The 137,894-nt window shown below is 42.6% G+C and overlaps 4 protein-coding genes and 1 non-coding gene across 6 annotated transcripts; 1 reads left to right on the top strand and 4 right to left on the bottom strand.

The window, feature by feature from the left end:
• Positions 1–8,874: 8,874 nt before the first annotated feature.
• On the bottom strand, positions 8,875–10,173 carry bhlhe23 (basic helix-loop-helix family, member e23). Its single transcript, XM_073471022.1, has one exon. It carries the CDS (start codon positions 10,171–10,173, stop codon positions 9,490–9,492), a length of 684 nt encoding a protein of 227 aa, XP_073327123.1. The 3' UTR covers positions 8,875–9,489.
• A 40,684-nt stretch (positions 10,174–50,857) lies between these two features.
• trnap-cgg (transfer RNA proline (anticodon CGG)) lies at positions 50,858–50,929 on the bottom strand. The gene has a single exon. It is a non-coding gene; the product is annotated as a tRNA-Pro (tRNA).
• A 21,070-nt stretch (positions 50,930–71,999) lies between these two features.
• Positions 72,000–79,779, bottom strand: LOC140999617 (YTH domain-containing family protein 1-like). Of its 2 annotated transcripts, none has more exons than XM_073470109.1 (6): positions 79,344–79,779; positions 78,479–78,503; positions 76,744–76,823; positions 74,578–76,218; positions 73,688–73,732; positions 72,000–73,458 (listed from the first exon to the last, which is right to left on the bottom strand). In XM_073470109.1, exons 1-6 carry the CDS (start codon positions 79,368–79,370, stop codon positions 73,432–73,434), a joined length of 1,845 nt encoding a protein of 614 aa, XP_073326210.1. In that variant the 5' UTR covers positions 79,371–79,779; the 3' UTR covers positions 72,000–73,431. The 2 variants fall into 2 exon arrangements, with proteins under 2 accessions (XP_073326210.1, XP_073326211.1); XM_073470110.1 differs by having other exon boundaries at positions 73,344–73,458; positions 74,587–76,218; positions 79,344–79,457.
• A 1,675-nt stretch (positions 79,780–81,454) lies between these two features.
• Positions 81,455–85,554, top strand: birc7 (baculoviral IAP repeat containing 7). Its single transcript, XM_073471146.1, has 7 exons — positions 81,455–82,155; positions 82,672–82,771; positions 83,005–83,086; positions 83,224–83,269; positions 83,958–84,167; positions 85,132–85,200; positions 85,355–85,554. The coding sequence occupies exons 1-7, from the start codon at positions 81,663–81,665 to the stop codon at positions 85,552–85,554; spliced, it is 1,200 nt and encodes a 399-aa protein (XP_073327247.1). The 5' UTR covers positions 81,455–81,662.
• Positions 85,555–85,778: 224 nt separating this feature from the next.
• Positions 85,779–137,674, bottom strand: nkain4 (sodium/potassium transporting ATPase interacting 4). The gene is made up of 7 exons (XM_073470621.1): positions 137,489–137,674; positions 118,439–118,576; positions 117,065–117,145; positions 109,525–109,725; positions 98,452–98,512; positions 90,685–90,769; positions 85,779–88,920 (listed from the first exon to the last, which is right to left on the bottom strand). The coding sequence occupies exons 1-7, from the start codon at positions 137,540–137,542 to the stop codon at positions 88,911–88,913; spliced, it is 630 nt and encodes a 209-aa protein (XP_073326722.1). The 5' UTR covers positions 137,543–137,674; the 3' UTR covers positions 85,779–88,910.
• Between the last annotated feature and the right edge of the window lie 220 nt (positions 137,675–137,894).

The following is a 137,894-nucleotide window of genomic DNA, read 5'->3' as shown; positions in this document are numbered from 1 at the left end:
TGGAAGATTATAAAAATAGGATTAAGGACTAATTTGACCTCTGAATACACATGCCCTGTTGGTAATTGTCCTGCTGCTTGTTTTGGGACTGTTGCTCCTTTTCTTTCATGTCAAATGTTATGTTCTTTATTTTAAGTTTGTTGCTTGTTCCTCTCTGTGAAACTCTTTATGCTGCTATCTTGGCCATAACTCCCCTGTTAAAAGAGATTTTGAATCTTAACGGGAATAGTCCAGGTAAAATAAAGGTTAAATAAAAATACAAATAAAAAATGAACTCGTAGACCCTTGAAACTTAATTTAGACAATCTATTATATTTTGTCACTGCTATTTTTTGTTGTTACTGGAATCCAGCAGGCTACAAACAACTTTTTGTTTTGAAGTTTAGTCAACAGAGACATTAAAACATGCAAAACCACATAAGATGCATAAGTCAGCATTATGGCCCTTTGACGATTTAATGAATAATGTATGTTCAGCGTGCCTATCAGTTTCTGTGTGTGTGTGTATGTGAGTGTGTGTGGGAGGGCTGTCCTCGCCAGAAAACTGTGTGTGTGTGTTTGTGTGTGGGTGTGCATGTGCGTGCGTGTGTGTGTGTGTGTGTGTGTGTGTGTTACAGACTCCTGGGCGGGCCTACAGTAAGAGGCAAGCTCCACATTACTGTTGCTCCAATTCACTTCCTGGGATAATCCTTAACGCAACAGAGGGAACGGCAGGTGACCTGGACCAACAGTGATACAGTATGGGGCTCCATTAACAGACACACACACACTCGCCCACAAACACCCACACTATCATACACATTTTCACACACATGCAGAACCACCCATTCATAAATAATATCAATCTGACCCTCCAGTCACCCTTCACTCTTTCCCTCTGCTTTATCTCCACTCCTCCGTCGTACTTTCCTCCCCACCTCAACTCTTAGTGAAACATATTGTAGCCCTGCTGCCCGAGACGACGGAGTGTCATTCATCCAGCACCCCAAAGTCATCGCCTCCATTAACAGCGCTGTCTAATTAAACCTGCAAATGACAAACACGTAGACACAAACACAGGCCGCGGTGCTCTAATGGCCCGCTGTAGCAGGAGACTGATGGGCAGCTGTCTCTTGTCCATCCTCTGTGCAGATCAACCTTGAGACAGGGGACCTGGGGGGACGTCTACTGGACCACCGAGATAACACTGGAAGGTTAGCAGAGCATTGATAATGAATGATTTATATACAGTAGCCTGGCAGTTAGATACGTTAATTGATTCATTAATTGAGAACAATATTGTCTTTTAACAAGGTGATGTTTTCATTGCATTGTTTGGTATGTCTCACATATGAGCTCCTCTCCTTCCAGATATTCATATTAGCAAAACAAAAACAGAGGGGGAGAGGGCGGAAACAAACAAGAGGTGTTTTTCTGTTGTTTGACTCGGGACCAAAAACAATCGGAGAACAATAATGGATCATATGCAGGGTTATTATCCTCTTATTTGCATTCTATGAAAAATAACAAGGTGGCCGCGCCGTGGCTTATCTAGAGCTCCTGTATTAACCACTGCGGCATTAGCATTAGCAGCCCAAAGCTAACTCTGTTATGTAGCTCTTACATCGAGAGAGAGGGTGACGAAAATCAAAAGCTTTAAAAGTCACTCCTTCTCGCTGAGAAAGAACAAAAGGAGCTTTGTTGCGTAACATTTTTGCTGAGACCGCCTTCCCTCCACTTTATAGCGTCTATTTCTATTTGCTTCAATCACTAAAATCATCCACTCTTCTATCACCGTGTCCTGAAGAAACCTCAGGATAAAAAAAAAAAAAAAAGAAAAAAAATCCATTTCCATATTAGTATGAAAATGTTAGAATATTTCAGAGGAATTATCCCTTCCACAAAACAGAATAAAAGCCCTCTTATTCCACTAATCCTTCAAAGACTGCGATATTACCTGATAGGATGTTGTACAGTGTGAATACTATCAACAAGACACGCTGAAAATAATGTAAGCAGGTCCCTGTTGTGGAGATTAGAGTGAGCATGTCTCTCTCCCAATTTATCTCTTCCCCGAAATGTAACGCCTCATTTTCTCTGTATTTCAGCCTCTCTCTCTCTCTCTCCCTCATCTGTCGTCTTTTCCGTCCCTCTGATTCCAGATTGAATTATCAACTCACTGGAAGCTGCTTGTTCCTTATGAAACAAAAGTCGTAAATAATGAGAGAGTAATGGATTAGTTTGAGGGAACATCCTTTATGTAAAAATGTGTTCATGAGCTCGTATATAGGATGGGAATTCTGGAGTCAGAGTCAGTCTGACAGTTGGTCAGTTGATCCACCACTTTGTTCCAGCAACTGTCAGATGGATTGCCATGAAAATGATCCACTGACTTTTCTAGTGCCAATGTAAGGTTCACTGGATGAATTGTAATAACTTTGGTGATTTCCCAACCCAGTATAGGTTTCTGCAAACCAAGGATATGTTGGAACATGTCAATTTCTTTATGTTGCTTATGTTTGAAGAAGAAGAAGTCTGGTGGTGCTGCAGCAGATACTTCTGTATCGCTCGTCAGACAGCAGCAGGGTAAGCAGGCTGTTGCTGGGGGACTTGGGTTCTGCAGGCACCTCACAAACTTGTTTAATTCATCTTGTTTATATATCTTATTTTTCAGCACTCACTCTGTTTTTTTCTTGTTGACTGACTAGCAAAATTCAAGAGGCTTTCTCTGCCTCAATTACCACATTATCATAACCAAAACAGATTATGTACAGCGAGGCAAAGTAAATGGATCAGAAATAATAACCTGAGAGCTTGACTGTACACTAAACCTTGTCACGGTGTAACAAAGGAGCCTGCTGCAATGGAGTGTTAAGTGTTCGCCCTGTTTGCGTGTGGTAATTGGTCCTAGAGAGAGGAAAATCCTAGAGACTGAGCTGCAGGACACTCAAAGCCCCACAAGTCCAGCTCTTCTCTGCTCTATACATATTGAACAGTGGAGTCAGGGGGCTAAGAAGATTATCACAATGGGATGAAGAGGCCGTAAGAGCCTTTGTGGTCTCAGCGTTGTGGTGCACAGTGAAAGTTGCTGCAGCACTCTCTCAAGCCCTTAAACTGCTTGACCTTAAAAGCTCTGTTTATGAGTTCACAGAGAAAAGGCTGTGAAATAAGAAGCAAACACAATACATCAAATTGCAAAACAAAGCAAATATTGTACGTCAGCAGTACACACAAAGAAAGAATACCGAAAAAAATGTTGTCAGGTGGAGATTAGGTGTCAGCAAGACCGCCTGAAGCGAACGCGTCGTTTTATTTTCACTTAAAATGTAAAAATCTTCCGTGCCCCTTCCTCATTCAGCGCTGGATTGTTATGTGTATGTACGAGTGTGTGTGTGGCGAGAGCGACTGAAGCATTGAAATGACATGAAGAGTTATTTGGGCTGTAATGAAGCTGCTTAATGAAATCAGTGCCCTTGAAAGTTCTTCATCAATTTTAGCTCCCTCGCTCAGTCGCTCGCACTCCTCGCACTATTCCTGCCTGTCAGCTAATCCACGTGCGCGACACAATATTAATTAAACACAGCGTTTCCTGAAGTACTTAAGTGAAGCGCTATCATTGATAATGAGCAGGTTTAAAGGAGTCACATCCCTCCAAAATTACTTTTTAAACCGGCCTTATTAAGCAGAAAATGAGGCCCAAATCAGCCTACAAGCTCCTCATTAAAAGCCACTGATCCTTGGCCAGGCGCATGTTCCAATGGTTTTAATTAGGCTAGCGCTAGATTGTCGGCGACAGGAAGTGCCATTAATCTTGTCTTTTTGTTCGGAGGGAGGAGGGAGGGGGGGGGGCAGCATGTTGCGGCGTCAAATGCCACAACAGGATAAGAATTTTTTTTTTTTAAATCAAGTGACGTTCTTTGAATTGTTCTGAAGATGTACACATTTTTACAATTCCCTTCTGCTACAACCTTTAGTAACACTTTGTAATTACAAGCCAGTCCTGCTAAGTGCATCATTAGCTACACACACAATCCCAAACACACACACACACACACACATAGGATGAAATGTGTCTTCATTTTCTCTGCGTGTGTGTTTATGAGTTGCTCTCTCTGTAGAGGATGGTCCCGGCCCTGGCTGTCACACCTTCTCCGCATGGAGGATTATGGATGGCCAATTACATCGCTTTTGTCATTAATTAATGAGGATAACGAGCTCCCCCTGCTCCCCACAAAACCATGGTGCTCCTCAGCTGGTACTGAACAGAGAGAGGGGTGCTGGGCCATGTGTGTGTGTGTGTGTGTGTGTGTGTGTGTGTGACAGAGAGAGAGAGACAGCGAGGGAGAAAGAGATACACAGAGTAGTGAGTGAAGGAGGTTATGGTGTTTACAAAAGGCTGAACACAGAGATGATTGTTGACCTCAGGGCTCTACATGTACATTTGTCCAGCGAGTTGAGGTGTGCTTGCCTGCGTGCGTGTGTGATTCTGTGTGAGTGTTTGCTCACCACCAGTCCTGTATCTGTGGGGCCATTACAGAGATTAGGCCGTGCTACAGTAACGGATGCCCCCGATTGTCAGCTCGTATCCTTTGTCAAGACAACAAGCTAAAAGCGAAAGAGTGAGAGTGATGAGCACAGTGGTGGAAACGGGGGGAGGGACTGTGGAGGCCGGAGAGAAGAAGAGGAAGAGAAGTGTTGCAACAAAACTGAGACGTCAAAAGGCACCTATGAGAGATGATAAGCCACCTCGGCCCTGAACAGGACATCATATTCAACAAGACCGTTGTCATCCAGTGCTTCCCATCCCTCCTCCATCTCCCCTCCCTCCCACCAGGCCCAATTTGGCCCCTGCCACACTGTCTGGGTCTACCATGCGTGGTGTCAGGTGCCTTGTGGCGATAGGCAAAACGCTTTGCCTGACTGCCATGTTTCGAGGGTTTGCGGCCATATGAGCACAAAACACAGGCACGCGCACACACAATGCACAAACACACAGACACATACAAACAGACATCCCCTCTCCACCCCCCTTTAGACGTCTGATTAACGAATGAAGGGCCCCGGCCCATCCCGCTGCACTTGCAGCAACGTCGCCCCGAATCACATGGCTCCTCGGAACCAACTGACTCACCCGCTCATCGCTTTCGACAAGGCGGGGCTGGGAGGGACGACGGAGTGTGATGTCATAGTGGAGAAGTTGGGGGGTCCACGGGTGATGGGTGGGTGATGGGGGGGTTGCATACTTACAGTGCCACCGCCGGCACAACAACACTGAGGCACCAGCACGTCTTCTCTTCCTCCACACACTATTGTTTATCTCACCTCCTCACCCCTTCTTCCCCGTCATGCACCTGCCTGAAACAAACACATCTTCCGCGCCTCCAAACTACACACTGCACACACAACTATGCCTCGTTGAGCAAATTTTAATAAAGGAAAAAAAAAATCTAATGTTTAATAAAGCCCCTGTGTAAACATAATCAGAGTTGAAGTATGTTCATTTTCCTTCAAGGCCCCTGTTGCAAGTACAGTCAGTGTGTGTGAGACCGAGTGCTACAATGTGCATCAGACACATGAGCTTGCACATGGAGAGAACTTAATTAGAGAAAGCAGCGCTGTCAGATGCATTAGGCAGAGGTACGCACTTAAGGGCATATGGTTTTAGTACTATACCATCGGGTTGGAGAAAAGCACACAAACATACCTCAAAGCTCCGAGCCATGCTAATGAAATCACTCCCTTTCTATCCCACTGAGAGCAAACACAAATGTTTGCAGACATCACGCAGTCTGTCCGTACTCCTGCACCACACTGGGCTGTCGAGTGGCAGTGCACTGACTGTAGGGCTGCGTGTTTGTCTGCATGAAGACACTGTCAACAACAGACAATAGGTAAGAGTAAGCAGCGAGATGTCAGTGTATAACAGCTCTTACGTATCTGATCTATTTCATCCTGTCCCGTGTTTGAGTGTAGATTTAACGTTATAGTAACACCCAAACCGCCTATAAACATTTAATACGTGGTTTATCACACACTATAATGTAATTGAAGCATTTATTATTTTATTTGTCAACAACTTTCACTGCTCCTGTGGGCCACCAACCGTAAGCTGGCGTATAAAGATAAAACAAATGAGAATATAGTAAAGAACAATTGTAATAATGTTAATTATGTCCTCATAGGAGTTGCACTTGTTGGCAAATACTGTACATTAATAATATCGCTCACAAATGTCCTCGCATCAGCTACATTATAGTGTGTTAGAAACCATTTTATAAACATTTGTAGAGCAGAATTAGAGCACTAATATTGTCTTTCATTTCTATCTTTTTATGAAATCTTCCATGGAACAAAAGGCATCAACAATGTGATCTAACATGACATTAAAATAACTGGTACATTATATTCATCTGCCTGGTTGAGACTGTTTGTGTGCAGAGCAGGCAGCAGGTCAAAATGTGTCTTAGTGCAAGAAATAAAATAGATGCCCCTGAGATATTGTCATTAAATATTTTAAGCCGTGTACAATTATCGTTCTCTGTGAACAGTACTGCGTTTTTAGTTGTTTTCTATCATAATTTCGAAGACATTTTTGATTAATTGCAGCCTTTCAAGTGTTTCAGAAGGGGCTCATTCGGTGATTTTGTTTTTTAACATCTTGACACAAATGGCAGACTTTCTGCAGGGGCATGCCCAGGGCATCCTGAGGCGTTTGTCTGTTTGCTGTGTCGCACCCTGAGAATTAATGTGTTTGTGAAATTCTAATTATTGTCTCAGTCCACATTTTACTGTACGTTACATTTTGGGTGGTATAAACACGATTAATTGAGTTTTCAGACCTGTTGTATTTATCAAAACACCAAGAGATATTTATCTGCCATGTACTAGAATGTAAATGTGATCAGAGACATAAACTGTGCATCTATTAGTATTAAGACGAGAACATTATTTCCCTAAATACCTCTCTCTCTCTGCTATCAAATCAAATGAAAATACACCCGGCACACTTTACCACTCTTTTAATTATATTGTTTTAATGCTCTGCAAGTGTTCGTCCAGGAAAAAAGACTAAATACACAAAGTGTATCTTACAGAATAATAATCTAACAGGGAAAGACGAAGATAATTGGTGATTTAAGTACACACCACCCATGACTGGTAGGGCTAAAGGGCCAGGAAACACACACATGTGACCAGCAAAACCACAAATCTGTCTTAATATATAGATGCAGCCATGACACACTGCCACCAAGCACACTGATGGCCATTAAGATAATAAGGTGACACAATAAAACATATATCTCAGCAGCTCGACATCAGAGCTGACCACCCAACCGTCCGTGCAAAAAGGCAACCATCTCATTTATGGCAATTAGGCTGTGCGGAGACTGATGGGGCGCAGGGCCCGAGTCTTCACATCATCATCGGCAGCATTTGTCACATTTCATCCCCACTGCCCTGACTCGTCTCGTGGGGCCTCAGACAAGACATGTGTCATCAGAGAGGCCAATTTAAGATGCCATGGGTGGCCCGTTGTTGTGACATGCAGCTAAATTGTAAGAGAGAGACTGGAGTGGATCACTTAGTCACTCTCAGAATAGCATAAAGACTAAATGTCTGCATGGATTAGTTTGTGTAGGAGAAGCACAAACTCCAAATGATTGAAGATGTCTGGTTAAAAGTGGAGCACCTGTGGGCTTAAAAGTAAAGGTTTGTTTTTGGTTTAGCTTAGTAAAACTTATTATAAATTAATTAAAGTGGGAGGAAAGTGTATTTACTGGCCTATTTGATAAATCAATGTAAAGGCAGCGTAATCTAAATCTGTGTGGATTAAATTAAAAAATAACTTTCCAGCCTCTGGTGTTAAAAACACTAAAAGCACCGCTTACTGACATCAAGCCGGGTGTTTTTTATTTACACTGAGAAAATCCTTAATTTTAAGATAACGATTAACCCAAAAAAAGAGAAACAATGGAGCACAAACACACCCATGAGCAAAGTGTCAGTTATCAGGTAACAAATAAAGAGACTAAATCAGAAACAGAGTATTCAGGCTGATGAGTATCACCAAAAAAACTGTGACCACTTCAAACATTCATTCTTTAAATTCATCCCAAACCTGCAGAAGGACACTGGCCCTGTAACGTTCACTGAATTAAGTCGAGCAGGGAGACAGGAGCTGAAATCGTGTTAATAGCTGTCCAGAGTATATAAGAGCCCGCCAAGGAAGCCTGCAATCACCCAAATACCCAGAGACAGGTCCTGGGTGCCCCGGGCGGCTTTTGCGCCCTTCCCCTCAGCGCCACCGACCCTGGTGCGTGCCAAACAGGCCCCACCAGCCCCCTGCGAGCTCCTTCAGACCCGAGTGTTTCGCGTCAGAGGCTTCCTCACACGCAAGAAAGGAAAAGTTGCCAATTCATTTAAAGAGGGCGAGAAGTGGAAGTCATTTTAGCAGCGAGGAAGGTTTGCACACGGCGACAATTGACGGTTCATTTCCACATTTACGCATCTTTTCTTTTTCTTTTTTTCCCAAATCAAATCCCTTTAACGATCTTAAAACTGGATTACTTTTCTGTGAATCTTAAACTAGAATATCTAATAATCACAATATAATTATAAGCAAAAATTTTTTTAAAAAAGAGGCTAAAATGACATAATCGTGGCTGCATTTGAACATTTCATGTGTCGTTCAATGTGTGTTTGAAAGCTGTGAGCTGCTCGTTGAAAATGAAGCAAACCGGGTCCAAGCATAGATATGTGTTTTTAATTATAAAGACATATAAACAATATATGAAATCCATGTTGCAACACAAACAAAAACGCTTCTTCAATGTATAGGCTGCAGTTACATAACCATGAGAATAGCCGGGCTTGGAGCAAGTGATTTCTTTCTTCTTCTTCTTCTTCTTCTTCTTTTTTTTTTTCCACAGTTGTACAATACAATCATGTGAGATGTGCAATAACTTAACAAGTTAATGCAATAACAAAACAAACTCGTCAACACACCGTTTTCAGCAAACACGTCAGCCAACATCTCATTTCCCCTCCACAGTACAGTTCAGATTTAAAACTAAAAGTCGAGATCAGGTCGCATTTTCTTGGCATTTCCCTTTTTCTTCTTCTTAAATGTTGCATAGATCACAAATAAGAGCTAATAACTTATATAAAAACCCAAACTAATAATTTGGACATGGCCTGCAGTGTCTGTAAAGTACGAGCGACAAAAAAAAAAAAAAAAAAAAAAAAAAAAGTGACAGGGTTTTTGACTTCATCTCATAAGAAGGCCTGAACAAGTTCATTTTCAATGTCAAATCTGGATGAAACATTGCAGTATAATCACTTAACCTTACTTTAAGATTATGCATCAGACTAAACTTGTTTTATTTTCCACAGAATGATTTAAAAATAACTAGAGTGGGAGAGAGAGAGAGAGAAAGAGAAAGAGAGAGAGAAAGACCGACATGGGGTTGCAGTAAAGGTAAAAGTTCAGGAGAGAGCGATGAAACCAAATCAAGGCTTGTCGTTGCAGTGTTTGAAGAGACTCGACGGTGTCCCGGAGTAAGTAGTGCACTTTTCGGCACAGGTGGCGAGTGCGGAGCCCGAGAACGGGTAGACGGCAGCCTGTCCAAAGGGCGCCAGGGCGGTGGGGATAGGTGAAGTTATGCTCTGTCCCTGGTTCAGATACGCCACCAGCCGCCTCATCTCCTCCAGAGCCTGAGCCTGCATGAGGATGTAGTTCTTGGCCAGGAGGAGAGTGGCTATTTTGGAGAGTTTTCTCACCGAGGGGCTGTGGGCGTAGGGGATAACAGAGCGCAGGCCGTCCAGCGCGTCGTTCAGGTCGTGCATCCTCCTCCTCTCCCGGGCGTTGATGCTGAGCCGCAGGGAGCGCTGCTCCTTGGACTTCTTGGCGAGCGGGCCCCCGGGCTTGTCGTCCCCAAACGACGAGCCCCTCTTCCGGGACTCCAGAGAGTCGAAGCCGTCCTCGTCGTCGCTCGTGTGCTCCCCGCCGCTCTCGTTGGACTTGGCGGTCTGGCCGGAGAGGAAGTCGGTGGCCGGCGTCAGCGGGAAGCGGCCGGGGCTTCCAGGACCATGGCCAGCTCCGAACCCGAAGGCTGACTGGCCGTAGCGCTGCGTCAGGTCGAGGAGCGCGTCGTTGCTGATGGACTTGAGCAGGTTCTCTTCGCTGACATTCATTTTCTCTCTTCCAGAGCAGATTCTGACCAGGAAAAGTCTACTCTTCCGCTTTTGTGCTCCTCTCTATCCTATCTTTTGTTTTGGTTTGTTTTTTTGTTTTGGTTTGGTTTGTTTGGTTTTTTTTTTGTGGAAAACTGTAGGCTGTACTCACGTTGCTGTCTCCGAGAGTTGCTGTTTTCTAGGGAGTTCCTCTCTTCCCTCACTCCTTTCCTCTGTCAGTGCAGTGACTCTTCAAGAAGGAGGCTGTGAGTCTGAAGCTGAGCCTCTACATGCGTTCACCTCCTCTGTACACTGCGCTCCCCCTTGTTGCGCGCATAGCCCACGTTCACCAAACACTTCTGTCTAATTGTGCTCGCAGAGATCGGAGCGCTCATGTAACCCCTTTCGTTTCGTACGCTCGGTTTCCTCTGGCGCGTATTTTCTTCGCCCTCCCTCGCCTTGGGCAGATTGTGACTCGCGCTCTGCCCCTGCTCGCAAGTTAGTAGGAGCACGAGGCCCCGCCGGGATTATCCGGCTCGTCCAATCAGGGGGGCGTTTTAATTAACTCGGGAAGAGAGCGAGTCTGCTCCAAATTTCGACCATAACGTGATAATTGAAGCGCGAGCTGACACGCGGGCACTGTCCACCATCACATCTGGGTATTTAAGCACCTATTGTGGTGGCGTTTAAATCACCTGGAAGAATATACTGAACTAGTGGAGCTCAGTGCAAACAGCATCAGACAGGTAGGTGGGTGGAGAAGAAAAACGCTCACCTGTCTAGATCAGAAACACATGAGAGATCAGGAGGAGGGTTGAACTTGTGACCTTTAAGTTCATTTCTTTCTTTGGATATATGCATTTTTACCCAGCTGTGACAGGGACACACATCCTTGGCGATATAGTGTCATTTGTGCAGCCTTCTCTGGGCAAATCACACACTTACAAAGCTCATAGAGGACGTTCCTCCTGAACATCTTTCACCTTGCAAGCCAGCAGAGTCAGCACTGGCACCACTGCAGGTAATTTAATCTGTGAAAGACAAATAGACTCAGTTCTGTATATAAACTATAAGCTGCTTTTAATGAAGACATTATTATATGTCTGTGATTTATAGTCACGCTACAGTCAAATATAGAGATGCCACAGGGGATTAGAAAAAAAATGTTAAACAAACATTTAACTCACAGCTGAACACACAGCTGAAGCGATATTATAAGCCACAGGGTGTTGACTCTGTAAATGTTTCAAGACGACCTGGAAGAGCACACAGGTAGGTTTACCATGACAGCAAATCTTTTTCCCCCCAAATAAAAGGTCTCCTGAGGCAAAGAAACAGGTGTCCTCAGTATGAAAGTTAAAAGTTAGGGTGAGACTGCCGCTCAGTGTCCAACATGAAGCATTACACTGTGGGATCGCTGCTCTGTACTCTTGTGCCACCTTGAGGAGAAAGAGAGGCAGCATAAATATTAGAGATTAATCTGGTGACAGGGGCCAATATTTCATTAATTTAGGTGAAATCCTTCCGATAAGAGACTCCCAGCTTAACTGTTTACATGGACGCTAAATGAAGTATTCCAGTAGGATGTGCGTTTACGTGCCCCAGAGCATTAAATCAGAGCGGGGCCGCCCAAAGTGGGGCCCGTGGGCCAAAGTTCGCCCACCATAAGGTGCAGTTTGGCCCGCAAGATTTTTCTGGCGTATACAATTAAATATTCACTTAAAAAATTAGAATATAAGTAACTGTTTTATTTTTTTCTGAGGTATAAATGCTCTTTAAACATGAAGGATCCCTAATTATTAATAATGTTTCATAATCTGAGCTCAACAGAGTGACATTTTGCAAAGGGGGGGGGGGGGGGGGGTCAATTAAGGGGACAAGTTTTCTGCTTCAACTTATTGTTATGAAATAAATGTTGACTGCACAATGTAATGGATGTAGGACACTGGTTCCCTTTGAACTTTGCAATCACCATACTATTTTGTCAGGTTGTCTGGCGATCCATTCGTGAATGATTGGATGAACTCACATTTTGTCCTGTGTTGCTGTTATCTGTGACTCTGAGGAAAACAGAAACGATCCAGTAGTGCTTTCAACGGCGGTGCCGACAATAATACCACTTGGAAACGCTGTCTGTTGCCACTTCAACAGTACAGTACAATAGGTGCTTGCTTTTGGCTCCTGACCCACTGTTAAATTTCAGTTTTGGCCCTCAAAGGGAAAAATGTTTGGGCACCCTTGAATCAGAATATAACTTACATCATCATAAGAGGACCTTTAAAGCTCAACACAAATGGTAAACTTGGATTTGGATTTGTTCATCTTATCAAACACTTGTTTAACCAACTCGTTTTGAGCTTTTCGACCATCTTTCAGGATCCCTGGCAGAAAAGTCGTATCAGCCATTGAACAGTTTTGTTTTGCTGCCGATGTTTTCTGTCTCTCCTCGAAGCGCAATCACGTAATGTCAGCCCCACGTGAGGCGAACGTGCAGAAAAAAATTCATTTATTCCAATCAGAGAGAAACAATCACATCAAGCATTTCCATCATTATTAGGAGCTAAAATCTTCCTTTTGAACTCCTCTCAGTCTGATTGAAAAATGCATTCAGATCAGGTCGGATTGGATCAGTCTCGTCTGATTGAGGTGGTAACATGAGTCATTTTTATTTACTTGAATTATTAGTGGAATGTCAGAGGTCCATGTAAACACAACTACTATTCACAAAGGGATTTTTTTGTTCAGAAGTTTGTAATATTGAGTATTCAGTGTTATGCCCCCACTCTTCCCTTAAAAATAAATGTGTTTTACTTATTCAACCTTCACTTGGATGTCTGACCCTCAGAATAAGGTCTGTGCACAGTGTGACTCATAAAGGTTGTTTTCACATTGATCTGTTGAAGAAGAAAATTTTCTCTGTGCTCCCCTCTAATCTGAGTTCAACAGATTTTGCCTCGAGCAAAACCATATCAGACACAAGTAGTTATTCGATTACTTTCTATAAAATAGATCGGAGGAATTGTGTTAGTATCTTAATGAGTTTCTTTTAGTCGTAAACGCGTGTTCGTAAACATTAACAACATTTCTCTTTTTTACATGCAGCCGTACAGGTTTCCTCATATTCCCTTTAAAAAAACACTAACAACATTGTGATGATAGCTGACTTTTATTAAAACTGACACGTACTGCTAATCAAATTTGGGCTCATAATGACTTGTTACTGGTTTTAAATTGATTATTGTCTGAATTGTTTAACTCTCGCATCTCCTGACCTGAACGTTGTGTTGAACTGTAAGACACATCAATTATAATCAAATGTTGATGAAATTGATTGTAATTATCAATAACATGCACAATGATAAATCATTGATTTGAATTTGTGTGTGTGTTCACCAGTGTTGCAGTCTAGCAGTGAACCAGACAGCAGAAAAACACCAAGCGAGAACATAAAAAAAGTGGTGGATCGAATATCCAAGTAAAAGATGACTGCACTCATACAGGAGCGATCAATAAAAACAAACCAAAAAAACAGGTAGGTTGAATTTTTCCAAACAATTGCAAAAACAACCAAAACGAACAACAACAAAAAAACCAACCCAACAAAACAAAAAAAGTCTGGTGCTTAAAAACCCAACAAAAACAACAAACAGTTTAGTTTGAATTTATTTTTGTGTGAAAAGAACATAAAATGAAAGCACGTGACATTTATTATTGCTTTTGACATTAAAACAGATGTGTTTTTTCATCTGGTAGTCATCACAAAAACACAAGTTTCGCTCCATTAAAAAGTCAATTGGCCCTTTTCACTGCAGACATTTTGATTCAGGTGTTACTCGCATCATCAACAATGCCTCCGTTGTAGTCAAGTGTCCCAGCAAGTCATGACAGAGTGACAGCATGCACAATACAAGCACAATCAAAATGAACAGTTAAACGGCTGTCAACCCTCAGTAATATTATAATTGACACCTTTACTTGACTGTGACATGACAAAATGTCGCAGTAAAAAAGGCCAATTACTCCAAACGAAACAGTAGAAAACAACACAATGAATAAACAAGATTACCTACCGTTTGAAAAGGTGTAGGTCAAAACTACAGTTTATTAAACCTGCTGGTAACCCTTTTATTTAGTCTTATGGAGGAATTGTTAAGAAATAACAAAAGTAAAATCTGGATAATGATAAGAGGAAGTGTAGAATCAGGAATTACTGAAAACCATTGGCTAATTACAAAGTCAAATTAATGCAGAATTGGACAGTAATTACATGGTGTAGTATGTCGCATTTGTTTCCCTCATCCTGTCCTAAAGACGTTAGCTGTTAGCAGATAATACCAAGTTGTGTGGTCTCATATTTTAAGTGTCAGCATATCAACATTGCCGTTGCACAACATAAATGCAGCAATGTCATTTGTAAATACCATTTCAAAGTGATACTATACACTAGGGCTGGGCGATTGGCCTTAAAATAATATTACGATATTTTTAGGCTATATCGCGATACACAATATATATCTCGATATTTTGAAATCTCTCCAATAGCACTTCATAAATGCTTGAACTGGGCTATAAAATCAAATATCGTGATATTTTTGAGTGAATATCGATATTGTAACAATATCATTTGGTTTGGAGTATTGGTAAGTTCACAAAATAGTAGTAGTGTGTAGTAGTTCAGAAAATTACATCACTTTACTGTTAATACAACCTTTAAAACTAGCACAAGACAACACTTACGCCATATCATGATATCACGGTATATGAAAATCTCTTATATATTGCCCAGCCCTACTGCACACTTCATATCAAATCTGAAGGTTACTATGTTGTTGTTGTCAATCAAATTGAAATAACCTGTATGTTTCTACAAGAGTTTATCAGTGACTGGAACAAACACCCAGAAAACTGCAGGTTCCTCTTCTAAATCCAGGCTAAAGACCTTTTTGTTTGCCACTGCCTTTTATTGAAGCAATTTTAAGGCGTTGATCAATATCTCTACCTGCACTGTAACTTTTATTGTCTTGTCTCTTTTCAATCTATTCTATTTTAGCTTATTTTTCTATTTTCATCTTTTAATGTTCAGTTTCTTGATGTCTTCCTACTTGTTTTTAATGTCTTTCAATGTAATTCATGTGCTAAAGCACTTTGAGGTGCCTTGTGTCTGAATTGTGCAATACAAATAAATTTGTCTTGCGTTGCCTTGCCTTGCATAACTCAGGTGACGTTTAAAATATGAGACCACATAACTTGGTTTTACCTGCTAACAACCTGTCTTTACAATGAAATAATTTGAAATAGTGCTAATAATGTTAAAAACTCTATAATGTTAACTTAATTCCCATATATATGACCAAACCTCTTTACTCTACATTAACTTTACTCTGTACTTTGCATGACTTCCTGGTAAATCTACTACTACAACTTAACTTAAATTGCATAATGGTACATAAATATCCATTTAATCTCATTTGTTAGTTTTTAACCAATTGTGTTTTTTTAAAAGTGATGCAGACAAAATTGGTCATTTCAAAAAGATGGCCCCATTGGAGGATTTTCTATTGAATGCAAAGGATAATGTACAATACTTTGACCAGCAGATGGCAGAAAAGCCCATAAGTTGACAAACAAAAAATATAATAGCCTACTAAAATAATGTAATTGTATGTATATGAGTAAAAAAAACAAAAAACATTTTAGCACTACTTGAGGTACTTCTTTATTGTCATTTAGTTACATTCAGTCAATGCAATATTCATTTTAACCTAGCTTTTGCACTGTTCATTAACACGAAGCAGCAAAAAGTAAAGCTTCACTGTCTACATTGTTTTTTGTTTTTAAATCTAAATAATTGAAAATATTGATTTACAGTGAGAAGAAGTATCCAGTTCAGGTATTAATGGTACAATCTACCTCTCAGTCCATTGTGGTCACATCCCCTAGTGTTCATTTGACAGCACTGCACAGAGTTGTCACCTTTCTCCAGCAGGACTGAGCGCTAAAAGCTTCTGATTCAGACAGAATGAAAGAAAACGCCAAAGTGTCAACACACCGACTAATAATACATGATGCTTTTAAAGCCCATGCTTCAGCTCTATGTCGCCATGGCAACTGCAGGCTCAGTCAGCTGCCATACAATGGTGGCATAGCACATTTTGGCTGCGACTGTGTGTGCTGAGAGGGGAGCTGAACGTTTGCAGTGACAGAAGGTGACCACCATGGGGCAGGAAAGTATTTTCTATCGCTGAGAATATGGTGCCGCTGTCATGTTTGACAGGAACGATGCGTGTGCGCACGTACACAACTGTGTGTATAAATAAATGCATGCGTATCGTCGCAAGCATCCAGTGTGGATGTGCTGTATCAACCTCAGAGAGTCCATTGTGCTGTTTGTCCTGTGGAGTCAGTCGAAGGAGATCATTTTGTGAGAGCAAAGCACATTTTTCTAGTGTTTGCAGATGTTGATATTCAAAGTTACACCAGGTCTTGATGCTAATATGTTGTATATCAAAACCCAGCAGGATCCACTCATGAGGATTATCTCTGCAGGCTCTCTCTCATATCCTCATTTTCAGCTTCTCTCTCTGTCTGACTTTCACCCCTTTTCTCACACATACTCTCTCTCTCTCTCTCTCTCTCTCTCTCTCTCACACACACACACACACACACATGCACGCACGCACACATCAAAGTGCTGCTCTGAGTAAAGATGGAACAGGCTCCTTTGATCTCTCCCTGCCGGCTCTGATTAATGTGTGGATTTACAGTGCAGACCTACAGGGACCTGGCAGCCATGACACCCTTCTGCTGCACTGGAATCTAGTTTTCCTGGCGACCAATCACAGCCCTTGATTTTATTCACTGCTCCAATCATGATGCTTTTCACACAGGCACTCACAAAAGAACGAAACAAACCAAAGCCTCGTGCTCATTCAACCTTTAGCACCCAACCCAAAGTCTCCGAAATCCCACCGCTGTCACAAATCACAGGACAGCACACGCTCTACCTGTCCAATCAGAGAGACTTCACAAAGTCTGCTTTTTTTGTGAAGCTTTTCCCCCCAATCCAAACCCTTTTGCTTCATCTGAGAAGAGACAGAAAGTTACATGAGATAGACGTGGATCGGTGTGGTAAATGTTTAATTCAGCGAGTCTTGGCAGTCATTTGCGATGGTGGGTACAGTGTTGGTGTTTGGTGGGAGGCTTGCTGACGACGGCGGAGCAAATGTTGGAAAAATTTAGCATCAAGCATGAAAGGAAGTGTTTGCACGGCACACATTGCACAATGTACTTTGTGCATTGCACGTTGCACCCACGCTTTATCACAAGCCAAGCCAAAATAAGTAAACAATGTGCCCACTCCTCACTCTTTCTTTGCTCTTTTTTTACCCCAAACCTCTCAAATCCATATCTCCCCCTCACTTCTTATCTCTTTCTCTCCATTTTGTCTTCCCTCACTGCAGTGCAATGCAGATTTTTCACAGGGTGGAGGTATGGTAGAGATAGGCGGGGTACCATGAATAATTGTTGAAGATATTTTTACTCTGACCCACTTTGGAGTCCCTTTCGCCCCCCTTAAAGGTGCCGCAGCCCTTAATGTCTTGAGTCAACAGAAGATGTTTAAGTGAGTACCACAAACGTTCAAACCAATTCACAGGGGAGCTGTGTGGTCTCAGCTGCCGAATGACTCTGATGTGTTTATGACCAGTATTATGACCGATCCGTAGAGTCTACTTGCCTCTATAACCACAATATCCACATCCCAGCTTTATTGAAAGTCATTTTGGGCTTGATATGATTTTGGTGGCCCTTCAATCTCATGTTACTCCATACCTCGTGAGTGGTGCATAGTGGAGCAGTTCAGCACGTGTACCAGGGAGTCTTTAACAACAAATCCTCAAGCTTAACTGACTGTACTGGATCTCGGGTTGGATGTTTCAAGTGTTATGTTTCCTCAGTATGCCTGGCTGGGTTTGGGCCTCTAAATATGTTAAACTTTAGAGCGTTTCAGGTTTTGAGTGTTAGGCGTTGCACACCTCTCAGGCCCCAAGAGTGCAGGGTAAGCTAATAGGATGTGTCAGTATCAAGCGGAAGTAAAGCCATTTAAGCTTTATTATCCTTCCGAAATACTGAAGGATGAGTTTAACTAAAAATGAAAATTCAGTCATTATCTACTCACCCCCATGACGATGGAAAGTCGGGTCAGGTTTTGTCGGGGATATAAGGGATATATGTCTTTTAGGTGGCTAAGATAACTCTTGTCTGTCGGTACAGTTTCACAGTACAATGCGCTGCTTCTCCACACAGGGGGAGAGCTGACCGTCATCTACTGCAGGTACAGTAACACACTGACTAGGGATAAGTACCTCATGCAACGCCACATCAAATGACCCCAACTATCACTTTACGCTGTACGCTACGTGAACGAATCTGGCAAGTTGTGAAGCCCCCCAAGAGGTCTCTTCAGTATCTTTTCGGCATAGGTACAAGGTGCAGTTTAGCATTTACAGGAAAACTTGTGGGCAGCGAGTCTACATGAGACCTGGTACTGGCAACAACCAAGACAATTCAGGTCCAGTCAAGTGCATGGGTTTGTAATACTGATCAGTCTCAGCAGAGAGCTCATACGGAAGCATTGTAAGCGTTGAGAGGGAAATGCCAGTCATCGCCTGCATTGCTTAACCAAGCAAAACACACAGTATGCAAGTGAGTTTGTAATAATGCTTAAAACAACATTTCGTGACAATTTTAATTCAGATAACTGCTTCATAGTTCCCTTTTCAATTCCCAATCTACGCCTTTTCTTGCACTATGAAACTGGGTGAGCGTCAGGGGGCACACACCATCTTACCTTGTAAGATCCATCTTGCTATGCTTCAAGGCTTCAAGCTATGGCTCTTGTGGCTGAACACACAGTAGTTGACTCATTCAGCATCCTTGGGAGTAAAGCTAGTGATGCAGCCATGAGCATGATCTAGATGAGGCATCCAGCAAGAGAAGCGACTGTTCGTTTGAAACCAACAATGGTGACTCCTCAAGAGGTTAGCGTACATGCTGCTACCATCAGTTATACCAGAACTGGAGAGTATATTTCATTGAAAGACGAGCAAAGAACAGCAATGAAGCACCGACCCTGCTGGTTGTTGCGCTCTCCTACTGTTGATCTGATCGACTGAAGTCCAAGATATGCTCCTTTCACTGCTCTGCCTCAACTCTCAGGGATTTACTGAGTTTCCTGAAGGATAAAAAGTGAACTTGTTGCTCAAGTAACCTCTAACTGCTGCTAACTGTTGCCCCAGTAAGTTAGTTAGCCCAGTTAGCTGTGCAGTTAGCTGACTCTGCCTGGTCTGTGAGGTCACAGCAGCAGGGGATTGTTCACAGCGTTAGCACAGGAACACTGCTGACAGGAGGAGGGTTTTCATGGCCCGAACAAGGAATGCTGGCAGGGAGCTGTGCCACAATGGGTGTAGAGGCCGAAGAGGACATTGATAGAGGAAGCTATGAAGAGAAAACACAGAGAATGACTGCGAAGGAGGCAAGAGACAAAGGCAAGAGAAAATCTCGGACTGGCTTTGAGTCGATGGTGAGAGCAACGCAAAATAAAAGGCCCAGCTGGCCTTCCTCCTGTGGGACTAGTAAGTAATACTCGCTGGCTTTCCACGTCTTGCGTTGTTTTACTTGCTTGATGTTTGACTGTGTAGTTTTTGATGACAAATGCACGTATACAGTTAATTGCACTCCGAAACTGTGGTGATGCCAAATGGCAACAAATACCAATTATTTCACGATGTTGCTGTGTGGTGGTAATGCTTCCATTTCAACTGATGACAATTAGTTTGGTAACATAAAAGCCGTGTAGGCGGGAGAAGCCTTTGTCAGTGCTGGTACATATCGAACTCAGAAATGTGTGCAAAAGATTTCTTCTTTCATTCTGTCTCAGCACTCGGCAGTAGACTCGGTGCCAGTGCGCTAAACCTCATTCAAAATCACCTTGACACTCTCGTTAGAAACATATACTTTATATAATATTTCTGTTTTTCAGTGTCCTCTAATGAAGATCATAAATGTCACGACTCGATAGAAGTGGTAAGGTTTTTCGACAGCAGGGATGACAGCTAAGAAGTTTAAAGAAGGACATTAGAAGAGAGTGTCGGTGAATTTTATGGGTATAAACAAAAGTTGTGATGACCACAGTAATTAAAAGTGATGGGTGTTCGGACTGTGAAGAACTTTTTTTGTTTTTAAATCCTCAGAGTACTCAGTAACAACATCCTGACCATCACGAAATCCAGCCCAGTCCTTATCCCATGTAAAAGTGATTAGAGGCTCCTTTATCGGAAACAGTCTCTGGAGGAACTCTATTGAAAGGTTGGGAAAATTTCGACCATAAAGATAGGACACAAACACACACACACACACACACACACACACACACACACACAAGAGCAGGAGGGAAGGCATTTATATGAACAGGAAATGAGAAATAGAAGAAAACACTGTTCAGTTGGCAATGATGTTAACAGATATGCACCCATGACAAGACAAGGCAAAGCAGGTTTATTTGTATAAGACTTTTCAACAACGAGGAAATTCAAAGTGCTTTATATAAGACATAAAATGCATCAGGAAAAAGAAAACAAGGCAATATAAAAAGACAGAATGAAAAGGTAGATTCAAAGAGGATTTAAAAGACTAAAATAAACAAAAGATAATAATAAGCTAAAGTAAACAGATAAAACAGCAGCGCACGGTAAGAATAAGTAGTTCAATATTTGATTTAATAAAAAGCAGGGGCAAACAGAAAAGACTTCAGCCTGATTTAACAGCACTGAGAGCAGGAGCAGAACTCAAGACCAGATATGTGGTGTTTAAAAACTGAATTCTGAAGATGAAGACATACTTTATTAATCCCCTTAGGGAAATTAAGTTTGGATTTTTAGTTTGGACTCCGGGGACAGTAAGTAGACCTGTGCCAGACCATCTGAGAGGTCTGAACAGCTCATAACAGAGCAGCAGATCAGAGACGTATACCGGCCTTTAAACATTCAGAGCTTCTCCAATCTGCATCCTGAACGGCAGTTCTTTCAGTAGGTAATTTAGATTAGTGGGACAAACACCATGACCACCTGTCCACTGTCCATCCATTAAACTGGATCATATTTTATGATCTTTTTTTTTTGGAAATGTTTGCTTCCAAGTTGCAGCTAACTGTAGCTGCTGTTAGCTCAGTCAGACGGTGTCACAGGGATGCCCCGGGACTTCTAAGTATAACACTCAGTCACTTTAAATCTCCAGCCAGCAGGTGGCTGAGGTGTTTGGTGATTAAATGGTCGTGTTATGCCAAGTGGTTTTGGCATTACTGCCAGAGTCACACAGTCACATCATATCGGAAAAGGAACCTCTGACACATACTGTACCGGAGTGTGTATCCTCAGGGCTTCATGTACTTCAGGTTACATTCTGCAAGTAAATCAAAACAGTCCTCACCTGTTCAAAATCCTTTTATGGTCAAGTTCCTCGGGGAATATGCCAAGTGTGGTATGGATGAGGGGGAGGTCAGGGAGTTTCAGAAGAAAAGGGCTATATTGGGTAGTTTAAAATGATGTTTTCTGTTTGGAAGAAATGTATTGATGTTTTAAACTGGTAACTTATAGATGTTTTCTATCAGATGATAGATAATGCACTGATATAAGCTTATGGTTAGTTCATTGATTGGCTAATTGTCATCTCCTGCAGTAGGAGGAGTTTCTGCTTATACAGGCAGGAGGTTGGAGTGGCTTGCCAGAGTCAGTGAATGCAGGTGAACAGGCTACAGAGGCCCCAACTTAAAATGGACATAGCCCGTTAAAGAGTTTATCCTCATTTTTACTGTCAGTTTTCCTCTTTTTGTCCATTTGAAACTTTCCAATTTATTGTTTCTTTAGTTTTTGATTTTTGTTTCATCGCTTTGGGCCAAGCTGATCACTACTGTGGATATGCTGCACACTATCATTGCTGAAAAGGACAATAAAAAACTGCTTAACGATTAAAGAGCCTCATTGTTGCCTTGACCGACCTTACAGACGGTCTAGAAGTTGTTTTCTCAACAGCTATAAAATTGGAAAAATTACTTTAGTTCCTGCTGACTGTCAAGAGGGGGGCCACATGAACGACTGGAGCAGCATGTTTTCACTGCTGGCTTTGTGAGCTGTTACAGTGTTAACTGACTGGTTTTGACACTGTCTTTTTATGTGACCTCACCTTGCAGGCCGTAGCCTAAAATTGAGAGTCTACCCATAAATCTAACCTAAGCTAACTGACTCTCAGCGCTGTTAAAGCACAGACATGAAAGTGGTACAGCATCAATCTTTTCATTAAACTCTGCAAAAGTAAATAAACGTATTTACCAAATTTTTAACCATTCTGTCAAACTGGAAATACATAACAATTCACTTCTTCAAGTTAAGAGCTACTTCTAATCGTTGTTACACGTATCAGGTCTAATATTTTCTCTCTTTGCCTTCACTTGTCTCTGAATGTCTTTAGTGACTCCATCCCCATGGAGTTTTGAATTAAGCCTGATTTTATTTTTGTGCTTTGCCCTTTAAATGGGCTCTATGTAACAATTTGTAGCAATTTACATGTATTAATCACTTTTTTATTGGCCATATGTGGGCAGACCTTCCCCATTTCTCTCGGTTTGTTTAAGTTGTTTGACGCTGCCGGACTGTGGATTTCTTTGTTACGGACTCGGGTCGGATTTTCCGCAACAGTTCAAAGAATACGACTTTTTGCACGATCTCGAGTACATCATCTGAGCTAACGTTAGTGTAGAGATGAAGTCTGCTAACATTAACTAACAATCAGCTTTCAGCACAACGCAGAGGTACCACAGAGCCCATTCAAAGGCCATAATACACATGTGGCAGTGACATTTCTAGAAATTCCCAAATAATGCTGTCTGATCCTCATAGAGACTTTAGACCAAACATGGACTCTAAGACTTGACAGTTGACTTGAACTTATATTTTTTGACTCGTCTCAAGAGATATATTCTCTTTTAGCATTGCTAAGTTTTAACACAAACGCAACTGTTCATAACAAATGATTTATTTATAATCCAACAGCGTGCTGAACTAAAGCAGTCAAAGCCGTTCTTGCAAAGGCTTCAAAAATACAAAGGAAGCTATCAGACATCACATTTGAGCATTTTACATAACTTCAAATTTCTCAAAACTGTTTGGTGCCAATCAGATTTCGGGGCTCTGAATTTTGAATGTTATTGAGCTGAACTCATTTTCCTCCCACAGCGTCTATATCTTCCTCTATTTCTTCTTCCTCTTAAGTCTTACTTGTCTCTGAAATGATTTTATGACATTTGTTTTCTGTCAGGGCTTCGACTATAGATAACAATACGCAAAAACACACAAAGGGACACGCTATGAATGCAAAACTGACCTGATGTGTGTGTGTGCTCTGTACAAAAATTTCGAGAGATCTTAAAGGTCCTCGCCAATTTCCAGCTCGCTGCTTCTGTTATCTCGCCGTGCTTATCCGTTTTTTCCCCGGCTCTGCTATATTTCTCTCCCTTTGTCTTTCTGCACAATAGTTTCTGTTTCCGCCTCTGTCTCCCATGCATGCCCCCCTCCGCCCCCACACTCTTCCCCATATTTCACAATGTGAAAAGTCACCCAGAGTTTTCCTTCTAGGGTTTTTTGCGGACAGGAAGTCCATATTTAATGAAGTGACTCTCTTGTTAAAATGCTTTTAAGTGCTCCTGTGCAGGGCTTCAGGCTGGAGCGGAGGGGAGGCGGGGGCTGAGGCTTTTATTTATTCATTGGGCGGTTCAGTGCCTCTTCCCCGCTCCGGCTCTGTGAAGAAGGGAGAGGATTAGAGGAATGAATCCCCCTCCCCAACACACACACATATACACACCCTTCCTCCCTCTCCCTCGCTGGCCGTGTTCCCTCCCTCGGGGGACACCCCTGCGTCAGTCCACATTAACATCCATCAGAGCACGGTGCTCCAGAGAGGGACGAGCCTCTGTCCCACTGAGTCGCACATACATGCATGAATACATGTAGCACACACACGCACACACACCACCGTGCACAAATTAGCAAGAGACACATTCTCAAACCAACACTCCTCACGGTTATGAGCCACAAAGTGTCTCCGTCACCCTACTGCTGTTCCCGCCTTGAGCTGCGCTCACATTTAGTTTTGTTTATATACTGCGTTCACATCGAACCCTCCAACGTTTGAGTTACACGAGTGCGGCTGTCCCCTACTTGATCAGTAGGCGAATTTGAACAAGTTTGAGCAAGCATCTGAAGACTGTCGGAGGAGAAAGGAGACGGAGAAGAAGAGAAAGTTTCTCAGAGTGGAGGCTGAGATCGTGCGTTGTGCTGAATCCTCTCCTCTTTGTGTGTGAAGTTTTGGGCTGTCTGCTCCCTCGTTATCTCTCCTCGCTCGCATGATGGGAGGGAAGCCGAGAGTCAGGCTGGATGAGAGAGGCATATCATTAACCAAGAGTGTTTCTACAACAAAGCGCAGACTCTATCAAATCCCACTCATTCCCACACAGTGGTGTCACACTCATCATTCTCCTGCACTGAACTGCTGTGTGAAAAAAAAATGCCCTCATTTGTCGAAGGCACACATCATTTTTTTTTTGTCAGCAGGCCTAATAGAAATTCCTTTAATATTTTCCTCTCTCGAATCTTTGAGAAATTTGTGATACTAATGCGTATATCTAAAATTGGATTATATTTGTTAGGGCTTGACTGATGTGTGTGTGTGTGTGTGTGTGTGAGAGAGAGAGAGAGAGTGTGTGTGTGGGTGTTGTGTGCATGTGAAAGCGCATGTACATGGATCCTCATTGGTGGGCTTCACTGTAGCCATGCAGAGGGATGCAGATTGTTTCTAATTCACCACGCTGACCTAGATTTCCAAAATCCAGCAAATTAAAGGAGAGATGTTGCCCCGTGTCAGCACACACACACACAGACACACACTCACACGTATGTTAACCTACGTCTCGCTCTGTTGTAAGATCTCCCCTTTTCTTACCTTAAGAGATCCGAGCATTGATTTGATCCATTCACACCAAATCACACATCTGTAATTCCCCCCTCGTTTTTTCTCATTTCACAGCTTCCCCTCCTTCTTCTCTCTCATCTTGGAATCTAACATCAAACCGAAATGTTAAAATGCAAATTCATTTTCCCAGCCAGCTCAGTTCACACAAACTTATAATTGGATTCTGCCTATTAATATAAAAGCTTTCTTCATCCTCATCATTCGATTTCGTGTTCCACGACACACACGAACCGGCGACCTTATTCCACGATAAGACGGACAGAGGAAGAAAGACGGAGAAGGCCGAGGAGGACAGTCGTCTCATTAGCATGGAAAAGTGTCTTATTGAATCACGAGGTAAGGTAGCGCGGTTAGGAGGTAACGAGTTTGGAATTAATTAGCAACTTGATGAAAGTGTGCACATCTGCCTGGTTAATGTGCGGTCAGTGGGTTTTCCTCTTACTTGGTTTAACTCTCTTCTCCTCCCCCCATTTCTCTTCCCGTCAGCTGCTGCATTCAAGCTAACCGGTGATTGGACTGGAATTTCGAGGTGGATGGAAGGGAGGCAAAGTGAGTGAAGCTGCACTCTGCGACCCGGGCTAATTAGCATGTCGAGGCTGAGAAAACGAAGGGATTGATGCCACCGAACGTCAGAAAGAGGAGGAGAAAAAAAAAGAAACGGAGAAGCAGAGAATCAGCGTACGACGGTCAGGATAGAGACAGACGGCCTGAGAAAGAGCACCAGATGCTGTGTGGGAGGGTTATTTAATTGATGATATCACACCTCTCTTTCCCTTTTTCTCTCCATCTTGTTCTCCCTCTTTTCGTCCACTGACACACACACACATTAACAATCGTGCGCGTCATATTTGCCCTGTCACCTTCTCATTCCTGCATGACACGCCGCCCATGCTTCTCCCATGCTCCGTCCTGCCTCCTGCCCACGAGGCCTGTAGCTTCTGCGAGCCCCTCAGAAACGAACTCCAATCAGTCACTCCCATCACAGAAAGTATGAAAAACATCTCAATTACATGTTTTCACAGCTCGGTGCAAGGAGTCCTCTGAAATTACATAACAAAAGCAATTTCATTGGTCGTTTTCGAGAGTGCAAGAAAACATCACCACGGCTCTCTGTTGCTCATGTCCTCTTTTTACTTTTCGCTCTTCTGCACGCAAAGTAGAAACTGTTCCACATGCTTCCTGCCAAAGTAGAAAAGCCCCAGAAAACGAGTCTCATTAATTAGCTTCTCATTTGTAAATGCAAATGAGCTTAATTAAAAAATAGACTCTCCTTTTGCGGGCTTCAAAGGGAGACAGTGAGGCCTAATCAGGAGGTTTGTTCAGCTGTGGCACTAATGAGACATATTTGGCCTAACGAGGGAGCGATGCCCTAATTTGTTTATGGTAATGATATGAAACAGTGCTTGTCCTTTTAGTGTATCTGGGAAGGGATCAGTCACACACGCCTCCGTGCGATGTACCTTCAGGGTTTCGTTCAGCGTTGGCGAGGTGTTGCAGCGGCCTCGCTGAATTGTTTCAGTAGGTTAATTGGCTTAATTAGCCTAATAGAGATAATCGGGCGGCGAGTCAATGTCAACGCATGTGTGTGTTTTTGAGGCTTTAACATGAAAAATGTTATGCCGTGAACTCACTCCACCTTTTTACTATAAATACTTCTGGAGAGGTAAACAAATCAAAGCAGGGCCAGGTTAAGTCTCAGGTCTCGCAGCTGACAGAATAACCATGGTTTATTACAAGCTGACTCTTAATATCATTGTTTGTGCGTTCATTTCTATTTAACCACTTTGTACGAATCATGTTATTTGATTTGAGGATTTAGGAATAGAGCAACATCACTAAAAATAGTTAAAAAAACACAACAGCTATCATCAGGAACATACAGGGTTTAATGCTGCACTAAATCCGTCCGTCAGTCTGTCCACCACTTTGATCGCCCCGCCGTGTTCCAGGCTGAAATAACTCGACAACTGTTGGGATGGATAGCAATCACAATTATTGTGCCCAGAAGATGATTCCTACAAGCGTTTGTTGACTTTTCCTCTGGTTTCCATTTAAGATTTTTAGTGAAATATCTCTGCTGTACTTTGTATTCACTGTTGACATTGTCATTGTGAGCTCGCTAGCATTCTCATGTTAGCACTTATTTCTATCAAAGCCGACACAACTTCACATGGCTGCTAGCATGGCTGTAGACTCATATGAACAATAGTTGAAATGATTTTGTGTCGCTTGTAGTGACAGCCACAGGTAATTGTCACCCGACTGCAGCTTTCCTTAGTTTGACTAAGCTTCTGGAGGTCATTTCTCTGGTTTCATGGGCCATTAATCGGTGGCTTTAAAATCATATTTTGGGGGAAATTATTACACGTGAGACATAACCACAAGAATAAATGGGCATAAATATTACAGAACACATATTCAAAAAAATTTTTGACATTGTTTTCTTTTTTTTAAGCAAGCTGATGCAGCTATGACGCTCGGATGTCCACAGTCCATCAGTCTGATCATTTTAGACACACTACTATAACTCTACTTCATATCCTGCATGAAAACAGTTAAGACCATAATCTAAGGTAATTCAATAAATAACTGGGCTTACTGGTGCACTCAAAAGAACTCAACTTGACCACAGCATACCTTAGCGAGAAAGTTCTAGCTTCACCTGCAAGTCAAGCAGCGGGAGAGAGAAGAACAGCCGTCCTCTTGAATCAAGGTCATCATCAGAGCCTACACCAAACATGATTGGCTTAAAAGAGGCCAGGTGAGATGTAGGATCCATATTTTGAAGCTTCTTTCAACAAAAAAGCGTTGAAAAACTCGATTGTACGCCACACGCCCAGCACAAAATGCCATGATGACGTTAGCAGCTAGCTTGTGAATATAGTGCCGCGTTCAGCAGCTAAAGAGAGTAAAGGTTGTGAGTGACCAAAACAGAACTAAAATGGGGTTGAATATTTGACTTACATTCATCAAGTGGACACAAACATGAATCCAAACAATAATGTTGCTCTGTCTGCTGGATGTGTTAACAACCTACTGTACCCGATCACATTCGCCACAACAATTTCATGAGGTTATAATATCGTCTTTTAAAACACGTTTTCAAGACACATTTTTTATTGCAAGGCTTTTTTATGAATGTGGCACACACTGTACTTTACGTCTGACATTAAAATTCTCTATCTTAATTTAGCCATTGTTATTTTATCCTTGGTGTTTTATTGTTTTAATCATGCATTGTTATACTTTATTCCTTATTTTTTATCTAAATTTGTATTTGTTGTGTTTGTTGAGATGTTGTTATCGACATTTCAGATGCGCTCACTTTCAGTTTTAGATAAATCAATTTCAAATCAATTTCATTCATATATAGCCCAAAAACACAAGCACATTGCCTCAGTGGGCTTTACAATCTGTACGTTCAACTACATCCTCGGTCCTTAGATCCTCTTTTGAGTGAGGAAAAACTTGCCATACTGATAACCAGATAATCTGACTGCACTATGAGGTCTGCGTTTGTTGTTCGCCTCGTCTGAACTTGTATTGTTCCCATAGCTAAGTAATTACTAATCGATAAAAAAGATTGATATAATATAGCCAAAACCACAAAAACATCACGCAAGTAAGAACAATCAGGAATTAACCTTAAATGCAATGTGACTTGAACTTTGTGTAAATGTAAAAATTGTAAGTGCTCTGTGCTTGAATTCACTGAAGTCCCATCTTGCCTGTGTTCATATTTATAGCAATTTGTGTGCACATGTGCTTTTTGTGCATGCTGTACGTGCAGACGTGTGCACGTGTGAATGAGCGACAGGGTTCTCTCTGCTCTCTTGTTCACCGTTGACTGAGTGTGAGGCCGAGTGAGATGGCAGCATGGCTGGCCCTCACTGATAACTAGGCACAGGCAGAGCCCTGTGCTCCGTGCTTCCATTCAATCACACATGCACGCCTGCACACACACACATACACTTTAATTAATCCCAAAACAGAAGGAAAATTGAAAAAACACTGTGTCTACTTTTAATTGGACTGACTGTCGTCCAACCATAAAGAGAAAACAAGCTCAATCATTCTCCTCCATCTTGTCGCTTGTTGAATTATTGATAGACGGAGCAAACTGCACTAGAAAATGAAATGGGGAAGAGCAGCACTGTGCTCGAGTGTGTTTGAATGCGAGTGATAAAATTTGATTATTCATGTGTGATGCATGCTGTGTGGATTCTTGTATCAGAGTGAGGAGGAGTATTGAGTTTCTCCATGGTGACTGTAGAGAACCTGTATGTGCCAGACAAGCCAGCTGGTATCTTGTTGTCCAAGTACACAATGCTCCAGCAGAGAAAAGGAAAAAGAAGAAAATAACTGAAGTACATGAGGCAGAAGGCAGAAGGCATTCACTCTTCAGTCATATTTGAACCACTGTGTGAATGCGTCTAGTTCCTACCAACCAGCACACATTGTCTTTCTGACCCTTCGGCCTTTTGATCAACCTGTTCTCAAACTCACAGCGCAGTATTAAAACTCTAAACATCCTGTAATCATGTCTTCCTTTTTACTGCATTAGCTGCTCCTGGTGAAAAGAGAAGACTTTGGCATCTGATGATTGTGCGCATCGGACATTATTTCCAATTTCCTCCGTTGTTGCTTTGTCATTTTGGATGGTAGTAATGCACCTCAACTCTGGTTGCCCCCACCATAAAATGGTAAATGTAGAGGAAGAAGAAACAGTAACAGCTAGCTAGCTACTACAGTGTGTGGTCGAATCCGAGTGACGAGACAAAACACCCAAAAAGTGTTATCTCGCCAGTGTGGAAGGTTTTTGGATTCCATTAAAAGTCTGCATGTTTGGTCAGTCTGACTTACCAGATGTAGACTGTCGGTATAGAGCCTGTCATTGGGCGCCTATTACCCCATGTGAAACCTACACGCTGAAAATGGCATCTTTAACACAAGCTATTTAACACAGCCTATAACACCTATAACCTGTTCGCTAACAGCATGACACATAAACGAGCTAGCAGCTGTTACCTTTCCTTTTCAGGAATTTCGCCATTTTAAAGCCAGAGCGTTTTTTGACAGTCACAGTGCTGTGGAGGTCTGGCTATGTGAGACTAGGTTTTGGTAGACACACCAGTCTGCAGGCAATGCTGATCAACAGAACAGCAAAAGGAGGAACCACCACCAACCTGTTCACCGCCATTTGCCTCCACGTTCCTGAGAGAGAGTAAATTTGCGAGCCCTGAAACGGGAAATGTTCCATTAAGGTCTTAGTTGTGTTGGTAAAGCTGACTTGGATGCAGTTTCTTTCTCCTGGTTAACTGTCAGCTAGCGTCAAAGAAGCGAGAGACAGAGAGAGAGAGCCAGGGATTCAGGTCAGCTAACGCCGTTTGAGTCAGTGGAGAAGAAAAGACAAGCAGACATGGTTAGTGCATCACAGAACATCACAGTGGTAAGTTGTCAGCCTGTGCCGTCTCACACACAAACTCTCTGTCCTCTGCTCCCTGCAAGTGACTTTGTTTAAGATGACACTGTATGGATGGCAGATGTAAGGGCTTTACATCTTTATAACTCAATCTGGTTGCCTTTTCACTATTCATGAGGTGCAATTGCTCATTGTGTACACCTTTGTACAGTTATGGTTACACAGACTCCCTACACTTGTATTACGAGTGTTGTCACACACACGATAAAGTTCAAGTCCTAAGACATTTGCCCTCTCATAGCTGAGGGTGACAGGAACCAGTGGTGTCTTTCCTCAATTTATCTCAACTGTAACACCTCTTTAAAAATCCAAATGTACTTGTAGCAGCAGACCAACATTTACAGATCATCTTTAAAGTGTTTTTAAGCCCCCATTATTGAAAATAACAAAGCCATTCATGATGAATAACTAATACTATTTCATGGACTTTTTGGACTACCTTTCCTAGAAAAATTATTACATTTTCTGACCTCCGCTGTTTTGATTCCTCAACCAGATAATGAGAAAGGGGAAATCCCTGAATAGGCCCCCGCGCTTTGACAGTGACAAAACATGTTCGACTTAAACTTCTAGAGGCCAAATAGAGACCTTGAAATATTCCCCTCATCAATTAATCTCCATTCAATGACACACTGCTTTACTTAGCCAACCATTCAGCCTCCTCTGCTCGCTATAATTGTCCCAGTTAATTGCTTTTCAACTCTCTTTGATTACAAGGTCGGCTCTGAATGGCTGGTGTCCATGGCTCAAAGTTCCCTCTTCGCCGAGCCCTCCTCTTTACACCCACCTCCTTATGACACCCCTCCCCTCTCACAACACATCGTACCATCCGTCCTCTCCTCTCTGCTGACCTTACAATCCAAGGTCAGCTGTTGGGGATGTGATTTTCATCATTAACCTATTCATCCGGGCAGCAAATGTGTATAATGGTGACTGTTAACTTTGATATACTGATTCGTGAGAAGGAGGAGGCCCAAGGTGGAGAGCAGATGAACAGCTACAGTTTTACATAATATATAGTTAGCATAATATATAGCACAAGAGAATTTAAATACATGTATAATTTGTAAGCAGAGTCGTAGGGGCTTTGTCCACTCTCTACATATCAAAAATGTTTTTTTGTACAAAAATCAGACATCATTATTTGACCATTAAGTGGCAGCATCTCACTGAAGGGAGAAAAAAGGGAGTGTGTAGGTATATGTGGAGAAATAAAGATATATTGCTATTGGCTCCAGAAAAGAGCACTGCTCTACAACTGTCCCTGACAATTTATGTACTGTTGAGGTTGGTTAAGGAAGCTGAGTCCATGATTAGAAAGAGACGGGGGTCGGTGTGTCTGTGTGTGTGTGTGTGTGTGTGTGTGTGTTACTCCTGCGTCTTTCTCCTCTCCCTCCACAGCTCACACGGAGGCGACAGAGTCCCTCTCATTACTAAACAGCACAGCCCCCAAACAAAGGCTCGCGCACCGACAGTGGCGCGTATTCAATACCGATAACTGGTGTGGCCTCTCATCTGAATTAGCACGGCGTATGGGCCTTGACACAAATTCACAGAAACACACGCCCTCACACACACATACACACACACACACACACACACACACACACAGGCAGACATTGGAGCCCAAACACTCAAAAAACATCACACACTTTCAAAGGCACACCCATTTTTGGTATTATTCACCCACACACACAAACACATCCTGCAAACTCTTGTGTCGAACAGATAGCAGATTACCGGATTACTCTGCAGCAGCAACTTGAATATGCATTCACGCTTTGCGTCGTCAGCATTGGCTTTTGTTCTCCACGTGGAGAAGAGCCACACAAAGCCTTCCGACATCAAAGACACAGGACAACAGAAATAGCAAATTGCAAAAAATACTAACCGTGGTTCTGAGGGATGCCGCCGGGTCGCCGCGCAGAAGAACCATGCAAATAAGCAACACAGCATTATTTCTGCTCCACTTGAACGCAGCATTCTCCTCATCTGGCCTTCTGCATGTTTCACACCTGGCTGGTTAAATGTGCCACTGGGCCTGGAGGTGTCTGCTGAGGGGTGAACTGCACTGAGGCACACACGCAAAAACACACACATGTACTTACCGGCTGAGCTTTGCTCCTTCAAGATCATTTTAGACTACGTTTCCATATAGGAAACCACAGTGAAATGTAGCATGAGGTCATCGTACAGTAGTATATTTGAATTAAGTTGACAATAGTTGAGCTCACTGCTATAAATAAATCGATTTCTATGTGTAGACCATGTGGTAAAAGCAGGCTACAGAAACATTACCCCCTGTTGTGACTAATGTCTACAATCTTCCTGCCTCTGTCACATACAATCACAATGGCTTGTTTATCTTGCTGACATATTTTTCTTGAATGCTGCGTTGCTTTTTTGCTGCCGCCATTGGACCTACGTTTAGCTAGATGCAATAACAGCGGGGAGCAAAATGGGGGTCTTTTTTAAACGTTTTACACTCCTGTGCACGCAACCGTACACATCGGTAAGTGCATATTTGTGGCAAGCGCGGCAGATTTTGCCCCTTACGTGCTGTACTATCCATATTTCAAAGGACACTCCAACGCAGGTGGCGGTGACCCGGTTTCCCAAATGAGTCCAGGGTTGAGGAATAGTTACAGAACAGGCAGATAGCGTGTCATATCTCATGCTGATAATGAAGGGGGAAATGTGAGGGAAGAAAACATGGAAGAAGAGGAGTGGAGGAGGAAGAGTGAAGAGAGGTGGAGAGCAGGAAGGGAAGCCTAAAATATGCATGTCATCATGGATGACTGATAGCTTTCTGTGAAAGCTTCTCTTGATGTGCGCGTGCGAGGCAGGCCTCTAATTGAGCTCTGCTGCCAATCACAAGCGCTCACAGAGTGTGTGTGTGTGTGTGTATGTGTGTGTTTACTTGCAGTGTTATGTGCCCCTGCTGAAGCACTGAACACACACACACAATACTCTGTCTTTGATCATCTGAGTGAAACTGTTCTCCCCATGTTCTACAGTAATTAGCTTGGTGTTAAAACTTGAGAGACAAGAGAGATCAAGCAGCAAAGCCAACAGATGATCAGTGCATTGTGAGAATGCAACTATCACCCTTAACTTCTCCATACCAGTCTGTATGACCGACAATCTATCAGCGCTAACAAGGAGACGCAGTGATATTTTCTGTTTTCTCTGGCTGTTGTTGCATATTCTTATAATCTCCTGCAAGAAGGCCTAATCCTACATGTTGGTGCTTTCATTAAACCTCAGTGGAAACATGAATAATTAAATCGGCCAGAGAAAGAAAGACATCCATCTATTGATTACAACCAAAAACAGAAAACTAAATTAAATTAAAGGTGCGCTATGTAGTTTTTTTGGGGAAAAAAATTCAGAAACTCAGAAAAGTAATATTTACAATATTGATAGACAATATTTCCGTGACTGAATAAATAAGCCGGAGGAAAATAAAGTCCCCAGAACACTGTTTGTAGCAGGAAAGGTGGCAGGGTCCGCCAAATATAAACAAAGTAAAACAGTATGAAACAGTGCTGTCCTTTAAGGTCAGTTTGTTTATTCAGTTTATTCAGTTATGAAAACTTTTTTTCATTTTAAGCATGAAAATCATTCAATGAAGATCTTTCTCTTCCGATTAAAACTTCTACCCCAAAACTCACGGTGCACCTCTAACTACAGCGACCGTTTTGATGTAGATATTTGTCTTGCAGTTCATGAAACACATCAGAAACTTAAAAGCAAGTGAAGCACAAGGTGGCATCGTCACAGAACGAACACTGTGTTGACTGGCTTTACGTGAAGATACTTGATTTCAAATTAAATGGCATTTAAAAGAGGTTTTGTCTGAAAAGGTCACGGGTGAAAAAAAAAATGAAGTTTTATGTGTATAGTCAAGTCTGAAGGCCTCACTTCTTTCTATGAGAGCTGTGAATAATAAAAAGGAACACAGTGCAGATGCGTTATGTTCACCAAAGCATAATTCTCTTGACCTCCATTTGAAAAAAGGCGTCTCTATTTGGAACACATACAATAAAATGATCATTTTTCTGAACCCGTGGACCTCTTTCTGTTTTTCATCCTGCACTTCCTGTCTCTGTCTGGTCCACAGTCTCGGCACATACAGGAGCAGGCAGCTCACACAGGAGTAATATCAGTGTCTCCCACCTCCCCGCCATCCTTTATTACACCTCTTTTTCTTATTCTCCCTCTCTCTCTGCTTCTCCCTCATGAATAAACATCCCTTACATTCACTCAGTGCTGGCATGAAATGGCCACACAGCCCCTGGCACACGCAGGAGTGATGCCGCAATCATTATTCCACTGCAGTGGTCCCACACAAGCATATTTCACCAATCATGTGGCTCTCTCCCCTGGCTTTTGTTTGGATGACTTAAACAAATGATGTGGCAGTGAGGAGGGCCTGCGTAGCACAGCTCCCCCTGTTAACACGCCAACCGTTGACACGGACACAGCAGAATTTGCATAAGAGTACGGTTGAGTGGTACTGGCAACTCAAACAGGGGTCCGCAGATTTTTCCCTCTCTTTCTGTGAGAGGGTGGGGTTGAGGGTGAGGGTGTAAATGAGGGAGGGTGGGGGTTATTTTTGGTTCTCCCGCTTTTCCCCTTCCTTTCATCCTGCTCTCCCTCTCTCCTGTTCTCCCCTCTGACTGCCAATTCCTCTTTTCTCTGGGGTTTAGTGATGAATTGGAAGTAATGAAAGATGCACACATGCCATGAGACTGACTGGGCTTTCAGCAATAGAGATGGAGGAAGTCTGTTTGGCAGAGCTGTTAAATACATACAAGGCAATGGTGGCATCTGAGAATCAGCCCAGTTACAAGAGACATATATATATTGCTGTGAGCGTATTAGCCAAAAAACTAAAAGAAAATTGTCATCCATCCTAACAGGTTCAAGCTACTTTTCTGCGTTGGCTGAGGTGTCAGGTGTAAAACAGAAGAAGAAGAAACTCAGCATGTGTGTGTCTGGTATAAAGAGACAATGGAGGCAAAAGAGGCAGACGGAAGTCAGACTGATAAGATGAAGGTTAGAGGTGAGCTCTGTTATGCTCAAACTAGAATGGCACTCAGTAGAGCACATACCCCTGCAAATGCCCAACAGTGCTAATTCAATCAAGCCTATTCCAATGTCAAATCAAACATACTGAAAGATGAAATGAAAAATTCTGCATTAAAATGTCTAAAAACTGGACCTTTGTTATATATTTTGTTGAGTTGTGTTCTCACAAGTTTACTCACAGAGTCACACCAGATTTTTATGAGTGAGCACATCAAATTGTACTCACTCATAGATATCAGCCACCTCAATACACCTGATTTCTTCATCAAGAGCCATGCATAATTCCCTGGGAAATTAACGAAAATGTCAAAAAACACACATCTCGCAATGTTAAAGAAAGTGTGAAAAGATTCTGTTGATTTATCAGGATCCGCACCAAAAGTTAATGGGGTCTATTCTGAGCCAAGACTCATCCTCCACCCAAGTTTTGTGGAAATCAGTTCAGTAGTTTTTGTGTAATCCAGCTGACAAACCAACAAACACACGGACACAGGGGAAAACAGTTTATTATTTCAGAGTAGAAGCTGACATGGGAGTCAATTTCATAATTCATCAGATGACTGGGATGGGACAGGAAAAAATAATTCCACAGGGACAGGACAGGAATCATGATAACAACAAATAGACAGTTAATATGTATACTATTTAAAAAATGCACTTCTGTATTTTTAATATAATGCTCGTCTTTTGTCTTTGCTCTGGTGGCCAGTGCATGATGTGTGTGGAACGGGATGAGACGGGACAGGAATATTTTTGTGCAACACATCCACATATCAAAACGACTGAACAGGTCAACTGCCAGTAACCCCCAAAACATCACTGTTCCCAAAACAAAAATGACCATTGCAGCTTACCAGCAACAAGCATAATGTACAGTCGCAGTTTGGTCAGGTGTAAGCACAACTACTGCAGGTTAGGTTTAGGAAAACATCAAGGTTTGTTTTATAACCATGTAACTTCTGTAACTTCAGTTTCGAACGTACCTACGTTACATGAGCAACTTGCATTAATTGCAATGCAATAATTTAACTATCTTATTAACCTTAAGGAACTTATCGTCAATTTCTTGTTCCAAGCTACACATGATCAGTGGCTTCCTGAAATAAAGTCCAGCGCTTGTTTAAGCTGACCATCCATCCACAACCTCCTCCCTACATTGACATTTTTTGCTCTTCATACTACTTCTCCTCACGTCTTCCTTTGCAGCTGTAGAAGAGGAAACTATGAATATGGGTCGAATTAAGCTGCTTTTACAATCAACCTATATCGTAATTTCCTGACAGGCTGACAGAGCAGTTTTCCCCATACCAGAATGAGAAAATGTGCAGCTTGACCTTCCTCAGTGCTGTGGATTTAAGTCTTGTTGCTTAGTAAAATTAACAGTGATGATCCTGGATAATTGATACCATGAAGCTGGCTATCTGTCTACCTGTATCTGTTAACAGTATGGTGTCCAGCTACGAGCATAAGTGGTTTGTTAACCACTATGTTACAAGAAAAAAAAAAAAACAACACAAACTAGCTAAACTAGAAATAATTACAAAATGGCATCTATACAGGCAGCAGACTCGCTACTGGATGGCCAGATAGACAGTCAGAGAAGTACTGTGCATGCATGAGTAGGAAGAAATAATTGTTTTTTAATTAAATACATCACTGTTATGATTATTTTAAAAGTATTCTGGCAGCAATCACTGGAGCATTTCAGAATAATAGCCTCGTGTAAGATGATGATGATTGTGATGAGGGTGAGTAAAACGAGGAGGATGTTTAATAAAGTCTGACATTTGAAGAGGGGAAGATGACAACTATTGTTCCGATGAGGGCAATGATACATCCAACAAGGACGGCACTGCTGCTGAGGAAGGTGAGGAAGAGGAGGATAATCACGATGATGCTTATTTCTGTTTGGGCTTTTTTTGTCGATGTTAATATCTGAAAATAGAACGAGGAGTGCTGCATTCAGAGGAGTTAATCAAGCAGCCCGAAGGGCCACTGCTCTGTCCTTTTATGTGCCTATCTCGCTCTACATTTCTCCTATCTCTATCGCTTTCATTCGCCTTATCTCGCCCTTCTTTAATCACAGCATATCAATGTGACTGATACATCTAAGAGATCTATTTGCGGGCTGTTCACTTTGTGAGAAAGTTCTATTTGAATTCCATGAATTTGCTCTCGCCTGACTTTCAGACTTCTCACTGTTAGACAGCAGCTCACTGGAATACCAAACAATGAAAATAAGCGAAACCTTCCCAAATGTTGATGCAATGTGTGTGTATATAGGCACCAGTGACTCTGCTGAGACTTTAGGGTGGGTGTGGCACGCCGCTGTGCAAAGGTTGTCTCCATGGTGATAGATGTGGGGTCATCTCTATGACGATGGATCGGAGGGGGTGTTGGCCGCCAAGGTCGCGGACCAAGGACAAGGCGAGAGTGATTGCAGCCACCCAGACAGGAAATCGAAGAGGAGCACTCCAAGGGGGGTGGGGGGGGTCGAGGAAAAAGGTGCAATTTCACAAGCCAAATTACTTCTGGGATGGAGGAGAGAAAAATATCACAGCAATAACAGCACCAGGGAGGAGAGGAGGGAAGGAGAGGGAGGTGGTGGAGGAGCAGGAGGCAGCAGGAAGGAGGAGGGAGGTCCCAAACAAAAGCTCAATTATCAGTGTCACCAAACATGTATGCTCACATAAGCAAATAGAGTGACATCCTTTTACCTTGATGCCATACAAAGTTCCCATCTCAGAGCGAGGTGTTTGTCAGAGTGTGGCTGTGATTTTCCATGTGGTTTATCAAGCTTGGTTTATTTCTGAGACTGATGCCGGCTGTGACTAGAAAATATTGATTGGATTGTGCAACATGTTCCGCTGCAGCCCCGCTGATTCCTTTTTCTGTTCTCTCTCTTCGCTCCTCCTCTGCTCTCTGGCGATTCCACAACATTAGTATGTGTAGCACCAGCAAATCAGTAAATTGTTAACGAGAACAGGCACAGTGAATAAATGACGACGACAACTTCAAATTTCTGCCTCGCTGCCTCGTTCCCTCCCTGCTCAGGGTTTCCCCAATGCATTTTCTGTCTCACTCAGTATGCCCTCTATTTTCTAACTGTGTTTGTGTGTGCGTGTGTGTACGTGTGTGTATGTGATTGTGTGTGTGTGTGCTTGCACAGATGAGTGTCTGTATCGGCAGGCTGAGTGCATTCAATCATTAAGTCCACAGTGCCACTGTGCCCATTGCCTCATTGCACCTAATTAAGCCCCTTTTGTTTCCTATCAATTAACATTGTAATTAAAACTAGTCGTGCTTGTGTTTGCCCCGAGTCTGCTGATTCAGGGGGAAGTGACACACAAACAGTGATGTGCAGGAATTCAGCTAATAAATGCCTGCATCAGCGTGCATACACATCAGTACGAATATGAATACACACACGTTTAGAAAGATAGAGCACACGCGCACACACACAATCTTGCAACATCAAAGCTCAACCAGGCCTCTCAATTCGCTGGAGAGTGTGATAGAACAAGGAGTGCTGATGAAGCTGGGAAATGAGAGCAGGATATTTTGGTGTGTGTGTGTGTGTGAGCGAGGGTGTGTGTGTCTGTGTGTGTTCGTGTGCATGCGTGTGTGTGTGTGTGTGTGTGAGTCGTTAACCGAACCAAGGGATTCACCTCCCGATAATCTCACACTAATCACCTAATCCTCCATCCCTCAGGTGAACAGACGGGAAAGGAGTACATGACATCAAGTTGAAGCATGAAACCCACTCGAACACACAAAACACACACACACACACACACACACACACACACACACACGTGTATAGTATATATATATTTATGTGCATGTATGTACACACAGACAGACGAATAACCCAAACAAATGAGCGCGACTCCACCCCCCAGCCCCCTCCGAACCCATCCTCCTCAACAATGTACGTACATTTCACCAAAAAAATATACACCCTATCCTCTTGTTTCCATGGCAACTGACTGTAGAAGCTGTGGGTATAGGAGGCAGCAGGCGGCAGGCGAAGTCACTGGAGTGAGAGGCGTACCGGTCTGTCACCTCAGCCTCCCCAGAGAAACAACACATAATACTGTACTACTGTACTCTCTCCTCTCTCTTTCTTTGCTCGCGTTTATCGCCCAGATTTACAGGCATAACACACATTTGTCTCTCTCTTCACACACACACGAGCACACATGCACCATGCAGACAGGGCTACGACACCAAACATGTGTGATCTTCTTATTAAAACATGATCATGAACAGCCACCCAGACACACCACCCTTCACCTTTTCCTTTTTCCTGCTGCTGGTGGTGAAGGCCAACCTGTCCTTGGGTGCAGTAAAGGATTACAGCAGCACACACCATGTGACCTTAATTCCCCCCTGCCTGCTTCTGCCGCACTTCAGCCAATCAGGATGAGGGATGCGCCTTGCATGTATGTGTCTGTCTATGGTCGCATGTGCATATTTTTGTCTTTCCACGCTGACCGCCATGTTTGTCTCGAGTGCACATGCTCAAATAGATGGATTAAGTCCGATTAAAGGGCAATGCCGTGAGGTTTTATTGTGTGTAAATATGTGCATATGGGTGCGCGTGTGCCAGCTTGTGTTTTTAAAAGGGGGGGTCGACTGTGTGAATCAGCAGCAGCAGCAGCAGCCGCCCCGGCACGTGTCGCACATTCAGACGACCTCATTCATCCCCAGAAACCCCAAAATCCCTCTGCTCCTTCCCCTCACCCACAAGCAGACCTCAACCCCCACACAGCCGCCGCCGTCAGCAGGCTCAGCTGGTGGCTGAGGGGAGGAGGAGGGGTGAGCAGAAAGATGGAGCAATGGATGGATGGATGGAGGGGGAAGGCAGGTGCTGAAAAGTCCATTTAGTAAGAAGACTATTTTTTGTCATTGGTTTTGTTTTTTGTTCTCCAAAGTAGGAGCAGTAGAGAACAGTAACAAAGGATGGAGAGTAGATTGGGAAGGAAGTAGGGAGGAAAATGTGAGGGTAAAATGTGTGTGGTGGGTGTAGAGGTCATTGAGTGTGTGTCGGGGGTGTCAGTCAGATATGGAGATCAGACAGAATAAGCAGCAGTTTAAACATGAGCATTACATCAGGGGGAGACGTCCGGCTGTTACCCCGGCTTGCACCCGCCAGATAAGGCCCTCAGAGCTTTGTGTGTGTGTCTGCGCGTGTGTGTCTTTGTGTCTGTGACGCAGCAGACGTAACAGACGCAGCACCTTGCCTCATAAGACACCCGCTGTTGTTGGCGACCTCTGACCTTAACCAAACCTTGACCCCGGCAGAAGGGAACTGATTTACGCAACAAAGACAGATGACACAGCGGAGCCTGAAGCCAGCGTTCAACTCTGACCTCCGGCCCTGCGGTCCCGACCCAAACTCTATCTGAAGCCAAACACAACCTGCCCCGGTGACACACGCGCGCACATTCAGGCGATGAATGAAGGAGGAGAAACGCTCCAGTCATCCATCAAAGCGGCAGAAAACCAATACCGTCAAATAACATACATATGCAAGTGAGGCTATTATTATTATGCTAAGTGGTTCAGTTTGCTCATTGTTTACGGGCTGAAATGAGACATTTTAATTTTTCTGTCTGTCACATTTAGATAAAAAATAATGCATAGTAATCTGCTGAGGCTGCATAAAACACGTCATTTTTGACTAAAGATGTAAATACATAAAACGATATTTGGGGCAATAAACTTTGGCAATTTTATTCTTCAGCAGAAATGAGCTCTGGCAAATGTAAGAAAGATAAAAATAGAATTATGAGGGGAAAAGTGTGAAGATAAAGTGCTTTTGTATTCAAATATTCAATTCAGTTTATAATTCAAAATAATTGACGCATCCCTCAGAGGGCAATTTGAGGCAAACACACACAAACAGTACACAAACATTTCAGTCACAAGCATAAAAACGCAGAAAAGACAATATACGGTGACGTTAGGGGTGTTGTGATATACCAATATTGACGATAACCGTGTTATTTAAAAATGAAATATTGATATAATGTTGATTATACACATACGATAATATCCTATAAATAATCTAAGATCACCCTATATTTTCAACCACCTATAACTGCTCACCAGATCTAGCATCCACATCAATTGCACTCACTTACAGATCTTTTCGTTTTGCGTTATTTCCAAACAAAAATGTCAAAAAATCTCGCAATGTTAAATAAAGTGAGAAAAAATTCTTGGATCAGTCCCTTAATGCTGATCTGTACCAAAAGTTAATGGGTCGTTTCTGGGCCCATCTTTTCCGACTCTCCATCCAAGTTCCCAGGAAATCTGTTCAGTAGTTTTTGTGTAATTCTGCTAACAAACCAACCCACACGGGCGAAAACAAAACCTCATTGGCCCTATTATTCAATCCACACACATAATCGAATACTCTTTTAGCTGCTGTATCACATCAACCTTTTTGGTTCATCATTAAAAACATGCATGAAAATACGTTCAAAATAGTTCATTTCTATCCCTGTGATTGAAAAGTAAACTCATTTCATATATTAAAAGAGTGTCGCCCTGTCATGCATATTAACTACATATGGTATCTGGATGCATTTCTGTCTCTGAGTCATGTGAAGTAAATGTCTGGCCCTTGCACTGCCTGTGTGCCTATAACAGATGGTGTGTGTGTGCGTGTGTGTGTGTGTGCGTGTGTGTGTGTGTCCTACAAAGTCTGGCAGAAGCACCTTGTCGCTCTGTGGTGCATCATGCCAACTGCCATCGGCCAACCACAAAGCACCTTCTAACAAATCTAACGTGTTCTTCCTCAGACTTTTAGTATAATGTTCTTCTGTCGTACAATAGAGAGAAAAAATCCAACTACTCCCAAAAAAGTTTGTTTTGTTTTTTTTTAGCAAACTTCCGATCATATTATGCTGTATGCAACATCAGGTTTGGAAGAGGAAAAGGGTATCACATCTGTGTGTTTTGGACACAGGAATGGTGTTGAGCTTATTCTTGCCTTCTTTCTGGTCTCTCACACACTGGCCACTCCAATTTTCATATGCATACCTACCATCAAAATTTCCCAAGTAAAATTAATATTCTGAATTACACTTCAAGTGCTCCCATCAGCCGACAGATACTCATCTACGCTGGACATGTTTGAAAGATACGAGCCTGTCGGTGTCATCGACGCTGCAGCTCACTGAGACACGACTGGGAAAATGATATTGTCTGGTCCTTTGTTGCACTTGTTCAGTGATATTTAATAACTATCCCGACTAGGCTTGTAGAAATGACTCCACAAGAGGTTTGACATTTTCAGATCATTTTTACACAAAGAGCCGTGGCAAGAGAGTGAGAGATAAACAGATCATGACAGAAGAAGATGATAGATAGATAGATAGATAGATAGATAGATAGATAGATAGATAGATAGATAGATAGATAGATAGATAGATAGATAGATACGAAAGGAAGAAGAAACATAACATTTTCCCCTCGGGGATCACATTCCTCTGGTAATCCAGAACAGATTGGGCTTCAAAGTTATCTCAGCAAACTTTGTGGATTCATTGAAAATGTGATTGAAATGACAAAAAGAGAACGAGGGCGATGAGAGGGGAGCGCGCAACAGAGAGCCGTTCATGCCTCTGAAAAAAATCTGTCAAAGTAGTTTGGAATTCACGAGTGTTTCTTGGGGAAGACGCACACATAGATTTCATTTCATAAAAGCAAAAAAAAAAAAAAAAAATGAAATACCCAACTGACGAGCCACGGCGCTACAGAATTCTCTTTGGCAACGCTTTGGTACCATCAAGAGCTGACTACAAACAGCACAGCAACACTGATTTGACACGTGTCATGGGTGTTTTGTAAATACTTTGGATATTTTCCTCCCCCAGCTTTAGACTATATGGCTGCCTCCTGTCAGTGCTGCTGCTGTGACAAATACTCCAAAGCACCCTGTCTCACAGGTCAAGTGGAAAACATTTTCAGGGCTTAACGTGGGTGGATGAATTGTACATTTATTGACAAAAGCTGGATGGATTAGCAAATTATTATTCTCAATGTATAAAGCAATAGGAGACTGAGGCGTGTGAACCTTCACACATCTTAGTGTGTGTGATTTCCAGCCTCTCCATCCTCTCTCTTCTGTATGCAGACTCCGTCTCAGGGTTTCTCATGCCGTGCTGCTCCCGCTTCTGCCGCTGCTGCTCAGGGAGGCAGAGGTAGGCTGAGGGTGGGAGCAGCGGGGTGGGTGACAGGGCAGCATCCATGCCCAGACAGACACAACCTCTCCTGGGCTGAAGCTACCAACATTCCTTGCTTCTGGAGACACGCACAGTTGAGCCCTGTCTGGAACCGCCGCTGCAGCCAGAGTGTCTGTGTCAATGTCATGGAGTGTGTGCATGTGTGTGTGTGCTCTCTCCAGCGTGATCCTGCCAGTAATAGACAGTAACTAGATATATTTACTAATGTACTTCAGCACCTACAATCTCATGTAAAGCACTTAGTGACATTATTATGATTATTATCATTATTATTATTATTATTATTAATAATAATAATTATTGTTATTATTATTATTATTATTATTATTATTATTATTATAATTAGTAATTCCAACATATTATCCTGGCGACTGGGCTTTACAGTGAGTTTCAGCTTGTTATTTGGTGGTAACTTTACTCTTTGGGTTCATTGTCACAACTCTCATAGCAGAAAGCTCTAAAAAGGCACTGCACACTACCTGCTTCAGTACCAAACAGCTGACAGACACAGTTAGCGACTAGCTGGTGAACATAGTGGAGCATTCAGCAGCTACTGTAAATAGCTAGCCCCAGTCATGTATCAGTGTACGTTCGGGTCACATGGGATTCCCTTAAAGAGAATTAAGTGTGATGTGACATCAAACACAGATGTTTCCTAACCGATTATAACCTGTATCCAGAATTTCTAACCATCTGAATGAAGGAAATTGAAGAGGGAATCCTGGACTTTATATTAATCATCAATATTATTATTTAAATTAAACAATGTTGCTCCGTAACTGCTGGATGTGTATGTAAGCAACTGTTTGCCAAAAAGTTCACATAACAGTGTATTCACAGTGTGTTCCCTGAATCAGTTTTATGGTTATTGTACAGAGTATTTCCTTTTTGTTCAACCTTGTACTTCGACTAGATTTCAGCAGTAAAAGTCTGCTGTCTCCGCTACATTATAGGGTATAGGGTGTACAGGGCATGTAAAAAGCAATCAGCACCATTGCAAGTGTTTCTGTTGTTTTAGATTAAATGTGGCTTTTATTGACACTGATCAACAGATATAGATCCTTTAATGTCAAAGAGAAACAAACCTCCACAATGTGATTACCACTAAAGTAATTGCAATTGGTAATAAATACAAAATACTTGTTGTCATAAGATTACACACCCTATAACTGGAGACGGAGTTGACTGTAGTATAAATACACTAATGTCTTGAAGGTCCCACTTTAATTGAGTCAGAATCATAGTAAAACATACACCATGAAGACAAAAGGGAGCACTCCAAGCAACTCTTCAATCCTGAAGCAACCTTGAAGAGTTTGATCAGTTTAGTACAGTAGAAGGAGGAAAAATATCAGCGCCCAGTTGCACAAAAACAAGAGAAAGAGACTGATCCATAAAGTCAAGGCAAATGGCAAGCCAGGCGTTCTCCTGTAGTAGACTGTTGGAATACAACGCCAGGAAGAGCTGCTTAAAGTCCCTACTGTTAGCAACATGGCTACCTCTAGCAGCCTGGCTACTGTCCAAAGCAAAAACACAAGTGTAAGACCTAGAAATGACCTAGAAAATCCAATCTCAAGTAATCAGGGTTATTTACTTACTCATCTAGTAGAAAGAATGCTGTTTTTGAACCATCTCAAATCCCGCAGGTCAGAGGAAACACATTTAAACGGGGGTTCAGAATTTGACACAACACTGATGCTCTCCATCATCGTCTGTTTGCTTTTGTTTTACCTCAGTTTCCACAGTTATTCCAGTTGTTCCACTGTTATCTGGGGATTGCCACCAGAGAACAATACTCCTTCCTGTTTTGGTTGCACAATGCAGATGCGCTTCCTTATGGCTGCATATGCCCTTTGTCATTTCCAACAGCCGTTGCACTGTGCAATCAGGATTTACTTCAGAATGATAAGGTAGAGTAAAAAAAAAAACATTTTGAATCTAGTAGTGGCTCCTGCATGTTCCTGAGTAATCATTTAATGAAAATAGTCAACAACTCCAGTATATTTCCAGTGAGTGACTGGTGGAGCCTTATAGGTGAAGTGAGATGAGGTGTTGGGGGTGAGTGGCACAGAGCAGAGGAGTGTGGGGTCACCGTGAGGAAAGGAACGATGGCTACAATGCCGCGGGGTCTTGGCATTGCCTCCTTATAACGACATTACAGTGGAAAGAACAAACGGCAATGAGCGACACCATCATTAACCTCTGACTGGGCTATAAATCAACAGCAGCTCACGCAAATTAGACCAATTCCCCTCGATCTGCCTCTGAAGGCCCGTGCTAGGACTACGCCATTATAAATCACATACAGGAGGAGGAGGAGGAGACACACACACATACACACATGCAGACACTTTTATTGGTAGTGTGTTACAGTGAGTCATATAATCTAAAAGAATACAATTCTCAGGCTTGCCCTTGGTGATCCATACATATTTTCATCATGGCTGCTTATTACAGAGAGCTTTTGAAGCCGAGCGAAATTAACGTTACTTGTAGCCATGTTACAGGAAAGAAGAGAAGAGGAGAGAAGCAGGAGATACTTTCAGAATAAAGATGACATAGGTTATGCAATTTCAGATTATTATTCAGCACAGTGCAGCCCTGGGGACTAATTTGATGTAAATATGAAAGAGTACAGCATCACTTTTTTCTCAAGCAACAAAGAGTGAGCACAACAGAAAACCAAAAATAACACTGGCTGCAAATAGAATACTGTAATTGGACACAATATGTTTTCATCATGATTTGATTTTTGCTCCAGCCTGAACAAAAACAACAAATGTTAGCAGTATGTTTTGATTGATAATAGGACTGCACAATTAGTCAAAATCGAAATCACGATATAGCAAAGTGCAAAATCCAAATCACAAGAAACAGCAAGCAATTTTTAGATAAAGGTCAAATGTGTGACAAAACAGCATTATAATGAAGTACTCTAGTGCTGCAGAGATGTCCTGGAAAAATGGTTGTTTGGTACAGACCCCCAAAAATGTCATCATGATTTCAATGTTTTTTTCAGTGAAAATTGAAATTGTGACACAAAAATGATCATTCCTACTAATCGTGAATTGTATTGCAATTGCAATATCTGTCAAAATCATTGCAATATGATATTTTTAAACCATGTTGTGCAGCCCTAATTAATAACATTATCCTCATTATACTCTATGGAAATTTTCAGCTAATTTTGGGCTGTTGGTGTTTTGGTCCACGCAGGGCGGTGCAGGGAGAGGGATGGACAGCTGCTGGCTCTCTGCGGTCGTCTGTAGGAAAGAGTACATATTGCACGTCACTCGGAAAGGTAATAGATATGGCAGTATGTCCCTGCCATCTGTCACTGGAGCTTCACACGTCCACACAGACAAAAGGAGAGCCAGGCCGCCGAGACGGCAGCAAGGCCCCAACCTGCTATTGTCCTGAAGGCTTGTGTGGGTGAATGTAGGGCCCCTTATCATCAGGGCCCTGCTGGAGTGATGCAGTCTGGCATTGTTCGCCACACGCGTTCACCCAAGGGACCAAACAGATGACATAAATTTGGAAATTTTGATTGTGGTTAATTTTAGGCAAGAATAATGATGCAATTAAATCCAAGATTTTATGTTAAAAAGTGCAAAAAGTTATGGTCAGTTTGGATTTCTGTGCTTGTTTCAACGATTGTCTTTGCACTTTTTATCTCTTGAATAAGCCCTCACAAACACACACCCTCAGGTGCACACACTTCCATCGAGTGCAGACTCCCACAGATAAAGTCCCAGGCTTAGTGGACAGGGTCGATTTTCCATTATGGAATTTCATAATAAAGATCAACTGTCACTACAATCAAAGCATCACTTAAGGCTATCTTAAAGCAGAGCCAGGACCTCTGTTTTCATCCAGCAACCTCCTCCCCATCCCCCAAAATAATCATCCTCAATCCTCCATCCTCCCAAACACTGCAGACCCTCCAAGAGTCCCATCTTTTCCTTTATCGCTCCCTCAGAAGAAAGAGGGGGGAAAAAGATGAGTAAGGTCAACGATCTGTCAACAGTAGATAAAGAAGGATGGACAAGAGAAGAGATCGATGGAGAAATCTAAAAAAAACTTTGCAGTTTTATATACTTTTCTCCGAAAAGAAAACAGGAAGGTAAAGTGCAGTCAGACTCTATTTTTTTTCCATTTTCTATTTCTCAATTTAGCAGTTGGATTAGTGCCACTAAATGCCAATTTATTTTAAAGTGAACTGTCTCAGCAGTTACTGTCAAGTATGTATATGATGTATGTGCTCCTTTCTTTGCGTTTGACTGCAAAAGAAGTAGGGAGAAAAAAAGCCTCACTTATTCCTTTTTAGACGGCATCGCAGAGTAACATGTGAGATTACGCCACCTAATCCCTGTGTAATCTCTGTGGTCCTTGCTGCGGAAGCTGCCATGTCACGAAGGTCTGACCAGTTCCTAATACAGTAATAGTGAAAGAGAAAGAGGAGAGAGCAGAAATGGGGACAAAACAATAATTTCAGGCAATATTTTGTGTTGTTGCAAGAGGCTTAGAGCTCCTGACGAGGTGATTCAAAGATCAAATTTCCTCCGCCAAGGAGGTTACGTTTTTGCGCTTATCCATTGGTGATGTTGGTTGGTTGGTTGGTGTTTAATTGGTTGGTTGGTTGGTCTGTCGGTCAGTCCGTTGGCTGGTTGCTTGGTTGGTGGTTGGATGTTGGTTGGTTGGTGGTAAATTGGTTTGTTGTTGTTGGTTAGTTGGATGTTGGTTGGTTGGTTGGTTGGTTGGTTGGTTGCAGCATATTTATCAGTTAATATGCTTTATCAGCTGTAATTTGATCACATTTGATAGTGACTGAACAAACCCACCAGCTATCAACTGTTCCAAATGTTGCTCAGCTCTCATTGGTCCACAGATACATCCCAGATAGCAAAATTTACCAGACACCGTCATCCATCCCACGTACCGCCTGGATTGATGGCACTTGGGCAGTCCACTCCTGGCCATGCTATGGCCAGATGTCAGCCATAAGCGAACCAAATAAATCAAAACTGGCCCAAGTCTGGGTTGTGGCAGGCCATAGCACATTTGTTGTGGGCCAGATCTGGGTCGCAACAATTTTGCTATCTGGGATGTGACATTAGCTTTTCCAAACTCATACCTGTAACCTACAAACTTAAGAATACACACATATTTCATGTGGGATAATCAAAACAAAATATTTTGTACTCATGTAGGACTGAATCGCTTATAGCAAGAACCCGATTGAGAAAACAGGTTTTCAGGACCATTAAAGCTCAGCGAGCCCCCGCTGTGCATGGAGGGAAGGGTAACGTGCAGCTGAGGGGAACCGGCACACTGTAGAGGTCAAGGTCTGACCCCTCAGATCCCAGCTCCCTGCATGCTCAGGCGGTTCCTCCATGTTTTGAACTCAGGGTTTCCAATCAGACAGATTGGTGTTGGGGCCCCGTTTGACACGAGGGGCCCGGTGTTGCTTCAAATCCTGGTGGGCCAACTGGCAGCCTCTCAGGAAACCTATTTCAATTACCATAAGAGCCTTGGCTTGTTTCCCTTCATCCTATTCTTTAATGGACTATGCATGTACCACCTCATGCAAATGACTTATAGCAAGGTCCTTTCCTTTTAGTGGTGTTGCTTTTCTGAGTGTTTACTTGTGTGTGTGTGTGTGTGTGTGTGTGTGTGTGTTTGCATCCCTGCATGTGTCTGTGTTTATGCACACTAGTGTCTTGGTGTGAGGGTGATTAGCTCTAAAAGATACCAGCTATTATCCCTGACATATCTGTGACCCCGTGGCTGCAGCGTCTTGGGAAAGTCAATGAAAACAAAGAGTTGAAAAACACATAATTGCTGAGGCAGTCCATGTTGACATTATACTAACAGGAGTGATATCTATAAGCCAACCAAGACATGCATTAGAAGCTGGAGATCAGACACAAGTCTTATCTGCCTTTTCTTCCGAGGCAGTAGGGAGAAAGACCCAGAGAGGACGAGAGCAGCAAGAGAGAAGAGGAGCTGGGAGGAGGGTGAGTCTGAGTAATACGAAGTCAATCAAGAGGGCAGAGTGGAGGAAAAAGTTGTTCTTGACGCTATAATTTGAGCTTGCTTGTGTGTATGTGTTCGGCAGATAGCAAGTCTGGTCATCGCTCAGTGTGATTTTCCACCCTGCTTCCTCTTGTTTCACCACATCTTGTTCCTCGCAATAAATGGCTCTCTTGACCAGAGTTTCTATAAATAGGAACAGTGAAAGAGAATTAATATTCTTTCACTTTAGTGTCAGGAGGAATCATTCCAAATTGTGATTAAAATCAGACTGTTCACCTCAATGTTTTGAGAGACACGAGGCAACAAACATGAGAATATTAAACAGCCTTGTAGTAATTAAAAGCACTATGACTCAGTCGACCTTTTCACAGATCCTAACCTGACTTGTTTTAGTAGTTAAAGCACAGTTCTTACCTAAAACATTAAAGACGTCTCTGTTGCATTAAATTGTCCCAGTATTCATGACAATGTGAGGATATGCCTGAATGCATTGAAGCTGTACTGGTGGCCCAAAATCTATATTTAGAAAGTTTACTGTATATCTCTAAATCCATCTACTTAGGGCAACAAGAAAGTTGTATCTAATGCAGCTTCTTATGTCACATGCACTGTGTGATGTCCACGCAGTTCTGAGAACCTGTAATGCTGCTTAAGTGGATCGTACACTGTGCAGTTACATCATTTCTTTGAAGGATCTAGAGCTTTCCCTGACTCTATTACTAATATCAAACATCAAAGATCTTGCCTGATCAGCGGAGGGCTCGTCCGGGATTTGAACCCGGGACCTCTCGCACCCGAAGCGAGAATCATACCCCTAGACCAACGAGCCACAATTATGAAGTGAACTGTTTCAGACAATGACCGCAATGTAGTTATAGCACAGTCTTTTGCGCTAAGCTCGGCTAAACAGTTCCTTTCCTTTAATCTAATTTGTTCAAAATCATGTACTTTGATAGTTCATAGGATGTGAAGCTCTGTCAGAATTTTAGACAAGGACCTAATTGAAAAACTTACCTAGGTTGTGCAATTGTAGCCTCAGTATCCTGCTCTCAGCAGGGGTGGTTTCTGCCGTGTAGCCCTTCTGCTAGAAAGTTTGATGTGTTGGCGTTAAAAGATGCTCTTCTTCATACCCTGGCTGTGACAAGTGTTTATTTGAGTTACTGTGCCCTTTGATCCTCACTAATTCTTTGCTCTTTTTCTAACGTGGTCGTGCGTGAAATCCCAGTAGGTCATCAGTTTTTTGTATTCAAACCAGCCCGTCTGGCACCAACAACCATGCAACATTCAAAGTCAAATACTTCACTTTTCTTTAAATGTCCAACAAGTTAAGAAAATGGTTAAAAGATATTGCTTTGGGACCTATAAAACCGACACTCGATACCCTGACTGCATTAGGCTGGATTAGGCTGTGCAGTGGACTTCACATCAACATCAACACCATCACCAAAGACATCTACGTTTCTTAAAAGATAACATTGCGATGTAAAGTCACATTGTATTGATGCAAAGAACTTCAGGGACACATCACATTGTATATTATCACATTTTAGGTTTGCAAATTAGCAAAACAATAGCTAACTAGCTGGTTAACATATAACAACATCAATAGTTAGACTGATGTCAGGCCTATCACCAGTAACTATGGGGGGGGGGGGGACTTTGGATAATTGGTTTAAACTTCATCAGATTGTCTTGACCATCTCTACACTCCTTAATGCATTGAGTTGCTGCCACATGATTGGTTGATTAGGCGTTAACAAGCAGTTAAACAGGTGAACATAATAACTTGTGTAGAGGTTTTCCCTTTAATTTCCCACCAATAAGTCGACACAATGGCAGGTCCAACACATTATACAGAATCATTGGAGAATTAATGTTGCATTTACGGCTCCTCATTTATTACAATGATCTATGTTTGCTCAGGTTTCAGGTGCTCACATTAATTAGCAAGCCACACTAAATTCTCCATAGAGATGATGAAGGCAGCTGAACACACATTCAAATAATCTCATAATTAATCATGTGTATGTCATCACTAAAAATACACACCGGGGCAGAGCATGCACCACTTGTTATGTGTCGTACAGTAGCGGAGAAGCAGAGGCTTGAGTATTTAATAGTTCTTTGATGCAAAGGTGAAGTGAGCAACAACAACTTTGGACTTGTAGGGGATTCAATTATGAGCAGTAGAGGGGAGCTTCCTGCTGCTCTCCCCAGGATAAGAGTTCATCCACAGAGGATGAGCTGCAGGATTACCTGGCCATGGGACTGGTTCCCAGACCGCAGGAAAAGTCTATTAGCAACTGGGTAATCTTCCCTAGTTATAATAGGTGGACGACAACATGCCAGAACAGAGTGCCGATACTCAAACCATTTCGGTACGTTGTATACGTGTGGGTGTTTGGGTGTGTGTCCATCTATCGAGGGTCTCTGATTAGTATGCTCGGGCCATGAGGCTACACTGACAGTGGGGCCTCTGAGAGCAGCAGCGCCATGAATTCTTTAACATGAGCTTGCATGTACCCTTGCTCTCATCACGCCTGAGAGGACAAGTCCAGTCAACGGGAGACAAGGAGACACACACACACACACACACACACACACACACAGTCGTATTTCCATCACTTCAGAGGACATTTCACTTGCCTAAACCATAACCCAAATCTTTAGCCTAAAATTCAATGATTTACATTATGGGGATTTGTGTTTGGTCCCTAAAAAGAAGGCAAGTCCCCACAATGTGACTGTGTAAACAAATGTATGTCCCCACAATAACACTAAAACACGTCTACACACACACACACACACACAAACCTTCGTTTGAGGCATAAATCTACGCCTGCCTGTCTACTCTGAGCTAACTGAAGGTCTCTCTGGCCTACATGCAAACACAGTCCGCATTTAACCATTTCATCAGCACACTCAAAACATTTCACTTCTGACTCACAGAAGAGGAGCCAAACATAACCATGTCCGCACACACACGCACACACACACACACTGACACACACACGCACACACACAAAAAAAAATCTGAGGGAATTTTCAATCTCTTCTTCTCCTTTTCTCTCTCCGTCCGCCTGTGGAGAACACTGGCAGGAATCAGGGAGAAGAGCAGGGTTGCTAGGCGACAGGTTGTGGTTGCCATGGTGAATTTAAGTGGAACAGCTGGTCCAATCAGCATAAAGTGCGGGCGGGCGGGGGCAGAGCCAGGGAGGCTCATGCCAACACAGACAGACAGGAAGGAGAGGCTGCTGAGGCATGCAGGATGGAGAGGAGAGGAGAGGAGAGGAGAGAGGAGAGAGGAGAGGAGAGGAGAGGAGAGAGGAGAGGAGAGAGGAGAGGAGTATAAAGTAGGCTAATGAGCAAAAAGGACGGAATGATAAGAGGACAAAAAAGTGGAGGAATGAGGGGGGAAAATGTAGGAGGTCAGAAAGGCAGGAATAGGCTCAATAAGAAAAACTCTGACTGGCCAGACAAATAGATTGGAACCAAAACTAGCAGAAAGGATTAAGATAAGTGTACGACTTTAGTAGGTTGGGATCTGTTCTGGGATACATTGTTGCTGATAAATTCATGAAGTCAGGGATCTGTGTGCTCAGAGATTATTTTTCCCATCAGAGCAACGACAAACACTGCATCAGATGTATCTTGTGAAAGTTACCTTACGTCTCTTTCACACCTAAAGCGAGAGCCACGGTAATCAAAACCTGACGGAAAATACTCAAAGGCACAACACAAGCTGGAGTACAAGAAAACAAGACAGACAGCATGACAGTTAGATGCAGCTAATGACAATGTGGTGATAACATGGTGATAATGATAATGGGTTGGGAAAATGTGTGAGTGTGGGGATTTCACAGTCCCATCATCGGATATGTGTAATGGGGCATTTAAAAAAATCGCAAATGTGGTTTCAGGAGGGGGAAGAAGCCAGAGTATGTTGGGTGTTAAAGTTTTCAGTCAAGTGAAATTAACAGCTGTGAGAGATCGGTGGTGGTGGGGTATGATGGGGTGACAGTGTGAGGATGCAAAAAAACCAGGTGAGATTATAATGATGCTTTCAAGAGAGGCCGACAGACTGATGTTCAAATAGGAAGTGGGAAGAAGCTTTTCTCCACTGAATTATCACTGTTGAATTGATTTATGAAGTTATAATGTCAATATTTGTGGATGCTCAGTTTTGTGTCTTCTTTCCTCCACTGATGACTGCTTCGAGGAGTGCTGCACTCTGAGCTCCTTCCTTGCATGAAAGTGGCAACATAATTAAATTTTGAGTTATTTTTGTTAAGAAAAAATACAAAACAAGGACGTGCAAGAGCTCCAAACTGCACTGAGAGTTAAACTACATATCAGAGCGACCTGACAGGTGCTCCCTGGAGTTATTTCTGACTTTGCTTATCTGGTCGGCGTTCAGGAATAGGTCCATTTCCAGGTTCACCACCGGACAGCACAGCCTGCTGACTGATACTTTATCAGTTATTGGTTTCACACGTTATCAGGCTGCTGAGATTGAACCCTGCACAGATATAGACACACACAGGATTTGAAATTTAGGAGTCGATTGTACTGACGTCAGTGGAGGTACATCTATCCAACATACTTGAATACATGCATGCACTTATTGCAGACTGCAAACTTCTGTGCAAATTGTCCTTTAATTAAGTAATAAGTACTTTTAATGGTCCAATGTGTAAGATAGTTGATTTTTGAGTGTCATTGCCAACTCTTCACGCCCTTGGTTGGTGGCTGGTCTCAACCCAAAAAGTCAGTAGTTGACAAGTCTGGAATGAGACTCAACAACTTTCTTTCATATTGGACCTGTAAATGAGCTTAATGGAAGAATTTTAGCTTAAAACATTCAAAAATGTACTTGAATGATCAAAAGAATTTGAAGGAATAACAGTTTCATTGGGTTAAGTTTTGTCCTACAGAGATATCTACTGACGTTAGCGTGCTGACCAGCTAGCCTTGGCCCGTCTTATTGTAATACCGCTTTGTACCTCAAGAAGCAATCATGAGTCACTCCCTGTCTGAATGGTTAATTTTCTAACTATTTGTTCCCTGCAAGAAATCATGGCAAAAAAAGAAAGAAGAAGGAGCAAAACAAGAGTTGAATTAGTCTTGCTTTCCAATGCTGGGGACGGCTCAGGCGAGTAAAGTGACAAAGTTAGATGCTGAGTTTGCAACATTTCGTCTAGACTGGTAAATAAACAGCTGATAACATTGGTAATTTAGCAATAGCTTATAAAAGGTTGCTATTTGTATATCTTTACTGACAGTGGTAATAAAGTGCCGCAGCAATGAGTCCTGAACCTCGGAAACAGGTTAGCATTTTTGCACTCCAGTTCCATGTTGAAGTTTTTTGAATGGCTTTTTGGTCAGATGCCTGAAATAGGGTCTGTGGTTAACACAAGATAAAGAAATGTTCACGTTTTGTTCTACAATATAAAATACATCTATAAATACCCCATGTTTGAATTAAAAAGTGTTCATGTGTCTTAACGGTTGCTAACAAGTGGCTAAATGAGACTACAGAGATGTCAGGGCAAACTATTGTAACTCTAACTTTGCAACTTGTAGATTGATCAATTTATAGTTAACTGATAATACTATAGTGTACATGTTGTGACACTGAAGGCATGCAACCGCAATCTAATTCATTTATAGCCTAACGGTAGCTTTTCAGTTCTGTCGATTTCATTTAGACTTCAAAAATCACAAAAGTGGTGTTCATCTGTGAAGATTATCTTGCTGCACAAAACATGTGTGTGTCATAAAGTTGTGATGGCCAAATATCTTATTTCTGCAAAAACCCAAAATCCATTTGAACATTCCCACAGGCTTTTTGTTCAGGGAACTTCCTGGTTAGCCGATAAAAATATGTCATCTCTGCAGCAGAAAGAAAGAAAGAAAGAAAGAAAGAAAGAAAGAAAGAAATATCTAAGGAAGTGATTGTGCATTTCCTTGTTTCCTACAGTAAGGACGGACACCTCAACTTCCTGATGATATGCTGAGTATAAATTCAACAGGTGACCATTTCTTATAGCACCTTTAACTTTGCCTTTTACACATTTGTTTCAAAACACAGTCGCACGGTCCGAAACTACTTTAAGTTCTGCACTCATTCAGAGGGTAAAGCAGACTTACATTCTCAGGACACACATACTCAGGGACGCACACGTCTTCTCCAAGGAGGACACACTCTCTGAGCGTCTCGCATGAGCAAGCACAGAGGGGAGCGAGATGAACACAGGCTGCCACTGCTGTAACCAATCATGGCAGCCACTTATCCTGCTCATTCCCATCAACAGCAAAATTATGTTGCAGCTATAGCCGTAGAGTCATGCACGCGTTTTCCCCGAGAACACGAATTTGACCATGTGGAGGAACGAGATAATTACGACATATCTTTGAGTCTTTCCATCTGAATTGAACAGAGCAACTTTAAAAAACTGAGCAAAAAAATAGCATAAACTATAGTTTATAATAATGATAATAATAATAATGTTGTTTTCAGAATGTGGAAAAATGTGAGGTGTAAACTGTGGTACGTGTAGGTGCTGCTGATGGATTGAAACGGCTTTAGAGCCTGTCCAAGATGTCCATTCACACAAAGCTCTCAGTCTGTCACACCTTCCTCCTGTCACTCACACAAAGCATGCTGGGAGGCATGGTTTCCAGGACAACCGAGAGGCACCTTTCCTTGACAACGGTTCAGAATGCGGAGATGGAGGACATTAGCTTGCACCTCAGGTGTGGCAATATCGGAGCCTATAGCTCGACCACGAGCAGAACAAAGCGGCAGTGAGAAGAAAAACGTAGAGTTCGATTTGAAGCAGCGGGAAAAATACAATTGAATGACAGCAGAGCGTATTTATAAATGAAACAGGGGATGAAGTGGGAACTGACATTACCAACACAAAATCATTCCTCAATTAACTTTGTAGTCTTTGGTTTTGCAGCTAGTTAGGATCCTCCAGAGCTCACTGTGACAGAGGACCCACTGGGAGTTTAAACAGCACTCTGGGTATCTCCTTTCTGTGGTAAATGAACTAAGCTGCTTCACACTTATAGTGTGAATTAAAATTTCACACACACATACTCTCTCAAAAGACCCTCACACACTGTCCTAAATATGCAATAACACACTCACGAATCTCCCTCTCAGCTCCAAAATACATCTTCAAAGAAACCTTCAATCTGCTTAACACATTTTACACACCGTACACACACACACACACTCACGTGGTCATAGCTGCAGACACTTGCGCATGGATCAATGCAAGAAATGGGTAGACTTTGTGATATCGTGTTACTTTCAGTGAAGGCCAAACCCATGAAATTCATGAAGAGGAGACAGAGGCAGAGATGGGTGTGTCATGCGCACGGAAAACACTGGATACACCGAGAAGACAACACACACATCTCAAGAGAAACACATAAGCGAAGAGAAAAGCACGGGGGAGTCGAAAATGTGTGTGTGTGTGTGTGTGTGTGTGTTTGTGCGAGAGAGTGAGTGAGAAGGAGACTGCATAGAGAATTGAGTGCAGTTAGTAGTGTTTCCCCCTCGGCTGAGGCATTAACAAGCCTATAATGGACCCTCTTAAAAAGCCGACTAGGATCTCCTCCAAAACTAACTGATTTAGAGTGGCCAGGGCCCCCATGGGCAGTGGCCAAGTCCCCCTCTGTCCCTCCCCAGCACAGCCACAGCCAGCCCACGGTGGCAGGCGGCACAGACACACATTGTGTTTGTCTACTGAACCACAAGCAATAGCAGTTTATAACACAATAAAACACCATGAGGAGGCATTAATTGGATATAATAGCCAGGGAATGATTTAGATGATTTAACACCTTTTTTCCAAGACGAGTACATAAAAGGGAGAGAAAAGGAAGAGAGGAATAAAAGGGAATTAGAAATGGACTTACACACCGTTTCCAACCTTGGTTTTAAATGTTAGCCCACACAGACACACATGGACAAACACACTCACACATTAGCGCACAGAACAAGCTGTGTGCATGTATATTTTAAGACGCTGCGTCTCTAAATAGTTCATACAAATGGAGCTGAATGCAATTGGAGGTAAAGTGAATAACAAGTGAAATAAAATCATTTAATCTGTGGAAACCAGTCTTATATTTTTGTTTTGTGTGATTTAGTAACCCTTGAACTGATGACAGTAATCGGCCCATCACAGATGTAGTTGATGATAATAAGATATGACAGGCTAGCTGGAAGAAAAAAACCCACACGCACCCACGTAACCTCTTTATCACTCATCAATGTTTCGACGGCAGCATTTTATTGACAATGCGAGGATCAGGAAAATAACAGACTCCAGATTCGCGCAAGCAAATTATCCTCAAGACCCGCTCCCTCACCCTTCGAGATCCTCCGTCACCTTATCTCTCCTCCCCTGTCTTCCTCACCTCCCCTGCGTGAGCTGAAAGGGAGCAGGGCCCTTGCATGTATGTACATAATTGGCACTTGACTGTCATATCAAATTCATATCAGCGCAGGGTCTTGGGCTGGGAAGAACAATGAGGGCCAGACAAAAGCGCGGCTCGTTGCTCTGAGAGTCGCCCTGATAACCGCAGCACAGGCCGGTCAATAAAACCAATCATCTCTAATCTTCTTATGGGGGACTAAACAGTTCCCCCAGATACTCCACAATGCCCACTAGACACAATGTGCACCACACTGTACCAATATGAGAGGCGTATACCAACAGGGAGGAAAACAATGTCTGAACTGTAACCTCAGTGTGCGACCTCATTAACCTTATCTCCAACTGCATTATTGTCATCTAAACATGTGAAGTTCTGCAGGACATTAAATTAGGTAAAGTTTATGGTATTTATGGCAACATTTAGAGCAATGGCCTGTTTAACATTGGTCATAATAAGACATTTTAATTTTTAGAAATAATGTTTCAAGCAAATCAGACAGTCAGTGCATTTCTTGGGACTTGGCCACAGAATATCAATGGTATTTTGGATTGTCTAAGTGTACAGTAGATTTGCAAAACTACTATCACACTTCATGTTTTAAGTAAAGAGTAGAATTGATTTTTTGGGTAAAAATGCGTTTCCTGCAGCCTGCATCCTCACATTCTCTGCCCTTGGTTACAGTGATGAAATGATGTAAAGAAACACCTTCATCTCTTTCACTCCATTCTGCTGTTTTCTCTGGAAGCAGCTCCTTCAACACACAACAGAGATGATTAAAGGTTAACTTCCTCCATCTCACCCTGGACAACCCCATTTTAGAGCAGCAATTCTAAAAATGCTGTTATTTTGGCCATAAATACACCCCCAAAAAATGATGCATTGAATGATATAAAATAAGATTTTGGTGACACGTTTTTAGCATTTTCCAAAACACTCCTCCTGTCAGCGGAGTTGCCCCAGACATGAATACAGCTGTATGCAAAACCTCTCTGATGCTCCAACGCCCAAACCTCTCGACTGGGGCCTACCCAATCTGCAGGAAGGTGTGGGGGATGGGAGAGGTCACAGGGGTGAGGCTATATGGTTCGTGTAGCTTAATCACCCACGATCCATTTTTTTCAAAGATATATATAATGTCACATATCAAGTGAAGCACAAAATATTTATCAGGGAGAAAAAGACAGATTTACAAAATAAAATGAATGCAACAACACATGAATCAGGCAAAACTGTAAAATAATTTAAACGCTTTGTTTGTTTTCTTGTAGTTAGTCAGGTCTAAATTTCCCACATATGCACGACCCGCTTTCTCAATCTTCCTCTCCCTCCTTTGCTCCCTTCCTAATGATGTTTGGCCGAGGTTCGGGTTAATTGCAGGGTTAACTGACAGTGTTGAGGAGCGCTGTGCTGCGAATATGAGATGAAAGCGAGGTTTAGTCACACTTTATGGATGGAAAAAAAGCTGTGCATAAGTTTATTGAATTGTTGCAGGTTTGCATGTCGTGTGTGTGTGTGTGTGTGTGTGTGTGTTCTGTGTGTCTTTGTGCTCCTCCACATGCACTATAAAACAGCATCAGCTGGGCATGAATGAGCATCAGTAAGAGCAGTGCTTTGAAGGGAGGTTAAACGTGCGCCTTTGTTTTCATGTGAACGGCTGACATGCAGGATTTGTGTAAAACTCACCTCAGCAGTGGTGTCACCTCTGCTCTCTGTCTCGTGGAATTTAGAAAAAGAAAAACTGTCTTTGCTGCCAAATGTGGTATCCTCATTGGAATTTGACTTGTTTTACAACAACTAGTAATGAATATCTGTGGAGGCAGTTAATGCTGCTGGTTATTCAGTGTGTCCTGGAGTACATGACAGAGGAGCAGCTTCAGCAATGTAGAGGCTAATGATAACATGCATGGAAAGACTTTCCCAGCTGCATGGTTGCATAGAAACACAGTCAAATACACACTCATCACAGTAGTATCACAGAATTATTATTATTATTATTATTATTATTATTATTATTATTATTATTATTAGCAGTTACAGGTGATATAGGTTAAATAAGCACTTTTTATTATGTCCTGGTAAACATGAAACTTGATATAATTACAATATTGATGAGGTTAGAATACAAACTCAGAAATATTTATTTTTTCCATAACTGAATAAACAAGCTGTTCTCAGAGAAAAATAAGGTCCCAGAACACTGTTTGAAGCTAGACAGGTGGCAGGGTCCGCCAAATGTAAACAGTATGAAATTGTGTTGTCCTTTAAGGTCAGTTTTGTTTATTTATTCAGTCATGAAAACAAAGAGAGTTTGTTTATTTATTTATTTTTTAAAATCAGTCAATGAAGATCTTTCTCTTCTGATTAAAATTTCTTCCCCCAAACTACACAGTGCACCTTCAATCTAATATGGTTGAATTCAACATTTTCATACCACACTATACCTTTAAAACTGTATATTGCATTGCACGATCTAGGGGTGTGGCGATTTAGCATCATTCACGATAAACTTGATATTAAAAAATTAAATATTGTTATGCGTTAATAATACACATGATAATATTTTGTGAATAACCCAGCGAAGATGTTCGGCCTTGGATATTTTTTGATTTTGAGTTCATCTGGTTGATAGTAGTTGATGTAATTGTTCTGTCTGTACATTTTTTTTTTTAAATGATGGTTACAGACCCACTACACCTCCCTACACTTGTATTTGAGGGTAATTTATTTAGTAAAAAAACAATACAACACACAGTAAACAAAGATTTGATGACCTGATTTTTTTTTTCTAATCTCTATAGATATCGCGATGATATCGTTATCGTGAATTCGTTTGGCCGCGATAATCGTGTAGCGGAAATGATATATCGTGACAGCCCTAATTCCAATCTTAATACAATCATTAATTGTAGGAGATATTGATTTGAGGCTTGACTGTCTTGCCAGTTAATACACAAACACAGATACACACACACACACACACACACATTTACAGATGCTGACTTAAATGTGTATACAAACACACATGTTTAGGGAGCGTTCAAAGGAGTTCTGAGTTTCAGCAGCCTTTCAAATGTCTCATACACGTACAGAAAACAGACTGGATAATGATCCTCTTCTACTGGCTGTGTCACAAACAGATCAATGCAAACAGCTCATGACATTTATCAGACGAGCGTCAAGGACCTCCACATTAGTACTGACGCTCACCTCGCTGGTCAAGTGGCTCAGCATTATTGATATGGAGTCGACAAAGCAGGGGACAAATGCAATTCATTCGTCCATAAAACATCCAAATGAGGAATTGCTGGAGATGGTGCAGTGTGTGAAATAATAATTTGAGGAATTGTGCTTTTTGGTGTGTGTGAGTGTATATATATATATATATATATATATATATATATATATATATATATATATATATATATATATATATATATGTATATATATATATACTGTATATATATATGTATATATATATATGTGTGTGTGTGTGTGTGTGTGCTGTGTGGACAAGACATTGTTCTGAGACATACATGTGACAGTCCATCTTTCAAGAAATGTGCAGAGCAGTTTCTCTCATTGTGAACTGATGAGCAGTGACATTTGGGATTGTGGGTCACTCTGCTTTGTGCGGCCCAAATTCAACTGACAGTCGCCTTTAACACGCAGAAATGACTTTTAGTGCAAACTTTGAACGTACAGTACACTTTGATCTCATTTTACGTGTCTTTACGTGTGTAAAATAATTGATGTTTTATTGTGAGCATGTAGCTTGTTGCAATAAAATACAATAAAATTAAATAAAATTAAATAAACACAATTCAATTTCCAACAGCACCAAAAAATATCAGCAAGTTTAAACTAATTTAAAATAATTGATATTGAAAAAAGCCTGTCGTAACATTGATCTTATGTGAGCAAAGCCTTAACTTTATTAGCTATCATCATATTTCATACCAGATCTACATCACCATGGGAACCATGAAACAATTAAAGTAATAACAGAAAATTATAATATGTATGAATTAAATTTAAATTAATTTTCTAGCAGAATAAATAAGATTTTTTAAAAAAAATATAATTTTAGCTATAGCATCAATACAAGCTTACCTGTGACCGTGTGGACCACATTAACTTTACTGAGCCTCTACAAAATAAAAGCATGGTTTATCCTGAGAGCAGGTGTAACACACACACACACACACACACACACTGTATCCAAAGTACAGTAAAGTTTTCCTCCAGCTTCCATCTTCTCTCCTTCTACTGTGTGTGTGCACATGTGTGTGTACAGGACCTGGAAACAGCCCAGTATAATATAGGCAACTGTTTGTTATATCTTGCCATATATTACCATTTCTCCCTGGAGGGGCCCCTTGCATTCAAATCAGCGGCCGGCTGCCTGATCGTAGAGGACAGCTTACTAGGCCCCTTGAATTGTTCACCAAGAACAATGGATTCCTTTGTCAACGTGTTTCTCTTTCTCTCCCTGGACAATACTAGAGGGTCCTTCTGGCTCTCTGCACTTAAGAAATGTTTGCAAAATTACACCTCTTTATATGCCTCTCAAAACAAGTAGCAGTGCCAGTATAAAAGTGTGGGAGGTTTAGGGGAAAAATGCACCGGAGATTCGTTTCTTTTCTCTTTGATAAACTTCTGTCAATGTTTTAAAGGACATTTCCTGCATTTTAAGAACAGCTTAACAAACACTTTTGATTTTTTTTCTCTCCCTGGAGCCCTTCACTCTTTGAAACGATTCTGCTTTAAGTGCGAGTCAAGCTAAATAAAACGAGGAAATAAGAAGTTGCATTTTCCAAGAAAGTGGGGAAAAAAGGAAAATCCAGCTCATATAAATAACGCAACTTTTTTGCAAATTAATATATGAGATGCAAAAAAAAAAGTGACTCATTAAACTCTTCAAAAATCTTTAATTGACGTGCAAAAATCACCTGATGAAGGTGATTTATTTACACTCGCGGTGTTGGAGGAGACTCCTGTTATGAACTATAAGCTGTGTATCTCCATAACGAGCTTATAGTGCGGAGCTGCCCACCGGGACGCAGCGCTGACCTCTCCCTCCTCCTGATGAATAGGCCCATAAGCAGATGCCCAGCTGTGCCTATTCGGGCCTTCAACAGCATTTCGGAAATCGGTATGATTTCCATGGGAAAGTTGGCTCTCCACACCGGGACAATCTCTCCAACAATGTGCACTATTTTAACCTGCCATCGGATAATTATTATTATTATTTTATTATTATTATTATTATTAATACCATTATTATTGGTGGAAGTAGAAATATATATTCTAATTTGATGAATTATTCAAATAAACTCAAAAAGATGAACATGCGTACAGACCTGACAGAGCCAAGTCCAAAAGGCTCAGTCCCTTGTTTACAGGTGAACAGAGCTGCGTTACAGTTACAGAACTCCATTTAAAAAATCATCATTTTTTTAATAACACGCACATTTAAATTATTTGTGATGTGTTCATGAGCTCCATCGATTTGATTCGACCTTTTAGAGAAGATTTCGACGTAAACGGCGCGTGTTCCGCTTTGTTTTCAAATGTGTTGCTCTACATTAAATTACACTTTCTCATATGTGGTGTGATTTTGCTCAGAGGGAATGCAGCTGAACTTCCCTGCGTTGTGCATAATCGTGCAGGAGTCCAGTGTGAGCCTGCCCCTGCAGCTTTTTCTCTTTATGTGCGCTTCGCCATATTTTACTCAGATGTTTGCGCCAACTTTTGGGATTGAAAAAAAAAAAAGCAGTGGCAGCGCATTTTAATGGCAAGGCACAATGAGACGGGGCTGTGCTTGTCATCACCTGGTTTTTAAACTTTAAGTTCTGCACCTGCTGCAGAGAAGGGCTCTCTGGATACTCTGGGAGAAATTATAAACAGTGCACATATTTGTTTTGAGCTGCTTTTGGTGGCTAACTCCACCGCGGCACGTTCCTTAATGTAATTCAAATGCACAGGGATATTTTCCCAGCGTACCTCAAAAAGTCCAGGGGCCGCAGCTCGCACAACTGGGGCCGACTCTCCTCTCTCTTTTGTTGGGGCTATTGTGGGGGGCTGCGTGTTGGGATTGGGGGTGTAATGAGGGGGCTGCGACCCCCCGATGGGGGTGCATTTGCTGTCCAAAGACCGTTAGACAGTGGCTGAATGAATGGGGCCTGAATGTCATTGTAATGCACAGGGACAACTCCCCCTTCATTCAGCTTAAGATGTGGAGGCCGCTCAGCTCTGCAGAGGGAGAGATGAGGGGAAGAAAAAGCAACTGCGATTCAAATCACAATCTGGCTCTCTCTTTGCTTCTTCGTGCATGTGGAGAGACGCGGAGGCTATTTTGTCCACCAGAGTTAAAGGCGTTGCATGCATGCGTTTTTCCTGCACAGATATGAAGAAGGCCTGCGCTTGCACAAAATGGAGAGAAAGATGCGGTGGAGCCACAGTATGGTGCATGGAGGATACCCGCAACGACGAGAGTAAGACGCTGAACAAAGGATTTTGAGTCCAAGCCAGCGTGGATTTATCAGTATAGGCTATATCTGGACAGAGGACGCTTCTCCTGTAGCAGGTGGCCGCCATGCAGGCTGGGTTATTACATTTTTCTCCTTTTTTTTTTTTTTTCTTTTGGCAACGGGGAACCAATCGAGCTATAAGCCTAACAAATGGCTTGCATTAGTGAATTGACTTGCAGTGATGTAAATGCAGGAAGCTCGTTTTGAGATGCAGATTGCGACGCAGGCCGATGCGAGACAATAGGCATGTCTGTTAAAATAGTTAATAATTGCATTTGTTTGGGGAAAGGGAGCACATTTGCGATTCTATAGGCTCAGTTATCGAGAAGTGAAAGGGAAGCGTCCTAAACGGCGCTGACGGTCCCTCCTCTCCATCTCTTTGTTCAGCCAACAGTGGGAGGTAGACTCAAGCTACGGAAGGAGGGAGAAACATTTGAAAATCCAATGACATTTTCTTCCGGGACAGAAATCAATATATTCCTGTAGGATTTTTATTGGAACAGTGTTGAATTGTAGATTTATGGCAGCGTTAATGTGTGACTTATCTGTTCAAAGGGAAACGATCAAATTAAGCCAAGGTGCACTTATACAAATTGGTGATGCAGGCCCACATTTGGTGCAACTTGCGAAATAATTTTAAAATAAGAAAAATGGGGGGGGAAAATAAGAGGCCAGATATCTGAGTTGACAAGTCAAATTGATGAGATTTATTGTTAGTAAAATTATTATTGGGATTTGAGCCCTGACATGGAAGCAACAAGCAACATATCTATTTAGACATTTAGCAAAATAAAAGCACAGTAATTAAGGTGCACCAAAAAAGCAGACACTTGAAAATTAATTGTTTAGTCCACAGTCAGGGCCCATGAGAGGACTACACTATTGTATTTATATCATAATCAATTAGACTACAGGGGTTTCCTAACAGTGGTGCATAACGTATCATAAACAGCATGTTTCTAGCTTCACCTTTTACGCAAAATATCCAACCCTGCAGCAGCATATGGATTCAGCTCAGACCATCTGGGACCACAGGCCTCAGAAGAATAACCGTCAGCACCGTCAGGATAATCTGTTGCAGATTTGGCTGGAAAGCAAACAGTTTCACGTGCACGATGCATACAAGGTTTGGTACCAAGAAGGGGAAATGGTGATGTGGGCCAGTCTGCACCAGGATGCAGTGAAGTGAAGGGTTAATTTATTTACGACAGGATGATCAGAAAGCAAAAGTAGAATTCATCCACCTTTCTTTTTATTTTATTTTTGTGGCTGCTGTTACATCCTGGTGTAATGTCGGTGTAGAGGCCTGAAGGTTGTGTTTGGGTGTTGGACGTGGGTTCAACTTTATTTTTGCCTCACAGTTGAGCCTGTCCACCATTTTATTTAGCCTCGGTTTGTAGCAGAGTTAGCCGCTGGACATGCACCTGCCGAGGTGAAAACCTTCAAGGTGTTGTTATTCAGAGAGCGACGGTGGAGCTGCCATGTTATTCTGGCTCCCTGTCAGTGCGGGCTGCATTAAATTGTGAGTAAACAGCCGAGCGTCGCTTCAGCCATTATCTGTAGGTATAAGCAGCCCCGATGCATGCATGCATGACGCGCTGCAGAAAGTCAGGCCGGTGGTTTCAAGGACATTTGGGGCTGATGAGGATTTGGTTTTAATGGGGGGGGATGAGGAGGAGGAGGAGGAGGAGGAGGAGGGGGCTTGGGCCCCGGGCCATGACGTCATTGTGCGCCCATGTAATCCTCTTGCGCTGAAGCCCAATCAGCAGAGACTCGCAATTGTCTAGGATGGGAAGAGAGGGGCGCTCTAATCCGGGAGACAGTGGATCACACAGCCCGAGAGAGAGAGAGAGAGAGGGAGAGAGAGGGAGGAGGAGGGAGGGGGGGGCATGCATCCAGGGCTGGATTGCGCCTGAAATGGGTCAGATTAAAAAGACACGAAGCAAAAGGAACCGGCTGACTCTTGGTGGGAGAGAGAGGACCTTTCTGAAGACGATGAAGCCATTTTTTTTCTCTCTCCCCCTCCACCTCAGACGCGAGAAAATCAGCCTCCCGACTGCTCGAGCTGTAGGGAGACGCTAGTGTGGCGCATCATCAACGACGTGCCTGGTTTTTCCTTTTTTCCCCCTTTTTTTTCTTTCACCCAGATAATACAGTAGTGTAAAAACTAGCCATCTTTAGTTTGTCAGCTGCATGAGAGGAGAGAGGAAGCATCGCGCGTTTTGTCCGAGGGCGTTGATCGTGGTGGACCAGTCGGGGGGACTGCATTCAAGCCAAGTTAAATGGAGAATACTGTACTCTTCGCAGTGGGATGTACGACTTCAAACAAATAGCCTTGTGACGTGCTGCCACCGTTGCTTTCTTCTGCTTTCCACTGTTGTCTTTGTGTGGGTTTTTTTTCTTTCTTTCTGTTTTTTTGGGGAGGTGGGATGGTGGGGGGGTGGGGGGGTGTCAGGCTAATGTTGTAAATTTGAGTGGGGGGTTTATTGAGTGAAGGACAAAGCGAGAGCCCGAGTGGCTTCAGCTGTCATTCTGTGCGAGGTAACCCGCCAGGAGATGCGTAAAGACGCACAGCCACGGAATTAGAGAGGAGAGGTGTTTTTTGTGAAAGCTATGCTAGTAACGAGGTCGATCAGGTAGCAAAGCGTTTCCTCACAATCACAGCCTTTGATTGTGTGCTGATTTGGGTTTATGGCGCAGTGATATCAATATATCCAAAGACGCGCAGGAGAGGAATGTGGCCGCGCGTATTACTGCTGGTGTAGGCTATAAATCGGCTTTAGACGTATGTGTGCGTGTGTGTCTGCATGTGTGTGTGTGCGCGCGTGATTGTGTTGCAAAATCGGCTTTCAGATTTGTGTGTGTGTGTGTGAGCTCGGGCGCGCGCACGGAAACGGGAGCTGCACTTAAATCGCAGTCATGCAGTCTTGCGTCCTCCTTGGCGGCAGATGCTGGAGGTTTTTGAGCGTGTGGAAGTCAGACGGGGTTAGAGGCTGCTGGCTGGGCTTCATCCTGCTTTCCCCCCATCGGCAGGGTGAGGAGGCGACTTTCTTCTTCCAGGGTTGTCACTCTGCGTGTTCACAGCGGACCTTGATTTAATGTCCATACAATTAAGGCACGCGGTGAATGCCAAGAGAGGAATCTGCTCGCAGCGTCATGCTTCACGTTTTTTTTTTTTCTTTTTGTTTCTACCTCTTCGTTATTTCATCAGGCCGCAGGCTTTATCGTTTACTACTTTGACCCTTAACGTTGCAGAAACAGGGCCTGGCTGCCAAACATAGCAGCAGGATGAAGCTGACTGCTGTACTGTCATTCAACTGCGCGTGAGTGTGTGTGTGTGTGTGTGTGTGTGTGTGTGTGTGAGCACGCGTGCCTATAAGTGTATGTGTGTGTGAGTTGCTTTGAATGGGTGGGCGCAATGCGTACTTTAATAGGCTATATGAGCATGAAACCAGGTTACATCCAGTCAACGTTTATATGACGTTTTTAGTCAGAAATGTGTGTGTTTTATAAAAAATGTTTGTCTTGTCCGATTTATCCAGAAAGGTTTGAACGCCTCACGCAGAATACGACGCAATTGGACTCTCGCCAAGTGGGGTCAATGGCCTACCTCTGGGTTTTACAGCAAACATTTGGGGAATGATTAAAATGAATGGTATCCTTTAAACAATTTTTTTTATTTTAGGACCTGGCGAAAGGAAGGAGCTGGCTTCTTCTTCTCTTTTTTTTAAGTACGCAGTTCTGTTTATCCCCTCGGAGTAAAAATCAGTTTAAAGTCAGGCATTTGGTAAACTAATTTAAAGATGGGAAAGGTTAACTACACATAAAATATAAAATACAATCCATATTTATATTTAAAATGTCGACTGAACATAAGGCTAATGCTTGTGATGCACCGGCCGCAAAGCCTGCCTCCAAATTACGCAGCCAAACGTCGTCTAACAACGGAAACATCCGCCGCTGTTAGCGCATTAACGCTAAACCCTCCTCTCCAGGAGCCTGTGTGCGGTCTCCAGAGTCTTCTACAGTCCTATTGTGACTGTTTGAGATATTTCACAAAATGTTCCAGGGACACACACACACACACACACACACACACACTCTCTCTCTCTCTCTCTCTCTCTCTCTCTCTCTCTCTCTGCAGGCTACAGCCTCAGTTGAAATCTCTCTATAATAAATTATGTCATAAGAAAAAATAGGACAAGAAGCTCCAGTCCACCACACCTTCACTGTGGGGCTCACAGGAGCCTTCGGGGCCTACAGCACAGGCTTAGCAGCCTTGATGGGATCCAAAGTGACGGTGGCTGCAGTGTTTAGCACGATGGAGTCAATGTATAGAAATGTGAGAGATTCAATGCCACCTACAGGCGTGCTTCTGACAACGCATGGCTGAAGCTGTAGCCAAGCCAAGGCCATCTGACTTGGTTCAACAGTAAATCCATTAAATCAATTTAGAGTTAACAAATAATAATAATAATGAAAAAAGAAAAACACTCTTTCGATCGGCTTTCATTCTCCTTTTAAACATGCCAGGGATGAAGGAAAGATATTTAAAATTCAGCGCAGAGGAGAATGGTTTTAATGACCTGCTCTCCAACACACATGTATGACAAAAAATACATTTAGTATGAAACAAATTGGATCAAATTAACCTCAAGTAATAGCATTCGTCAAAAGTTGTCTTACAGCATTAATTCATGTGACTTCAAGTCCAAATATGATATGGAATTTGATTGCAAACAACCAATAATATATAAACATAAATAACCCAAATATATGTCTCTATGTAGTCAAGATTTTTTAGCATTGGGCCCCATACAGATGCCTCACTGTAGGGTGTCCACACTGAGCTCCAGATCGCCTGAATGTGATGTTCGCGTGCCTATTTCATGTCTCAGTATGGATGCATGCTTTGTAAATGATGTGACGACAAATAAAGGCTGAGCTGCACTGAGTTTTCTGCTTGTTCTTGTGATTATTTTATGTGGAACCGGACACTGCGGTCATGCCATCTTTGCACCATGAACGCAGTACTAATTTTTCAGATGGAAGGATTGGGGCTCGATTACTTTTTGCACCAGATCCGACAAACTACCCTGGTGATGTTTTTCACATTTGGAGGCGTGTAAATCGTTTTGAGGGAAAAATTGTTGTATTATTTTACAGTCAAATGTGTCACGTTAGATCATTTGCAGAGTTTTGCAGGGAGACATTGTTCCTAACTTCATTATGTGACTGGAACATGCCACCAGCTGTTCCTCCAAATCATGGAATCAGCACCACGGAGAGCTCCTGTCAAGGAAAGAAAAGCAAATCTTTTGACCACTGTGCAACAAATATATTTTATTCTCTGTGCTCACACTATTATAACTCTCTCAGTGCCTAAAACAGGATGGGTACAGGGCACACTCAGGCTAAAGAACTGGGTTATTTTGGAAAAAGTGTACATGGATGTAAACCTAAAGCCTTGAAAGCTAAATAAGCCACTAGTTTTAATAATCTGCACTTTTATTTGAAGAATATGCCATTTTCTACCTACTTTACACATTTTAAAAACATAAACTTTGTCCTCAGGCAGCAGCACTCCCATTCGTGCGCTCAAATCCTGTTGTGCTTCGATAGTTATATTTACAGATACAGTATAGTCGACTGTAGTACCACGATTAAAAAACAAAACAGGAAAGAAACAATTCGAGCTAAGAAAACCTCTCGTTGACATTTAAACACTGGGCTGCCCTGCAGAGCTTCCCCTCTCTGTATAAGGTCACTAAAGATGGCTGTTTACTCACTGACAGAGAATTCACGAGATCAAGACAAAGTCGTTTCTGAATGGACAGTTTATTAAGGCTTGATTTCTTCTATAAAGAAAAACCAAGATAGATCTTCTGAACAAGTTATTCCCACTACAAGTGTGGTCTAGAAGATAATCAATGTTTATTTAATAGTTTCATCTCATTAATCCTTCTGTGGTGTTGATACATATACTTTCATGGCTGACCTGACATCCCTCTACTGCAACAAACATTGTCATTAAACGTGCATGTAAGCCCTGTACTGTAATCACAACCTGTTCATGCTTCCTGAGGCAAAAGATGGCTGTGGCTGCGACTCAAGTCTTCGGTGGCATCCTTTTAGCTTCTCACCTCCCCCCGACTCTACGCTAGTTGGGGAGAGCGGCGTTGGTGAAAGCAAACATGTGAAGGGCGTTTTCACCTTATATTGCTTGGATCAACCTAGCTATTGATTAAAGTAGGGGGGGGAAAGGGAGATGAACAAAGGATCCTGTTAGAGATCAGTACAAGGGGTTACACTGGCCAGGGTTTAAAAATGCAGCTTCACACATCTGGAAATGTGTGAAGCCAGCGGTTCATTCTCACACTCGAGTGAACTCAGCAAAGTGCAGCACTTCTGCCATCTCAACGATATAAAGGGGTAAAAATGTGACAGAACCAAAATAGATCATAGAGCACACCTGACAGAAAGACCAAACCAAAAGAAAATTGCGAATCGGGATCTGAAATATTTGATTTACGTTACCATGATGCTACATCAAATACACAAAAAGAGTCAAAACGAGAAGAAACCTCTACATGAAAGAGAAACCGAGTCAGTTGGCGGTACTCCCGTCTGCATCACGGTAACCCCACAATCCAAAAAACAGGCCAACTGGAGTGACACTTTCAAACTAATCAAGAGGAGTGAGCCCGATGATCCAAACACTAACAAAAAATAAAAATTGATTTCTGGCTTTGAACGCTCTGAAAAGACTGACGAGAACAGGGGGAGCCCCGTCCTTTAAAGGACTGTTAAACATCACCACTCTCACCTCACAGACGAGCTGCAGGGTGGATAATCGTTTGTTTTCCAGCAGACTTTCTAGATTATAGCTTGCCATGCATGGGAACACACATCTATTAGTGACGTTTCCTTTTTTTAATATCCAATCTTTTTTTTTTTTTATCCATTAACAGACCTGAAAGTACTTCATCATAATCAATGGTTTCAGTCTATAACAAACTATTTTTTTTTGCAACAACCAAAAAACACACAGAAACCACATTTCATTCTTATGTTTTTTTTCTTACTCGATAGTAAATCAGTTACATTAATTTTTAGGTTATACATTTTTAGGCTTTCTCCATGAATATATAGGCTCCTACGTTAAAGCTTAGCATTACGACCAACATGATAGACTTAGCAAAACCAAATTCAATGAAAAAAAAAAAAAAAAAACAGGATTAAGACAGAATGATGGTGAATGGACAATTACGTGAACCCTCCCCCCCATTTTGTGGAACAAAAAAAAAAAACAAAAAAAAACGCAAAAGCAACAATTCATTCAATGTAGTAGTTACATCATTACATAACTCTGATTATAAAACAATTTAAAATGGTGGATGCGACAATTCTCTCAGACTGGGTTGCGTACACAAGCAGAATCTCCTGATCAAACATACAAAAGACCCCTTTCAAGACAAACATCAAAAGAAAGCAAAGCAGAGGGGCGTGAAGGATGTCAATAGTACAATTTTTGACTTAAATGGTGAGAGTTCTGGTTGTGGAGGACACATCCATTATTTCTTTCCCAGAGGCCTTTGCAATTCCTCCTCAGAAATGTCTCGAGTCCCGTGTGACTTCACACTATCCCTGATTTCTCCAGCAGTGTCACTGTTTGAGCAGTTCTTTTGAGAAGTCACCAATAATTAGAAAAAAAACATTAAGGCTCCAGAAAACAGGTTTCTGAAATGAAAATTGTCAGTAGTAAGCCAAAAAATAGAGATTTTGTCGATCTGAATGAAAAATAGATAAACCATTGAAGTTTTATTATCGCACAGATCCAAGTCCTACATTGCCTTTGGGATCCTCCAACCCTGTTGGCACAGTTAAACCTCTGAAGCATGGCAATGTTGCCCCCAAATGGACAAACAGGGGCAGGACACATCCGTTCCTGATTGTACTGAAATATAAAGTGGCAGATTTTTTCTCCATGGTGCAGTCAAACCCTGATTCAATTGGAAAGAGGAGGGGGGGGGTGGGGGCAGGAGGGAGAAAACCAGTCTGTTGAGAGAAGAGTACGAGATGGAACGGGAAGAAAAATGTCTAAAAAACCTCAAATAAAGAGTGTGGTGGTGGCTAGGTAATACATTAAATCAGCTTGTTATCCCTGCACAAGAAGTGGGTGGTACATGGGGCAAAAAAAGCACAAGTCTCAACAATGGCAGAGATTCGCCAGGATTAAATAGAAAAAAAAAAAATGTAGGGCTTGGTTGCATTTTCATATTCTTCTGTCTCTTAAATCAAAAGTCCTAGTGTAACTGTTGATCAAGCCAAGGATAAATGTCTTCTATTGTTTATTCCTGTTTTGGCGCTCCTGTTGGGAAAAAGAACAAAAAAATAACATTAGACACACAGTTACATAAAAGCACAGAAACTGTGTGTGTGACTTTGTTCCACATTTATCTAATTTAAGTAGTGATCTAAAATTTCATTTTTATTATGTGAATAACAATCAAGAGCAATCATCAAAAGCAATCAGAAAAAGCCGTCAATGCACCTGGGACAGTCACTGACACTAATGAGAAAATATGACAGTTCTTTACCTGATCCAACCGAGAGCGGTTCTGTATCTGAGGAGGTTCAAAGGTCTGTCAAAGGGAGCAAATAAGAAGAAACAGAGCAAACAAGAATTAGTCTCTCAAACTGCATCCAAGGTGCCAAATACATATTTCTGGTTCGGGCTGGGCAACTTAACAATATAGTATTTTGATATGAGACTTTATATCATCTAGGGCTGCACGATATGGTCAAAAAGTGATGGGATTATTTTTGACAGATATTGCGATTATGATTCATGATTATTATGGATGATTACATTTTACATCACAATTTTCATTTCATTTGCACTTCTCCCGGTCTCTGCCAAACAAACATGTTGTGTTACATCTGGATAAAAAGCTTTGTGAGCCAGAGCATCTCATTAAAACACTGTTTTGTGACACATTTTACCTTTATACAATAATTGCAGTTCTTGCGATTTGGATATTGCACTTAGTCATATTGCAATTTTTATTATTTTGTGATTAATTGTGCAGCCCTAATGTCATCATTAATTTTGGATATCGTTACATCCTGATATAAATGTTATAAATGTTGTCTTTTCCTGCTTTTATGCTGCATTACAATAAAGTGATGACATTTTCTCAACTTACAAGACTGTTCTTGTTCTAATACCTGCCTTTACCTACTTAGTCATTATGTCTACATTACTGATGATTATTTTTCAAAAATGTAAAATGTGAAATGTAATGAGTTAATACTTTGTGTTGTATGTTAAGTACCAATAGTAATCACTACAATATTGTCACAATACTGATATGAAGGTATTTGATTTTATCACCTAGTCCTGACATATATGAAAATACTTTATGGCCATATTGCCCAGCCCCATTTGTGGTGTATAAAAAGGTAAGAAACAGGTGGCTGTACCCACCTTGCGCACCTCCTCCTCCTCTTCCTGCCTCTTCTCATAATGGGAGAAGTCATCAAAGATGGAGGTGGTGTGTTTGTAGGTGGCAATGATCTTCAGCACCTGCTTCGCCTTCTCCAGAGGAACCTCCTGGGTGTCACGGGAGTTGGTCACCGGCTTGTTGTCGTTGTTCTCCAGGCGGATGTGGCGCAGCTGGCTATTAGGCACGTCCTTTACAAACAACCAGTCCACGTCAAACTTGCCCTTCCACTTGTCCTGTGCCCAAACACCAGCACTGGTGCCATAGTCCACTGGTGAGCGCATCTCTGCCACACCGCAGAAATGACCGCTGCCGTTGACACTGAACAGCAGATACACAGGACCTTTAGCATTCATGGCCCGGAAGGCCGAGTCCAGCCGCTTGTTGCCGTGCTCCGTGCTGCACCAGATGGAGTACTTGATGGAGCGATGGATATCGTCCTCGGAGTAGCTCTTTATGATGAAAACGCGACCGTTCTTCAGGTTCCATTCAAAGTCCTTGGGGTTGTAGCTATGGGAGGCACGCAGCTTATCCAGCACTGGGTGGGACTCCGCACCAGGTCCCTGGCTGGCAGAAGTTAGGGGTCCACTGTTCCCACCACCAACCATACCCATCATACCACTACCGTCTTGGCCAGGACCACCCTGCCCGTAGCCTTGGTTACGGTTGCGCGGGGCAACCCAACGGGTTTGGGGTTGTGGGGGCTGGGTGTGGTTTTGGTAGGGCTGAGGTGGTGGCTGATGGTGCTGGTGATGGGGGGGCTGGGGCTGTAAGGCCATAGGCTGCATCTGGGGCTGCACCATAGACTGAGGGGGACCCTGCATGGGTCCTTGCTGCATGGGGCCTTGAGGTGGCAGTAGGCCAAGAGGCTGCTGCTGTTGCTGCAGTGGAGCTGTGGCTACTTTAGTCACTGGGCCCTTGTCCCAGGTCCCAATGTTCATGTTGTGTTTGATGGGTGGTGGAGGAAGAGCTCCCCCTGGATTGGGCATCCCTGGTTTCACCTTAGCTTTCAGCTGCTGCGGTTTGGCGGGCTTGCTGGCAATGGCAGCCCAGGAGGTGGGTTTCGGTGGAGGCATTCCAATAGGTGTGGCTCCATTCCCTGCGGCTGCCACTGCAGGTCCACCAATCACAGATCCCACGGCCTTGACTCCAGACCCCTGGCCAGTGACGTCCCCTCCGATCTTCAAGCCGACCATCCCCTGCTCCAGGCTGTTCATACCAGGGGCTTTGTTGAGGGTGTCACTGTGAAAGCCAGTCTGACCATCAGGCACCAGGGTGCCCCCAAGGGAGCTGGGGGGATAGCTGTAGCTGCCACCATAGGCTGAACTTTGAGTCTGCTGGCCCTGGGAGCCACTTGTGCCCCAAGCAGAGAAGGCAGGGTTTTCAGGGAAAAAGTTAAACCTGTGGGGGTAGATGCTGCTTCCCAGGCCCCCCGGCTGGCCAAACACTGTGTCTGGCATGAAGTGATGGTCTCCATTGCTCAAGGGTCCATAGGGGGTCAGGTATGGAATCGGGGGGTCCCCACCTGTGGACCAGGGAGCCTCACTGAGGGGATATGGAAATCCAATGGAGGGGGCGTAGTAGCTGGACAGGTAGGGGTCGGTGATGGACTGGTAGCTGTTGTTCTGGATGAATGAAGGTCAGCAGAATCACAACATTAGGAAGCGACTTACAATTTGAATTAAATCAGATCTAAACATTTGATAAAAATCTATAAATTTGAATCTCCTATTCTATAAACAATAACTATTAACAAGACTGACTAACAGAAATTGCATTCATTTAAGGGTTGGGAATTAAATAACTTATCAGAATACAACTCTGCTGAAACGATTATGTTTCTACACATTTCTGTTGTAAAAACAACAACAAAAGTTTAAATTTATGTTTTAAACATTTCAGTAGTTTTGTAAAGCTCAACAGTGGTACACAGCTCAGTGCTTTGGATCATTGTTTTATTACTGGGCACACAGTTGCCTTATTGTCACATACACTGATAATGAAAATATTATAAAAATGTAATGTCACAGATAATGTGACATTGATTCAAGCCATATGATCTATTCCTAATCCATCTATGCTTAATTTGCATCTTTTCATTATTTGCTTGCCAATTTATTTTTTTTTAAGAGAGAGATTTTGGGCTTTACCTGAGTTGATTGACCAGTGAGGTATGGCTCAAAGTCATTGTCATGGACAGTCTCCTTCTGATGTAGTGAACCATTTTGCACTGCAACAAAACAACATTACATTAATGTACATTTAAATATACATGTATGGATTAGACTTGTGTTTTTTATTAAAGAAATAGATAGCTATAGTTGTGTGAGTTTGAAATGTGGTAACCTACGCTAAAATCATTATATTGCATATTTCATTTGGTGAGCTCAAACACTACACACACGAGATTTAAACAACGACCCTATGATGACAATGCCATTAAAATATTTAACACACACCGGTTGATTTATATGTTAGTAGTACATTACGTTTTATTCATCGATCAAAGGATCAACAACCAATTAAGTACTCAAATCTGTCCCTCTTACATGAGTACATATTCTGCCAACAAAGTTAAACCATAAAGCCCTGTGGCCCTTGACAAGCCTATCCTGGAGGTGAATCACCTGTGGCCTGCTGCCAGCCAGACCTGCAAGTAAAGAGTGTGTCAAGGCCTGCCAGTCACCCCACCTCCTCCAGCAACGGCAGTAAATCAAAGATGACTTGAGGATTATAAAAAAATACAATTACGTGGCTATAACAACAAGGTTGCCAACACTAATGTTTGTGAGGAGCAGACACCAGTGAACTCATTGGACCGTGTTATGTGAGCAAAGCGATGTTCATACTGTGAAAAGGTGAGGATCGAGCAAGAGCCCGAACATTTATCCAAATTTGGAAAATGATTTTTGTGCAGTAAAAGCGTCACGGTCATCGTATCATCTTTTCCCATGAGCCACCTGCCCTTTTAAATACCTGGTGGACGCCCTACCTCAATGAGCACACATTTTCAGGGTTCCCACTCTTTTCTGGAGATAATTTTCCAGGACATTTTTAGTGACAATCTAGCTGGTGTTACAGACGGGGATTGCACTTATACACTAATATGTTCCTTAATCAATCAATCAATTTATAACCCCAATCCCTTAATATATCATCCATTGCTGCCTGAACATCAATAGCCAGGAATGCTGGAAGTCAATCACAGGTGCTGAGAGGAGGTCAGTCTTTATTCGGGCGGCAGCCATCGACTATTAATTAACTATCGATTAATCGGATAAAAAAATGACTTTTGCTTCATTACAGAGCAACAGTAAACACACAAAAGAGAAAATAAGAAGTGTCTTATTAAAACTACTGACTAGTTTCCTTTTAAGAAAAAAATACTATACTGTATTATAGTATATTATAATACATACAATCCATGATTATATACTATTACACTCTGTAGTCTCTCTCAGGTTACGTGTGGAAAAGTGGTCAACGGTTTTCCAGGACGTGTGGGAACCCTCATTTTTCAATCATCCAACCCCTGACCTGTATTATTTGTGTCATATTAACCTTCTGAAGAACACATTCACAATACAGTCAGCCAAGTTATTTAAGGGAAATATACTGCCCTCCGATTATGGTTAGGTAGTGCACAGATACTGGCAAATTAACTTCTCATCTCCCTCTCTAAAGTTTCATTTAAAGAAGGATTGCAGCAGCAGCACATTGTGTTTAATCTTGTTCCCAAAACATTGTGTAGCCTGGTAGTGGTGCGTCTCAGAGACAGATGGATGTGTGCATGCAGGGCTGATTTAGTGGTAAAAGGAAGGCCCAGATTTAACAGATATCCAAACAAGTGATCTTGATTCAGTCTTGTATGATGCCACAGCTCACCTTTAGATGCTTGTCCTTTTGATCTCTGCATCCATTTTGAGTCATGAAAAGAAGCAAAAGGAGACCACATGGTTATTTCCAGGTCATTTTAGGTTTCACACACAGGTTGGGAGTCCAGTCTGTAATGTCACCAATCTATTGCTCAGAAGCTGATCCTTCAGACTACTTCCTGAAGAGAGGCAATGCAAACACTTAGCTAACGTTACTCCACGGTGAAATCTGTACAGACTCACAAGTGTGCCACATTTGTTCATGTCATTTATTTGTTACACACATAAGTGTTTAACTTGAGTTGGTTAAATTATCCACCAGCGAACGCTAGCGTTGATTCACGCACAACTTCGCTAGCTAACGCAACTTAGCCTTCATTAAAATGGCTTTATAAACGCCAATAGCGTTAATACAGCTTGTAACTTAGTTTGCATTAATAGTCGGTCTAGACACCATGTGGATATTTGTGTCACCTTCAATAAAGAAAGTTAAGATTCGCTGAATAAGTTACGTTAGCTTGCGCCTCTGTTAAATTATTTTAACGTTAGCTTTAGGATTCACGTTTTCAATCCATAGCGCTAGGTGGGGAGTTTTTTCTGCTTCGTTGGTGGCACAAACACATATTCTCGGTTCAAAATGCCTTTGACAACAGTTTGCATGCCAACATATAAGTGTCATCTTTCTTGAAAAGCCAGTAAAAAACATTTCGCTGTTTAACGGAATGCAGCTAACTTGCTAGCTAGCTACATGCACCGGCCAACCTCAGCGGGTAGCTAGCACTTCCGAGGAATAGCCGTAGCCCAGTAAATCGTTAACGTTAGCAGGTAGCTAGCTTGCAAGCTCTTCACAGGCGAGGTACATCGGCCTTTCCTACCTGAGGGTCAATGCTTGTGGCAGACATAATTCATTAAGCAAGTCCCTGGATTCTCACAGAGCCTGGGCTTGTGACTGGATTTCAAGCCCCGTGATTTGAAAAGCAAGTTCACAGCTCAGTTACAGTTAGCTATGTGGCTAGCTTAGCGTGTGGCTAGCAGTTGTAGCGCAGGCTCAGCTGTATATTTTCCGCTGTGTGCACGTATCCCAACTTCCACAGTTCAAGTCTGTCGCCTCGGATACCGTGCCCCGAAAAGAGTCAAGTCCCGGTACAGGTTTTCAAGTTAATGTTGTGTGTCGCCGAGCGGATGTTGCGGATCTTGAATGTGTCTTTCCTCGGCCGCCTTTTACTTTGTCTTTATTATTCCAGAGAGAGAGAGAGAGAGCCCTCCACAGTTACGTTAAAGCCCTGTACACTTCCCCAATGGCTGCTGCTCCATCCGGGCTTCGAGCCACCGCTGCAGTTCGCGTCGTTCCCCGCGGGGTGGCAAAACTTTGGATCATCCTTTTATTTATTTATATATTTTATTTTATTTTTTTACAAAGTGGCTAATGTCTGCTGCGATTTAATACAAAAACAGCGAGTGGAGCCAACTCTTAAAAAAAAAAAAAAAAAAAAAAAAAATAAAAATCTGACTTCAGTTAAAAGTTGAATGCACTCTTGCTGCTGTCTCTCTGTGCTGCTGGTGGTGGTGAACAGCACATGCCACGGGCTCTATCAGCAGACTGTGTGTGGTTTATCTGCAGGGTCGATCACATCTGAGACTAGTTCAGTTCAGTGCAGTCCTCATGTGAGGCTCACTGGAATGGAAAAGATGACACTCCTATAAACTTCAGCGTTGCACATTTTGAAGCCCAACCAGCTCTTTTTTTTTTTTTTGCAAATCAAGGATATCAATGGCTGAAACATGAGCAGCTCTGGAGCCATGGTTAGATTCTGGCCTGCAGTAAAGTGCAGTGCTCCCTTTCACCACCAGGAGGCAGCCACGATGCAACAACAACCCCCTAAACTCTGCCAAAGGTCAAACCTTTACCCCTCTGTTTACAGCTGATCATCAACACTGACATATTAGATAGACTATGTTTAGACTTCACTGTTTTTTCTTTTGTTTTGTGCTAATTGCTGGCTCTCGTGTCTCACTATAACGTGCAATCACTGAAATGTTGTGATTGAAGTCATCAAGGAGCGCACACAAACACGGAGAAAAGGGTAGCTACACCCTGAACCTCGACGATTGCACGCTTTATTATTTAATGTTTAAAACTACTTAACTCCTTCATCCTTCATCCTTGAACGCAAAGGGCCCCTGAGGACTCAAACACACATCGCAGGGACAGAGTAGAGTCAACATTTGTAGGGTCAGTACCCAAAAGTCATACTTGAGTAAAAGTAAAGATATTGTGCTGAAATATAACTTTTCTAAAAGTGAATGTAACCCGTACGTCTTTAAGCATCTGATATTAAATTAACTTCAGTGTAAAAAGTCAATTTTGGGCAATAAATGTATATAAATTCACATATTTACGTGTTTGCATTCACTGTTTACCTTTATCATATCATCAGCATCAGTGGTATTTTTACCTAATTGAAAGAAAACAATAATAGTTTAGAAATCTGACACTTTGCCGCTGAAGCAGCGGGAAATCTTCAATGTAACTAGTAACTAAAGTTACCACATAAATGTAGTGGAGTAGAAAGTTCAATATTTGCCTCCACAGTGTAGTGGAGTGGAAGTATAAAGTAGCAGAAAATGGAAATACTCAAGTGAAGGATAAGTACCACAAAATTGTTGAGTAAATGTACTTAGTTACTTTCCATCGCTGTGTAGTGTACACAGGGAAAAGAGCCACTTTGTAACAGTTTGAAATGTCAATTTTTATTTCTTTTATGAGATTAAGAATCAAGAATTGGAAAAGGCACCGCAGCGCTGTCTGTATTCTTGTCGAATCATAGCTTAAAATGTTTTTCTGTTACTTTAAAATAACCTTAATGTTTTTGTAATAACTCTGTAATATCCCTTTAAAAGTCATATGAGTTGTTAGGCTGTAGTGTGCTTCTGAAATGCTTACATGTTTAGCCTTGAGAGAGGCGGAGCAACATGGCGTGTTCAGGCTCTCATTCATTCAAGGATCAATGAGCATACGTTCTGGCATTTGGTGGCTTTTCTGGAAAGCAGTCTCCTGTAGGCCGCCGTACAGGCCCCCGCAGCTGATCATATTATTTCAGCTGATGTGCTGCACTCACCTTCAGTGCGCGCTCCACTATGGACCGCAAGAGGGATGACTGCCACAGGACGAGAAGAGAAAGGAATGCCACAGAATGACGGAGGACAGGAGCACTATGCTGGACATCCTCGAGGAACCTCTGATGCGAAGAGAAGGGGAGAGGATTCGAACTTTTCACAACTGGCCAGCAGATGCACCTGTCACATTTGGAGACCTGGCCAGGGCAGGATTCTTCTTTGTAGGCCCCGGGGATAAAGTCCAATGTTTCTGCTGTGGAGGGATTTTAAGATGTTGGGTGCACGGGGACAGCCCGGCAGTCGAGCACAAGAGGCATTTCCCCACTTGCAGCTTCATACTGGGCCGGGCTGTGGGAAATATTCCAATCCAAATTGGATCCTCCGACTCTGTGGACGGCCAGCTGTTGAGTCAACTCCAGAGGATGACTATGGATGACCAGGGGACAGCTGGACAAGCGGTCTACCCAGAGATGGAGGGGGAGGATTCCCGGCTCACCACTTTCCACAACTGGCCCACGGAGGCCTCGGTCCAGCCAGATGTTCTCGCCAGAGCAGGATTTTTCTACACAGGTGCTCATTGTCTCACTACAAAGCTCTTAAAACACTTCTATCCTAATCGATTTCTTTCTTTAACTCAACATTTGAGTTTCTGTGAGTGTATTTCAGTGAAATATTCAGCACTGACCCAGTCCCTGCTAGAGTGACCTCTCTTTGTGAGAGAGTTCATGCTACAATTGTCCTGCTGAGTCATGATGTTGTGGACAGAACAACCTGGACAAAGCTGGGGCTGCTAAAGAAGTAGGGTTACACAGCTTCAGGCAATACATGGGCTGTGGGCACAATATGAAAACCAGGGCAATCAAATGAAGCACAATAAGGTGTGTTTTGTCGAGACTGCGTCAGAAAAGGGTTGTTTCACCTTTACCGTCATTTTTACAGGTTTCAGTTTGTGCATGAGATTTAATCCTCGTACAATTTGACCTATTTTTTTCATTGTGTAAACAGACGTTCAGTATCAGGCTGTAAAGATGAACTGACTGTTCCTTCGTTAGACTCTCCTCACTGTCGTCCTGTACATCCTGACAGGTCACGGTGACAATGTCAAGTGCTTCTACTGCGACGGCGGGCTGAGGAACTGGGAGCCAGGGGACGACCCCTGGCAGGAACATGCCAAGTGGTTTCCACGGTAACAACAGGACCTGTCACAAAGCAGATAGGATTCAAGGATCTTTATTTGTTACATTCACAGACGCACAAAGTAGAACGTGCAGCGAAAAAGAAGCGTGTACGAAAAAGATACAAAGAGATCCGTTGAATTGGCAAATTTCCTGAATATAAAAACACTGTGTCAAGTTTTTGTTTTGTGTTTTGGCATTCGTGCTTTGGTGGATTATAAAACGGCATGTTTGTATTTCTCAGATGTGAGTTTTTAATCCAGTCGCGAGGGCAGGAGTATATCAGCAACATACAGGATGCTCATTTCCATCTGGGTGAGACTGTGGTGAGAGCCTTTATCCCTCTTATCTGCTCAGAATAAAATCTGTTCGGCGCACGCATTTTAATCGCACGCTGACAAATGATGTCATTTGATGATTTTCACTGTGAAGTTGAAAAAAAAAACAATGATTACTTTTCTAGGGTGGATCACAGACAACAACAGGCAGAGACATTGGATCCAGAAATGGTAAGTCGGGGAATGATGGGTATGCACGAAAAAAAACAAAAACTTCAATTTACTTTATTCCCCTTCCAAGTAGAGCTGGATAACAAGATGGCAGCGCTGCTTTGACGCCGCTAATTATCTTTGTGTATCCTGCAGTGCACAGAATCAAAGTGTCATCATCCACTCTGGCTTGTTCACACAGAAGGGGACAGGTGGCAACATTGTGAGATGCTTTGCAGGTTGTGCAAATAGAGAAAACAAAGGCTGCAACCAGTTGATTTGGTTTATTTTTAGATCGACCTGGGTGAAACACGGACTAGAGGGCTAAAAGCATACCTTGCACTACTTAAAATCTGAAATTAAACACTGAGCAGGCACTTGAAAATGAAGTAACTGCATGCTCAATGAGCTCGGCTAACTTTGGCTGTAGCGTTGCGGTAATTACAGATGGAAACCATGGAAACAATTTGACTGTTGCTCACGGTTGCAGGGCAGCCATGAGGGCAATTATTCTGTACAATGAAGGAATCCCAATTATAATCCATGTCAGCAGATAAACAGAAGAGGTCTGTGGTTTAAAATGTTAATGTGTTGGCAGACAAAGGTAAGCTGCACACTTTGTCATTTACTTCCACACTTGTTGAATAGATTGCTTATGATTTATAAGTGAACACGCAGATGTTTTTTGGTATTTCCTCCCCATTCCCAGATATGGTTGGAGGCCTGGCAGCTTCCTCGGCCATGCTCTCTCCTGTGGTGCAGACGGTGCTGCAGATGGGCTTCGAAGCCAACCTGGTGGAGAGTCTGGTCCAGACCAAGTACCTTCTGACGGGCCAGCACTACACTTCTGTATCCGACCTGGTCACTGACGTGCTGCAGGCCGAGCAGGAGGACAGACAGAGGGGGACGCAGAGCAGAGGTAAGTAAGGATGGTACTTAAAGGATAAGTTCACCCAAAAATTAAAATGTAGTCATTATCTACTCACCCTCATGCCGATTGGAAAGTCAGCTGAAGTTTTGCAGTCCACAAAACATCGGTGGATGAATTGTCCTTTCAAATCAATTTAGGATCTCGGGGCTTCTGGCAACTTGGATTACGCTGGACGAGCTGCATGGAGCCATTTTATTTTTATTATTATTTTTGTGTACTGTTATTTATTTATTTATTTCACTTTCTAAAGCAAGTCCCCATCTACTTTAGTTGCTTAAGAGAATGCTGCAATACTGTTTTGCTGTGAAGCCCCAGAGATTTTACCTGACTATCCATCAGCACGGGAGTGAACTTATCCTTTAAGTACAATTTTGAGATACATTTACTTTGAATATTTCAATTTCTGTAAATTTATACTTCTACTCCACTACATTTCAGGAATTAAAAACAAAACATCTTGCTTATACAACGTGGATCAGATCCAGCACTTTTGGCTAGGAAGCTCAAGAAAACCAGCTGATTAGCTGCCCCCTTAAAACTCTCAAATGGTTTCATGTAAATCACTGTTGAAGCCAGAGAGGTCAAATTATTCAATATTTACCTAAAAGCAAGGATTAAAGAAGTCCCAAACATTACTACAATCCATGAATCCATATTAACAATCTATCATATAATATATAATTATATGACTTTTTACCAAATATTTTATATGCAGGACTTTTACTTGTAATCAAGTATTTTTACATTGTTGTATTGGTACTTTTTCTCAGTACTTCTTCCACCACTGGAAACAGATAACTAGAAATATCAAGGATTTGCATGCTGAACCAGTCATTGGCATTGACATTTCAGGAGTGTGAGCAAAATTAGTAATAATCCAATTTTCAGTGTCACAATAGATGTTTTAAGTTCATAATGTTTTACTGCTTTTTTTAATGTTTGTGCTCTTCAGAGCCTTCAGAGACGCGGCAGGGCTCCAGTTCTGGAAATGTGAGGACACAAACACCCATCAGAGAGAAAGGTCAGAGGTCAACATCTGTATCATTGACAGGAGAAACCTCCATTTCTGCTCGTGTCACTTACTTAATCAATATATGACACATGATTGCTTTGCCCTTCAGCAGTTACACTTCAGATGCAGCAGTGTTTTTCTGTTCTGTGGTTTCTCCCAGCAGTGAAGGACCCCAGCCCAGAGGAGCTGCTGAGGCAGCTGCAGGAGGAAAGGACCTGTAAGGTGTGCATGGACAAACTGGTGTCCATTGTCTTCATCCCCTGTGGGCATCTGGTGGTGTGTGGTGACTGCGCTGCCAGCCTGCGTCACTGCCCCATCTGCAGAGCTGTCATTAGAGGCAGCGTTCGCGCTTTCATGTCCTGAGGCTGACGTGAGAAGCCACTGCTATACAGGTGTTGCATGAGTGGCCTTGAGTTTTCGTCTGTGCTCATTCTCCCTTGTGCTGATAAGAATAAACACGATTGCTGGTTGCTTTTTACATATTATTTTCTATAATAAACATGTGAAGCTGTTCAGTATGCGTATGGTTATTATTCATGGGTTTTTTTTGCACTTTACAAATAGCACACATGACAACAAGATCATTAAAAGAGCACATTCTTTTATTAACAAACACCTATTTACATGAACACAAAGCACAGTTCTGGATAAATAGGATTACACAATCAGGTCACATGGGGTTGGGCCAACACAGGACACAAAATAGAAGAGAGAAATACAAAAAACAGAGATGTTTTCCACTTTCTATACAAAGAAAAAGAATTATCTACAAACAGGTGGACTCTTTTTCAGTGGTGACTAGCACATACACACACAACCGTAACAGGCTTCAACTAATTCCAGTTACCGGGATTGAGGAAGAGGCTGTATTGCACTGAGAGGAAGACTAGTTTTTTACACGACGATTTTAGTAGCATTTACTACCAATACTGATTATGTTACAATATGAGGTGCTTTGTGTTTTAACTATCCCACACGCCACTTAGCCAACCAGGAGTGTGCAAACTTTAAAGGGGCACTATGTAGTTTTTGAAGAAGAAAATTAAAACTCAGAATTGTATTATTTACAAAATTAATGAGGCAATAAAACAAGCTCAGAAATATTTATTGTTTCCACAATTGAATAAGAAAGCTGTTCTTAGAGGAAAATAAGATCCCCAGAACATTGTTTGAAGCTGGAAAGGTGGCAGGGTCCGCCAAATATAAACAAAGTAAAACAGTATGAAACTGTGTCGTCCTTTAAGCTCAGTTTGTTTATTCAGTCATGAAAACAAAGAGAGTTTGTTTATTTAGTTTGTTTAGGCATAACAAAAAAAATCAGTCATGAGGATCTTTCTCTTCTGATTAAAATTCCTTCCGCAAAACCATGTAGCGCACCTTTAAATCATAAAGACAATAATGACATATAAATTATTGCGTCTTGTCCAATCAAATCAACATGCTTCGCTCTCATCGTTCTGAAATTAGTCAGCAGATGTTTGTGGACTGTCTATCTGGCGGTGAAGAACATCTAATATCACAGAGGAATCTGACACGCAGCAGGATATTTTTAGGTGGCGGAGAACAGAAACGTCTTTTGATGACAAAAAGTAGGCGAAACAGACATGTTCAAACTTAGCACAAAGAAATACTGTAATCAAACATACTGAAAATGGTCTGGCGGTGAATGTAGTGGGTAAAAAAATATGTAGAGAAAGACAAAAAAAAACATTGGAACAACCAGGACAAAAAGTGCTGACTCTTCCTACATGAAATTACAGAGCAAAAACACTATTTAAAGAGTTATTGTTATGAGCTGACAAACTGAATCATCTCAGGACAAAAAAATAAGAGATTTATGGAAGAAGAGCGGCGACATTTGGTTGATTAATCGGTAAGTCGATGGATAGAAAATTAGTTGCCAACTATTTTGATAATCGATTAATCGTTTAAGTCATTTTTTTTAAGCAAAAATGTCAAACATTTGCTGGTTCCAGATTCTTAAATGTAAGAATTTGCTGCTTTTCTTTGTCATTATGATAATAAATGAAGAGTCTTTGGATTTTGGATGTCTGTTGGACAAAAGAAGCAAATCAATTCTCAATTCTCACAATATTATAGACCAAGCGATTAACTGATTATGTAAAAATAACTGGCAAATTTATTGATAATAAAATGAGTCTTTAGTTGCAGCCTTACATGGAAGAGCGTTCCTGCAGAGTGTACGCGAACACTTTGAACACCAGAGAGCAGTAGTGATTCACACAAACTATAAGGCTACAGGAGGTTTGGCTCAAGACTTTACTTTAGTCCTGAAACAAAAGTGCTACCAAACAGTAATGAGATATGAATCGTGTGTGCACTTTTGTCTAAAATAAAGACGTGTTACATTGCTGGGTCAGAATAAAATAAATCTGAGTAAGAAACTACTCAGTGGAAGCTTTCGGTTGTTGTTTAACCAGCTCGTCTACAGCGAGTTAAAGACATCAGTTTTGCTATTTTGTCATTTTCTTAATATGTTATACACATAATTACAATACAAACCCTGTAAAAAACATGCTATAAAACAATCACAACTGCGACTATCACCACTGAGTATCTAAACCGCTAAACTGACAGGAGACAACGCTCTGGTTCACTCAGGTACAGCCAAGCTACTTCTACACTGACGACCATACAACTCAACACTGCTGTGTGCAATATGAATAATGAAACAATTTCTATTGTTGTCTTGAAGTTAAAAATATGCGGCGTCACCTTTCCTTGAGTGTGTGTAATGATCACCCCTGTCAGCAGCCAGATGTGACAGCAGTTAGAAGAAGAGGGGAAAACAAAGCTTTCAGCACGTCCTCTAACAAACACCCGACACTTCAGACACACCGACTGCGCTGTTGGTGAAAGCAGTCACAATAAGACTCCAGAAATAAAAGTAAGACTCACATGCTGTTCCTTGCGTTTAAACACCTCTTACACACTAACGGCTCTTTTGCATTCTTGATAGTTCAAATTTCAAAAAACTCCAAATCCAAAATCCCCCCCTCTCCCTCCTGCCCTCGTTTCATTATTTACATTTTCTATTTTTGATAGGTGCCCCTGTAGGTTTGGTGCTTTTGTTCCCTCCCCCCCCTTTCTACCTCTCCGCTCCCCTGCCTCTTCCTGCTTTGCTTGTGTATTTATGCACACAGATCCTGGCCTAAAGTAAACAGACAGTGCACAATAGCTCATTCCACAGGCTCCACTGTAATTCAGCCCTCCGGCCAAGATCTGAGCCAAACCGGCAATAACATGCTAAATCACTGAGTCCTCTTAGACACAGTACCACAGACGGGGAATGCTGGGCAGTCCCTGATTACATACACAATGTATTTATATGCTGTACATGTATACACTCATGTTCTTGGGGAGTATTAAACCATTGTGGGCAGGTCACAGCAATGAGACCTCGGCAGAGAACTCAATACAGAGAAAATGATTGATACTTCCCGAAACACACAATATGAGGCTTTGTTGCACTGTAATCCCCCCCTTTCCCTGAACCCGTCATCCCTCCCTGGAAAACAATGGCCCCTAACTGAGAAGTGTTGGCGTTTCTTTTCAGTAAATGACATGGTTAAAGCACTGAAATCATGAAGAAGAGGAGGAATGTGTGGTGTGCCCCCGTTCACTGGGATGTTTGTGTCAAAACAGCCGTTTTGTCTCCGTGGGAACTTGCTGTGTCACCTCCCCGCTGGACGCTCTATTTACGTAGACCTGCAGAGAGAAGAGACATGGGCAGAGATGGCAGAGGGTTAGCGGTTGTTGGGCAGCTCACACACACATTTATACACACACACACTCACTTCCCTGGGCGAATTTCTCGAGGATCTAACTCCCAAGAGATCGAGGAGACGAAAACTTCCTCCCTCCCATTAGAGACGGAGCTGATTAAACTGTCAAGAAGCTAATAAAATATTCATTCCATGTTGGCAGAGAATTATTACATGACTTCCCAGGCTCATTGTTATTAAGTCCTCTGCACAACTTAATTGATTAATCCAATTTTAGACAGATTTTTTGTGTGTTTTTCTCCATTTGCTTCTATCTGTAACTGCCTGCGGCGTGTGGACACACATACGCACTGCGCACACACACAAAAAAACCCACAGCACTGTCATGAGAGGCCTTCATATCCCCTGCAGCGCTCTGACAGGATGTAGCATGCATCAGACAGAGGTTTACTCCCCCAGACGTGACTCAAACCTCCTCCGTCTGGTCAGTGTTGTTTTGTGACTTCGTGGATCATGATCAAATATCATAAATGGTAACACTTTATCATTTATATATGGTAAATCTATAGTTAATTAAACTTTGGGAATAGTTCTTTCACTGTTAACAAACAAAGAAATGCTTTATAAAACATTTATGAAGCAACTGTTTATTCTAAAGTTGTTGTTGATGTTTATAGAACCAATCACATCAACAAAAATGCTGCCTCACGCACTAGCTTACATACGATTTTGCTGTTTATTCATCTAATTCTGCTAAAAAACATCTCATTAATAACAACACTTTCCCTAACGTTGGGTTGGAGAACGTCGGGCCACAGACTTAAGAGAATAACATCTTGATTTCACCCCGAACTAACAGAGAATCTGAGATGTCGCTGTTTGATGGATGACACTAGCAAAGCAACACAGCACATAAAGTAAGTTAGTTAGTTAAGTTAGTTAATTAATTCATTTTTTTGTTAACAGTCAAATAATTATTAACTAAAGTATAATTAACTATTAATCTACCATTTATTTATGATAGTACGAGGGATGGGACATAATAGATTTTAGCGTGGATCGCGATAAAAATGCCCAATAAGTTGATCGTGGAGAATTTTCATTATCGTCACCATGGCTGAAGGCATGGCTGTACATTGTATCCCCCACAAAAACAAGTTAATGTGGATGTTTGTAAATATGACGGATTCCAAACTAAAAAAACAACAGCGAGATGAGGTGACCATTTGTTTTCTTGTTATTTGTGCAGGAAGACCTGATGAGTTATGATTACTTGTTACTATGATTGTTGTTCACTAAAAACACGTGTGTCCTACCTGTGTTGCAATAAGAATATTTGTGTACAAACACATGAAAGGTTAAAGTGACTCCAGTATATTTTAGTGCCATTTTAGCTGATATGATTATGATTACGATGATTATCGGGATAAGATCCTGAATTGCAATTATGCTGGACTGGATATTCACGACATGTCATTTTCATATCGTCTCATGCCTCGATGGTACATCTCTGGAACAAGTGAGTAAGAGTTGAGATTATTTTGTCAACTCAAAAAGTTTTTTTTGATTGACGAACAGTTTCAGGGAAAACTGAAGCGGAAACAATTCCTTGCAGGAAACAGGTAGAGCCCAAATTGTATAAGACCACAAAAAGCAACAGATAATGTGAATATTGACACACAGTACACTTACAGTCCGACTAAAAAACACACAGACATGTACATGATGACAGCACATTCATACTTACAGGTACATGGGCTTTAAGAGGAGATGAGATGGTTTCTCATTGACATGGTAGAGTGGGAATGGGTCAAATCCACCAATAAAATCAACTGAAAACAAAGGATTAAACACGTAAATTATGGAGTAAATCAAAAGACAGACAATAAGACACCAAAGTAAATAAAAAGACATTCATGGTTTAAAAAAAGAGAAATGAAATGTGAACAGACAACACGGTGGAGAACACATGTAATGAGGGGATGTTGAAAGGTAACGTCGCCATGAACAGTACAACTGTTGTTTTTTTTGTTTAACTTTGACAAACAAAATAAATAAAAAACTTTTTTTTTTTCTCCCATCTGTGCATCTGCGCTCGAGCCGGAGGGAAAGCTCGGGAACAGGTGAAAGCTGGCCAGCTGTCAAAATACCCTAAGCCTTTTTTATCGCTCAGAAACAGAGGTGACCTTCAGCCACCGACCGAAATGATCAGGGCTCTCTGTTTATTTTAGAGTTCAGACTCTAGGCAAGCTGCACACGAGCAAAGTGGGTCTTACGTCACTGGTAACCAAAGTGCAGTGTATTTTTCAGTGATGCGGAGAGATGCTTTAGAGATGCAGGGGAAGGCTCACGGCTCACGAAGGGACACAAAGGGCTGAGGGGGGGAAGAGAGGGGAGAATGAGAGGGGCGGACGGGGGGCGCGCCACGCATGTCGGTCCGACTGACAGAGGCGGCCGAGGAGATTAGGCTGAAGGAGCGAATGTGAAAGAGGCCAGCATGTCCGGGAGCTGTGAGCCGTCTATAAACACCACCAGGAGAGAAACTGAGATTGAATCTGATTTAGTGGAAAAAGATCGGTTACTTCCAGGGAACCAACAGCTTTGGGGGGAAAAACAGACACAAGCCAGCCATGGAAACTACTGTAAGGCCAAATCAGTTCCATCCTGATAAGAGGAGGCAGGGGCGGCCTGCTGAATACTGATAGGTGGGCAGGATGAGCGCCGAGAGCCACAGGGTGTTGTGAGGGTGGAGGCGACTGTCCCTTTCCTTTCCTCTGACCCTGCCCTGGTTTCCTGGGATTCTCTGTTTCATCTGTACACACACACACACACACACACACACACACACACACACACACACACAAAGACCTCTTCCCTGATCTTTTCTGTACCAGTGGTTTTCTCATTAGAAGCAGGTGGGGATCCGTCCCTTGCTATGATAAACTGTGCCGAGGAATACAGTTAGATGATAATGATGGTTGCCATTTTTAGACACACTAGCAGCTGCGGGGATGGCAGCGCCTGTCCATCCGTCAGCCTGTCAATCCAACGCTTTGCTTCATGGGGAAAAAACATGACAACTGTTGGATGGATTGCAGTGAAATGTGAAACAGATTTTTCCCTCTACACAAGTATTAGGGACATAAATATTATCTAATGTGTGTCTGACATGTTTTTTAGCAGAGAAAAATATGTTTACTACATTGAAATCCTTAAAATGCCAGCCCCTCTTCCCCCCTCATTAAAAGTTTTAGAATATATGAATAAGGAGGAACAAGATGTCTCCTTCACTGTAAAGTCAATTCTCAGTGTGTACGCTGAAGCCTTCAAGTTTTCCAAATCACACTTGTGTACCCTAAGTATTAGTCTGACTCAGTGTATGTAGACGGCTATTTCAGGTCACGCTCCTCTCCCTTCCGCTATCTATGTGTTCCCGTTTTCCAAATACCTGTCACTACAGCAAACAACAACAACAACAACAACAGCCTCCGAGCTAGCAACCTATATGCTGAAAATGGCAAGTTACTGGACGCTAACGGTACGGATGTAAACAAGCTTGCAACTCTTACCATTTCTTTTGCTGGGTTTTAACCATCTGAAACCCAGGGGTATGCCCGGCTCCCCACGTGCAAAACAAGTTCAACCCGACACTATTTTGCAGGGGCACCCACGCTTCAGATAATAATAGATAATCTATCTATCCATCTATCCATCCATGTGTCAAAACATTAGTTGTTGTACCTTAAAAGCATCACTTATGACCCTCCCATGCATCACTCCTTCATACTGTACAATGCATGCCAGGCTGTTAATTGCATCTCCATTGTTGAACCTTTTTTCCAATTAATTCTCATGCATTCCTCTGACCCTGACCTTGAAGTGGATCTTCCATGCTGCTCACTGAACCCTGAATCAGTAAACAATTCTTGTAAACAATCTGTTTTTTATGCTTGATCCACCAGCAAACAACCCTTTGAAAATTCATGTAAAAGGCTGCTTAGATGGTGGAAAGCCTCAGATGGCCTGTTTATTCTCAAAAGACAATTCAAGCTCTTTGCTAATTTGGCATTTCAGTGTGGATGGCAGACGTTGAAAAAAAAAAAAAGTCAGTTTACACCAGTGAGGATGTAACACGTACAACATTAAACAGCGTGTTCAATTTGTCTTCTCCGATGCTGACAGTGGCCTTGGAAACACATATTGGCAGCTGATCGTCGCTTTGGTGATCCTGCTCAGTTTCTTTCAGCCGGAACGGGAAAGCGGATTTTCACTTGTGTGGACGCACGCAAGAAATGAAAGGTATGTAGGTCAACAGTTAAGGTATCTATGCGAAGCCCCTCAAGAAGCAGGGAGTAACACAAGACGATTACTTTTCAGTTCAAGTGCAAACTGGTCCTGGACCTGTTCAGTATACAGTATGCAGCTGCATCTCCCACCGTGTGTGTGTTTGAAGGGGTTGGTCAGCTGACACTGACATGAAACACAAGCACAGAGATAAAAGGAAAAAGGCCAGGAGAGAAAAACAGTGTTGGTGTGAGGAAGATCGAGAAAAACAAGGAGAGAGACAAAGACAGGGAGAGAGATAAAGGGCAGACGGATAATTCAAGCCCTCAGAACCTGTCTGCAGTTAAGCTAGAAGGGGTGAAGTACGAGACACAAGTGTGCTCGCCCTCTCTTTCTGTCTCTCTCTCTCACACACACTCGGTATTTAAGGGAGCTCCTCGTAGTTGGCTCGATTCTGCAGTGCTGCATCTCTGTCCTCACACACCATTACACAGCCATCATTGCTATACACACTACTCATTTACTTTAAAGACTGGTTTAGCGGTTTTATGCTTAGTTATTTTGCATATGAAACCTTCAGGTATGTTTGATTGAGAGTGTATTTAAGGTTAATCATCTGTGCAAGGAGGAGTAAGCCTGCAGGCGAAGATAGACCAGGAGAGCCTCTGGAAATTTTGTCTAGTCGGATTATGTGTAAATGAATACAGAAAATACTTTTGTCATCCAGTGCCGAGCTACCTTTAACTAACTGTATTCTGTTCTCAGAAGCTTGAAACGTGTTTCTGTGTCTGTTTACAACTGAAAATAGCTCCGGCAAGTGCAAAGCGAGAATGCTGTGACACAACAAGGAATCACCCCTGCTGATCATGTGGAAACTGCACACATGGTGCTTACTATATTTACAACTCCACCCAAAACTTGAGTGCATATTTGCATGAAAATGCAGCTTCAGTGCTCTGCACACCCACAGAGGTGTTTTTTCAATTCCCCTGCTTGATAGGACGTGTAGTCACGTTGGGTGGATGCTCAGAATTACATCGAGCTCTGTGTACTGAGAAGAAATGATAACAAAACTAACACGAGTGTGAGGGAGCTGTCAATCAAGCCCAGGCTGTGTGCGCAGTAACCAGGCAACACATGAGAAAAGGTGAGAAAGGCACTCAACGAATATAAACAAATAATGTGGAAACATGATGGTTAACATTAGAAACATGCATTTGAACTAAATCATAATCAAGATTTATTTACCCACAAAAACAAGACTTTTAGTGCTGTATGTTTTACATTAGCATGAGTATGCAAAATATTGATGGGAAAACAGGGAACGGTAGCAAGCCACATAAGCAGCACTTTTCTACAGAATGATTTTTTCTGACAACTTTTTACTTCAACCCCCTACATTGTTGTATCTTCTATATAAAAGACGTAACGAGAAGGAAACTCAATTGGGGAGAAAAGGCGTGTCAGTGACAAAGGCAGCAACATGGATGAAACTGAACTAGGTCATTCCCTCTATTATATTAATATGAAGTGAGGTTCAGTTAGCTTTGCTCAGAAATGGCTGGTAGAAATGTCCTTCAGAGGGAAACTTTTAACTCTTATACTTTGAGATCATTTCAGTGCCTGAACTGTACTTCTGCTTGGACCCTGACAGTCTCTGGCTACATTGAACATGCAACTTATTTAACGCGTAACCAGCTAGAGTCATTTCCTGTAAATAGTTGGTTTAATTTAACAAAATATTGACACTGTAAAACAAATTTCTGTATAAAAATGTCGCAACAACTTCACTTAAAAAATACAAAGAGAAGCCTGGTCTATTTCTATACCTAAAGAGTGGATCTTGGTGTTGCATATGCACCACTTACGCTCCGCTCCACGCCTGGTTTAGCCAGTTTCATTGATTACAGTGGAAGTGTGGTGTTGCAGCAGTCAACATTATGTGTTCAATGTAGCCTGCCTGGAACTGAAGCAGCTAAATGGAATTCAGCCATCATTCATTTTATCATGTCCACCTGTGCTTTTCGGAATATTGTGAAAAGGCCCATTCAAACTCTCTGAGTGTTCTACTCGTCTGACGCGTTTTATAAAGCATACTTGAGGTGATTGTTGTTTTTTTTTTAACGTATTGACCTTTTCACTTTACACCCTGAGGATATGCTGCCTGCCACCTCGACACCAATCCATCCCTCCAGTTTCCCTGTCTGCTGGGGAGGATTTTCTGGGGATGTGACTCAGCACAGAGGGCGGCAGCATAATTAGCAGACATGCTAAAGCAAGCTTATCCCGGCGCTAGGCTTCTAACTCCATGACCTACTTTACAAAGAGGATTTTCCCCACCACTCACTCTGTCGGTGTGTCTGCTCACCACCGATAACAAATTCACATGCACAAGTACACAAAAAACACCCGCACGCAGTCAGTCAGTCAGTCGACATGCACACACAGACAACAACATAGCAGGTAAGTGTGAGTGCACACACACGCTCACTAATAGAGTGAGAGAGAAAGAGAGATGGTCATATCAAAAGGGAGATCACACACGTCACACACACACACACACACACACACACACACACACACACACACACACACAGTATCACAAATGAAGTCTAAAAGCCATGTCGAACCCTGAGCTGATGGTATATGATGCTTGTTATTCTGCCCATTGTGTCTTCTCGGCTCTTTGCGAGTGTGTGTGTGTGAATGTGTGTGTATGTGTGCGTGTGTTTCATTGCGCTACTCTTTACGCAAGCCTGAGCACTCAAATCTAACTCACCCATCTCCCTGGAGAGTGAGAGAGTGCTCGGCATGAGAGGAATTCCTGTCTTATCTCCTTATTCGTGAAAAGCTCATCTCGTCTCGTCTCGTGTTGTTTGTTCCTGCTTATTGCCCCCTCTCCTTTCTCCCTCCTCGGTTTGCTCCTTCACAAACACTCCTCTTTGCCCCCCTCATGTACTCCTCTTCCCGTCTTTCCCTCTCTCTTCCCTCTCTTTCTGCCCTCTCCTGAGGATTGTACCTGCCTTTCTTCTCTTGCTGAGGCGCAATCAACTGAAGAAGTTATTGACCAGCACGGCGCTTAATGAGGCTGATGCAACGAGTGACCAGGGACCTCTAACGTTTTACAAGCGCTACTCATTAAAGCTCGGAAAGCGAGAGATGGGAAAAGAGACGGAGCGAAGATTTTCCTAAACACACTAAGATTGGAGTCTGATACATGATTATTCCATCTACCTGTGAAGAAAACCAGAAACAGAAATGAAGAGAGAAGTAGGAGGAGAGATGCTGAGGCAGCCGGGGAGCTCAATGCAGAAACCTGCTTTAATCTACACATCAAGGGGAAGGGGAAAACGAGAGCGGCAAAGTGCCTTAGCTGCTTTTTGTGTTGCTGAGAGTGAGCGTGTGTGTCTGTGCACCTGTGTCTGCATGAACAAATACGTTTGTATGCGTGTGCGTGTGTGCAGGCAAAGGGCTGATTACAATAACAAAGAGGCAGAAGTTGGAAGCGATGTAGCAGCGTTTTCCTCCAGCACAGCTCGCATCAGAGAAGAACTACAAGATAATTAAAACCAATAAAAATCATACCATGTTCTGTTTTCAACCCCCAAGCTTTTTTTTAAACCAACCTCTCCCTGTTGCTCTCTTGTTAGATTTATCTTTTTTTCAGAGCATGGATGAGTATCCACCATGCGTTTAAACAAACAGAAAATGTGCCAGCAGATCCACACAGGGGATGAATGAAGTTCAAATGTCAGAAAAACAAAAGGAAACGTCTTTGAGGTTGGAAAGTCTTTCTCGTTTTTTTAGTTGACTCGACTCCTTGCTGAAACGGTATTGCCCTCCAGGGATTACTTAGGGGTGACTGGTGATTAAGTGGTACTGCCCAGAGCTGGGAGGGTGGGGTGCTGATGCTAACCACTCACAGCCAGTGAATCTCTGGTATGTGACCACCAAAGAACTGCGCAGGAACACCACATCACGATTCCCTCCAAATGACATGAGTCTGCTGTTTCAAGATGCAATTAGTGCATGTAGTGCTTGCTTTTCAAATCAAATTAGCAATTTAGGCTTCTTGAAACAGGACATGATTACAGCCAGGCTCCAGATTTTTTATTTTAATAAGCATGAATACCTGAGACCCTCCACTTTAATCTTAGCTAATCCTCATACATTCAGCCTGTTGGTTTCACAGCATTGGCTTGAATTTACAAGGCCGAAATATGTAAGAGCAGATTCTCACGCATGAGGACATCGCTATGCGTCCTGGAAAGTTCCTGCGGTGCTAATCAGATATTTATGACTCCCCCTGACCCCTTAGATCAAATGTTTCCTCCCCTGATTGGCTAACCTCCAGCACGACCTCTGACCTGCTGCCTATGAGGTCACAGCAGCTGGGTCATTTATCACGAGTGTCCTTCTCTGGTTTCTCCGTCTTCTCTTATGACTCGTTTCATGATCCCCCGTCGTCTTTTCCCACACCCTCTCCTCCTGCTGTATGCATGCCCTCATCTGACTCCACGTTAAAGGTTTAACAAGATCCAACAGACGTCGACACCGAGCCAGAGCGCTGAGATAACACATCGAGGAGCCACTTCAGAGGAAGGATGTACATGTTTGACTAGCTGCGGGGAAGACAGACACGAGGAGGGAAGGTGTGTGTGTCTGTTTGAACAAGGGAGTGGGGGAGGTGCAATCCTGCTGCATAAAAAAAAAAAAAAAAAACCCCAAAAAAACCCAACCCCAGCCAGGCAACAGACAGCTGGAGCGACACACAAGGGGGCACATGGAGAGAAGAAAGTGAGAAAAGTGAAAGCCAGAGTACATTAAAGGAGGTTTTACAACAACGGCGAGGACCACACAGAGTGACGAGGAGCAGAGACGAGGCGACACGTGAAACAAGAAGAATGGCTGAAGGAGGTGTGGAGAGGGAACACATGGCTCCTTTGGTTCTGGAGGGAGAGAGAGACAGGGCCCAGCTGGTGTGGGGGAGGAGAGAGGAGGGAGAAAGGAGAGAGTCGGAGCAGTGATGGTGCAGGGCGGGAGAGGAGGAGAGGGAGATAAAGAAACATGTAGCCCTGTTCTCCTTAACTCTGGTGATTCCCCATCTCACATGTGTGAGCGGATCTTGGTATGATTCATTAGTTGCTACAAGGCTCGATTCATGGATGATTTTGCATGTGTGTGTGTGTGTGTGTGTGTGTGTGTGTAAGGGTGAGGTTAAGCAACTCACAGCTGTCCTCCTCCTCGGTGATAGCGCTGACAACATAACAGGCGTACACGAAGCCCAGGAGCTGTGAACACACAAGCAAACAAGAAGGGTTAGACTCCACAGAGCAGGCGGTGTGCAGTTGATAAACAGCTGTGTGTTTGCTTTGATCAACACAATGATAATACAGAACATCTGGAAAAAGAATTTTTGCGGGGATGCAACCTCGACTTGAGACGTGATGGCTGCGTGTTCTGAAGGATCCACAGGCGGGCAGATGATGCAAGACTGTGCAACACCGATTATTTGACAGTAAATCTACTGCCAAAAGTTTTGATGATCGAGTGTGTTTTTCGGCTACTTTTTTAAGATTGAGTGAAAGCTGACAATCGACAAAAATGCTAAACAATTATCAGGGTTTTGGACAGACAAGGAGCGTGAAGACATCACCTTATGTTCTGGAGACATTTTTCATGATTTTCAGTCATTTTTTAGACTATCGCATCATTCAGCTCATTTTATTTTGGTTTTCTGGCCCACTTCTGATTGAGCAGACAGCTCTCAATATCTCTACCTGTCCAGCACCACAGGGCAGACACACAAAGTTAGCAGCCTCATACCCTTGGAACACGTATGTAACCCTTAATTAATGTACCTAAACTAGAGCCTGACCGATATATCGGCTGGCAGATATTATTGGCTGATACTGGCTGAACACAGATATATCTGTATCGGCGTTTATTTTGTCCCCTACAGTATGTACCAACATGAAAACTTTTACACATTTTTGTCACAAGTGCCTGATTTGAGGGATTAAAGCAAACAATGTGTGTATATTGGCCAATATATGGATCACCTGAATGTTTTACTTCCTAATATCAGCATCAGCATCGGCTCCAAACATCGAGTATCCGTCCGGCTCTAACCTCAACCCTTCATCTGTTTAGTGTTTCCACTGCAGACTAATGGAGGCGGGGTTGTTACCGTCCAGGCTTTGGGGGTAACCAGTTTTCACTTATCCAGGAGTTGGGAAACAACCTGGGAGACTGGTCTTGACTCTTTAACTGACACGCTGTGACCTATTCTATATATTACTGCCAGACTGACAACATATGCAAACTGCTAACGTTTCTCCCTCTGCTCCGCATCGCACTCGCATTCAACGTTGTTTTTCTGCTGCTCACTCTCTCTTGCTCTCCCCTACGCACAGCAAACACCTTGTGTGTACTTTCTTCTTGGTATGTGGTTTTTATTACAACAAGGAAACACGCTTTTCCTGCTGAAAAAAACAGGAGTTTGGGAAATCCTACATCAGAGCACAGGTGGTGAAAGATAACACTGGTTGTTTGGACTGACCAGTCAGTGGTGCTATGTACTTCAACAGAAGGGTAACACAAAAATGGGATGGCACAGAGGGGTTCTTTTGGTACCACCCACAACCTTTGATAACGGAAACGCAGAAATAGCTGTTGTTATGTGTAACACACTGAGCTGAACTGAACCGGCCTGCTGGTGGAATAACTATAGAGCAGCATTTCACTACCAAAGACTCAAATATTTTCCTCAGGAACTGGTGGAAAACAAAACCAGAGTGAAAATTGAGCTTTTATCCACCAGATGTCCTGAAACAAGGGCGCCGACTGTGTAAAACACAAACCTTTTGCTCAAAAAGTAAGCCTCTTCACCTTAAAAAGGTGTCAGCACTACTATCACAGCTTGCAATGCTTTCAGAGTTGACAGGACTTCTGGAGTGTACATACAGTAGTAGCTTCTATGTACAAACACACCAGAAAGCAACAGAGTGAGCACACAACGCGACTGTACGCCGACACCCGGTGCTGAGAATAGCCTGTGGAACTGGCAGATGGCTGCCATCGACTCAGAAACAGACAGTGAGAGACAGTCTCTCTTCACCCATCCAGGCATCCATCCATCATTTGGCACTCTGCCATGCCAATTAAAAGAGAGTCGGGAACGCTGCCCTCCTTACACACTGGGTACACAAACACAAAACCCAGGGGGGGACTGACTCAGTGCGATGGTCGCTATTTATATAACATTCATTCAACCTACAACTTAACTTGGCTGAAGGAATTATTAGAGGAACAAAGATGTTGTGCAGTTTGCAGGACTTTCATCTCCATCATTTGAGTTTAATGTCATTTTTTAATGTATTCTATATATTGGGCCTTTATTGAAGTTCATCCAGATGTAGATTAAATGTTTTATTTATGAATGAAACTCAGGTGTAGAGTCTGGTAGAAAAGAGAATGGGTCTGTCTCTGTGTGGGCGAGATAAGATACATAACTCTTCCCTCTGCTTTTCTCTCACTCGGGTTTTTTTTCTCTACCATCTAATTGCTGGTCTCACCCCATCCATTACGGTGGCGGTGAAATGGAGGTGAATTAGCATATGTATAAAGCCAGTGTCAAACACAAGATGGTGTTAACAGCAGGGAGCACACCCTGTTTTCAGCTGCATTGTGTCTGTGTGTGTGTTTTAGCTGTAAAAGTGTGCGCTCGCATGAGTTAATATCTATGCATGAGTGCACGTTTGTTTAATTTTCATGACGGGCTGCGAGTGTCTGGGACTCTACTGGGTGCACGAACACTATTCTCCCAACTGGTGTTTTGATGGTTGTCGCGGAGAACACTGTATTAGGCCAATAAAAACAACACTTTGTGGAAAAACATTTAAATCAGACTCATGTGTTGACACAGCGGGAGTGCAGATTTAGAGGGCACCGGGGGGAAAAGTGCAGGGTCATCCAAAAATAACGGACCCGGCTCCACTTTTTACGCAACACGGTGTGTCGACATGTTCCAACACACAGTGCCGGCCAATCAAATATGTATAATAATAGGGCACATTCCTGGTAGATTACATTGCAACATGCACAGTGTAATTCTACTGTTTACCTGTCCCTCTTTCGAGACAGAGGATAAAGTAATTGCTGCCAAGATAACTACTCCAGAGTTGTGAAATCTTGTCTCATAATATGATAAAATGCTCTGCTGTGTTTTGGTGTCTGATGAGTCTTTAAACTCACACAAAAACACACTTCACAAAAACAGTTACTGTACAATTCAAGTACTGACCCACAGATCGCAGATGGTGGCCACGTCACAAGTGATTGTCCTCCGCAAGTAAGAGAAAAATCAAAAGGTCCTTTCGACGCAAGTATGGTGTTTGTTTTGATGAGAGAAACTAGTTCAGGTAAAAAAAATTTAACTTCCTGGAGAAAGATAGTTGCCATTAAAATAGCTCACAACGTGTTATTTTTATTAGTTATATAATAGCCAGTGTTTGATTTCACACACAATTGAATTTTCCATCAAAAAAAGGTGACAAAAATGTTCGTGTATGCTGTTAATTATAGTTCATAGAAGAAGAAAATTGGGATCATCAAAGAATGGAATTGGCAGGTCAGGCTTTTGAAAAAATCAGAGATAGGAATCGGCCAAGAAAATTGTAATCAGTGCATCTCAAACTCAAACACTATCCTCCGTATGATTCAGTCCATTTTCCTGCTCGTCAAACCATTCAGTGACCCTTTGTGCCCTGCATGGGCATCTGCTTGCCTTATGCTTCATTTGTTGAGGGTTCACCTTTAATTCATCACCTGCATGTGTCTATGAATGTGTGCGTGGGAAAAAAGAGAGAAAGAGCGCACACACAATAACACTTGTGAATAGACAAATCCAACACATTAGAAATTTCATGGAAATGCATATCTTTAATCCACTTCTCATTCCTCGTCTGATCGCTGCTGACAGTATAAACTCTGGATGTTTCATGTCCCAATAAGGGCTGATTTTACACCACTTCGTTCTCTAGTTTTCTTTTCTATTGGCTTCGGCACATTAAGTGTGACATACAGGAAGTTACTAAGATCACTGAAGTGAACACTTGGTGGCCTTTTGCTGGAGGCACTGTTGTCCTTAGCTAATATAGGTCAGTGTCCTAAATGAAAAGTGACAATTCCACTTATATATCCCTGCATATTAAATGGCCTTAATTCACGCTCATGAATCCGCTCTCTCTCACATACGCACACACATACACTGCCTCTAGCTTTCTTCTCTGACTTCCCCTCGTCACTTCAGAGTTCAGGGATCATTTTAGAGATTAATGTCAAATTAATTAAGCTCATAAAGCCCCCGCATGTCCTCTGAGGCTCGATCTCGGTCTGTCTGTGAGGACGTGCCACACCAAAGCCAACTCATTTAGCTGTCAATCATTTGGGTTTTTTTCCCCTTTTACTCTGAACTCTCCTTTTACTCTCCTCAACCTGAAAATATCCTCTGTCATCTTTTCTCTGCCCCTCTCTATGTGTCTGTGTGTGTTTTATTATTGCTCTAACATGAAAATGCCGCCCTCCTCTCTGCAGGTTGTGGAGCAGTCAACAGTGATCTGGACAACTGACAGAAGGAAGCAAGAAGGCAGAAAAAACGGGCACGAAAAGTTCAGCGTTCGACGTGGGAAATCATCAAAAGCAAAGCCTTCCTCCGATGGGCCTTCATTTACTATTTATTGTGTTGTAGAGGAAACTAAACGACGTATTTGTGATAGTTCAGCATTATCTGCATTTCTCCTTTCAGATAATGAGGGTGAAAAGAAGTTTAAGGCTCAGGCATTCATGTGTGTGTGAGTGGGAAGAAGGCCAGCTGCTGAGCTAGAAAAGAAGGTTACTTGCATTTGCATAGGCTAATGAAGGTCGAGTTTGGACTGAATGTGCCAGTCCATAAAGTCACATCACCACCTTTGACAATGCACACTCACTCATAAACATCAGACCATTAGACATGAATCTATTTCATGATAAGAAGCTTAGACTGCTCAGTTACAGCAACAATAAATTAGGTTTACAGTCAATTATTTGGATTTACATTTTATACCCCTGTCACGCTGGACAAAAAAACAACTGACACCTGATAAAATCTAGTTTTTATCTTCAGTGTGAATGTCGGCATCTACTCCCGCATCAAATTAGTCTGCAGTGGTCACCGGAGCTCCAATTAACTGTAATGTGAACACAACACCCGGGTGAACACACTAATTTTCGCCCCTATTCTGGCGCGATAATGTGACGTGCTGAAGTTAAGGACACTGGCTCGCTGATACTTTTAAATCCGTCTCTGTTCAAGTCGCACTCAAACATCATTAAGTCAGCGCTGGGTTTGAAAGAGAAACAGAAAAAAAAATTACCATTGTCAGGGGCTCCCGTGCTTCCTGTGAACGTGCAACTCTCAACAGAGACGAGAAAAGTGAGATGTCTCACTCCTCAGCAGCTTCCGTTATCAGCTCCGGGGAAAATGATGCGTCTAATTCAGAATGTTTTTGATTAAAACTTAAAAACAAATGTCTTCTGGATGTAGTCCGATGAGATAGATGCTGATTTCTGCTGTTTCGACTCTGTTTTCCGGCATGTTATGATGCAGAATGTGACATGTCAGGAAGGAAAATAATAGAAAGGCAAACTCATCTCCTGGCAATAGGCAAGGCGTCAAACGCCTATTTAATCAGGTTTACCTGCGTTAAAAAAATCTGCATTTTTTGTTGTAAAAGTGTTACTATAGGACTTTTCAGTCTCAGTGTATCTGTGCAGTTGTTCAATTGATTAGTAGAAAATGTAATCTTGGTAAAGGATTGATCGTCTCATTTATCAAGCAATGTTACTAAGAGTCTACAGCCATGGTAGTAGCTCTGTAAGCCTGTGATTAGACACAGCTGTACTTCGAGCTACAATGTCTGCATGCTAACATGCCCCTAATTACAATGCTAACATGCAATCATGTATGGCAACACATCATACAGTTTTTGAGATATTTCCATCCGGAACAAACTGATTGAAGGATGGATGGACAGGCTGACATTGCAATCTCTAGAAACATGCAGCTAGTCTGGTCAAAAGTGCCAGACACTCACTGAATTTGCTGTTTTTCTCTGTTTAATATCATAATAAATTGAATTTTATTCAGTTTTGGCCAGACAGAAAGAAGCCCCCCTTTGGTCTCTTGGAAATTTTGATGGGCATTTTTTCAATACTTTGAGAAACTGAATAGGCAGCTAATCAGTTATTTACACAAACGTTTAACATATTCATCAATAATTAAATAACTGTTGGTCGCGGCTGGTTGTTTATCTGTCTGTGTTTTTTAGTATTTTAAATTCATAAGGAACTAAGAGATGCCTCCTCTCCACAGCCGTCTGGCCTGTTCACATGTGTGTGCAGCGATGGATATCTGAGTCGATCTACAAGCTAATTAACACACTATTGATTGTGGCTCAGTGTCAAGAGAAAATTCACTAAGTGTACGATAATGAAAGGAATTCGTAGGTAAAAATATATCACACGGGGGGACAGGAGGAGCAGAAAGAGAGCGGGAGACGGGATGGTGCAGATGTCTTGTAGGTTAATTACACTCGACTATGTGCCTCACAATATGGAGCGTGTGTCTCTGCAGAAAATTAGATGTGTGTGTTTGTCCGCGGGCAGCTGCATGTTTAATGACAAAACATGATGAGATGGGGACTGTGGAGACCACATCCACCTGTTCTTTCCTACCCAGCCCCCTCTCCGAATGTGAACACACACACACACACACACACACAGATCTATACAGCTTATACAGCTTACATGGGGTTGTTAAGTGTCTGTTGTGCTGATTTGCATCTTTTACATCAAATAACTGCAAATAAAAGCATGCTGGTGTCCAAAAACACACCACGCAGACACAAGAGGCTGCCCATGCAGAAATAAAGCTGTAATAAAAATACTGTGTTCCTCAGTAGCCCCATACAGAGGATTTTAGATCTGTATCTCTTTCACAAGTAGTTCTCAGTAAATTACTGGAATAACCTTTCAGGTCCCGCTGGTGATTTTCACTATTCATGTAAATAGTCATGCAGCCTCATTCACCAACATTTTCCATCTTGCAACTTTTCTCATATGCCACACAATGCAAGAATAGATGGGACAAGGCACTGTCCCATCTCTGTGATTGCTTTATTTTCTTGTCCCTGCAATGTTACTGCTTTTGTTCATAACAGTATTGATCCCTGCTCCCATTCAGACATGACCCCATGCAGGAAAGGTTCCTGAACATTTTCAGGGGTAGAATGCATATACCAAAAGGGCTTTAATGAAAGGGAGAGAAATGGGGCTCTGTGGACCAAGAGAACAAATGGACATAAGGCAAAACAAGCTGGTAAATACAACGACCGGTACACACTGTACGTAGAAAAAACAAAAAGAAATCCTAAAAAAATAAAAACAAGCATGCCGCTAGAGAGGATTGACTTGCTTGTTTTTCACTTCCAAGTTCTCCTCTGTTCCCATTTCTTTGTCTTCTAGCCTACTCTCAGAAGTTTAAAGAGACCAAATATTAGACTAAAATTAATCTGAGGAAAATCCATTTCGCTGCAAAACAGATTAACAATTAAAGCTCTTGGCAGCGACAGCCTTTGAAGTATAATGGCAGGCCGGGCAGTCATGTCTTTATGATGTACTGTGAGTAGCCCGACACAATATTCAGTGGCCCGCTGGAGACTAATTCTCTCCTCTGGTCTTGAGGTCTTTCTCTTCTCCTCCCTGTTTTTGGCAGCAGCCAGCAGACCTAATAACTGCTCACTACTGCATCATAAGTCTTTTAATCCCGGGATCTTTATAATCCTTTGAAGCAGATGCTGTAAAACTTGCCGTGCAGTTACACTGCAATGTCAGCGCTGACATATTGCAGAGGTACTTAATGCTATTATAACACTCGACAATGCGTGGCCATTTACCGATTCAGGACACATTAGTGGACTTCAAATACTGGCACATCAAAGATCCTCCCAGTTGGCTCCCCATGCACCATACACACAAATTAAAAGCAACATATTCACCACAGTGGTGATGGTTGTTCAGCATGACAGTATGAAAACATAATATGGACTAATGGACTTATCAAAGTGAGCACCCTGACCTTTTGGATGAGTGGGTGGGGGATGTAAGAGAAGGGCCCTTCTGTTTTCATGCAGCTGAGCTGAATGAATCCCACCAATCACAAAACACACACAACCCCATCTGAAAGCACAGCCCCAAGTGGTGATCACAGGGTTCTGCCCACGCCAGACCTACTGAGGGGACCCCCTGTAACCAACCAGGGGCCTTTTATCGTCCTCCAGCCTCCTCTGGCCCCTGCTGTCAAACACAGCGCACTTTCACACAGACATGACGGTAAAAAAAAAAAAAAGTCTATTCTTATATTCATCCCATTCTGTTTTGTAATACTGGGCTGTACGTTACTTACGGCTGAACCAATTGGACTTAAACAGGTCGTGTTTACGTTGTAAGCTAGGCTACTTTTTGTCATGTCTTGCTTGCCTTTTGTTGCATGGACTACAGCTTTAGATCATCAAAACTCGCTTTTTGTTTTTTCAACCCGCCTTGTTTTTGGGTCCTTTGAGGTGAGGATGGCTGAGCGTGAGCAAAGACAATGGAAGTAAATTCATCGGTTTATTTGAATTATGGATCTGTACACGGTTATACTCTATGTTGTAAAGGCAGCAAGTATTCAGTGAGAAAAAAATAAATCATGTATAAATAAAAACATCTCTTTATAATCGCATATGAGCCCTCTGAATCGGAATCAAATTGAATCTTGAGCTGCCTTTAGAGAATCCCACCTTACGTGACCGAGCCATCTGAGCGCCAGAGAAAACGAGAGAAGGGGCAAAAGTGACAGTGAGCGAGAAATGAAGGCAAGAGAAGAGAAGTGCATTTCATTTGACTTGGGAACTCTTCCGTGGGAATATGACTGGCATGAAGGTCAAGCAGTGTGTGATCTGAGCAGGAAAAGGAGACAGGAAGACAGACAGATCGGAGAGTGTGTGAGTGGGGGGAAGCTATAGATGAAGAAAAAGGAAATGAGCAATGGAACGAGAGAATGACGAAGGTTGCCGTCCTCCCATTATCAACTTCCACACGATCCTCCCAATGCAGCTTCCCAGGGAACAGAGAGGCAACAGAAGAAAGCATCGCCTGTGGCAGCAATAACCTACGCTAAATGATATGATATCTGCCTGTGTGTGAGCACATTCTTTGGCTGTTTTATGAGCAGCTCTGACAACCCCTTGACATCTCTCACTTCTCCCTTTAGTGTGTAAGAGTTATGTCTACAGATGTAAACTGAATATCACATCTTGCACAATTTCTCGTCTCCTCTCTCACACCTTTATTCCTAACAACCCCTACATCTCACCGGCGAGGTTTTTTCAGGCTCAACTGTTTAATTTAACAGTTAAGGCGGCACAAAGGAGCAGAAGAAGACAGGAGAGTGGGAGGATGGAGATGGGGGGGGGTGTATGTGGATTTTCTGCTGACTACACTGACGGGAAAAAAATCAGTCATTATTATGACAAGAGAAGCAAACTAAAGCCAGTCAATGACAGCGTGCACTGGAGGATGGACGGACGAGTTGGGTTTCAGCAAAGGCAAAAAAGAATAGGATGAGGGCAGAGATGGAGCAAAATATTCCCCTCAGTGATGAATCGATGAATAATACATTATCCCAGTTTGAAAAGGTTGCCTCCACTTCAAGCTCATCTTTTAAACCTTCAAGTTACTGTTGGGCTGAATGTAGCCTGTAGGCAACAACACAGGGCTGACTTTACCAAATCCAAAGCTTCACTTCTGAATGGCTCACTTCCAGATAGATGACAATGATGCCTCCATTACTGGCCAATGGATCCACATTTTTCATCTTAATGAAACATGCTCCTTGGAGCCCAAACTAAATATTTAATGGCCTCTCACGACAACCTTGAAACCCGTCTAGCAATGCAAAAGGGATACCCCGCTTTGTTTCTAGTCTTTTCATTCATCTGTTCGACTCTCTCTTTCCGTCTGCCTCTCTCTTCCACCGGAGAGGAAAAGGGACAAACTACAACAAGAGAGGGCATCTCAAAGGACTATTTTCCTAAGTGGGTCTCTGCTTTTAGCCTGAGAGGAAGCGGGGATAGAAGGAAAATGATGCCATTTGTGACGCTGGGATATCAGTACCAATTTCCCCTTTTTCCCTCTTGGGAGCTGTTCCCACGGAGATACCGTGGAATGCTTGATTGGGCAATACCATGTACAAATGGAGGCAAAAAAGTGTAACCATCCCTTAAAGGTTCACGTGAGGCAAGGAAAAAAACATTTCACTGCCTAGACTGCAAGAAAATGGAGTTCAGTGAGAGAGTTGGGGCTGTAAAGTGAGGTCAGCCATTTTATTACATTTCTCCACGGGGGTGATGGGATGAATGGTACAATCCAGTGCCCCTCAACACTGGGTCCCTCGGCAAGTTTCCTAATCCGCCATGTAGCTAAGTGCATTCATTGTGCTCTCCCAGGTGTAAATGAGTTCAAGATTAAAGGGTAAGAATGAAAAACCAACAGGATTGGGAAACCCACTGACGGCTGATGAAGTGTCTCTCGGTCACCCGCTGCTATCATTAAATCCACTCCACATGTATTAAAGTGACAACAAGTGTGAAAAATAGGCGTGAGTGTGTGTGTAAGTGAGTGCTACTGTGAGTAAATGTGTGTAACGTTCATGTCTGAACCCAAGTACCTGCTGTTTTGGCAACTAAAAGTGTCCTGGCCTCCGTCCAGTATTAGGTTAGTCAGTTATACATGAGTGTGTGCAAATGCGCACGCTGGCAGGAAGTGAGTTCTCGGTGTATTCATACAGAGCTGTATATAGAGGACAATAACAGCCCTTCCAGTGTTTGAGTAACCTGTTAGCAGCTGGCAGGTCTGAGTCTCAGCCAGACAAAACAACAGATCAATTTTTCATTCAGCGACCGGGACAGAGGAAGGGAGGCTGCGATAGACAAAATAACCAACTGCTGTGAAATTATATTGAGAGAAGTGCTTGAAGGGAAACAAAACATCACCTTCCTCTCCATCATGTTCACCTTTCATGTGCTGAAATCCCACAGAGAGTGAGGTTGCTGCTGGTGTTAAGTATTTAATATGATGAGTTCCTGTGACATGTTCACACATGTTTGCAGTTGAAAATAAACAGGGTCTAGAGACACATGTTGCAATACCAACTTGTACTCACAGCAACAAGAATCTGTGTGCCGCTGTGCACAACCTCAATGTACTGGTAGTCCATGAGGCAGCCCATGACGGTGATGTAGGAGTGGCTCTCCGTGGTGCGGACCCCCGGAGCCTGCGGCATCTCTCTCCTCACACAGCCCGGCCCATGTTCGCTCCACCAAGAGTGATGGGCTGAGATGTTAAATGTCAGCAGGTCACTGTCCTGAAAGGAGAAAAAAACATTTTGTTTTTTTGCTTGAACTCTATTTATTACTTATGATTCATGTATTCTTCATGAGAAGACCGAGTATTACAGGAGGCAGGGAGCTCGTCTCTAGACACCTGCGGTAGATGTTGGATGTTTTTTTATGATTGCTCTCTTTTGCTCAAAGGGTCGGTTCATCCAGTTTAGAGTGAAGCTTGGGCCGCATTTTTGTTGATGTGATCGAACCTGACCCGAACCCAACCCGATCCTGGACACTGGGTCCCGACATCCATCCAATCCATACAAGACGAAGAATCTACAACCTTGCTAGCAGCTCGGCAAGACTGCACTAAGGCATGGTGCTTTGGGCAAAATGCTAATGTCAGCATGCCAACATACTCAAAATGAAAACGCTAACAGATATATCGCTAACCAAGTTCATCATCTTACTTAGCGTGTGCTCCAACCTCAAAGTGTTCCAGGTGCACGATGCCATGAGTTAACAAAAACAAATGATCTCTCTTTGGCAAGTGCACACACAAGTGAACCCTCAGTGGAACATGAGGTAACAGACACCATTATACATTTTACAAGTTGTAAGGAACAAAGCTTAATTATCACTCACACATAGTAAAGCTGAGGCTAACAGTTTTGATTTTAGAATTTATTTGCCCTGTTTTTGAGGTAATCGTCTTTAAGATTTCACAACTGAGGAAAAATAATTCCGTTTGTGATGCTTAAAGCGTTGAGAAATTACACTGAATTCAAAACAGCAATGTGTTTTTCTCAAAACAAAGTGTCTGCTTGTTTCTCAGGATAATCCACAGACCTCGCAGTCAACAGATTTCCTTGGAACCACCTTCCGCTTAATAAATAATCCCTATGAAAACAGCTGACCGTGTGTTATGTGGTTTATCCAGAGTAACAGCGACAGCTACTTTAACATCTATTTCCTGAAACAGCGTTTCAGGAAATAGATGTTTCTGTTGAATGTTTTTTGTGACTGTAAATTGTGCTGTAAATGTAACTCAATTCACATCCATAGATGTAGTAGAGATTAATAATAATAATAATACCAGGGCAACTAAAACAGAAACTTTCTGCATTGTTGGATACCAATATCCAAATACCAAAGATATGTGAGAATATAATAGAACTTTCTTTCCTAATATTTGTGGGAACCAACCTTTTAGTAACTTTAGTAAAACTGAGGATTAATTTCTAAAGGCCATAAGCTTTATGCACACATAGGTTAGGAGTGCATGAGCCGCAGGCAGTCTGAGCCAACAGAAAGTTTTCAGATCTAGTTTTTAAACTTTCACATCCAGCATTTTATACATGTAGCTCTTGTGCACCCTGGTGCTGTTCAATTTGCACACAGCCATATGAGCCCACACATAGAGACGCACAGACGCTCACACCAATCAATACCCCAATACAGCAATCTAACCCCGCATCTGCCCCTCGGTGACAAGACATGCATTATTAACAGCGCCAAGCGCTGTCAGGAAACATCTCTGATTCCTATCCACCCCCACTCACACTTACACGCATGCATCAACAACAAATCACCGGTAGCACCAACGTTCAACAACAGATCTGTGCAGCCAGTGGAAATGACTGCAACAGGAGTCGTGAACGATATTATAACGATGCTGCTGCACATTATCTTCATGCCAATCACTCATCACCACCCTCTGGCTCTGTTCTCCTCCTCTGCCATTCTGTTGTTCTCTCATACAGTCAAAGAAACAAGGGCGGCTGAAGGTCAATAGGTATGATTGTGAAGACTAATGACTTAACAGATGCCACTGATTGAGCCTGCGAGCGAGGGAAACCGTCTCTATCCAAGCTGCAGCCACACTCATGACTACAGTACGTCAGCAGTCGATATTTAAGAAGCTCTCGGCAACTTACTGTCAGGAGTGTTATTGTTCTGCTCCTGTGCACCCCAAAGACAAAATCAATCCCTCCATATCATAGATTCAAGGTTAGTCTACTGATACTGCTCAAACTATTATATTTAACAAAAGTCAATACATATTTGGAGACAATCCTGTTAGTGGCATCCCTGGCGACACAAGGCATTCTTTAAAGCTTAACATCAAATGATTACAATCTTATTTCTCATGATTTATTGTTTCTGAAATACAGTGAGGAGAGTTTATGTTTGTGGGATCACATCAGGGAGCAAACTGAAGTGGCTAACAGGGTGTTGTAGACTCTTCTGTCTCTGATGAGAGTGTCGTGTTTACCTACATTTCATAAAAGGTGTGCACGCACCGCGGTTGCATATTGATTCAGGGGAGTGTGAAGGGTGGTTCGCTATCATCTCTGAAATAAAGGCGAGAGAGAGGAATGCTGGGGAGCGTTGTAGACTACATTCACACTGAGGCAAATGAATCTGAAAACGTTCTCATGTGTCCATATAATTTAGGATAATCAACAGGATAATGGCTAAATATCTTTTTCTTCTTACCCTCTATGTCAGCAACAACAAAACTGTTTATCTGCCTCTGCTGATATTGTGTTTTAATATTGCTGAAAACCTGATTTTGTTGTCGTCGCAGACAGATGTATCTGTTTCTGTTGTCAAATCAAATATAAAAATGTGATTTGATCACTGCACATAAATAATACATCATAAGCCAGGCAAAGCAGCTGAGTTTCTCTGCTGTCATACTGAGCTGTCCTACTTTATGCTCACAAAGATGTCTGACAAAATAAACATCAGTACATGTTATTGATAACACCTTTATCATGTGACCAGCTCATCAGTATCAGGGATTATACATAGACAGAAACAGTGGAGGCATGTGTAATGAAACCACATTAAACAAAGTCTCTCTCTGGAGCAGCAGTGTGGTTCGGAAGCATTTTATCAAGTCAAATTGAATGTGAATCCTTTCATATCCCTAATCAGATCAAATCAGGATTAGCTTTTCATGTTGTACTGACTGTGAAAAACAAATCTCCCTCTGGGACAATAAAATTTAAATCTAAACGATTGTGCTTAACAAAAATGATAATAAGACAGAGTGTACAGCCATGCTAGCAGCTCTGTGAGGCTCTACATGTCCACAACTGTTCTTTGAGTTAAATGCATGCCAACGTGTTCATAGTTAAAATGTTAACATGCATGTTTAGATGGTGATGTTTCCCATGTTTTACATTTTAATTAAAATTCATCACACGTTATGTAAATCATTGTTAACAGGAATAAAGGTGCAGGTAATTATTTTTCTTCATTTTAATGACAGCACACGCAAAAAGTAAAGTAACAAAGTGCTGATGTTTAAAGTGCTTGACAAACTCAAATAAATAAATCGACCTCAATCATTGTAGGGGTATTGTATAAAACACTAACTGATATAAAAGTTTACAATCGAATTAACAGAAAATATGCGTATAGGCCAATATCTGTTCGAAGGCAACTTTCTGAGCAACCAGTCGGCGTTTGTTAAAGTGGCAAGAGACAACTTTTTCCACCGCACGCATGAAGTGGTATTATCTTTGGCGCCGCTGTTGATAAGTTGACAGGATCGTTTCGGTCTTCCTCAGAGTCACAAATAACAACAGCACAGGACAAAACGTGAGTTTATTCAATCATTTAATCTATAATAGAAATTGATCGGCAGTTAACCTTCCTTTCCACAGGTGACCGCGTGCCCAGTGGCAGATAATGTTGTTTGGTGATAGTGAGGTTTCAAGGGAGCCAATGTAAACATTGATGGTTTCATTACTATACATCCATTACACTGTGCAACCAACATTTACTTCATAATGATACGCTGACGCAGAAAACTTATCTTTTGCCAAAAATAATATTAGACTTTTTCAGATCGCACCAGTGCGACCAATTAAAATGTTGTTTTTTTTTCAGATCTTTGGGCACATGTGGGACCAAAACAGTCGCACCCTGGAACCCTGCAGACAGACAGACAGACAGACAGACAGAAAGGCAGACATGGACTCATTGGCCCAAAAAACTGAACATAATGTTTTTATGTTATAATGTTTTAATGTATGTCATTATTTGCTAAGATAAATGCAGAGAAGAGCAAAATGACTCAATTGAAATTTGTTGGAATCAAGAGTTCAAACACATTTTTCAAAAAGCTCAGTAACTAAGTGTTGAATACCAAAACAGCGAGGGGAAAGAAGCTTTTTCAAATTCAGACAGCTTCACGCGGGCATGTCCAAAGCCTGTGTCTGCAGACAGTGTGTGCAGAGTGTGAGTGAGAATGAATAAAAAGCGAGACTGTGAATGACTGGGGACTGTTTAAAACAGAGGTGTGCGTAGAGTAGCAGGGGTCTGTCTGTCAGTCTGTCTTGCACCGTGGGGGAGGGGATAAGAGATCAATAGGAGGTGACAGAGCATGTGGCATATGACTCCCAACAACCTGCCCCCTCACTCCGACGGCCTTGTCACCCATACGCACCACTTACACACACACACACATACACACAAACACACCCTCCAGAAAAGTCCTGTCAACATCGGTCAAGGCGAGTCAGGAAGAATTAGCTGACTCTGGTTTATGATGAAATGTGTTGGGGACCTCTCAGAAAGCTATAAGCCAAGTTTGGTCGTGCGTGTGTGCATGGGGGTGTGGGTGTGGGTGTGTGTGTGTGTGTGTGTGCGCTCCATTAGCTAGCTCTCCTCCTGGCCACCATATGCAGAGCTGGGAGCCCAGGCTGGCTCCATCTGTCGGGTTAATGCCCAGCCTCAGCCCCAAGCAGCTGGCCCCTACAAGCCTCATTATTTTAGCTGGGGCCATGCAGGAACACACAATCACACACACACGCACACATAGTGGACACACATAGACGGACACACTTGATGGAGCCAAGGTCTATCACACAATGACAAAGTCGCCAGAGCTGGGGAAGGTGTTTCTGAAATTCATTTCGGCTGTCTGGTGTGAGATTAACGTTGCCTACATGAATTCATTATTGTCAACGGTCAGACAAGCTACAGGGCAAGATACCCATCAAAGGAGAGGAGAGGAGAGGAGAGGAGAGGAGAGGAGAGGAGAGGAGAGGAGAGGAGAGGAGAGGAGAGGAGAGGAGAGGAGAGGAGAGGAGGAGAGGAGAGGAGAGGACTGAAATGAAAGACAGAACTTGCAAAATACGCAGAATAAATTAAAATACATCAAAGGAGCAGTGAGCAGAGTGAATAAAATGGGAGACGACAGGTTGACAGGAGGAGTGAAGGTGGATGAATTCACAGGTTGTGTAAATTTAAGTGTACATACAAATTTAAATGAGAGTATGTACATGCATGGTGTTTAGGGAGGGGGATTATTTACCTATTAAATATGTGAGCTTCCACTTGAAGCTCAACAGGGAGGTAAAATCCCCCACAGGTCAGCAGAGATTCACCACACAAACAATTTAAAGGAAAAGAGACATTCGCTGAGGCTGAATTATACGGCTCTGTCGAGGTTTAGGTGAATCTTAGGGAGTGATTTATAGTTTGGTGGATGGCTGTGTCGTGCATTCTTAATATACCGCAAGGAAATCGTGTTTACCCGGGCTGAGTTTGTTATTCAGACCAGATCAGACTTGACACAGCCGAAAAGCACCTGGCAGAAGTGCATCATATCCAATTATAGCTAAAATATATGTTCAGCGCTGATAAAGCTCAAGGAAGCTACATTATAATTTAATGTTTCATAACAACAAATCTAATTGGAGCAGCTATGTCTTGTGTAATGAAAAAACATTGGCACAAGATCAGAATCCAGGCTGAATCATCTCAGAAGAAAAAAAACAAACTCTCAAAGTCTTTTTCGTGGCAAAGAGAGATGTGTTCTCTGCCCTCAGCTGTCCCTGTTCACCACAAACTGCTCTGCTATAAATGACAAAAACTACATTTCTCAGGAATTACCGGAAACATAGCCCCTTTTAAACCTGCTGTCAACAAACATTCAAAAGCACAAAGCTGCAGTCACTATTTTTTACAATGTCAAATTAGATTGTGTTGCCATCATGAGAGTACGAAAGAATACACAATGAGTTGTCCTTGTACACAAAAATAACACACTAAGCAGATGAAACGATACAGAATACAGTTTCCTCCACTGAGTTGTTAATGTTTGTGCATCAGGACAGCTCGGTGTGTACTCATATGCTTAAGCCAAGGTCACCTGAGCAGAAGAGAAGAGCCTGTGTTGAAATCGTCATCCATATTTTTTAGTTTGCTTGTAGTCAGTTTCACCCACGTTTAGCTGTTCTACCTATAAAAGTTGACTTAACTATTGCTGATATAGATATGTGCAGGTTAATGTGTTGTTGCCTAATTTAGATTAGTGTTACACTGTCAACCACTGGACCAATCCGCCGGCTGATTTATGTGTTGTGTATGCGACGACGTAACGGCGACGCCATGATTCCGGTGGTAAAGCCAGACTTATTTTCACTAAATGTAAGAGAAGAGGTGTTCGGGATGATCAATAGCTGTGTGTCCATCTAATTGTTAAGCGGATTTCGAAGCAACCTTTTAAAATTTAGGGGGAAAAAAGGAAAAAGTGAATAAAAATTCAAATAAATTTGGCAAGTTTTGTCAAAAGATGGTGGTATAGGCTGTGTTAGGGGCTTTAATAAACAGAGTAGTAGAAATACAAATTGCAAACCAGAAACAGAAACTTGGAATGGGAAAGACGCCGACACCTTTTCTTCCACCTTCTTCCTCATCTTCCATTATGTGCATAAATTCTTTATCGAAAGCCATTTTTTGCGAAATTGAGGTAGATTTTTCAAATTTTGATGTTTCCATCAACCTTTTTCAATGCGATATTCTAAAATGTGCATACATATATGTTGAGCTACTGTCACAGTCACCCACCACAAGATTTAAATTCACCTGTGTGAATGTAGAAGTTATTCAATTTCAAAGCTCTAGCGTGAAATAAGTTATGAAACAGGTTAAAGGAAAAAATCTATCTCATATTTCTTGGCAAAAGCATTTAAAAATGTAAATACCCTAAATATATTTCAGTGTACTGAATAGGTTTACAAGAGAAATTGTGCTCTTAACCCATGTTTGTCTTTAGGCTTTTAACAGAACCTGTCAGCCAATCAGTAACAGGTATTTTCTATGGCCTTGGTATCAGTGTATGTCAGCTAGCGTGAGGTCTCAACATGCCTAAAAAGACAATTCCAGTGTAGGCGGCGCAATTCTAGGACACACCAAAATAAATCTGGAATCACTCCCTCACCAGCCTGCAACCATGACCTAAGACGGAGAGGAAGATTAATCACGGTACTGATAAAGCCACCCGACTTGGCTGACGGATGCATGATGGAACATTTGGGGGGGAAAAAAAGCAGACTGAAATTTCGAAAGTCTCACCTTGGACAGCCCTCCTACGTCCAGGTAGAAACAGATGATGAAGACGTTCCAGGCCACCCACAGAGCAGCCCATACCGTATACTGGAGGGCAGAGACACAGACAGATTAGCTCCATAGAAACCAGATGAATTGAACAGAACAGGATATGACAGATACTGGAGAAAATGGCAGGTGGGATGAATGAGCTCCTGAGTAAAGAAAGGTCAGTGTACAGTGACCTCACTCCCCCACTCACTCCAACACACACACGTATTCTCACATATAGATGCATTAAAACACATATAGAGACCATACACACACACACACACACACACACACACACACACACACTAACACACACACACACACACAAACACACACACACACACACACACATATTTGTATGTGAGACCTCACTCTATTTTTTAAAGGTGCCGGTAAGTTCAGCAAGTCTATTTGAGCCCCGAGGGAGCTGCAGTTTTTTAAACAGCTGAGGCTGAATTAAGTTCATGACTTCGACCGTTTAGAAAAAATTGTACATTCAGACAGCCAACTGTTGACAGACACAGAGTGGTATCCACTGACAGAGAGAGAGAGTCATCGCTGTGAACGTTGTGAAATCCTCTGACTCACGGTGAACTGAGCATCAGAGGAAGAGCAGAGGGCACCTTCGTAAAAACATACATGTTGATTCATGAAACCGCTTAGCTTGCTCTCTCTCATTTTCCACTTGACAGAGGACAATAGCTCCACTTTCCTCTCCTCCCTTCACTTCCTCTGTTTCTTCATCTTATCCTGTTTGGCTCCGATTTATCCTTCAACATCTCCCCCATCTCTCTTTATTTACTCTCTTTGCCTCTGTCTCTTTGTCGCTCCCCCAATCTTTTCATGTCATTAACATCGCCATCTGTGCTTCTGCTACTGCTGCTCAAAATAGGCTTTTAATGCCTTAGATGAACATTATGGCTTGAAATAAAACCTGAAGTGCATAAAAGAACATTTATGGAGCTTCACAGTGCTTTCTAACAAAAGGCCTCGTGCAGCACATGCTTTACACTGCGTTACAAAGAATGACCTTCTCTGTCCAGAAACTCAACGCCGAGTATAAATCTGATGAGCTCCTTAGTCCCCCACTCCGACACCCCCCAACCCCTTTAATTAGCTCTAATTACCATGGGATTAGAGTGATTTAAGGGTGTCACACAATGCACAAGAGAGCGCAGCACACTTTGCAATTAGAGAGGAAAGGCAACAACATGTCCGATCAGATGCACTGGCAGAGGACTAATGCAAAGTGATGTGACACTGCTTAACAAAAAGCGTGAGGAATAGGATTATGTGGCAGACTGTACTGGGTTTCACACGCACAACTAGTCTTCAGTTGTGTTTACTCACCACCACGATGTAGCGCGGCCGGTACTGGATAGTGCCAAAGAGGCCGAGGATGACGATGATGATGTGGAAGAAGTTGGCAAGGATTGGGGCCCACTGGTAACCCAGGAAGTCAAAGACCTGTCTTTCTAAAGCCAACACCTAAAGGGCGAGAGACAAAAAAGAAAAGAAAGAGACAGATATTATCAAGTTGACATTCTCTGTAAACAAACTGCTTCTCCTGCTGTGACGATGAACTGCGAGTTTGCCAAACCTGCACAGTCCACGAAACAACCGTTAGTAAAATGGCAGCCGACATACACAAACTGGCAACTTCATGTACTGCTCGTTTACTGGAGACAATATCATTTCACCTCACAGCCACTGGCCGACAATCCTACACTGAGCCAGTCGACATGAACAGCTTGAGTGTTCAGACTCCGACTGTGGGAGCGCCCAGAGGTGAAGACTGGAGGTTTTATAAAATAAACAATGACAGATTTATCGATTCAACCCCTGCTGAGCTAAAGAGGAGCTCAGCATTTCCAACCTTCCTGCCAATGGCCTCCAGGAACAAGAATGGTACGGGAACCTTTATGGGAGGCGAATGCCTTCCTTAATAATACCACTGCAGTGAGCTTAGGTGCTCATAAAACTATGTGCTCACAGCCGACCTGCAAACATGCACATGCACAAGCAAAGTTAAACCCTCTACAATGAACAGCATTGGGAGGGTTACTTTAATAATGTATTCTGATACAGTTACTAATTACCTGTTAAAAAATTGAGTCAGTAACCTAATCCAAGTATTGCAACATTAATGTAACGTAACTTGATTATTTTCTGTTACTTTTTGATTACTTTGTTACCAAAAATTCAAGTAAAAACAAAAGAGTAGTTATAACTTGCACCATATTTTGCACAATTTATATTGTTTTTTGTTGTTTTCTGCTTTGAAGACAAAATAATGGCGACATTCCAAACCAGTGAAAGCATTTTTCTTCGCTGGAGGCCATAATAATGAATTGGCAGCTCTAAGATTACTTGTGGTTTCACTTGAGACCAGAGTGGTTTTGAGACACTTTTGAAGTGTTGTAAAATGTGCTTGTTCAAGGCAGGATATTGTTCTTCATGTTAAAATGTATTTTTAATCTGGGCTGCCAACTTCTCAATATATTTTGGAGTGAGATTCGGTGAAGTTGGTGCATTTTAGAGTAGAGAGCATTCTGTGATATGACCCACCGCAGAGCTGGGAGTCAAGATAATCATGTCAAGTCAATAATCTCAGTCGATAATGAATACGTTTGGTTGGTCAGCGTACCTGCCAACATCATAGTCTAAATCGAGAGACCAAACCTACTCTTATTGGAAATCCCGAGAGCGTCCCCGTTACCACAGTAACCAACTGTAAATCCTTCCCGCCTGCACTGTGGTGCAGAGGAGAGGGAAAGACGCTGCTGCCAGAAGAGCCGCTGACTCTTGTCTGTCTGTGCGCTGTCAGTCAAAGAACTTTTAGGCAAGTCTTGCCACTTGGCAGCCATCTTGTCAACGCCCCAGGGCAGTTATTTTAGCTAAGTAGACCAGGCCCCTATCTAAATGAATGGTTAAAGAGCAACAACTCCACTATCAATAATGTATAAAATCACCAGTCAAATCTGAGAAAAACCCCCCACTTATAAAGTTTGGTGACTTTGCCCCAAAATTAGCTTTGAAACTCTTTGAAGCGTTATCAGTTATAAATTTGGTTTCGCTGTGAGAAAATTGGATGTGTGGTGTTGTAGCATGTAAAAGTGTTGGCAGCCCTGTTAAATACTGTAATCCTGATAATAATCCCCATTTTAACAAAACGTATGAGTAATCTGATTAAATCTTTTTTTATGTAGCTTTAACAGGATCGCCTTGTTTTATACTAATCACGTGACGCCATTCCATGTATTCCCTCATTTCCAAGCCTGACAAGGAATAGAGGAATTCCACCGTTTTCCCCATACAGCCTCGCCCCTTTCCACTCCTACGTTTACGACCGTTTCAGGCCAATATTTTTTACATAAAGATTCATTCATGATGTCCTGTCTAGTTGCTCCCTTCCTTCTACCTGAGCTCTTTGTATGCAGCATTTTGTGCAACAGCAAAAAAACCCAAAACAAAGCAATTTTAGTCTTTAAGACTGTGAGTTCCTATTTGCATCAACTCAATTAGCATGCCATTTGGTGGAAAATACAGCGGAGGGGGGTTGGTGGGGGGGTGCATGCAAACCATTTAATTAGAATTCCATTGCCAATCCAATCCCATTCCATTCCCAGTGTGTAAGTGTGTGTTTGTGTGTCTCAAGCAACGATGTGTCTCGTTGTGTGTCGACATGTCATTTCCAGCCAAGCGCTTGAAGATGGATGAGGGAGGGAGGAATCTCGTCTCTGCTGCAGTGATAGGAACGCACCAGCGAGCACATTCAGGCAAACACACACACACACACACACACACACACACACACACACACACACACACACACACACACACACACACACACTCGTTACACAGCCTTGGCTGCTCTTCTTAATGTAATGGAAATGTTACCAGCAACCCAATGAGACATTGTGACAGGCAGGGGAGGGAGATGATCAAATACTGAGTGATAATTAAAAACGAGCACTCCTTCGCATAGAGGGCGAGGGCAATAACTCCACAGACAGGCTGTGAAGTGACAGAGGGTGAGGTGAGTGAACTGCGACCTCTATCAAGCAATATCATACCAAAGTCAGGACGGAGCTCAAAGATAAAGCCTTCACTCATGTGGTAGGATAACAGATAATGGCTGGGAAACTAAATTGAGACGGATGGGGTGAATATTACGAATAAATGATAATAAAAAAAAAACTATAAAAAACAAACAAACAGATAAATGGAGAGATGAGAGGAAACGCAAGGAAAATCACAAACAACACATACTGATGTAGACTGACTGAACTCCCTCCCTCGTAATGACCTCTGTCTATCCCCTGGATAAAAGTGCTGAAGGAAATGAATAAAGTCAGGAGAGTCGTACATCTTCTGGTCAGCTCTGGGTCATGGTTAGAGCTCAATAAAACCCATGCAGGAGGACGTCAGCGAAGATGAGGTGCAGCTAGGCTGCATTTCAATTGGCTCTGGAGCTTACAGGACTGACCCCTTTGAACTGACAATATGTGTGGAGTTATTTATCAGCTTTGGCTTTTTAGAAGCATGCCTGGACAAACAGCAGAGATGATTCCTCTGCATTTTATGAAGATATAAGACGTAACGCGTAATGCTAATGAGAATCAAGCTCCATGTCCTGACATGTCGAATCCAAAGAAGGACAAACGTGTGAGGGAGGCAATTTTGCACCTGATCAATAACATTAATGAGCACATTTTCAGCTGATTAGATGGACGTTGTTATTAGATAGGCAACCATCTGGGACCCCAACACATAAAGACACCTATAGACCTAAAGCTGCAAATGTGCAATGACGTTTTTATCCACATTAAGCAGAGCAGATTTAAAAAGATGAGCAAGAAACAAACTGCATAACTAATGAAGGAAGCCCAAAGCTGCCAGTGTGCTTTATCGAAACTGCTTATCAGATGGTCAACTAAATACAGCAATCACTGTCATTATACGTGAGTACAGCTGACTGCCATACTATGGCTGTATTCCAAGAGGGACTGTCTGAAAATGTGCACCATTATGTGCACCACGCTGGAACATTGTCACTGGCGTCTATACTTATTTCTACTGTTCCCTGTTTTCTGGCATGTTCGTGACTTTAAATAAGAGAACCGAAAGACAAACCCATGGGCAATGCCAATCAGAGTCAATCATTTATTCAGCGGTTTTCCTTTGTCCATTTGTCAAGCCAAAGTCTAACATTGTCCTTAAATTGTAGCATCCTGCACACAATAACAGATAGAAGACAGGGTACATTGGTGTTCTCATGTTGAAGATAGTGGAGCTGAGCTCCCAGAATGTCCCCCCACTAATCCTGGTGATAAAAAGAGAGATCCAAAGACTGCAAAATCTGTTAAAGAGCTTTTATTCTATTTGGCTGGATGAATGCAAATCGCCTCAAGGTCTTATCTGGGTGTACTTGGTGCTTAAATAAGGAATTCATTTTAATTTGTGCGGAAGCTCATTTATATCTTTTCTCTACCAAATCAGCAAAATAAATTTTGATTAAAGTATTGAAGTTAACTGTAAAATAGCGTTGGCATGAATGTTAACTGTGTTTGGGGCTGTTTTTTATTCAAAAAAGGGGGTTAGTGTGGTTAAATTTTACCTATATTTTGACCTTTGTAATCTCTGATGTAAAGCATATGAACTGTACAATGTGCTCCTTTCAACCAGATGTGAGTTTTCCCACACATACAGTACCATTACACATCCTATTGTTTACAGCAGATCTTGTGCAAGTTCAGCATGACTGTTAAGATAACTTGTTTCATGTTAGCATACAGGAAGCCTGATGTAGGCCATTGTGATCTAAATCAGTTTGTACTCAACATAGGAACAGCAGACCAAATGTCCAGTAAAGATAACCGACTGCACCATGTTATGCAAGTCAGCAAGATTCTCTTCTGTGGAAAAACTCTGTGAAATTCTCATTGAGATGAGTCATTAACGTACGTATATGTCTGATTCTGGGAAGCAGAAGAAGTCTTTCGAAAGGTCAAAACGCTGTGGAACTGGGTCCTTTCTCACCTAACTAACAACAGTTAGTTACAATTTTGAGTTTGTCGCGACAACTTTAAAATCTTTGGCTCTATCATCTGTCTTCTGTCTTCATCTGTCTTTTTGTCTACACGCTAAAGCTGCAACGACGGCTCGATTAAGGCAATAATTCTCAACTGTTTTGAGAACTGATTAGTCGTTCGAGTCATTTTTCAAGCAAAAATGTCCAACATTTCATTCCAGCTTCTTAACTGTGAGAATTTGCTGCTTTTCTTTGTCTTATATGAGAGTAATTGAGGAGTTTTTTGGGGTTTTGGACTGCTGACCTGACGAAAAGAAGCAATCTGAAGACGTCACTTTGGACATTTTATAGACTAAATGATTCATTGATTAACTGTGAAAATTAGCAGATTCATTTATAATGAAAATCATCTTTAGCTGCAGCCCTACTACACACTGCTCACACACTATGTCCTTTGGACACATGCATTCTACATGGATAGCTGAGCCAGTACAGAGCAATAGTCATGCTAATGAGCATGAGCCTTCATCCATCCAATGCACATACTTTAGATCCCTCGGTGTATTCATTACACACAGCCATGGACCCTTTCCCTGAAATATTTCCAGCAGTCATTGAATTAAAATAGTGTATAGGCATGAGGGGTGTGTGTGTGTGTGTGTGTCTGTGTGCGTGTGTGTGCGCGTGTATTCTCTCCTCTGAGATGCTGTAGTAAGCCTATCACGTTCACTCCTAACTCAATAATCCACCAAGATGACAACAATCAATCAAGGATGGAAAGGTCTGTGCTCACCCCTACATATATTCAGGCACGCATACACACACACACACACGCACACACACACAATCACACAAACCCATATGGCACAATTAGCCCACAATTCATAGGAAGCAGGTTACTGGAGAGTGGGGTACAATTTGATCAAAAGATACCAACGCTCTTCCAGTAAGAGTGAGCCGGCTACATAACGACCGTAAAAGCCTCCCACCGACCTCCTGCGAGCACAAATCACTCCCTCTAGGGTGACGGGATCTCTTAGTGTGTATTTTGGTTTTGGGTGTGTATATGTGGAGAAACATGTTGCCCACACATACCACTCCACCCACCATAAATAGTAACCAATTAGGGGGTGGATACGACAGCAGGATGCAACAAGCCCCTCTCTCACCTCCACCACTGCTAATCCTTTGTTTGCTCCCTCTATTCTCTACTCCTAGCTGTCAGAAACCATCAATTATTCTCTCCATCAACCATGTGATACCAGGTAATTAACGAGGATCGTAGACCTCAATCCTGCTGCTTTAGATGATGTTAACTTGCACTCTCTGAGTTTTCGAGAGGTGTGCCCGAGCAGAGCAATGAAGAACACACAAGTGGACACAACACTATGCTGCCTAATTTCCTCAACATCCCAAAAAATCAAAGACCCAAAAGATTACAAACATCGCCACTTTTATTCCGCATGCCCCGAAGAAGAGGAGAGCAAAGTGAGCTCCACATGAAAGAGTGACGAGAGGATCACAGTGAACGTGTCTGAGAGGGAGAAAACGTTTGATTCCCATCATTTGATAGCTAATTAAGATGAGCGGGTGTGCTCAAGATAAGTGAGTGAAATGCATGAAAAACAGTTTGCTTTGCCGAGGCATCCAGCAGGGTATTTAAAACAGGAAACACAACATGCGGCAGGGTGGCTCGGCAGTTGTTTGTGATTCATAAATCAACTGGAGTTGTCACAAGTTAGTGATGTGCGGTGGTCGGACACACCTCCGATGAGGTGTTAGGTGTGAAAGGGAGAGAGGACATGATGAGGCTCCCTCAGAGCGAAAGGACGGAGGTGACTGGTGAGCCTCTCATTTTCACCTTAGCCTCCGGATACTATAAATCACATCAGTGTTTCTCTTTTCTGTGTATGTCCTCTGTGAAATGTCCTCTGATAACATGTTACTGAATGTGTCATCAGGATCTTGGCTTTGAAAAGCAGGTCTGTGTGTGTGTGTGTCTGTGTGTGTGTGTGTGTGTGTGTGTGTGTGTGTGTGTGTGTCAGAGTCCATTCTGTATAACTTTAGGCTACATGAGTCAGTCGCCTCTATGTTCAAGTACTAACTCTGACTCACAGTCAGGCAGAAGGACGACACTGAGGTGTGGCAGGAGATGTGACGGGTGAAATACAGCGAGTTTCTGCTTCCTCGTTATCTTCTGTTTTTTTTCTTTTTTATCTCAATGGCTCGGCTAATGGGTTGTTTTTACTTAGTCATAAAAACGTGCATTAGCCAATGAGGCCGTGCCTGATAAAAGGATAAGATTCACACAGGCAATTTGTATGCAGTATCCAAATTACCAGTTCTGTTTCATATCAGATCGCACTCCAACTGGCAGACATGCTTTACTGCCTGCTGAGAGTCACTGGGACAGACAAACATGGCACATGATAAACAGACAAGCAGCCTCTGATTAATGGCTTGCCTCTTTTACTGGCTTTCTCTTCATATAGTTTTGACATTGAAAAGTTGTTTTGATTTCCCTTCCCAAATCTGGAAATGATCTAGTAGCAGCTGTAAGCCCTGCACATCAGTTGTTACGAATTTGGCTGTTGGGATCTCCCCAGTGGGACACAGCAGGAAAGAAAAAATATATCTGTATTTTTACACTTTCTTCTTTACATTTTTTCTTCTTCATCTCTTTCTTTCTTTTCTTGCTTGGTAAATATGCCTCAAGGCTCTATACAGAGTAGAAATCATAGTACTCTATAGAAACATTGAGGGTCAGGTTGATTTGGTTCTAATAAGCTGAGAACTGAGCTTGGTTCTGTGTCAGACAGGGTACAAATTATACATAATCTAATCAGGCCACTTTGGGTTTACTGTCATTGCTCTCAGCAGTGTGTGTCAATATGCCTAACTCCTCAGTGTACCCGAATGGATCCGAGCGCACAGTATCAGCTATGATCACGTGGTACATCATGATCACTACATGGGCAAATGTTTTAGGAAACTGGTAGCCAAAATGTAAAAGATTTGTCATTAAATCAAACTTGAATCTGTGAAGACCATGACACATAAGAAAGGGGCCACACCAAGAGACATACCAGTTAGCAGCCGAACCAGGAAAGATATCAGCCAATCAGGAGCAAGATTCACTACAGTTTCAACCAATTTGGTGCCAGACTTCTAATAAGCATGAAAGAAGAGGAAATCACGTTAATGCAAGGGATTACCAAGCAAGGTGAGGTTATTCACAGATTAGACATTAAACTTACATTTGTTTAAGTGCTCTGGTGGGCTGAGATGACAGTATCACACTGTACTGAGCTGTAAAAGAAGTTGGTGTCATGAAACCGTGTGCGTCTGCAGTAGAAGTATACTTTTGATTTGACTGGCGATTCTACACATGCAGTTTTTATGTCAGGGTGACCATTTAAAGTGAAGTTATGGCTCTCTCCCCATTCATTTAGATAGAGCCCTGGCCTTGTCAGCCCGAAATAACTTCCTAGGGGTGTTGCAAAGATGGCTGCCGAGTGGCAACACTTGCCTAAAAGGACTTTGGAAGACCTCTTAGATGTTTGTAACCTGTGGACAGAGGTCGCATGCATACACGGCTTCATTTTAAGGGGCCACGGGCCAAAAAGGTTGGAAACCACGGCTGTAACAATCACACAAAACTGGCCGCTTGTGCTTGGTTTTCTGAGTACAAAGAGCAGACAGAAGGTCTGTCTCAGCAGCATTTTAGTGAGTGAATAGTGAGTTACACACATACTCAGAGAACTTTTGTTCCTCTAAGTATTCTGAGAGAAATCAAAACAACTTATTTATTCAAAATCTGAATAAAGAGAAAGACAGACACAGAGTTGAGCTACGAATCAGAGGCTCGCAGGCTTATATATATCTAAACATATACTGTATGTATATATGTGTGTATATATATATATATATATAAATACACATATACATACAGTATATGTATATATATATATATATAAATGCCTTCTCTGCCCTGGCTTGTCTTTACTCTGTGACTCCCAGCAGGCAGTAAAGTACTTCTCAAAAACTTTCTCCAATCCAATTTTTCACCTCTCGCCTGGGTAAAGTCATTATACTCTGGTGCCTGCCTGGTCCTCGTGTAACTAATGGTGCCAATCTCAGTATGTGTGTGATGACGCCTGTGTGTGTGGCTTTCATAGGGTACATGGAGGGTTGGATAGATAGATAGCCTTTGGTGGTGCCTGGTCTAGCAGCACTGAGACAGGGATTAAGAGGTAGGGTGCCTTCATAAGCCACTTGCTTCTTCACTGTTTGAAATATGGACTGCACAGTGAAACACGGTGGCTTGTCCCTCTGTACTTCTCTAAGTACCACTTGTTTTAGGTACCGGTGCTAAACAGACACCGAGTGAAGTGCACACTGTCGCTCTGTTTAGAGACGACTAAAAGCCTGTGAATGAAAGGGCTCTTTATTTAAGATGAAATATGTTAAACTTCCAGTGCTCTTAGGGCTAATAACATGCTAATCTCTCAGTGCTATTGGGGACACACAACGCACAAATCCGTCCCACTGAAAGAAACATGATAAAAGCCACAGCTTTGAACTGAGTCTCCCTCTGGACACTGGCACTCTACTTTAAACTTTTGTGGTCTGTTGTGTTGCAATGTTCTCTCTGCTACTGCGGCTCATTTTAAGATTAAGCTTTTAAAGTCTTCTGGACTAACGACCGACTTTAGTTTAGTTTAGTTCAGCTGAATGAAGCTCTCCACTCTCTGTATCCTGCTCATGTCCGGACCGATTGAGAGTGCATGCCCTGTCTGATCCGTCTACTGGCCTTGTTAGTGGTTAAAGTTGTCCCACTCTAAGACACACTGATCTTCTTTCTTTCTCTCCATCTGGTTTCCTAATGAGAGTAAAGCTAGAATGCAGACGAATCAATACCTTGTACTGGTGAAAATTTGGCCCCTATATAAAACTGGGCTGTAGAAAGCCAGAGAAAACGGAGGAGAACTAGGCAGAATCAGCAGTGCCTAGTTTAGACAGTTTGATCGGAGTTTGGTGTGACACCCCTCACTGAATCCAAAAGAGATAGAGGCGACTCTCTCTCTTGATCCGACTATACAGCTGAAGCGTTTTGTGTCATTTGACCCATTTTTGCCAGCAAAAGAGTGGTGTTGGGGTTAACCTGGGTGCAGGCAACATGAAGAGAAGTTCACCATTTTTTGGTTGCATAAACCACCAACATTGTAGTGATGCAAAGGATTTAAAATGCTCATTAATAAATCAAAGTGAAGGAAGACGTCACAGCGGGACTAAGCCTGAGTGCTTGAAAACTTGGTTGAATTTAGCTCCTTAACTAGAAATGCAAATGCATGGGTGTTATATGGCATTACAGATTATGATTGCATATTTTTGATCTGCGAGTGGAAAAAAAAAGTCAATTTGGCTGAATTTCACCTAGCAGCTACTGCTTCGGGGTGCTTGTAGGGTGCATGTTGGTTCACTGTCATGACTTACCGGGACACTGGAATACAAGGGAGTCATTGTTAATGTTATTAGTAACACCTGTGCTTTACTTTATCCTCTATGACAAGCCAAAACATCTGCTGTGAAGAAGACCTGCAGGAATGAATATCAAAATCCTTGATGAGTGAAAGCTCAGAGGAAAGTCACTTTAAATTTTCAAACACTTATATTTCCATATATTTCATGTAAAATTAGATTAGATGAAATTTGAATATTCCCCTTCATACTGTTCTGGCATTACGTGTGTTCAAACATAAAGTAAATATAACTGCCTCTGCATATTAACTAGATCAATAAGTAAAGCTGTGATTGAGACTTGTTAACAGTGTTGATGACAGGATGAAGATCACAGAGGAGGATTACACTGTGTTAAACAGCAGTGCAATGAATTCCTAAAAAAAAGGGCCCATTAGGTCTTGTTTGTATGTTAGTAACAGCTAATCTTTAGCCAGAGGAAACTTAACATCTTTTGACAGTTAACCTGTCCCACGTCTGCCAGCGTCTGAACAGCTTTCATTCTCGATAACAGCAGCCTGCGCAAAATTGACTAGACACCATTTTAAGGATTTTAGCACAAAAATCAACAAGCTGACTTGACGATGAAGCAAGGTTCAGTGAGATATGACCCAAATTCATACACTGCGACAGCAAACATCCTTCCTCACATGGCTCAAAATCTCTTGTAAAACGCTTATCTCGCTCAGTCTCTCTTCCTCCCTTTATCGCTCTTCCTCCACTTTGCCGTCAGCCAACGTTTCCTTTCAAGTTTATCTGCAAAGGTGGCAGCAATGTTTGGATTATTAGAGGCTAATTTAGACTTTGCTGCATCAACTTGAAGAAGCAATGCAGCAGCACTGGGTTGTTGTGATTTCTGTCTCAACCCAAGGGATTAATGTCACTTGTGAGGTTTTGTCTCCTTTTCTTGTGCCTCCAAATTCGTTGTTTGTTGTGTGGGTGTCATATGGAAAATGAGAGCTGAGAGAGCAGACTGCACCGCACACAGATACTTTGATTCCTCAGAGGAGCTGACAGAAGAAAAGCAGGACAAGAATACAGCGCTGGATAAAACCCAAACACACCAACAATGGATAGGATGGTAGGGAAAGTGACGAAATGAGAGCAGCTTAAACCAGCCAATCCCGTCTCCCTTTCTGCCTCTCCATGTCCCAGATCTAACAAAAACTGTTTAGGTTTCGCCCCAATTAACAAGTAGGCAATTTAGCTGCGAAATTCTCATCAAGTATACGCAGTCAAGAACGGCAAACAGCTGTCAGCAGTCTGTACCCTCTGGCTCTACTTTCCATAATTGAGTCAGTAATGTTACTCTTTTCATCATAATACCATCGCTCCTAATCTTTCATCCACCAGTAGAGGAAGTTAGCGTGTGCATCTCTGCCGTCCAGCCATTTGATCACACAACACAATTAGAGCAAAAACATCCGTGAAGTCATCAGCCGCTTGTAAAACAAGGACCGAATGCCCAAAACAGTTGGGGGATTTGAGTGAGACGAATATGCTTTGCAGCCATTCAACTGAATGTGATCTGTCAAGATAGTCATCCCAGCTGTGGTGCTCCCAAAGCAATTTATTCGATGCCACACCATAACAAATGACACCGCCGAAACCGCTGGAATGGAAAGAGAGAAATGGGCTTGCAAATAGTTCTACTTTTATCTCCATTATAGCTTAATATTGCAGTGTCACTGAGGTGGAACACACACAGGCGCGCTCACGCAAGCCTCCGCATGGATGGGTTTATGCGCACACACTCACATTCGCCAGCCCAAGGTTTTTCACTATGACCACATAATTAATGGTCTGTTAAATTGAAGACATTAAAATGGCTAACAGTTGTAAAAGGGGCCACCGGGGACAAAGAGGAGATGTTTTTTCTCTCAAGAACACACATATTATTTTAAAAACCAACATGCACGGAGCAAGGGCAGTGACTCCAAACTCTGGGGAAGGTCGAGGAACAAGAGCAAGGTCAGCACCTCCTCTCAATTAGCATAAAATGTGTCTGGTTTAATCTCCGTTTAGCAAGCAAACCTCAGAAGAAAGCGTCAAATAAGCACATTTCAGCTAAAGCCGGTCCCAAACGAACAACTCTGCTGCTATCTGACTGGCTGCTATGTTGCAGTTTGGGCGGGGTTGGTTTTGTGGTGCAGTTAAAAGCTATACATGCAAGTAGAGCTATGTTTAGACTGACAGTTGTTCTGAGAGCAGGATGTGTACCGAGGACCCCGAGGTCTCTTCCCAGCACTCGTATCTCCCCAGCATGCTATATCAGATTTGCGTCATACACTCCCATGTCTCCTTTTGACAGGTTGGTTCTTATTTCCTGCAGGCTCTTCAGCATCTTATTGTATACATAAAGGTTTCTGTGGTAACAGTGCACCAGAGCGTGGTGGGTGGAAAACGAGAGAAGGGAAAAGGAAAGCTAAACATAGAGATCCCAGGTCTCTGGGGTCATGCTCATAATTGGCCCAGTGTGAGAGGTCGAACCACCACCCATCCCCCCTTTTCTCTCCACCTTCCTACGTGCATCTCCCCTCAACCTCCAGTGGCTCTGGCCCCGCTGATAAATCAGATGCTAATCAATAATTCAAACATATTCACATTCGAGGGGGGGGGTATGGGGAAGAAGATGGTTTGGGGGGTGAGAGAGAGAAGGAGATAACACAAAGCCTTGTTGTTTTTTAACAAAGGATACACGTTAGGGGCGGAGCATGAACACACATTACACATTCAAGCAGTGCTCCTCATCCCCGGGCACCCAGGTTGCATTCGGCTCTCAGGTGAGGTGACGACACACTGGAGAGAGCTCCAAAAGTCTGAAGTGTGAGTGTGAATTTATTACTCAGTCACCTTGCCTTGTGACCTACCACACATTTTCTCAAACACTGTACGGCTGTTGTTTAATCTACTCTTTTTGATGGGGCTGATACTTGCGGCTAAGGCCAAGTAGGACCTGTCAGGGTCCACTCCTCTGTGGATGAGTGCTGTTCAGGTGGAGCAATCAACACAGCCTGGGTCAAGACCACAATCAGCGCTGAACACCAGGGGTTCATTTGACAGCAAAAGCACAGCTCTCTCTCTCTCCAAACACACACAAAATCACCAACTGTACATAATTAGGGCGACCTTGAGTGGCCTTCAAAATTAAAAGGATAAGGGCCCAGAGACAATTTAAGACAGGATTAATTAAGGCCTTCCTTTCCAAAATCACATAAACTACTGGTTCTTCTTTGGTACTTGGTTTCTTTTCCACACACATGTGGTGGCTTGGCTTGCCTTGGTCTGACTTGGCACGTAAGCCCAGCGCAGCAATCCCCATTAAAACAGGGTCACACGCTTGAAGGTGCACTTTAAACTGATGATGCTCTTGTCGTCAGTGTTGCCAGATCCTGCGTGAGAGACGAGCAACCAAGTCTATGGAAACAAGCCCTAACCAAGCCTCTTTACCTAATGTGAGAGAGAATGAGGCCATTGATCAATGTCTTCTGTATGTACAGTGTCGATATGAATATGGCTGTATTCAGAGCAAATCCGGCGGTGCAGCGAAACACCGCAGAGTTGTGCGGCAGTGTAGGAGTGTCACTGTCTGTGTGATGCGTTGTGGACTTCCCCTCCATCAGTTTGCTGGAAGGAGAAGCTGATGTTGTGATGCTCCTAGCATGGTGGTCCTACTGGTTAAAAATAGTAGTGCACATCCAGGATGCGAGGCATATCATTAGGGTTTGTTTTAAAAAGGGGCGCAAGACCAAACCAAGTGATCACAAGTGAAACATAGTGTTGCACAGAAAATGTGACAAACTATGTTACAGTCCATCGTGGTTTCAGTCATGCTGGTTTGATTGCCAGCTTACGTGCTTGGTCATGTGATGCTGTTTGTTAAAACTTTTCCGCCGCAGCGGGCAGCATTTTGTTTGCCAGAACCCCCTGCGGTCATCACCGCCACACCCAAAACACACTACCCTCATTAAGATGAATGGGAAGACCTGCATTTTTGCTGAAACGCCGGATTTGGTGTGAATCCAGCCTGTCAGTGTCATCACAGAGGTAAGTCTAGGCTAAAACTTCATGGTGTTGATCAGTGCTTGCTGGCTTCCAGATAACTGACTGACTGACTAGGCTTATTGTAGTAGATTACACACACCACCACAGGTCCACATCCGCTGAATACAGTGATCATTTTGTATAGTCTATACAGTAATGGAGACAACCCCGAGCACTTACTGGTGCAGCTCCATTTAAACCTACTTTACAACGTAAGAAATTAACTAAGAAGCCAACGAGCATATTGCTGTTGGCATCTGTTGGCATTTGGCTAGTTTGTAGAGAGCCCATCTCTGTCTGACAATCTGTGTCTAACACACACACAGACACCAGATTTTCTATCTGCATGGGCAATTCAGATAGGGATGCTATCTTATTCTGATGCCATCTGTGCAAGCCAAAGCAAATAGTAAGAAAAAAAAAATGTGTTTTTGCTCACAATGATATGAATCAGAGTCCAGAGAGGTTTCATGATAACTTAATAGCTGGCCCAGAGAGGCGAAGACACACAGAAGGAAACTAAGAGATAAAAGAGCTGTGACCATCCACTCTATCCCCGCTGGCCTATCTCCTCCATCAACCTGGCAGTGCCAAGGAAATACAGTTCATTATCATTGATCACACCAGACTCCACACGCACACAGACACTAAAGAAGTTACACACACATGCACCCAACAAAACACCCACCAAAATAGATACCCTAAGCAGATGTTCCTAACATCTGTAACTGATGAAATTGAAATCTTCCTGCTCTTGCCAAGAACATCTTTCATATAACAGGTTTTGATATATCACCTCTCCTCAGAAACTGGCAACACAGACCATGATTATACAGTGGCAGTAACTTTCACACCCAAGTCTGCTGGCCTGATAGAATACAGTGTTTTATTTCGATGCAGGATGCCCCAATTACAGCTGTGCGATGCATTAATATTAAAGCTATGGGCCAAGACCTCGTGTTTGTACGTGTCTGTCAGCACACATGTAGATTGGTGAGTTGGGGGAAGAGACATCTAGCATCTCTGAGCTAATGAATAATCAACAGGAAATTTGAATGTTAGCACTTCCATAAAGTTAGCAGTGGAAGCGGTGAAGAAAAAAAAAAAACCTCAATCTAAATCCTTTGTATCGTGTGGGAGATGATGTGATGCCTGCCAAGGGATAATGTCATGCCTTTAGAGATAACACTCTTCAGGAGGATGCTCTCTCAGGCTTCTCAGCTAAAACTTTTCTTGGAAGCACTTTGGTTGAACCCATTCTTCTCCTCTGAAGCCTTCACTACAAAGTTAGTATATTCTCTAGCTATGCCATCAAAAGAATGGAGGAAAAGTGGGCAGTGTGATGCAAGATATGACACACATACACACTCGCATAGCGCTTGTGGGTAGTCTGACAGTAGTTTTTAAGGGTGTGGATGAAGTATATCTTGCAGATTTCTGCCACCTCTGTGGATCACTTCACTGAAAGCCGTTTTCCTGCAACAAATGAAGCCAGTTACTGTGACAAAATGGACCCCTTTTTCTTCTCCTTGCTTGTGATCAAACAAAACCCCGTCCAGCGCTTTCCTGCATTTCTGTCATCTTGTCAGAGGCCCACAAAGCTGCACTTCCTCCCTTCATACAAAGGCTGTAATCTTTGCCCAACACGAGGCCTACTAACCTATAACTCACAGTTCAAAATGCGCAGCTGCGTCTGTGGGTGTGTCTGAGTGTGGCATGAAATAGTGTCTGTGTCGCGGCCAGGTCGCATCCGTCAGTGCTGCCAGTGCAGTTATGGCCAGGCATTTTCAGGGTCAATGTTCAGATCCGAGCTCATTACCCTTGTTCAGTGTGATTATGTGTCTGTGTCTGCCCTTTTCCCGGCAAACCACCATGACCGACGAAGAGGCCTCCTTCATCAATCACCCAGCGTCCGCGGAGCCGCATTAACCGTCAGCCCCATTCAGAACAACGTCCCTCCTCATGGCCGGTCTCTGACATTAGCAATATGTCTGGACCGGGTCCCACATCTGACCAATCGAAACGCGTCCACGGCAGGTCAGCTTTAGGTCAACACCTCAACAACAAGCAACCCGTTGAGACAAAAACGAGCTTGCCTGTGTCTCGGAGTACAAACAAATCATTAGACAGACGGGGCTTCCTGCCAACGCTTGCCATTCTCTGGGGCTGATCGGGGTTCTGACAACGATCCAGCCCTACTGTCTGGAATAGTTAGGCTGCAGAGGGAAGAGGGAACAGAGGCGTTTCGATCAATACAGGCTCATTATCTGTTGCCTTCTGTCCCAGAGAGATGAGTCCCACCGCTCGGCCTGTTGATGAGGAAAGCGCACCACAATTCAATTAGGGGATGGCCGAGATGCCAAAAGAGGTTTGATCAAAGCACTCTGCCTGGCTAATTAGCACACACAGCGGTTCACAAGGGCTATTTTTACATCTGAGGAGCAGAGTATGTTGTTTTGTTAATGGTAGTTTTACCCTGTAATGGACTGGGAATAACCTGGCTCATTGTCAATGCATAGGTTTCAGCCAGGGGAGCGCAGGGGCCCCTTGTGCTGTTCCACACACGCGCACATGTATATTCATGCAAACACGCACACACAGGCGCACATAGACACACGCCCGCAGACTACAACCTGATGACCTTCTCGAAAGGTCATCCAGGGTTTAATGCAACCCCTCTTTGCAGGTTAAACTCATCAGAAGTGTGCAGGTGTGCATGTGTGTGAGTGTGTGTTTCTGCAGACAGGAAGTGTCAGGTCGTCCAGGAATAGCGCCGGGGGAAAATAAAGCTGTTTCCAGGAGTCTTCAGGGACTTTTTAGGCAGCACGCTGACAGCTTTATAAACCTCTTAATAAATGGTCGACCTCCTTCTCTCTAATGAGGCAGACAGGTCCGAAGTCTGGGAAGGGAAAACAGGTGTGTCCCTCAAGGTTCATAGCGCTCTGCGCTTGTGTTCGTGTGTGTCACAAATACTCACACTGTGACAAGTAACATCGAGTCAGACCCAATTTTACTACTCGCATAGACACAAGCACAGTATCTACTGTTGCGTGTCCCCTTTTTCTCACTATCTAATGAATTTCAATACCTGAAACCTGACACACACAGGCGGTCCCCACAAATAAATGGGCAAAGGGCAGCAGGATACTAAGGCTTAAGGCGTTAGGGAGTCATTCACATGACAGCGAGAAATAACCGCAACAAACGCTTGTCTTCAAGCACTTTTCTGGCCTCCCGACCAAAGCACTTAACAACACTTGTCACACTCAACCATTCACACGCACATTCATACGCTGATGCCAGAGGCTGGCATGCAAGGTGCCGACCTGCTCGTCAGGAGCGATTCAGGGCTTCTTAAAACAAAGAAGCCCCATGATATTTCTTTGCTCAGCCACTCACACACACACAGGAACAGCCATCAGGAGCAATTTGGGGTTCAGCATCTTGCCCAAGGACACTTCGACACGCAGCTGGAAATCAAATAAGCGACCCTCTGGTTAGTGAGCGACCTGTTTGACCTCCTGAACCACTCTTGAGACACAACTTACGCAGTTGCCAGAAACCTGTGACTCTGAAGGAGATGTTGGCTTCGAGGGAATAACAACTTTATCACATGGTAAAGCGGGTGTCATTACTTGGTAAGCTGTACGAAACTTATTTTTCAACACAGTTATGACTGACTGCCACTTTCCATCATACACTTTCCTTTTTTTTTCATGTGCCATTTTTCTTTGTTTCCAGATCCCCTCATGCATGATACAATACATCACAACTTTCCCATTTGGCTCTTTGTCTGGAGAAGATTTTTATTGCTCCCTTAGCTGTTAAAAGTGGCATTTACTCGGGGGGCTTATGGTGTGAGCAAGCTCGGTTAATACCACCATAAATAACCTTGTCACACCCTGTCAAGTAAACTCCACTCAGGGATGGTGGCACAGGCAGGCTGGCCTGTGAGTCAATGGGAAGCATCATGTGAGACTGCACGGCTATCATCAGTAAAAATGTCAAGATCACTGATCAGAAACTGAGATGCGCCCAACCAGCAACGAGTCTCTGCTTCCGCCGGGTTTTGTGGATCAACGCTTGCCGTGATGGTTCGAGTTCTCGATGAGCAAATTCCTCAAAACTTGAGATGAGAGGAGAAACGTCTGTATCAGCAGACGTCTTGGATGTTTTGGATCACAGGGCAGCTGCAACTCTGGACATTAACCTGAACACATTACTGATGTCTCGCACAGAGCTACACCGGGTGTATTTGAGAATATATTGGTTCACATTTACAATATTCAAAAGAACAAATTCATAATTTATTGATGCACTTTCATCATGCATCACACAGCATGTGGTCACCCCAATGCTGTCCATCACTGTGCCGCTATACTTGAGGGTGTTGGTGTTCAAATGAGCTGAGAGAACAATATTTTCTGTCACAGCAGTGGATTTCCATATGGATCAGGTAAAAAAAAATTAAAAATTAAAAACACTACTTACACAAAAAACAAAATATCAATCGAGAGGTTTCAGTATCAACACAATGGAAGAGAGTGTAAACGATGAAAACATGGAGACTTGTTTGTGCATCAGGTAAGTTACAGTGAGTTACAGAACTTTTAGCATGCAGGGTACTGATATTTCCACAACATATCCTGTTTTCAGGTTTCAACATGTGACACAACAGAACACAGGCTGCTGCCCCGTCAAAACAGACACCTGATTGAAATGAACTGAGATAAAAGTCTTTTTCTCGCGCAGCTGAAACTTGTACAAACAACAAGTAGAAAAAGAAATATAGGTCAACTCACCAGCTGTAAAGTGCAAATAAAGATGAGAGTGCATCGTCCGCTGCAGCAGCCCATTGTGTCAGCGGGGAGAACGTGACTCTGAGCCGGTTGGGAAAGGACTTGAGGGGTGGGGAGGGGGGATCAACGTGCCGACCAGACTCAGTCCTGATCCGAGCACCGGCGTCCCATTCTCCTCTTGCGCTCCGGTGTCTCTCCTCTGAGCCCAAAAACACACGCGGCAGGATCGCCCCGGCTGCTGCTGCTCTCGGTCTGTTGTGTCTGCCTGCGCTCCAGCCGTCCGGTCGCACTTGAGGTGACTGACTGACTGACTGACTGACTGACTGGGTGGGTGGTTGCGAGCCGGTGTGTAAAAGGAGGAGGAGGAGGAGGAGGAGGAGGAGGAGGGAGTGGTGCTGCTGCTGCTGGT

This window comes from Pagrus major, chromosome 7, assembly GCF_040436345.1.
Source record: "Pagrus major chromosome 7, Pma_NU_1.0".
Taxonomy (NCBI): Eukaryota; Metazoa; Chordata; class Actinopteri; order Spariformes; family Sparidae; genus Pagrus; species Pagrus major.
The sequence above is the reverse complement of the archived record's forward strand: the minus strand, read 5'-3'. Positions and strand labels throughout refer to the sequence as shown.

Coding starts and splice junctions, on each gene's coding strand:
- bhlhe23 (XM_073471022.1), bottom strand. CDS start 10,173: ATGAATGTCAGCGAAGAGAACCTGCTCAAGTCCATCAGCAACGACGCG.
- LOC140999617 (XM_073470109.1), bottom strand. CDS start 79,370: ATGTCTGCCACAAGCATTGACCCTCAG. Junction 78,504..79,343: donor CCACAAGCATTGACCCTCAG/GTAGGAAAGGCC, acceptor AAATGGATGCAG/AGATCAAAAGGACAAGCATC. Junction 73,733..74,577: donor AGGAGGAGGAGGTGCGCAAG/GTGGGTACAGCC, acceptor TCCCTTTGACAG/ACCTTTGAACCTCCTCAGAT.
- birc7 (XM_073471146.1), top strand. CDS start 81,663: ATGACGGAGGACAGGAGCACTATGCTGGACATCCTCGAGGAACCTCTG. Junction 82,156..82,671: donor AGCAGGATTTTTCTACACAG/GTGCTCATTGTC, acceptor ACATCCTGACAG/GTCACGGTGACAATGTCAAG. Junction 83,087..83,223: donor TCCATCTGGGTGAGACTGTG/GTGAGAGCCTTT, acceptor TTACTTTTCTAG/GGTGGATCACAGACAACAAC.
- nkain4 (XM_073470621.1), bottom strand. CDS start 137,542: ATGGGCTGCTGCAGCGGACGATGCACTCTCATCTTTATTTGCACTTTA. Junction 109,726..117,064: donor ACGTAGGAGGGCTGTCCAAG/GTGAGACTTTCG, acceptor TTCTCCTTTCAG/GACAGTGACCTGCTGACATT. Junction 90,770..98,451: donor CACCGAGGAGGAGGACAGCT/GTGAGTTGCTTA, acceptor CTTTGTTTTCAG/TTGATTTTATTGGTGGATTT.